We start from the raw sequence: 121,355 nt of genomic DNA, 5'->3' as shown, positions 1-121,355 counted from the left end.
AACAACCTTCAGCCCACCAGCTAAAGCAGAAAATTATGCTTAAGCTGATTTTACGTCATTTGAGAGCAATTTGGCTTCAAAACCAGGCTGCCGCATTGCCAGGGGCCCTGGGTGACAAGGGCAGCAGGGTGAGGAGCTGCAGTGCCCAAAGCCACCTTCCCAAAGCCCCGGGCACAGCACGGGGGCACGAGGCAGCCACACACAGCACACGTCTGTCACACCCATCAGCCTTTATACACCCCTCCAGCTTCCTGAATCCCTCAGATCTCAGGCTCTAAAGCCATACAACAGCCAGGGAGGAGGAACAAAGTGGGGGTTCTTTCCTGAAGGGGGAGTGTGGGAGGAGAGGGAGAGAGGCTTTTCCTCTGCGCTGTGGCCCTGAATGGGCTCGCTCAGGCTGGACCCAGACAAATCCCTGCAGGTCAGCAGGGGATGCTCACCCCAGCCCCGGGACCAGTGGCATGGTGGCTTTGAGGGGGAGGTCACAGCAAGGCTGGGGCACCCAGTGTGTGGGAGAGGTGATGGGAGGGGAAGGCTGGATGGGCACACGGCAGCACAGTGATGGGAGTGTGTCCCCTCCAAGCGTGTCCTGGTGCAGGGTGATGGTCCTGGGAGGTGCTTCCCGTGGGAGGAGTCTGCTGTGGGGCAGCAAGGGGGGCCAGGGGGCGGGGGATGTGCAGGGGATGGGCAGAAGGGGTCGGTGGCCGCGGGCTCTAATCGTCCTTGTCCTTGGCCCCGTGCTTCAGGATGCGGGTGAACTCCACGTAGTTGAAGTTGCCCTTTTTGTCGATGGGCGCCTCCCGGTACATCTCATCCACCTCCTCGTCAGTGAACCTGTCCCCCATGGTGGTCAGCAGCTCACGCAGGTGGTCCTCGTGGATGAAGCCTGCAAGGAGGGCGGGGGGCAGCGTTAGCAGGGGGCACCAGGAGGGCTGGGCACAGCTCTGGAGCTGCCTGGGGACTGTCCCTGCAGTGCTGTGGCCCAGCCCCGTGCTGGCTGTGGCAGAGGGGCTGGGCTCTACCTGAGGCCTCCTCGTCGAAGCAGGCGAAGGCGTTGCGGATCACGTCCTCGGGGTCGGTGCCGTTCAGCTTCTCCCCGAACATGGTGAGGAACATGGTGAAGTTGATGGGCCCTGGTGCCTCGCTCATCATCCCCTCCAGGTACTCATCAGTGGGGTTCTTCCCTGGGGACACAGGCAGGGGGTGGATGCAGGGCCCTGCTCCCCAGCTCCCATGCAAACAGCTGGAATGGCTTTTATCCATTGCAGATTGATCTGCTGGTTCTTGTTCACCCACCCCACCAACATGGGAAGGGAGTTTCTGCCGTGCCCACTGCTGCCCCCTCAGCACCTCTCCTGATGCTTTCATCTCCACCTGGGAACAAGTTCTGCCTTGGGGGAAGTGCAGTAATTAATTTGGGGGTTACTGGAATGAAACCCATGGCTATTCCCATCCCCTGACAGCTCCGAGGAGAGGGGCAGCAGTGTCCTCACACAAGCCTCGTGCTGCTGATGTCCCCAGCACTGCTTCCCCCGTGGGTGCACCGGGGATGGCTCAGCTGCTCTGCTGAGGTCCTGCCCCCAGCACTGGCCCCTCTCTGCTCCCTGAGCTCCAGCTCCCTGGGAGGAGGGAGATCCCTCCCGTGGCCAGGCAGGACCTCCAGAACAGGTTTGGCTGCCAGGTCAATCATTGACAGACCTCCCAAAGCGCAGTGGAAGTACCACGGGGGTGGGAGGAGGGAGCCATGGTCTGCAGCAAAGGAGAATGGCTCGGGGCAGGGAGTGGGTACAGACCTGCAAGTCTCAACCAGCCCAGGTATCACACCAGCACGGGCACCTGCCTTTGTCACCCCAGCTGAGAGCAATGGGAGGGCTTTGTTCCACATGGGACAGCCCCAGAGACATGCTGGGGTGAGACTACTCAAACACTCCATAGCTGCAGCTGGTGGTTGCTCCCAGGGCAGAGCTTCTCCAGCTCCAAGGGTCTCTTCCCTTCTGGTGAGTGCACCTGTGAGCAGCACACAGAGCTGCTGCACTCAGACACCTCACAAACACCCCTTCTGTCAGCTGGTGGAGCAGAGAAATCCCACCCTGGGCTCTGAGGCATCCCAGGACAGGCAGTGTGGGCACGAGGTCACCCTGGTATGGGCACAAGGTCACCCTGCAGCTCTCCCTGCTCCTGAGCTGGTGCTGGGGGCAGAGGGACCTGCGGGGGCACGGGGCAGGGTGTCCTCACCCAGGGAAGCCAGCATGTCGTGCAGATCCTCCTTGTCAATGAAGCCATCCCTGTTCTGGTCGATCATGTTGAAAGCCTCCTTGAACTCCTGGATCTGCGACTGGTCGAACATGGCGAAGACGTTGGAGGTGGCGCGCTGGGGGCGCTTCTTGGTGGTCTTGGCCTTGGCACGTTTGCTGGACATCTTGGTGGCTGGGGGAGTACCTGGGGGCAGGAGCATCAGGAGGGCTGGAAACAGGCTGAGCAAGGGGGCCAGAGCAGGGACACACTGCCCGTGGCACCTGCGGTGCTGTGCCTCAGTTTCCCTAGCTGTCACATACTTGGGCAACACAGGGAGATGAGACAGACACAGGGTCAGACGTGGGGATGGGCAGGACTTGAGCTCTGATGAGTCACAGAGCAGGCATTGCTCACTGCAGCTCCCCAGGACCATCCCCCAGGGCTGCAGGCAGCCCCCAAACCCCCTCACTACCTGTCCTCTCTGCATATCCAGGCACAGGGAGAGACACCCGGCCCAGCACCCACCTGGGTGCCAGTCCTGGGGCCATGGGCATGGAGGTTTCAGCACTTCAGTCACCGTGGCCGTGCCTCTCCACCTCCCCCTGCTCTGGCAGGCTTTCCAGACCCAGCCCTGCTGCCAAGGTCACCCTCATGCCCTCTGTGTCACAGTGCCAAAGCAGCCCCAGCAACCAGTACAAGGGGGTTATCTGCTGTGAGCACACTGCTTCTCGTGTCCCTCCCTCCATCCATTATCCATCCATCCATCCATCCATCCATCCATCCATCCATCCATCCATCCATCCATCCATCCATCCATCCATCCATTCCATCCATCATCCATCCATCCATCCATCCATCCCCCATCCATCCATCCATCCATCCATCATCCATCCATCATCCATCCATCATCCATCCATCATCCATCCATCCATCATCCATCCATCCATCCATCCATCCATCCATCCATCCATCCATCCATCCATCATCCATCCATCCATCCATCCATCCATCCATCCATCCATCCATCCATCAACCATCCATCCATCCATCATCCATCCATCATCCATCATCCATCCATCCATCATCCATCCATCCATCCATCCATCCATCCATCCATCCATCATCCATCCATCCATCATCCATCCATCCATCCATCCATCCATCATCCATCCATCATCCATCATCCATCCATCCATCCATCCATCCATCCATCCATCCATCCATCCATCCATCCATCCATCATCCATCCATCCATCCATCCATCCATCCATCCATCCATCCATCCATCCATCCATCCATCCATCCATCATCCATCCATCCATCTATCCATCCATCCATCATCCCTCCCACCCTTGGTGGGTTGAAGGCCTCTTGCTGCTGCCCTCCCTGTCCCAGTGACCCCCACCCTGCCCAGGGAGCCCACAGGAAGAGGCAGAGGAGAGAGGGGACCATTGACCTCAGAGGGCTGCAGAGGCAGGAGAGGAGCCAAGAGCCCAGGGCGCTGAGGATGGTGCTGTTGTTACAGGTAATGAATGCCAGGAGAAGGATGGGCAGCAGTGGGACAGACCCATCTGTGGGGACACAGCTGGGGCAGTGTGTGTCCCATGGGGAATGGCACAGGGACCATGGAGACCCCAAGCACCACTGAGGCAAGATGACAGCAGGAAAACCTGGTCCTTCCAAGGTGAGGGTTGCTGTGCCCAGCTGGAACTGGGGCCCCCAGCAGGAACAGGGCTGGAGCAGAGCCCACTCCCAGCCCAGGATCGCATCCAGGCCCCCTCGGGCTCCCAGCATGGGGCTGGTGGTGTCCCCACACTGCCAGACTGAGGGATGCACCCAGGGTTTGGAGCACCCTGCTCCTCTGACTCTGCCTGAGAGGATGCTCAAGTTCCTCCCAGGGGAATCCTGCCAGGCTCAGCCCAGCAGGATGGCAGCAAAGCCCAGCTTGGCCTGTGGGACAGGCTGGGATGGTCCTGTGGGACACTGTGGGACAGGCTGGGATGGTCCTGTGGGACAGCTTGGCCCAAGGCCAGCCCAGGGAAGGGACAGTGCTCTGAGCCCTCGTGTTTGTGCTGCAGCCATTCCTCCCTCACACACAGCCCTGGCTCTCCTGGCCAGGGTCTGGCTTGGGCAGCAGCTGCTGGGGCAATAGCAAATGAATGGATCATGAAGGGGTTCCACAGTGGAAGAGCAGAGAATCACTCCTGTGCTCTGAGTGCCCCATGCCTGGTGGGCAGCAGGACCTGGGCTCCCCATCAGTGCCCAGGGATGGAGCAATTCAGGAGCCACATCCTCTCTCACGGAGACACAGCCCAGTGAGTGCAGCAGGACTGTCCCTGCTGGGCTGGACACCCTGAGGGGGCTGCCCTGGGATCGGCTCTGGGAGCTGCTTCCCAGCTGGGTCCTTAGTGCTGACCCCAGGGGGACCACAGGGACCTGGGGAACATCCCCTGGTGCTGGCATGGACCAGAGCAGAGCAAACAACCTCCAGAGAGACTCCCCCTGCCCTCCCCACACCAGACCCACTCTCCAGGTCTCTCCTTCCCCTCCTGCTATCACTTTCTCAAGGGGTAGCAGAGGTAAGGGCTGGGGCAGAGGACCACCAGCCAGGTCCTCAGCCTGCTGTGGTCCCCAGGTTCCCACAGCTGGCCTGTGCTGGAAGGACATTCCAAGGGCATCAGGCAGTGCCAGGTCACAGCCCAACACACCATGGTGACCAGCCAAGCTCAGAGGGGGCTGGGCACTCTTCCCACATCTTGACAAGGCTCCCATTCCACTGTGGGAGCACCCAGAGAACCCAGGTGGGACCCTTCATCTGCAGGGAACATGGTCCAGGAGTCCTCCCTCATCCCCCCTGTGCCTCCCATTCCAGGATGGAATCCACAGCTCCCTCAGCCCCTCCCTTGTGCTGATCTCACCACCTGACAGCAGCCACCAAACCACCCCAAATCCCCTGAACTCTCCCTCCTTTCCCAGTGCCCACCAGGAAAGAGATGTTTGTCACCAGCCAGCCAAGGGGGGCAGCAGGACCGGGAGCCCAGCTGTGCCCACACTGGGTTAGCAGAGACCTCATCCCCCAGTCCGCCTCTGCCTGCTGCTTCCTCCAGCCCCACAGAGCTCTTTGCAGGAGGTCAGCCCCTCTCTGCATGCCCTGCCAGGCACCACCAAGCACCAGTGACACCCCCAGGTGGCACCAGTGACACCCCCAGGTGGAAAGGGCCGGTGACATCCCATGGCAGCAGCATGAGAAGCTCAGTTCAACACCACAACACCACCAGGCCGAGTCAGAGCCAGAAATAAAAGCTCTGCTGCTGGCCCATGGCACTGGGCTCAGCTTTCAAAACACATCCAATAATTAGCAGAATTATTAGCAGAAGACTATAGAAATAAGCAGGAGTTTTGCTCTCACCACATGAATTAATATTATCCAAATATTTACCCTGCCCTGACTGTGACCAGCAGCAGCACAGCTTGGCACCATCTCCACAGAGACAGTGCTCTTCAGCAGGATGAAGTACAATTTTGACAGCACATGGATCTGCAGTTTGATCCAAAATGTGCCCAGGAAAGATGCTCAGTCCCAAGGTCCAGCTCAGTCATTCTATCTCTGCTGTTTGACAGCTGCCTTGGGCTGGCTGGGACTTGAGAAGAGATTTTTGGGTCAGTGTGGGGGGAGGTTCCTGTGCATGGATTCTGTGTGGGGATCTGCAGCCAGACCTGATTCAGCTGGAGCAGTCCCTGCTGTGCACAAGGGCTTGATGGCCACGCTCCCCTGGTAGCCATGCTGTCTGGGATTCCCAAAAACCCAGTTCCAGGAGCATTGCAGAGAACGCCTGGCCATGATGCCCTGCAAGCTGGGCTGGCCTCAGCTCAGACAAATGGTGCAGCCACCAAATCTCCAGCGTCCCCTCAGCAGGAGGGACACACATGGACACAGGTCCTGCTCCCATCCCAGCACTGCCCCAGCCCAGGAACTGTGGATCCTGGGCAGCAGAGCCAAGGAGGTCAGTGCTGGGTGACAGCCACGGCTGATCTGGTCCCCAGCTCACCCTGTCACAGCTGCCCTTGTCCCCTTGTCCCTCTGCCACTGCTCCTGCCAAAACAATTTCCCAGCCTCCTGCAGTGGAGGCAAAATGATCTCCTGCCAGGCTTGTGCCTCCCCACCTGAGAGCCAGACCCAAGGGACCATGGGCTGACCTAAAGAGCTCATAAATTAGTAAATAGTTTAGTTTGAAAGAGGAAAGGACCCACAGTTATCAGAAATATAAACTGCCATGTGTTTCCTCCTTGGTAGAAACCAAGCAAGCAACTCCATCCTGGTGCTGCTTCCTGGCTGTGCTGGGGAGGGTGGGACAAGCCAAAGGGACACCAAAGGGCAGTGCCACCAGGGCAGGCAGCCTGTCCCAGCCCCATCCTTCCCCTCCTGCCTGCTTCCACCCTCCCCTGTAGCTCCTGCCGTGCTGCGTGTCCCGGCAGGAGCTCATGCTGGGCTGAGGGTGCTGTGACAGCCCGGGGGGCACAAAGGAGGAGCGGCAGGCAGGAGACCGGGCAGAGGTGGCAGCAGCCTGTCCCCAGTCCTGGGGTGTTCACATGGATCCTGAAGCTGTGATCTCCCAGGATATGCTGCTAAGGTTTCTCATGGGGGGCTGCTCAGAAGCTGCTCCAGCAGGAGCCACCTCTGGACGTGCTGAGGGGGCTGCAGTGGGACTGCCCTGCCGTCCCTGTCACAGCCAGGCAGGGACATCTGCTCCAGGGACCTCTGCTCCAGCAGCTCCTCCCCAGGATCCTGGCACCATGTGCCTCCCCTGGGTGCTTTGGGTCAGGAAGGCAAAGAGCGATTCCAGCAGCCTAGGCTGTCCCTAGGGACTCTCCTGCAGGGCAGACATCGGCTCCTCAGGGGGGGCTGTGCTCCAGCCTCTGCCCAGGGCCGCTCCCCAAGGAGAGCTGTGAGTACCAGCGAGCCACGAGCAGCCACGTTCACTGCTGGGCAGGTGCTGGCCCCCACCACGTGCAGCCTCCGGCAGGTCAGCAGCTCCCACCCTGCTCCAGGGTGGCACAGGGCTGGCAGGGTCAGCTGGTGCCCTGTGCATGTCCCTGGCACAGGAGGGGGGAACATCCTTCCACCCTAAAGCTTTGCCAGCGCAGGCACCTCTCACAGCCCCGGGGCTGCTCACCGGGTGTCACACTGGGGGAGGGAGCAGGGAGCAGCTCATCTTCCCTGCTTCTTTTGTTGTTAAACCAGCCCTTTCCTCCAGCACAGCCCTGCTCAGGATGCCTGTGGGATGTGGCATTGCTCAGCTTCACCAAAGAGGGCTTCTGGTGCTGGGGGAGCCCCACTGCCAGCCAGAGGCACCGGGAGCTGCGGGAGGACTCCTCAGCCCACTGGACACTGCAGGAATGCAGGCAGCTGCCATTCTGCTCCTTTCATGGCCTTATTAGAGATGTGGGAAAGGGAGCCTGGAGGTGAGAGGAAAGCAGACCCTGAGCCCTGGGCTGGGTCTCCAGTCCAGCCACAGCCATCGGCCCTGATGCCAGGGAGGAAGGGCCAGGGCAGCATCAGTCAGAGCAAAGTGTGCAGCGGCCCCCGGGGAGCCGAGCTCATCCCAGCCCTCCCCAGCTCCCACCAGGCACTGGGGACCTGGCCAGGTCCAGGCACAGCTGTGGGGCTCAGCTGCAAGTTCAGCAGATGGTTTCTGTACTAGTTGCTTCCCACCAAGTGCAGGAGACAAGGAGCTCACCGTGTGACACACACATCCTTCCAAAGCACAGGTTCTGCGGCCCCCAGGAGAAGCCCTGGCACAGACACCCTCGGTGTGCAAAGCACCCAGCCCCTCCCCATGCCCGGGGAGGCCGGGAAAGGGACCACGGGCACAAGGTCCCCATGGCCTCGGGCAGTCAGCAGAACGTGTCCTGGCCGGAGTTCGCTATTTTCCCAGGGGAATTAAGGGGCTCACCTCGGCGGGGGAATGTGGCCGCAGCGCCTCGGAGGGGGGAGGTGACCGCAAACTCCTCCTACAACCGCACAGAGCCTGCCAGGGAGAGAGGGAAAAAATTCCAGCGACTGAAGGAACCCAACCATCTTTGGTCAGCAGCAGTGGTTGTTAACACTTGGGGATGTTCCACTCCAAAGAATTCAGCTCCGGCCGCCCCCTTCTCCTACACATCCATGTTTTAGAGCTTGCCTGGCTTTTATCACAGTCGAAACATTTTGTACCAAAAGGGCATGCTGGGAGGGAAGCCAGGAGGGCTTCAAGTTTTCATGGGAAAGACTAAACAAAACACAACATCCCTCTGCACTTAAGGCTGAAGGAAATGAGCTAAATAAAGCTTTTCTGCCTTAAAGAAGTTTATTGCCTGAAGTGGCTCCCAGGCCACTGGGGAGATATCTGGAGCATCACTCATGCATCTGGATCTTGGCCCTGGTCATCAGCAAAAGGACTTGGAGGAAAAGCAGATGTTCCAGACTGGAACAGTCTCAGAGATCAGGAGGTGGGTGAAGGCACGGGCAGCAGGATCTGCTCCTGCAGCTCTGCCATCCCGGGGAAGCCGGGGTATCCCAGCTCCAAGGCACTGCAGACAGTTACCCTCAGCTCGGCTCGGGACCCATCCCCACCTGCCCTTGCCGGGACATTTCTGCCGGGCCTGGCAAGAGGCTGCCCGGGTACAGGATACCCAGCAGGGCACACCGGGGATCGTCCTGCCGCCTCGACCCGTCCCCAGGGCTGACCTCGGCACCAGCTCCAGCACCGCAGAGGTGGAGGAAGGCCGGGGCTGCCTCCCTCTGCTCCCCGAGGCGGACGGGCCAGCTGCCCCTGCTCTCCCGAGACGGCTGGGGCTGCTTCCCCTGATGCCCCCGGCTCCGTCCCTCCCGCTGCATCCCCCGCTCTGTCCCTCCCGCTCCGTCCCTCCCGCTCCATCGCTCCAGCTCCATCGCTCCAGCTCCATCCCTCCCGCTCCATCCCGCCCCTCTCTCTCCGCCGCGGCCGCTCGTTCCCATCCCGGGACCGCTCGTTCCCATCCCTTGACGGCTCTTTCCCATCCCGCGCCGCTCGTTTCCATCCCGGGACCGCTCGTTCCCATCCCGGGACCGCTCGTTCCCGTCCCGGTGCCGCTCGTTCCCATCCCGGAGCCGCTCGTTCCCATCCCGGAGCCGCTCGTTCCCGTCCCGGTGCCGCTCGTTCCCGTCCCGGGGCGGTCCCGTTCCCGTCCCCGTCCCCGTCCCCTCACCTGTCCCTCACGGGAGCGGCGGGCGCTGCCGGAGCTGGGGCCGTGCGGGTTCTGCTCTGCGGCTCTGCGGACGCGGCTCCGCGGGGCGGGCGGGCCCAGGGTCCCGGCCCGGCCCGGCCCATACAAGGCAGAAGAATGCGGCGGGGCCGGGGCCGCGGGGCCGGGACGCCCTTATATAGACGAAAGCGGCGGCCCACGCGTGCCCCGTGCCGCGGGGGATGCGCAGCGCCGGACGGCACCGGGCACCGCCGAGCCGCGCTCCCGCCCGGGGACACGGGGGGACCACGCCCCGAGGGTGGCACTGCCGGGGGCACACGGGCCGGGGCTCCCTGAGCTCCCTGGGGCAGCTCTGGCTGAGGCGGGGCAGGTCCCCGCTGCTGGGACCGGAGCGCCCTGGGGTCCCTAGAAAGGCCAGGGAGTGTCCACAGGCTGCACCGTGGGCGGCCACACAAAGGGAACGGCGGCCAGAAGGGTCAAGCGGCCCCTCAAAGGTCTCTAACAAGTGGCCTGGGGCGGAGAACAGCTGGGGAACTGCCCCATTCCCAAGCAGGGATGCAGAGCCTGGAGAAACAGGGATGGGGAGCTCCTCCACCCGAGGCAGGACTCACGCTGATCCTGGGGCACCTCTCCAGGACAGCAGCTCTTGCTCACTGTTTCCTTCCCATCAGCAAATCTGAGCCTCATCACAGTCCTGCAGTCACCAAGAGGAGCTCCTAGTCCTGGGGGATCCCCCTTGGGAGGGTGATGCCCCTCCAGACATCATCCCAGAGGAGGTTTATCTCTGTTTTGTGGGGTCCCACAACAGCAGGGGCAGAATTAAGCCTGCAGAGGAGCAGGAAGGTGGAAGAGGGACACACAAGGAGTACTTCTGAGAGGGACTGTTCTTCTGGGGACCCAGCCCTGAGTGGGCAGCCAGGGCAGGACTGCCCAGCTTCAGCATTCCCAGGAGCTCCATCTGCCCATGGAGATGTGGGAACTTGAGGCTGAGGACCAGACCCTGATCAGAGGGGACAGCATAGAGCACACAGACTGCACTTGCAGTGGCACAGATGAACAGAAATGAGCAGTGGCACAAATTAATCAGCTGCCATTCTCCTTGCAGGGCATCACTGCAAACAACAGCTAAAAAGTCCAAAAACCTGTTTCAGCCCTGATATAAAAGCAGTGGTGTGTTCTCTGGCAGGCTGGCCAGACCCTGCCCCAGGCATGGAGCTTGCTCCCACTGGCTCAGAAGGCTGGTGACCTGCTCTGCCAAGAGCCTGCCTGACTTGGGGACACCCTCCCCGTGTCCCTGTGCTGCTTGGATGAAATCTGCAACGGGGGGAGAGCCACAGAGGTTCCTGACCCTTGGCTGGAAGCAGGGATCCTGCCTGCAGCCCCTCTGAAGGACAGACTGTGGGCTCAGAAGCCCGCAGAATGCAGGAGTAGAGTTGGAAATGCTGCTGGATGCTATGCCAGGGTGGACACAAGCCAGGGAAAGCACAGAACCTTTGCCATGCTCGTGAGCTGGACAGGGAGGTCCCAGAAGGTTTGTCTTTTTAATAAAAAATATAAGAAAAGGGGACACACACACACACACACACACACACACACACACACACACAAATAAAATTAAAAAAAGAAAAAAAAAAAAGAAAAAGAAAAAACACCAAAAAGCCCCTGTCGGGAGTCAGCCAGCCTGAACTGCCACCCCGTGGCTGGTCCCAGAGTTTTCCGTGCTGGAGAAGCCCAGCCTCAGCAGGGTCCAGGTGTTCCCAGGAGCCCAGCAGGAGCAGGACCCACCTGCAGCCCCTCTGGGGTGGCTGCAGTCCCTCACTGAGCTCTGCTTTCTCTGGGCAAGTGTGCAGCCAGCCCCTGCGGGGGGAGCTGCTGAAGGGGGGCTGCAGGCACATGGCAGCTCCTCCAGCTTTGCAGCCCCTGCAGCTGGGTCACCTCTGCTGTCCCCTCAGCCCTTCCTGCCTTCCCTGTCTGTGCCCAGGGCTGCCCATATCATACTTGGTTCCTGCTTCTATGTGTCTGCCAACACACATCCCTTACCAGGGCCTGTTTGTGCCCTCTGGCAGCTCTCCTGTCTCTCTGTGGCTCTTTCAAGCCCAAATTCAATTTGTTTCTCTCTCTCACTTTCAGCATCAGGCAATGGAAATGGAGTAAAACAAGCCATTTTTTTAAAGAGTGTGAATTTTAGGTCAGTTCCCTGACCCAGGTATTGTAATCACCATGAAGACATTTCCATCCCTGTGAAGTGGGGACAGGGACAGGGACACTGTTTCCACTCTCCCCAAGCACCTGAGGAGTGTCTGGGGAGCAGGGCTGGAGCCAGGACACGTCTGGCCTGGCCCTGCCGTGGGGGTCAGAGGCAAAGGAGCTGCCAAAGACACAGGCATGACCCCACACTGGCCCCTTCCTGGCCATGCTGCCAGGCTGCCTTGGCTTGGAGCAGCCTCTGGCTTCTGGCAAATGCCCAAGGGGCTGGAGGTGATCAGGGCCTGATGGCTTTGCAGGAGCAGGGCAAGATACTTCTCCATAAGTCCATTAGTATATTGCATTATCTGTATTTAAATTACACTCCCCAGCTGGAAGTGATCAGAGCTCTGGGACAAGGACCCCACACAGCCCACGCAGGCCCAGCCTGCACCCACGGCCTCCAGGTCCTGCTGGCAGCAAAGCAGCAGCTGCTGGAGCCTTTGGAGCTGCAGCCAGGCTCTGGGGATGCTCAGCACATCGTGTTTGCAGGCCTGCAGGACAACAAGAAATGCAGCACCTTGGGCCTGGGGCTTGTTACTGGGAAAAAGGAACAGCAGGGCTCATGGTGTGCCAGTGCCAGGGGGATGTGTACAGCAGGGGAGGGAGGAACAGCTCCACACAGGGCACCAGTGAGGATCCCCACAGGATCCAGGGCTTCCAGCAGTGCTCAGAGTGGCCCCAGCAGCACCAATCAGCTGCCAGGGACACCTGGAATATTGTCACTAAGGCTCCTCTCCACCCACACAATCCTGTGCTGAGGAGGTAACAGAGTGAGAGCCAGGCTTCTCCAGGAGTGCAACTGGTCTGAGTGCCACTGCTCCTGGAAGGCAAGAACATGAAAAAGAGACAAATCTTAGGGCTGCACTGGTGATAACTCTCCCCATATCCCCCACACGTTTGGCTGCTCTAAGGTCAGGTGAACAACCACGTAAGGAGCTGCATGACCCTGTGTATCCTACAGATACACCCAAATCCTGTGGAGCCTCCTCAGCCTGGCTGAGCACCAGGCATGCCCCCGGGGCGGCCTGTTTGATGGCTCGGTGACCCTGCAGGGCTGCCAAGGGCTGTGCCACTCCCAGCCAGCAACACCGGCACTGCTGGCTGGGCCTTCCGCTGGGGAATGGCCCCTTCCGCTGGGGAATGACCCTGCCAGGCCGAGACTTGACTTGACTTGACTTGACTTGACTTGACTTGACTTGACTTGACTTGACTTGACTTGACTTGACTTGACTTGACTTGACTTGACTTGACTTGACTTGACTTGACTTGACTTGACTTCCCTTCCCTTCCCTTCCCTTCCCTTCCTTTCCCCTCTCGGCCCCTCTCGGCCGCCGTAGGGCGCGGCCCCGCCCGTGTCACGTGCGGCGGGGCCGCGCGGCGATTGGCGGCGCGCGCGGGCCGGGCCGGTTCCGGGCCGGGCGGGCGGATCCCGGCGCAGGATCCCGGCGGATCCCGGCGGAGCGGGATGAGCGGCGGGCGGCGCCGGGACGAGCCGCCGCACCCGCAGCACCACGCGGTGGCCAACGGCGGTGCGGCCGGGCGCGGCTCCGTGTGGGGCAAAGCGCTGCGCAGCGACTCCGCCTGGCACGACAAGGTGGGACCGGGGCGGCGGGACCGGAGGGGGCCCTGAGGGGGGGCCGGGACCCGCCCGGCGCGGCGGCTCCGTCCCGCGGGGGTGCCGGAGGAGCCGCCGTCCCCGAGCACGGTTGAAGCCGCTGCGGGGACCGGCGGGCTGAGGCGGTGCCGGGGCCGTGCCGGGGCCGTGCCGGGGCTCGGCAGCGCCCCGTGCCCGCAGCCCGGAGCGGCGGGGGCGGCTGTGCGGTGAGTGCTCGCGGAGCGGAGCCGTGTTTGCCGATCCCCCGTGCCGGCCCATGGCCCGGCTCTTTGCTCTTTGGGCGTGGAGCCAAGGGAAACACGGTGTTGAGACACCGCCGTTACTTTTGTCTTGTGGTTTAACACTCTTCTCGGATAAAATAAAAATGTCCCTTGTATGGTTCAAGAAACGGCAGCCTGAGCTTTCCGAAGTTTCCCCGTGCCCGTGTGCCGTATGCTCCTGCGGTGCCTGTCCTGTGCCGCCTCCCAGCAGCACGGCCGCCCGGTGCCCGGAGCTGCCGCTGCAGCCCTGCCGTGCCCGGGCACACAGCGCAGGTTCGGCCTCTGCTCCCCGCTGCTGGCTTTGCTTTTGGCCGGGGCAAGGGGCACGCTCCGTTTCCGTGGGGCTCAGACAGCAATCTGTGTCGCTTTTTCCTTACCTGTGGCTCCCCGGACTGGTGAGGCTCGTGTATCCCTGCCCCCTCGCCTCTGGCAGATAGAGCTGGAATTTCAGAGTCAGCAGGGGAACAGGGACGGCTGTGCCAATGTTTTGATACAGTAGGAGGTGAACCGAAGGCTGAGCTGCCTGTCAAGTGCAGTGACCAGAAGAGATGTCTGTATCTTACATGGATTCCCATCTTCTGTGAGGAGCTGAACAGCTGGCACATGCCACAGGCTTTGGGGGATCACAAAGGCTTTGGTGTTTGAGGGGATGCTGGGACAATCCCAGTTCTGGGGAGGCTGGGAAAAGAGATGTGAGCTGAAGTGAATCTTTTTGAAGTGTGAGCCCTGCTGCTAGGCTACAGTAGCTACTGGAGTGTGGCCCTTGGACGGAGGGATGAGCAGAGCCCTGCTGCTCAGGAAGCACAGGAGTCCTCATGGCACGAGTGAGGTACAGCTGTGCTTTGGAGCTGCCCTGAGCCCCGAAAGCAGGAGGTGCAGGAGGGCCTGGGCTAACGTGGGTAGAGCATTCTCAAAGCATAAACAGTTCTTTAAACTTTTATTCCAGGAGATTATTATTGCACCTTTAGTAAATAAGGGGACTAGAGACTTGTTAGCCTCTGCAGTTGGCCCATGGGAGGACAGAGCTGTGTGTTTAATGTGGAAGCAGAGAAGTCCAGGGTGCACAATGCCTCACGCTGCTCTATCTGTTCTGAGTGCAATATTTTATACTCTGAGTGGGGAACTAAGTGTTCAGTGTGCTGAATTTTCACCTGTTAATTGTGTGGTGCTTTAAAAAAAAGAAACTTAATAAATGCCAACATTTTTCTTGTGCTTTGTCTCCTCAGGACGAGTTTTTAGATGTGATCTACTGGTTCCGGCAGATCATTGCGGTTATTTTGGGAATCATCTGGGGAGTAGTTCCACTGAAGGGATTCGTGGGAATAGCAGTGTAAGGTTCATTTCCTTTTCTGTCTCGTGTACGTTTGCACGTTTGGGTTGGCCTGGGAGCCTGTTTGAGGCTGTGCTGTGAACAGTGGGCTGGCTAAAGGCGGGCTCTGCCTGCTCTGTGTCTCACAGCCAGCCTTTCATTCCACTGCTGCTTGCCATGAAATTCACCCAAATCATAACATGGCCATCAGTCTCTTTCTCCTCAGCCTGATTAATACTTCTAAACATTATTATTTGTTTTGCTATTAAAAGGGGCAATGGCAGAAGAAGGGAGCTAGCATTTCAATTGCCTTGGAGTGTGTCCTGCACATATGGGGGGGGCTGGCAGTGTGGTGCCTGCTGTGATCACCCAGGAAGGAGCATCCATGGGGAAGGTGTGCTTGTCCTGGTCTTTGAGCCCTGCTCAGACAGGAGGCTCTCTCAGCAGACAGGGGCAGCTGCTCTGAGAAGAAGAAAAGGTTTGCTCAGAACATGAGAGGCTGGAGGTCCCAAGCAGGCACAGTGGCACCAGCAGAGCTTGGCGGCACTCCTGGCTTCCTAACATGGCCCTTTCAGCCATGGGGTGGGGAAGGCAGTGCCTGAAGGGGGTGTGTGTGCATGGAATCCCTGGGAGCCAGGTCACCTCCCCAGAGGTGTCTGAAGGCTACAGTGAGTTATGAAGAGAAAATCTGTTTGGGCCTGACATGTGCCTGGAAGTGTTCAAGTGCAGAGGTGGGGACACAGTCCTGCTCTCTGCACATCTGCTCTGGGAAGATGCTGGATCTGCTCTGGGGAGCCTCTGTTTGCAAATATCTCTGCCTAGCCAAGGTCTCAATGGTCAAGCTCCAGCATCACAGCTTTTCTTAGGCAAAATTCAGTTGTCATCTTGTCCCTCATCCCAAGTGTTCTGGTTTTGGCAAGAAAGGGGAGGGGTGATGCTCCAGCAGGGACCAGGTTAGCTACAACAAACAGTTCAATCTGAAGTGCCCCCAGGAACAGTTCCTTGTTCTTACTTAGTCACCATGAATTGACAAGGCACCTTCAGGCACCTAAGCCCATTCCTGTGCTAAACGTAAACAGGAAGGATTTGATGTACAGTGGAAAACCAAAAGTTTCTGGAAGTGTCTGTGTGGTTTCTCTGTGCTGTGCAGTGACACAGCTGCTCCAGCCTGCTGCTGGTCACCCACTTTGTGTGTGTGTTGTCATCCCACCCTTCCCACACAGCCTTTCTTGCAGGACACAGACCTGTCCCAGCCCCAGGCTGGGCTGGTGTAAAGCCAAACCTGCCTTAGGACAAACAGAAGGTCGTGTTTGTTCTCTCTGCTCAGCACAGACTGGAGAGCACTGAGGTATCTCAGACTGAACTCTAGTGCTGGGGCTCCAGGGCACTATTGAGTCTCTGTGGCCCTTATTTCTTCCCTGTTTGGTCCTGGGATGCTCACAGAGATCTAACCCTGAGCATGGAGGTGACAGTTTTCCCTCTCAGCTGCCTGAGAATCAGGAAGCACACACAGGTTCTCTGTGGAGGCAGAGCTGCTGTCAATCTGCAGGACAGGAGAACCTGCAGATTTGTACATCTGAGGATACCTCCAGCTTTTGACTTCTGCCTCTTGAGCCCTACTAGGAGTAGGTTGTGCCCTGTCAAGTGAACTTCATCCCAACCTAGCAAGCTCCCCTGGAGGGGCTCTTTCGAGGAAGTGTCTGAGCTGCCTGGGAAGCATTGCAGGAAAAGAATTCCTCTTTGCTTCCTCTCTGTTGTGGATGGAAGATATTTCACTGTATGGCACGTGGGATACCTACAGCCTGTATCACTGCAATGATGGTTCCTAACCTCTCCCTGCAGATTCTGCCTGATCAATGCTGGTGTTCTGTACCTCTACTTCAGCAGCTTCCAGCAGATAGATGAGGAGGAATATGGTGGGACGTGGGAGCTAACGAAGGAGGGATTCATGACATCTTTTGCACTGTTTCTGGTAATGCCTATTGCTGTCTTTAAGATGATTTGTGAATTGTGTTGGTGCACTTTCCGAAGACCTGGGAAGAGAGCAGGGGAAGTGGTGAGAGAAGGCAGATGTGTTAGCACCAAGTGCCAATGATGGGGATTGCTGCCTGTGAAACACAGTGCTGACACCTGGGGTTTCTCTGTAGTAATGGATGCATCAACCACTCCCTCCTCTGTCCCAGATACCCTGTTGGAGTTCCATTCCATCTCGAACTAGTTACACCTGGACTGGTGTTTTGGGTGTTGTTTTTCCCTTACTCCTCCCCCAAGTATCTGATCACAGCACTTGATTAGCTAGTGCCTCTAAATCCCTGGAGGGGCTGTGGTGGGATTTTAATGTGGAGAGGCTGGCAGACAAGTTGAATGCCACCATTTGGGGCAAGTGGTGATCCTAAGATCTCCCCAAGATCACCTCCAAGCTGGAATTCAGTCCCCTGTTGAGAGCAGGGCCTGAGGCTTGTTTGCTGTGTCTGACACCTCTCCAGAAGCATCCAAATAACCTTCGCTTCCTTTCCTCCCCACAGGTGGTTTGGATAATCTTCTATACTGCCATCCACTATGATTGACACAGTCTGCAGCATTTGCCTGTTAAATCAGTTGTCAATAAATAGAGAAGGTTTTAATAAATCCTAGTCTTTAGTGGACTGGTGGCAAAGTGGGGAAGTCAAACCAGCTCTCCTATGTACCAGTGGTCTGGGTAGCCTGGAGGAGCCCCAACTCTTCTTTCTGCTGGAGAAGCCTGTCTCTGTTTTATATACCCGTGAATTATTGGAACTATTAAAAAGCCATTGGAATTTTCGGAAGTGGTTCAAGACTGTTCAAATTTGGAACTTTCTGTGACTCTAGCCAGTAACTCTTATCCAACTCCTGTGCCGAAGGTTGAATCTGTTAATTTAATGTATGTATGCCCTCTGTTTGAAATCTGTCATTAAACTCTGACTTGTCTTCCATGGTTGTCCTTTAGACAAACAGTGTTTCAAAAGCAGTTGTAGGTATGTGGGCAGAAGGCACAGCAGCACCCAGGACGTGAGCTGGTGGCTGTCCTTAGCATGTTTTTGTAGTAACCAGATCTGATTTGATTAAACAGACTGTGTTGTTACCATTTCTATTTTTTTTTTTGGTTTTGTTTTACTTGCAAATCAGTTGTCGATCTGAATTTTTAAATGCTTTTTGCTGAAGACAAATTTTTAAGTGATTTTGCTAGGAAGAACTGATTCATTTGGTGAACCAAGATGTATTCAGGAGGCTTAGAAAAGCTCCACTGCACTCTGCCAGCCTGACTACCAAGTTGCCATCACATACCTCAGAGCTTCGTAGTCTCGAAGGAGTCATTCTGGAGATACCCTGTTAAATGTTAGTGTTTCAATTTGGTTTTAAGCTCTTGAATTCAACTGCTCTTTGTTCATAAATGCAGGACACTAAAACACAATCGAGGCAGCTATTATCTTAAATGCAGAAGTACCAACTTGCCAACTGGGCAGAGTATACAACCTGTGGTTTGGGAGGTGCTTGATCACTTCATAGCTCAGTCCCTCCCTAGTCATGCCCTTTTTGTGCATCGATGGGGAGTCTCTGCTTTAAGGTATTTTTTAAGATCGTGTCTTTCAGAAATAGTTCTTGGGAAACACGCACAGTCCTTGTTATTGTCACAGGACCTTGTAGTCTTGTTGCCATGTGGTCCTTGCTTCTCTAAACAGCTCAGGCACCCAAAAAGAGTCCTGACCTAACGCTGCCTTATAGTGAGGGGTTGGTAGTTTAGTGTGCTCTTGCTGCAAGCCTGCATTGCCTCCTCTCTGGTGGAAGTGCCACAGCCTGGCTCTCACTGGGAGTGCAAAGCCAGGGATCTCAATCTCCAAGTGCTGAGCCTGGGCGAGCCTCCATTCTTACCAGGGAAAATCTGCCTGTTCTTGGTGAAGAAACAGCCCTGGTTATTTTAGGTCCTTGGGATGCCAAGGGAAGAGTGCAATAGCAGACAGCTTCTGCTACTTGTGAGTGGCCAGTTTAAGTAAATTATCTCCAAAAAACTTCTTTATTTTCTCCTCCCTATCCCCAAACTTGCCCAAACTTTTAGTCTGCTACTTTCTCTTCCCCTCCTATTAGCTGAAATCATTAATTTCCTATGACAATTGCATAGCCTGCTAGTGCTAGGTCACCCTTTCTTGCTGGCATCTGTCTGCATCTTAGCTGCTTACAGCCATCAGTAAAACCATTGTATACTTGAAATGCTCCAATAAATGTTGCCTGAATAATCCACTGTGCAGCTTCTGTGTCCTCTGGTCTTTGATGTTTTGTAAAATGGTGGGAGTGTGGGATTCCTTTCAGAGTTGGATTTTTTGGTAAAGTTTTTGGGATTCTTGGATCTCTTGTGCTGCACTTTGAGAAGAGGCCAGAAGCATTTGCAGTGGTAGCTAATGCTTAGATCCATGCTTCAGCTAAGCAGGCTAAGCCGTGTTGCCTGTTCAAGCTGTTCTTTTAGTGACTGTTCCTGCCTTGTGACACCTGAGCCAGTGCTCCTTCCAGAGTGCTCAGCTGTGGTCTGGAGCAGGACCTGGAGCACTGCTGCACCACGTGCAGAGAGAGTGCAGAGCTGCTTCCCTGACCCTCTGCTCTATTCCTTGCTTGCCTGTGCTCCCACCAGCTCAGTTCCTTGGACAGCTCAGTGCAGTTCCAGTGGCTGGAAGCTGAACCTGAGCCAAGGAGGATCATGACCGTGAACAGACATTGGCCTCTGGTATCTTTAAGGCTCCTTGCAGAGAATTTACTGATTACTGTTGTCCAGCTGCAGGTTTTTCTCTCTTCAGGTTCCTGTTTTAAGGGGTGCCTCAGGGGCTAGGAGCTGGTATCCCCTGTGCTGGTCAGCAGGAGAACTAAATCTTTGGTGCCTGCTCATGAAGGGGGGGGTTAATTTTAAGCTCAAGGCAATGTGGCAGCCAGCAGAAGGGAGTTGAGCATCTTGCCAACGATGAGAACTGTAAATACAGGGAGCACTTGCAGGGATTTAAGAGGTTGACACGGGAATGGTGTAGCGGAGAGCGTGGTTTGGTGCTGGGAAGACAGGAGAGCCTTGGCTGACAGGAGCAGGGAATGCTGTGGGAGAGCAGGGCCTGGGCAGCACCCCTGCCTCACAGTTCTGCACTGGCACAGGCTTGCTCTGCACTCTGCACTCCTTGGTGGGAAAGAGCCAATGGCTGGTGGGGCTCAGTGCTACCACAGAGCCTCAGCTCGGGGAGAACAATGTCCTTCCTGCTCTGGAGAGCTGGGCTGTGGGAGCCCCAGCTGCTGGGACACAGTTCCAGCAGCAGCTGTATCCTCATGGAGCTGACACGGAGGCTGCACTGCCCACAGTGCAGCTCCCTGCTAAGCTGCAGACCTGCAGAACATCACCTTGGCTTTCAGCAAAGAGCAGCCAGTCCCTGGCAGGAGAGAGAGAGATTCCCTGGCCTAACCTTGTTGAGAGGTGAGCAGCAAGTGTTTTGTGTGGTGGAACTGGTAAAGGAGTTTCTGGTGTCCTTGGCCTCCGGGCACATAATGTGCTGAAATTAATGCAAGTCACTGTGGGTCTTAAAGGGAGAAAACTGGGGTGGGTGCCAAGGGGTGTTGGAGGGTGGCTGTGCCCCCAGGCATCTCAAGTCCTGCCGATCCCAGCTGTCAGAGCCCAGCTAGACCTGGCACTGAGCAGTGCCTGTTGGGGTGGCAGCACCCCCCAAGGAGCCTCTGTCCTCTTCATGGGGTGTCACCATCTCTGCAGTTCCCCAGGTTGATTCCCAAGCTTGCAAAGATTGCTCACAGCTGTTGGCTTTCCGCTGCCTACAGGTGTCACAAAGCTTGTAACATTGAGACAATATATTCAAATAAACTTCTTTTATAAACCAATTAAACTAGATAAATCAATTAAACCTCAGCCAACATATGAATACAGATTCGTGCTGTGAAGTAGAATTGGAACCACCTGACTGTACAAATTCTCAAGATTTCAGAAGGGTCCCCTGGAATGCACAATCCCTATGCAATGAGCTGAGGGCTCTCAGCCTCGAGGAGCTTCGTGCTGACCCTCAGGGAGAGTCCCCGACTGCTGACCCACAGCTCTGAGGAGCAACTCCACTGTCCCCCAGCGTGGCTCCTTCCAGAGCCTGTGGGATCTGATCTGGGGTAGGCCAGAGCCACATTAACCTTCCCTGACCAGGGCTCTGACCTTCTGCCCCACCACAGCCCCAGGGGCCGGTCAGGCTGGAGCCAGCTGTGACACAAGGGGGGTGGCACCTCACCAGCCAGAGGGGCTGAGGTGGCTGCTCCTGTCACAGCCAATTGGTTTGGGCTTGTCTTAAACACCAGAGAGGCAGAAGCTGGGCTGGTGGGTTGATCCTCTGCCAGGCAGTGGGTGGAAGAGGATGCAGTATGGACATAGCTCCTGGTCTTGTTGAACATGCAGTGGTGGGGAAGAAACCCCTCCAGCTGCTGGGGATGGGGAGACTGGACAGATGCCTGAAAGTGGAGCAGACTGAGACTGGGTTGCAAAAGCCAAACTATCCTACTCCTGTCCCTAGTCCTATTTATTTATTTACTATAGCTAGCAATGGTCATGATGCCCTCGGGCTGCTGGAGGCACAACCAAAACCTTACCAGTGCCTCAGCAAAGGAAGATTTACAAATCCCTGCATTGAGAAGCACCGAGCCAGTGGAGCTGCTCATGCAGGGGATTAGCTGGCTCATTGGAGGATGAGAAAGTAGGACATGTACCTGTCAGGTGACCTCCCCAGATCCAAACAGCACTTCACATGCTCTGCCTCCCAAAACAACAGATGTCCAGGATACATTGGGGCAGTAGATGGATTTTTCAGATCTGGCAGCCAAGAGACAAGTTTGTGTGCCAAGTCGAGAGAGGCCAGTGTTGTTGCAGGGATAAGGAATTTTCACAAACTTGGACCACGGAGAGAAACAACATTTTCCATCTTACAGTTATTTTACTGGCAGTTTTTAGGTCAATCTCTGGAAGAAGTGCAGGGGAAAATTTAAATGTTTCAGCCAATTTGATCTCAGAAACATCCATGTAATCCAGGCCCCTCAACGCATATAAGTCCACCACAACTCTGCCAAATGGGAGCTGTTGGTAACCACAGCTCAGGCCTGCCCCAGGCTTAACTGGCCCTGTGCCCCCATTTGGCTCTCCCCGGCTTTGTGCTGGTTCCCTGTGCAGCCTCAGCCCCTCCTGACACCTGTGCCGGTGCTGCCGGAGCCAGGAGCAGGGAGCCACCAGTGCCAGGTGAGCCTGGCCAGCTGCACCTGCAAACGGCAACCCAAACCCCCTGTGCTGCAGAGGGAACGGCGGTGTCCAGCTCTCATCCACACGCACGAGCAGGCAGCGATGGAAGGCAGGCTGTGGCAGAGCAGACACCCGGCCGCTCTGGGCCAATGTCACAGCATCTCTTGCTGATGGTCCCACTGGGCGCTGGTGGCCCCTTGCCCCATGACAAGGGGTGACATGCGAGCCCTCTGCTACGGGCTGGCTGTGGCAGCGACATAATGTGCGTGCACATCCCCTGGAAAACTCTTCCAGCCTTCTGGAGACGGACGTAGGAATCTCGGATCCAGCTCCCCGGAGGCCTGGCCCGAAACCCGCCTGGTGCGGCGTGGCCGGGGCAGATCCCCCTGTGTGGGTCAGGGGCGCAGAGGAGCTCGGGCCATGGAGCAGCCCCGGCTGGAGCGGGGTCCGGGCCCTCCCCGCCGGCCGGTGCTGGCTGCCGGAGCGGCCCGGAGCGCCCCCAGCCCCGGGAGGAGCCGCCCCTGAGCCCGGCCCCTTCCGGCTGCCCCGCCCGGCCGGCGCGGGGCGGCTCCGTTTGACCGGGAGCGGTGGGCCCGGCCCGGCGCCGCTGTGGGTCCCGGCTCGGCTCGGGTGTCCCGGCTCGGCGTGACCCGGTTCGGGGTGAGCCGGCGATGGCAGTGCCGGAGGCGGTGCCGGGCCGGCAGCGGGCCCTGGCCGCCGGCTCGCCCGTGGATTACATGAGCATCACCAGCTTCCCGCGGCTGCCCGAGGAGGAGCCGAGCGGCGCGGCCGAGAGCGGCCTCCGCGCCCGCAAGGAGGAGGACGCGTTCCTGGGCGAGCAGGACACGGGTGAGGGGCGGCGGCAGAGCCCGCCCGCGGCCCCCGGCACCCCCGGCCCTCGGCCCCGCGCCCGGAGCGGGGCTCCCCGGCTCCCGCCGTCCCTGCGCCCCGGCCCCGCCTTCACCCTGAGGGACGGAAGGCAGCCAGAGATCCGGGGCTTCGGCACAGAGCCTCCCAGGGCAGCCTGGAATGTGCTCTCCCACAGCCTGCTCGGCCTGGACCACTTGTGCATGGCCTTCTTGCATGCTCCTTGAGCGTCTCTCCACCTGGGATGCTCCTTGAGCATCCCCCCACCCTAGGGTGCTCCTTGCACATCCCTCAGTTCGGGATGCTTCATCCCTCCGGTGCTCAGCTGGAATAAAGTCAGGTGATCGTTTGATCTATGAGAAAATCCTCTGCCTATTTTTAACTGATTGCTTCCTCCTCCATAGTTGAGAGAAATGCTGTTTCTCCCCCATGTCATGTTTCTTTTGGCGGTATTGCCCTTCCCCCTGGGGCTGGTTCCCAGTCCGGGTACCTGTCAGCCCCCAAGCCCATGTTTGCACAGCCCCAGGCTCCCCTTGCCCTCTGCCCTGTCCCACCATGCCCACGGGTGAAGCTCCCATTGCCCGTTCCCACCCTGTGCTCTTCTGACCGTCGAGGCAAAGCTGCTGCCGGCAGGAGTGTGGGAGCAGCTCTCCTGGCAGCACAAGGCCTCTTGTCACACAGCCAGAATCTGGTGGACTTTTGGCAGTGCCAGCACCTGCAGGCGGGGTTGCTGGAGAAGAGAGCTACTGCTCTCCTGACACTTGTTGCAGGAGCACCTGCAGAGCCCACCAGCAGCTCCAGTCTCTGCTGTCTCCTCTGCAGTAGCTCCAGACCTGAGGTGGCCCTGGTTCTCCAAAGCATTGGCTCCCACTTAAAGCTACAACTCCTTCACGGCCCCACAGAAGCCAAATGGGATTTGGTAGCTTCTTTTTCAAAGCATGCACATTGGTGTTGGGATGGGCAGCTGTGCATTGACTACGCAGGCTGCTTCTGATCCCAAGTGACCCCTTCCAGCTGCTCCCATCCCCACACCGCAGCTCTGCTGTCCCTATGCAACACCGTGGGCACAGAGACTAAAAATAGGATGTCTGTGGCAGAGAATGGAGATGCTGCATGGTGGGAGGGCTGTGGTCTGCCCTCTTCTGCAGTTGCTTCCTAGGTATTCATGTCCCCTCATGCTGGGCTGGCCTGTCACCAGAGCAGAGGGATGGTGTCCTGGAGTCCAGCTCACTCCCCACTGTTTCCCTGCAGGTGGGACTGGGGCCTCACTCGTGTGTGCCAGGGGCTGTATGTGACATCCCACCCCAATGGCAGCCCCTGCCAGGCCAGTTGTGGCCCCCACTGAGGCCACCAGCCAGTCCTCCCGCTCAGTCCAGCTCGCCTAGACCAGAAAAGCCCATGAGGGGCTCAGTGTGTGCTCAGAGGCTCAGGCTGCAAAAGCTGAGCCTTTCCCAGTCCCACTCCTAAACCACCACAGCACAAATGAGATTAAATTCCCTCTGAGGGGATTTCCTGGCTGTGGAAGTTTACTCCTGGTTGCAGCATCACTGAAATTAAAATTCCTTCCCTCCCTGGCCTGAGGAGAGCTGCAGCCAGGTCAGGTTAATGCCATGACAAGGACTGGGCTGGCAGTGCCCAGGGTGATACCCAGCACCCGCCAGAGCAGACAGGCAGGCAGTTGATGGGGGATGTGGGCTTTCCTGCTTGCTCCCCTCTCCTTTTCCAAGCCCAAGAAACATCTGTACGGAGGGACAATCTTGTCTTTTCCACTTGGTGCCTCTTCTTCCACTATGGATGCACAGAGTACTGCAGCCCCTGAAAAAATTCCTCCAGGAGCCCTGGATGATGCCCTGAGCTACTTGATCCCCTTCAGAGCCCATGAGGGATGGGCACAACCTCACAGCTGCCCCAGTAGCTCTGTGTGCCTGGCAGCACCAGGACAGGCAGGGCATCCTTAGCCGGTGTCCTCCCAGCACAAGGGCAGCAGCTGACACTCACAGAGATTCAAGGCATCTTTCCGAGCAAAAAAGAGACTTTTTCATCCTGCTGAGGCCCAACAAACTCCTGCCCCACTGCTTTGCCATCTTGGAGCTGGGTGTCCAGTGTGTGGCTTCATTTCACAGTGGGCCTCATCTGCCAGAGGAAGCAAGGAATTAAAGCAGAGTCCTTCCTGCAGAGGAGCCAGTGGATGTTCCAAAGCCTCCGGTTTGCAGGTTTGCTCCTCCCTGCCCTCGCTTCCCTAGAGGGATTTTCTCTTCCCAGGCCAAATGTTTTGCTTTACCTCTGTTTTGCTCAGGTGCTTTAGCTCAATCACAGCTCCAAGTAAAGCTGCTGCATCTTTTTTCATATCTTAATTTCCTCTTCTTCAGTCCTGCTGCATTTCAAAGACCTGTTTGCTTTGTTAAGAACCCCTCCAAATGGAGCATAAGAGTGGGCCTGTCACTGAAGGCTGATGAATGGACTGAAATGGAGTAAAAATTCAAGGGTTTCTTGTCTCTTAATCTCCAGGGAAGTCATCTTGGAATAACCAGAGCTAAAAAAAAGGATCAGTAAAATGACTCAAAGCAGTATCTGAGCCAGAAAGGCTCCTGAGGGCTGGGATCAATGGGGAAGGTGATAGCCGTGCTGGAAGGGGCTCAGTGTAATGTTAGTGCTGGGTAAACACTGCAATAAGAGCCCCAAGTTGCTCAATAACTCACACCTGTTTTCTCCCTGTTGCCCACAAAGACCCAGACTCCTTCCTGAAGTCTGCGCGTCTCCAGCGCCTGCCCTCGTCCTCCTCAGAGATGGGGAGCCAGGATGTGTCCCCTCTGCAGGAGACCAGCAAGGACCCCTTCTCAGGAGACTGCAGCTGCCGGCAGGACGGGCTGACCGTCATCATCACCGCCTGCCTGACCTTCGCCACGGGCGTCACCGTGGCCCTCATCATGCAGATCTATTTTGGGGACCCTCAGGTAAGACGAAACCGTGGCTTTATGGTTGGGCTTTGGCTCCAAAGATGGGAGAGCTCCCTGACTTTCCTCCTGGTCAGAAGTTCAGCAAGGGAAGCACTGGGGAGCCATGGCTGGTGTCAGTGAGGCCCTGGGTGCCAGTCTCCCCCTGGTTCCACCCCAAATTGGCTTGAAAGCCTTTTCCTGCACCTGGAGGTTGTACTTGGAGAGCCGAGCCAGACTCTCAGAGCTTGTCCCATGTCCAGGTGTGGGGGGCTGTGTCAGGCAGGTTTGGAGGTGCTGCCGGGGGGGAACAGAAAACCCCACTGCTGTGACTGCAGCTGTGGTTTGAACTAGATGGGAATGCTTTCAGAAAATAATTCTTAGTGAAACAGTAGGCATCTTGTCCACATGGACAGAGTTTTATGGATTATGGGCATACATGCCCAGATTCACCTCTGGAAGATTCATCCAGGACTAAGTAGAGAAATAACTGAAAACAGAGGTGAACCTCCTGCTAATCTGTCCCACGGCCCAGTGCTAGATTGCACAGCCAAGGCAGTATGGCCACAGGATTGGACCCTGCAGAACCTCTGCCAGGGTCACAGTCAGCCAGGAGTCACCATCATCATCTCCACATGTAGCCATGGCCCTTCTGTCTTTTCATGTCCCCAGGCTAGCCTGGCTTTTGTTAAGATGCTGCAATTTGTGCCATAGGGACAAAATCAACTCTTTAAAATATCATGGGACAGCATTAACACAGCTCTGGCACAAGGATGAGAACATGCTGTGGTCCTGTGGCCCTGCTGCATTCTTTACAGCTGTATCCCCATTCCTGGTGACTGCCTGGCTGCAGCACAGGGACAGCTCTGGGCTGGTGAGGGGCAGAGGGAGATGTGGCCCCCCAGCCTGGCACACCAAGCGTGGAAAGCTGTCTGAACTGGTGGCCGTGGCTGCCTGCAGCTGCCCTGGAGCGGGGATGTGCCAAGGGACGCACGGTGCCCACTGGCATTGGTTGGATCGGCCCCGGCGCTGGCCCCAGGCCTCAGGTGGCACATGGGTGGGTGTGCACAGAGCCGGGCAGGAGCAGCAGTGCCCAGGGTGCCCTCTGTGTCCCGCAGCTGTTCCACCGCGGCGCCGTGGTGACGGACGCTGCGCGCTGCACGGCGCTGGGCACGCACGTGCTGGCCCGGCACGGCTCCTCGGTGGACGCCGCCATCGCCTCGGCCCTGTGCGCCGGCATCGTCAACCCCCACACCTCGGGCCTGGGAGGGTAAGTGTGGGGCACTCGCCCTCTGCTCCTGGCTTCGGCTGTCCCCAAGGGAGTGGTTTCATGGAATCCCAGAATGGTTTGGGTTGGAGAGGCCTTAAAGCCCATCCAGTGCCACCCCCTGCCATGGGCAGGGACACCTTCCACTATCCCAGGGTGCTCCAAGCCCCATCCAGCCTGGCCTTGGACACTTCCTGGGATGGGGCAGCCTGCACCAGTGCCTGGTTCCCCTACCTCCTCCTCAGACAGAGGAATATTTCTTCCAAATACCTGATGTAAATCTGCCCTCTGTCAGTGTAAAGCCATTCCCCCTTGTTCTGTCACCATCTGCCCTTGTAAAAAGTCCCTCTTCACCTGAGAAATGCCTCTGTGGCAGTGCCAGGCTCGTGTGGTGCCAGGGCTCTGACATCAGGCAGTGGATGTGTCCACATCTGTCACAGTGACCCTTCCCGTGCTCCATGCTGTCAGCACAGGACAGAAACCCCAGGCAGGGAATTGTTTCTGCTGAAGTTGGTGCAGGGAGCATCCAAGCCCCAGGCTCGAGAGGGCTGGTGAGGGGCAGAGGGAGACATGGCCCCCCAGCCATGGGAGCTGTGCCAGGAGTTACAAACACCCTGGGCTCAGCCCCAGTGCTTTCAGAGCCCGAGTTCTGCCTTCCACAAGCTCTGCTCCTGAGGCTAAGGTCTGAGCCCAGCTCCAGGAAGCTGCCAGGGAGGGGTGTCCTTCTCCAGCCCTCATTCCCAGGGTGGCATCCACGTGAGCCCGGTGCTCCTGGCTCTGCAGGAGGGCTCAGCAGCCTTGTATAAACCCAAGCCACCTGATCACTGCTCCAGCTGCACCACCCATTGCCGCTGTAAGCAAACACCGTCTTTTGTTGCAAAACTGTTCAGATTAGAAAGAAAATCCCAGATGGTCCCAGCCCGGCAGTGGAACAGAGCCAGTGGCTCCATGACCAGGCAGGCAGGGACTGCTCCAGCCTCACCAGGCTCAGCACAGGGCTGCCTGCGTCCCACACCAACCCTGCCTTGGCTGTCCTGGTGTGTGCCCTAGGCAAGGACAGCAGCATTCGCTGCTACTCCGGCCACCTGGTGGCCCTGCTGGGGCCGGTGACCTGGCACAGCGCCCCTTGTCTCACCGGGCCGCCCTGGCCTCAGCCGCACGGCCGCGGTGCTGCTGGAGCGGCCGCGCCACGCCCTGACCCTGTCTCGCCGCAGGGGCGGGGTGATGCTGGTCCACGACATCCGCAAGAACAGGAGCTGGGTGATCGACTTCCGTGAGGTGGCTCCCCTGGGCATCCCGCTGGAAGGGGACCCGCAGCAGGACACCAAGGTGAGAACCCGGCCCACAGCCATTGTCTCCAGCTCTCCTCTCTCCAACTTTCAGGCTGAGGGGCAGATGTCCAACAAAGCTGCAAGAGGTCTCTCTCATCATGAGAGATTCTGGGCCCTGCAGACATGAGGAATCTAGGGAAAAAACTTCTTTATCAGCCCCGAAATACCTGCAGAGCTTTGGGGAATAAAGAGGTACATCTCTGTGGCACCAGGGTGCTGGGAGGACAAGAGTCCCAGGAAGGAGCATAATCCCAGGTTGTTCTGCTGAGTTCTCTCTCCTGACCAAACTGGGTTGAGAACAAGATTGAATTTGCCTCTCTCCTTCCAAAACCTTTTATTCCATAGTAAAGTGTGTTGCTACAGACTCTTCCCCTCTCCTAACTATGCAGATAATTCCAAAGTAAGCATGATTTGCACCTCCCCTTGCAGTTGGGGACGGTGTCCCACGTCCTCATGGAAAGGATACTACTCTTCCTTTTTGTCCTTCCTGTTTTACAGCCAGGTCTGCTCGTAGGGGTGCCAGGCATGATCCTAGGAATGCACCAGGCACACCAGTTACATGGCAGGTAAGACATGAGGCTGGCACAGGCTGTGCCCTGGGGTCCCTGTGGGAAGCTGGGAGCACATGAGCCCTTGCCATCAGACCATGTTCTCAGCCACCAGTCAAAACCATCAGCAAAGAGGTACTTAGAGGCTTGTGTTGAAAGAGATTATTATTTTTTTGCTATTTCATGTACCAAAGAAAAAATTCAGCTTGGTCATGTTTTCTGCAAAGTGAACTGTTGGCTAAGAAGATGTACAATGAATGTTCTGTTAGAGCTGCAGCACATGGCCCTGCGTGTCTGTGCATTTTCATTGTCTCTTTAGCTGCACCCTAAGAGATGTGCCTGTCCTTGGTGCTCTGTTGGGATACAGAGGGATCTGAATGACTTGCTCACCACCAGAGCCTGGCTTGAGCTCTTGCTGCTGGCACAGCCCTTCCCCCATCCATGCACGGCCATTTCTCTCTGGGACACATCCTGGAGCACTGACATGATCCTGTTGAGGAGAAACACTGAAAGCTCAGTGCTCCTTTTGGCCACTGCTGGCCCCACAGCCTGGTGTCCCAGGAGCCCTGACTGCAGAGCCAAGCCCTGTGCTAGCTCCCCACCACCCTGCCCCACTGCAGCCCTCCAAGGCCCGTTTCTCCTTGTCCTCTCTCCCTTGCCAGGCTCCCCTGGTCCGAGCTGCTGGGCCTCACAGCCGATGTTGCCCAGAATGGCTTTAATGTCACACATGACCTGGGTGAGTACCTGATGGGCAGCTCAGGGCAGTTCACTGTGCAAGGCAGCTGGGGATGCAGGGGGTTAGTCATGGGAAATCAGGGCTTTGTGGACGTGGAGATTGGGTGCTGTTGGGAGCTGAGCAATGTGTGAGCCAGGGACAGCGTGGTGGCAGCCAAACGGGAGCCCTTTGCCATGTCTGGGCAGAGCCAGGGCAGACAAACCACACTGGGCAGTGCCCAGGGCCAGGCAGGGAAGGGTTCTGGGGTTTCTTTGGGTTTCTTTCCCAGTTCCAAAGGACCAGTGGTCCAGCTCCTCTCTAGTTTTGCAATAGGACCAGAGGCAGCAGCAGGTCTCCAACATCCCCATCAGGTGCACCGTGACTCCAGGTCCTTTGTGCCTTCCTGACCCCTGCTTTTTCTGGATGTCCTTCCCCTTCTCACCTGCAGCCAAAGCCCTGAGTGAGCTGAAGGACCTGAACTACTCTGAGCGATTCCAGGAGCTCTTCCTGCCGGGTGGGCAGCCCCTGCTGCCTGGGATGTTCGTCCGGCGCCTGGACCTGGCGGCCATGCTGCAGCTGCTGGGGGCAGAAGGGGTGGCAGCCTTCTACAGCGGGAACTTGACCCAAGAGATGATCTCTGAGGTGAGCCAGGACTGCCCCTGGCACCTGCCAGCCTGGGGCTGCCACCTGCTTAAGGTGACAAACTGCAGATAAGCCAAGTGTCAGCACAATGATGGGGACAGATGCCTCCTTTTTCTTTCCTGTCCCTGCAGTGGTGGGAGTACTGACACACAGGCCAATCCCACAGTCTACAGAAGTGAAACCTCCATTTCCTCTATAACCAGGACAGTCTGGAAGGGAAACAAAAATCATTTTGGGCTCTAGGCTCTGTTCACTTGGATGACAAAGCCTTTTCCTCCAGGATGAGAGGCTGTTGAGAAACAAGTTGTTGTGGTTAATGGGACTGTAGGATACAGACTCCAGGAAGATGGTTTAAAAAAAAACCTGAGTCTTGTGAGCAGAGGATTAGAAAGGCTTGGTCCCACTTGGGGTTGCCCTAGTTTAACTCCTGTTAGAGGTGCTCTGGAAAAAATATCAGAACAGACAAAGTAATTCTGGTGAAAAAAAGCCCCCAACAAACCATAGCAACTTTTATATCTCTGTGGCTGCAGTCAGGGTAGTTGGAGCACCATTTTATTGTGCCACCGTGGCTCAAGTGGTGCTCCTTCAATAGCTCATCAAGAATCTGGAATGTGTTCATTCCACTCAAGACTCAGACATCTGTGGGCTCTGTGTTTGGAAATCTACAGTTCACCTGAACTACAGCAGAGGTGAAGGATGAGGAGCAGGAGGAGTCCCAAGCATCTCCACAGCTAAACCCTGCTTTGTCACTGTGTTTCCCTGACCTGGGGGCTGCCACAGGGAAGCACAAATTCCCTGTGGAGGAACAAGGCCCAGGGTTGGCACATCAAAGACCTGACAAGCTCTGGGATCCAGTGCACAATTCCAGCTTTGGTTTCAGAGCAAAGTGCTGCCTTCACAAAGTGGTTATTGTTCCAGCACAGGGAGGGCATCCATCTGGTGAAATCAACAGCTCCAAAACACCCACTCTTTGCTTCCAGGCACAGGTGCAAAATAGTGCTCTCTTGGGAATTTGGGATGTCTGCAGTGTGTGGCTGACTGGGGCTTCTTGCCCTTTCTCTGTTCCTTGTGCCCCATTCCCCACTGGCTGGTTCTGGGGAGCCAGGTCCTGGCTCAGCACAGCCCTAGGGTCCAACCAGCCTTTTCTCTGGGAAGGAAACAGGGATCCCAGGTAGGAGAGACACCTTTAGCAGCTTTGGGGTTGCTTGACATTCTGGCCCCACAGCATGCCCTGCATTAGCTGTCCTGCTCCAGTGATTCATTCAGTTTTGCCAGGGGAGTTTTCCTGCCAAGGAAGCCAGCTGGGTTAGAGCTCAGAGCATGCAGGCATCCCAACAATCCCACCCTCTCCCTAAGAGCATTGTCCAGACACTCCTGGAGCTCTGGCAGCCTTGGGGCCATGCCCATTCCCTGGGGAGCCTGGGCAGTGCCCCACCACCCTCTGATAGTCCTCCCTCATCTCCATCATGACTCAGCCACAGAAGACCTGCAATGGAGAGAATGGCCCATCTTTCCTGTACCAACCCTGATACATTGTACCTCTGACAGGAATCTTACAGGAAGACCAAGGCTGCAGCAGACCCACTATCAGATGAAATAATTTCAGATAGGGTGAGAACAGTGATTTTTTTAGTTGATGTTTCTAGTGATGGCCACCTGCTATACCCAAGCTCCTTGTCTCCTGGACCCATAATCCTGGCAGTATTCAATGCCCCTTATCACACTCCTGTTTGCCAGCCAGGGCAGGGAGGCTGCAGGGCAGGGCCAATTCCCATCTTCCTGGGCAGACAGAATGTCCTGGGAGCACCCTTGGGGTGGGTGAGCTTTAGGAGGGGTGTGCAGAGCATCCTGATGTGCTGAACAGTGAGCCAGGTGCCCAGGGCTGTGAAAGCACAGATGTCCAGGGTACCCTAAGGAACCTGGCACCTGCTCAGGGATCTCAGTGGAGTGTGTTTGAAGTGAGGGTGTGTTGCACACAGAGCCTTGGCCCAGGCTGCTCAGGGTGCACTGCTTTGCTCTCGTGCAGGTCCACAGCTACGGAGGAGTCTTGGTGGAGGAGGATTTCAGCAATTACAGTGTCACTGTGGAGGACCCTGTGCACACAACCTATCGAGGTACACCCTCCCCCTGGAGCCATGCAGCTCCAGGGGAAGCTTTTCTTCACCTTGCAAGGGGTGGCAACAGCATTGAGCAAGAGTTGAAGTCAAAACCGTGCTGAAATGTCTGCAGAAAGGCCTTCCAGACAGTTTCCTGCTATTTCCTGCTGACACTGATGCATCATGGGTTGCTCAGGAGATTTTCAGTACTTTGAAATGTTTTTTTTCCCTGGGAAGTTTAAAGATGCAACATGTTCATATCTTGATGCAACATCTCAACAGAAGCTGGACCTACAGCTGAAGACAGTTCCCAAAGGGAAAAAAAGCTAACTTTATGCAATGTCAATGTTTTCTAGCAGTCCCTGTATTTACCCTCCTTATAGCTGTAATGTTGCAAATTTTTTAGGTAGCCCTCCAGTATGTAAAAGAGTTTTATAAAAAAAATGAGGGAAAGTGACTTTTAGCATGGGCAGAGAGTGATAGGACAAGAGGAATGATTTCAGACTAAAAGAGAAGAGATTTAGAATAGATGTTAGGAAGCAATCTCTCCCTGTGAGGGAGGTGAAGCCCTGGCACAGGGCCCAGAGAAGCTGTGGCTGCCCCTGGATCCCTGGAAGTGCCCAAAGCCAGGTTGGACGAGGCTTGGAGCAGCCTGAGATAGTGAAAGGTGTCCCTGCCCAGGGCAGGGGGTGTCACTGGATGGGATTTAAGGTCCCTTCCCACCCAAACCATTCTGGTTTTCTACAATTCCATCTCCATTCTTCCATACTGCAGTCTAGAAACCAGCAGCCAACCAATGAGAACTGAATTGCAGAAGTAAAAAAGCATTCCTTTTTGGGCTTCCTTCATCCTTCATGAAGAAACAGAAAGATACAACAGGAATGTTCTGGGAAATCCTTCTCAAATCATGTTGCTTTCTATTGTTTCCTCTTGAATCAGGAAGGGTTTCCCTGTCCTCATGGATGAGTGCTCTCACTGGATGGTGTCTGACAAAAGCAGCTTCATTCCTCTTCTCTTCCCTCCACAGGGCACCTTGTTTTCACCCCCCCACCTCCACATGCAGGTCCTGCACTGATCTCAGCACTGAACATCCTCGAGGGCTTTAACATCACAAGGCAAGGATCCAGAGGGAATATCTTGCACTGGATGGTGGAGGTAAGAGGAAGTTCAACATCTGGCTGAATTGCTTGTGCTGCTAGAGAATGATTTATTTATTTTGTGGTTGTACAAAAATGTTTGTATGTTATTCCCAGAGGAGAATGAGCAAATAGACTGCTAAGGTGTAAAACTGAGCAGTGCTGCTGTCTCAGAGGCTGAGCAGGAGCATCTTAGGAAGAGCTTTTTCAGAACAAACCGTGGCTTTGTCCATTTCTTGTATACAGTTATCTCTTCAGAATGACCCCACAGCACCTGAGGGTGGTCCCATCAAGTTCCTCCACCTCTGAGCTCCAGTGGTCCTGGCCACTGCAGAGCACCTGAGGGCACTGCAAGGTGTGCTGCAAGAAAAGCCTCTACACGGTGATGACAAGGAAAACCTACCCAACACTTCACATTTTAAAAAAAGTTTACATTTTTGCCCACCTCCCGATCTCTGAGGTCCAGAATTTTGCCAGTATTTAGGACTCTCCTGCCAAAACCTTGCAGCTTTCCAGGAGGTTGAGCAAGTGTTCTGTCTCCTGCTCTGTAAGCAGAGTTGTGGTCTTAGATGTTCCACAGATGCACAGATAGGGTTTATGAGTTGGGAATTTACAGATACACAGCTGGGCTTTATCAGCTGGAAGTTTTAATTGAGGATTTAACTACACTCTTGTAGCAGACAGGACAATGGGTGCATGGAAGTGTCTCAGCAAAAATGCAGCAGAGATGTCACACACTGTGCAGAGGCACAGGAGGTTGACTCACCTGAGTCATTTTTGAGCTCTCTTCAGGAAGCTTTGGGTGAATCTATTTCCTCTGCCAAGAGTTTCACCTGCTGGTTATCCTGGAGCAGCACCCTCCAGCTCCAAGGCAGTCACTTCAGGAGATGTGTAACCCTGATTGCCTGGGTCCCACAGCTCATCATGGGGCTGAGGTTCAGTGCTAGGCCAGCTTCAGGTACCCAGCCCTGGGACAACCAGGACCAAGGTTAAGAGGTCCTCAGCCTCTGGGGTGAAAGTGCTCTGCTGTTTCCATGGAGCTTTTGCCTGGCCTCCAAGCCCTTGTCCCCCTGAGACAGTGTGGTGGTCAGAACACTGCTCCATGGAAATGCTGCCTTCTCCAGAGCTTTGTCACGTTCTGCTCCCCACACAGCTGGTAACCAAGGAGAAGCTGTTGCTGTGTGGCACATTCCAGACCAGCAGTCACATCTCACTGGCTGCCTGCAGGGGAGTGGGCTGTTCTGGATCCTGAATGACCATGGCCCAGCCTGCAAGCTGAATGCTGAGTGTGTATCTGCTCAGCCTTTCTCTCTCAAGGCTGGCTTGGCTGAGGAGCAGCTCTCTCTCTCCTCATGGCTCTGCCCTGGCTATGCTGTGGTCCCAGGGTTGGATAAACCCTGTCCTTTGAAATTGCATCTTCCCATTTTCAATGGACTGGCTCAGGCAGGATTCTGCATGTCTGAGAAAACAGATCTTTTCCTCCTTTTGCACCATCATTCCCTGATGTGTGCTGGGACTGATGCTTTCTTTTCAAGCCCTTTGGATGGTTTACAGCCAGGAGCTGGGCAGCAGCTGGAGAGCAGAACACTCATTTCTGCTCAGCATTGGTGCTGGGCCAGCAGAGCTGGGGTCCAGAGGCAGCAGCAAGCCCAGCACCTCTGTCCCATTGGGATTCAGTCTGGTGCCTGCTGTTGTGGTGACCATTCAGGAATGGAAAGAGAAGGTAAATGGCATCCTGGAGACCCTGTGTGCCAGATGGCAGTGAGGCTGAACCACTGAGCTGGACATCAGCTCCTGCCAGGGATGTTGCACTTGTAATAGCAAGTGCATTGCCAGAGGGCAGGGTTAGAGGGGATAAAGGGAAGAAATTCTTCCCTGTGAGAATGGTGAGCTGCTGGCAGCAGTTGCCCAGAGAGGCTGTGGCTACCACATCCCTTGTAGCATTCAAGACCAGGTTGGAGAAACATGTGAAGGTGTCCCTGCCCATGGCAGGGGGATGGAATGTGGTGAGCTTTAAGGTCCTTTCCAACTCCAACCATTCTGTGATTCCGTGGTTGTACAAACACTGCTGGATTCACTTGGCTCCTCCAGCACAGTTTGCCATGCTGAACTGAGGTTCCTTGGTTCCCATACCCACATGTGGCAGCCTTTGCACTGAGGTATTCCCAGAACCCAGACTTCTGGTAATTTTTCTTCATAAGGATCAGCCAACACACCAGGACACCAGATACCTCTTCTAGTTTGGAGTATTAGAAGCTGTATTTCCAGGGCCACATAAATGTTTTTCCTTTCCCCTCTCCTCTCCTTTCCTTTCCTCACCTATTCTCTCTTTTCCTCTCCTTCTCTTCCTCCTCTCTTCCTCTCCACTCTTTTCCTTTCCTTCTCTTCCTCCTCTCCTCCTCTCTTCCTCTCCTCCTCCTCTTTCTTTCCTTTCTTTCTTTAGACACTAAAAATAGCCCTGAGTCTGGCGAGCAACCTGGGAGACCCATCTGGTGACGTGTCTGTCACTCACACAGCAGAAGGCATGGTGAGGTATGTCTGAGGAGGACAGGCAGGTGAAGTTGCAGGATGTGTGGGTTGGATATCATTCCTGGCTGTGCTGTGCCTTTTTCTCCCTGTGTTTTATGAAGGAAAGGTCAGACCCTGAGTGTCCTCCCAGGGCTCATTCTTTTACAAGGATCACAGCTGACCACAGGCACGGGGCTCTGGGGAAGGGTCACAGGATGTCCTCACTCAGAGGTTTCCTGGAGCCAACTTGAATTTGAGGGTTCCTCCCACTTTGCCACAACTCTAAACATTCCCTTTGAGTGGGTCAGACAGACAGCCATCCCTGTGGACATGGCCACACGTGCCACTTCTGCCTCTCCTGGCCCTCTGTGGGGCTCAGGGCCTTGCAGAACACCCAGCTGTGCAGGAGAGGCCAGGCCTGGGGTTTGAGCCCAGCTTCCCACCTCAGAGCCAGGCTGAGCCATGGCTGGTGTTTGGGCTGGGCCTGACTTGTCCTCCTGCTGAAGACTGGCATTCAGCTGGGGTGGTCACCTTGGCCATCGAGGATGGCTTTACTCCTGGTGAGGGCAAACAGGGGTAGACAGAGCCTTTGGAGGCTCATGGCAGACTGAGTGCCACTCTGTGCAGACTGAGCCACCTTGTCACCCCTTCCTTCCTTCCTTGGGGTGAACCAAACCAGGCCCCTGTCCTCATGCAGCCCCTCGGGACCCCCAGCCCCAGCTGTGTGAGACACCAGGACACATCCAGCTCCCCAGGCTCACAGCTTGCTTTCCTCTCTCCCTCCCTCCTCGCTGAAGTAAATCAGAAGCCAATTCCCTGCGCCAGCTGATCAATGACTCCCAGTCCTTCCTGTCCACGCCTCCCTCCCCCCTGGAGAGCGGGGCTGCTGCCAGCCAGGTCCTGGTCATGGGCCCCGATGACTTCATCGTCGCCGTGGTGAGGTAAAGGATGGGCCTCTTCCTCCTCTACAGCTGGGGTGGGAGCAGGGAGGAGGGAACAGGACAGGGTGGGAGCAGACCTGGATCAGCCAGGTAAAGGATTGGCCTCTTCCTCCTCTCCAGCTCGGGGTGGGAGCAAGGAGGAGGGAACAGGACAGGGTGGGAACAGGCCTGGATCAGCCAGGCTGCTCTGTCCCAGTCAGTCCTGCAGCAGAGGACTGGGAGAGTGGGGCTGAGATGTGTGCGCTGGTGCTGCTCTGTCCTGTGCAGCCTTAGAGCCCTCTGACAATGGAACGTGGCTGCAGTGGCCTGGACCTGCTCTCTGGGGAGAGGGGGTGACAAATGTAGGAGTGATGGAAGCACATCCATCTCAGCAAGGGGAATCCTCAAACACGGGGAGGGACAGACTGCTGTGGCATAGGTGTGTCCTGCTCCTAAGTGCATTGGTCTCTCCTCAATCTCACCAGCCCTAGACAACCATCAAAGAATCTCTATCAAGACAAGGTGGGACAGAAAATTGGAGCCCTGAAAGCCTCGAGGTGTACAAAAATCTCTGGAGTCATTTGGATGAAATTTCCTGTGTTTCTTTTCAGTTCTTTGAATCGTCCCTTTGGCAGTGGAATAGTAACACCCTCTGGAATCCTCCTGAACAGCCAGATGTTGGACTTCTCCTGGCAAAACAAAACAATGAACCACTCCATCCCCAGGCCGGTAATGAATGGCATGACAAATTCTTTATTTACCTTTTCTTTTCCCAGTTTTATTCTTATCTTCCCAACAGGGGAACTATTTAATGCTTTATTAATAACAGAGACAACAGCCTGTAGAAAGCTGCTATTTTTCATTACATGAGCCACTGAAAGTGAGAAAACAGAGGGCTCCATGTCCATAAGTTATTATTAAAATGCATAATTACCAAACAACACCGTTACCTACTTTCCCTGCAGCCCAGATGCACTTTAAGTAACAATGTGGACTTGTATTAAGCAGTTTCTTCATGAATTGTTGCCCTTCAGGTTAAAAAGTAACAAATAGCAGGAAAAATGTCTTCAGATCTTGGAAAGAAACAAATGCAGACCTGTGCTGGTGGCTTCCAGGGCTGCCTTATGCATTGTAAAACCTTGTTTGAAGAGGGTGATGAGCTCCATGTCCCTTCTGTGGGAGAGTTGGCTTGTTGACATTTTTTGGTGCAACTTTTCCTCAACTGCAGCCAAACCTGGTTCAGCCCGGGAAGCGGCCGCGCTCCTTCCTGCTGCCCACCATTGTCAGGCCCTCGGAGGGGATGTGTGGCACCTACCTGTGCCTGGCAGCCAACCACGGCGACAGAGCCCTGAGCGGCATCGTGCAGGTCAGTGCCCTGTCCTCCCTGCGCAGCTGCTCGCTCAAGGCTGAGGAGGGTCCCCTCCTTTCCTTTCCTAATTGTCCCAGGCTGGGTCAACACTGGTGGCCGCAGGTTACTTGTTCAAACTTTGGTGTCACCAGTTCCACACTTGGGTTATTTCAAATCTCTAAGGGTTACCAGTTTACTTTTCTTGCACCTTTCCTGGTGGCACCACTCATAACTGTAGAGGAGAAGCATTTTGGCAAAATCTTTAATGGTTTTTGTCATTCTAATACCTGTTCAAAACTCACCTTAAGGATGATTAAGAAAAAAAGGAGCATTTTTTTATTCAGCAAATTGCAGGAAACTGGCAGCCCTTTAACCCTTTTCCACACGAAAAGCTCCTTTTAAGGCATTCCCAACTGAATTCTTCCAGCTCAACACTGAATATAAATTGGGCAGTTCCTCTTAATTTATGATTTGTAAGGAGGTGAAGTACTTGCCAGTAGCTTGATTGCATGTACAGCAGTAATGGATTGCTGAAAAAAAAAGCCTGAGAAGGGCTCCCAGTTTCCTTACCTTTTGGAAAGCATTCTTCAGAGCAAAACCAAAGCCAAGAACTGCTTCCTAGTGCTTTGTTTGGAGAAGTCACATGCTGAGCTTTTGGCTGTAACAAACACTTCTTTAGAGCTTACATCATGTTCCAGACACACAGCTCTGCTACTTTAGCAGGAACTATGTGACAAAAAGCCCATGCTATCCTGAAAATGTCCTGCTTTACAAGCAACAACATACAAGCCACATTCCAAGGACCTGTTAGTGTGTGCACAGCCCTGCAGCAGTTCATGCAGTTCAGTAAATGGTTCAAAATCTCCTTTGCCTGCTGCACGTGCAGATGTTGGAGCCACCAATTTGGGGCATGCTCAGGAAGTTGGCTTCTCCTATTCTCCTAGCTTTTTTTATTATTGAGGACAGTTTATTCTCTTGCAGGTTTTGGTAAATGTTTTAACATTTAACAAGAATCTGAGTGAAAGTTTGTCACTTGGTCGACTTCACCCCCAGCTTCAGTCCAACACCTTGCAGGTTGACAGTGAGTATGGACACTGGGTGGGACACAAATGGACACAAATCCAGCAAGTTTAGGAAAAGAGCAGGATTTCCCTAGCACACTGCAATGGAAGCGCCACAGGTCACCATGTTCTAGGGTCCCCAGGGGTGTGGAGGGTTTTGGGGAAGACAAAAATCAGAATTCAACTTCTTCAAAGCTTGGAGCCTTTGCTGAGCCATGTCCTTTCCCTCTTGTCCTGGAAATGCTTCCTGACCCCTCTGGCACCATCTCTCCAAGCTCTTTCAGGTGCTTCTCCCCAACCCTTCCTCTGTCCCAGCTCATCTCCTGGCAGTGGCCTTGTCCTGTCCTTAAATCCTTCTGGAGATCAGATGCCATGGACAATATCCAACTCAGCAAGACTGCAGCCTGAACTTCACCCAGACATGTGCTCAAAGCTTCCTGCACTTTATTCCCTCTGACATAAATTATATTTCTTCACTTTTCAGTCCATGTCCCTTAATTCCAGCAGCTGGGAAGAAGGCAAGGCTTATGGAAAGGGCTGTAGCTTGACAGTGCTGAAAACACAGCATCAGTGCTGGCCCTCTGCAGTCTATACTGTCAGCTCTTGTCCTTGTTACTGTCAGTCTTGGTCTATTTGGTGTTTTTCACACTGCCCCAGACTTCACCAGAGCCAACCATAAGTGAAATTTGGTTCTCATTCCACACCAAATAGCCAAAGTTTCTGGGCTTTTCCCATTTCAGAGGAAAATCTAAATAAGATCTGTCCTACGGTGTGCCCTGCAGACTTGGAAGTTAAAATGGAATTAAATCTGAAACTTCACAAGGTCCTAATTTGTGAATTTGGACATTCTGAAGGAGCAGCAGGCAGGTTCCCCCCACTGCAGGCCCCAGCAGTGTTAGACAGACCTTTGCAGCAGAGGCAACACTGGTTTCAGTTACCAACTTTCTTTTCAAATCCCTGCAGGTGAGTTTCCTGAAGAAGATATTGAATTTCTTGTGGCCAGGGGCCATCAGGTGGATAAAGTCCCAGTGGTGTCCCTGGTGCACGGGGCCAGGAGAACCAACAGTTTCATCATTGGCCTGAAGGACCCCAGGAGTGCAGATGCTGCTGGAGCCACAATCTTGTAGCAGCTCCCGGGGCCGTGGGCTGTGCCAAGGCTGACACACAACCCTGTGATGTGCATGTTCTGAAGTGGCCCCTTCCCCAGCCCCCATACTGCTGGGAACGTGTTCTGCACTCCCCACCCTGACAGCACAGAGGAGCCAGCAGCAGCAACATCCAGCTCTCTTTTTATTTTTCAGTCCTTTGGATTGCAAGCAGCCTGGGTCTTGTTACAGGGGTGGCAGGAGCACTTTTCTTTTGGCAGTCTTGCTAATAGTTCAGTCTTTCCAAAGCTCAGTTCTAGCCAGCATCTTACTTTTAGGGATCAGGAACATGAGCAAGGGAAAAAACAGCTGCTGCTGCTGCTGGTGTTATTATTGATGGTGATTATCCTCATCTCCCTGTCTTTCCCAAGCTCCTTCTTTGCTTCCAGTGCAAGCCAGTCATTAATAGAACCTGATGGAATGTTTGTTGGTGCCTGCAGCTGGAATATTGGGGAGTGCTCTAATACTCCATCTGGGCCAGCTGATTTTTGCCAACATGCAGCATCCCAGGGAGGTTCCTGTGCCCACATCACTACCTACCTTGAATTTTGGCACTAAATATTTTGAATCCAGTTGCTGCACAGACTCACTGGCAATCTGATTTTGTAACCAGAGCAATGGTTTTCACCACCTCTAACAACTTCTTCCTCTAACAACTTGTGCACCCCCCAGTAGTTTTCTTACAGAGGTTTAACCTCCTCACTGGTGAATTTCAGATTAATGGTAGCAGGTTTAACTTTCTTAGACACTTTTTTGGAGATATCTTAGCAGTACTCCACAGTGAAAAACCACAGATCACAGACTGAAGACTACATGGAGAGCATTTAGGTGGGTTCAGAGCTTTTCTTCCACTGCATTATCTCAATCTGTTCCAAAAGCCTGGGTCACTCCTACAGAGAAGCTTGGGAATTTCTGCTGACTGAATTAATGGCTGTACCTTAGCTCTGTGTTTTAGTCCTAGTGAATCTACTGGAAAAGCTGAAGAGAGTGAGAGAAAAACCAAACCAAACACTACTGAGATAATTTTCTGTCCACAGCATGTAGTGAAAATAAAAGAATGCTCTTGCATTTTGTGTCTGAAATTGAGAAGGGAAGAATACCCCAGCTGACATCTGCACCAGGTCATTTAGCCCACATTTGGACATTTCCTGTTCCTTTTGCTGGCTATTAGAGACACTTGGCACTGAAAAATCCAGAGTTTGATCATTTTCTGCGGTCTAAAATGTGATGTTTTCCTTCATGGTGCGAATGCACCCATGGCCACTGTACATATTATATATGTGTGTCTGCTTATGGTTGTGTTGCTCTTTGATTTGGTGATGACACCACTCACCCTGACCTCCCTCCCCAGGCACCCTGTGGCTCCCTGTTTGTGCCACCCTCCTGCACTCGAGGGCATGGGCTGATTTTGGGGTGGTTGGGGCCACAGGGCAGATATTGGACTAATTATTCCTGGGAGCTGTGGATCCCAGACCAGCTCAGTGCAGCATGTTGGGCTGAGTGAGAGCAGAGGTGTTTTCATGCTCTGCTGAAGTGCAGCCACCCATGAGGGGAGCAGAGCAGCTCCCACTGACGGCACCATCAGCAGCATTTCCTGATCCAAGTGCATCCATGCCCTCAGCTGGGACAGGGGAAGCACAATGTTGTATCTGTGACGTGCTCTGTGCCACCAAGAAGAGACTTCACCACAGGGACACCAAATCTATTTATTTATTTCTCTGTCATCAGCACTAGAGTTGGTCACTGACCAAGGATGGAGAGATGTAAATGGGTCTTGGAGCAGACCTCTTCAGGCTCCGTTGGAAGGGAAGGAGGCAGTTTTGTGGGTTGAACCTCTCTGGAGATGGTCTGGGGTTTTCTGCTCTGTCCCAGCCCTGATCTGTCCCTTGGGCATGGAGGTTCTTTATGAACAGCTGCAAAATATGTGATCGAGTCATTGTCAGTGCAGAACTTCGCATGAAATGTCACAAAAAACTTTGAAAGATTAAATTCCTCCTTATTAACTGAATTCACCAACTTCTGATGCTGGATACCGTGTATATGTTTGGGAGTAAAAAGACTTTGGTCTTGATTCAAAAGGGCACTCCTATGTCCCAAATAACAATTTCACAGCAATTATCCAGAATCTTAAAATAAAGCATGTTCTGAAGTGTTCTGCTCAATCATGGCCTGCATTGCAAAAAAAGAGAAAATTGAAAATAATTGGAAGATGAGACCTATGCCCCTAGGTTTCAGCTAAGAGAAGTAAAGGTATTCCAAATAATTTCCTTTTTTTTTTCTCTGTTTAAAAGCAGCATCAGTATAGCACAGATGTATCCAACATGGAGACCTTTAATCTGCTAATTGGCCCAGTGTCTCTAGTATTTTGAGCCCATCTGTTGTGATCTGATGAATTTAACATCTAATGAATTTAAGATCTGATAAATTTAACATGAGGTACCAAGAAATACCTGGTGTTTCCCTTGGTACAGGTGAGATGGGCATTGTGAAATAAAGGGTTGTATTGTAGAGATGTGTGTGTGCAGAGTACCTGTGCTGATTTCAGCCTGGCCCTTGCAGGCATCTGACAGCTCTGAAGCAAAATTTGTCATGAAACTTTGTCATGGAAGTGTCAGTGAGGAGCTCAGAACACAAAATACAAAGGGGCTGGGAAAAACGAAAACGATTTTAAAAGGAACAAAATAAACACAAACAAAGTAAATAAATTTTTTAAAGATGCCTTTATTAAACGTGACAAATTATGATCTGGAATGTGGCCGGCTTGTTTCTGCCCAGGTTTGCAGTGCTCCCCGTCAGTGTGTGCTGCTTTCACACGAGGATGAGCTGGAGCCAGGCTCTGCCATGGAGCTGCAGCAGTTTATTCGTGTTTTCCAAGGGCTGAACGCCCCTCTCGAGCACAGGTGACAAACTGCCCGCTGGCTTTGGGCGCTGCTGCTCACCCGGGCACAGCCCGAGGGGCAGAGCAGGAGCCAGCCCTGCCCTCCTGCGGCAGGGTGACGATGAGGATGAGGATGCTCTGGCCTTTGGGCTGTGCCCTCCTGTTCCCTCAGTGTCCCGCGTGTGGCCCGGCACGGAGCGGGGCCGGAGCCTGCCCTGCTCCCGGCGCTGCGGGCGGGCAGGGGTGCTGGGCTGCCCGGGGTGCCCGGGGTGCCCGGGGTGCCCGGGGTGCCCGGTCCCTGCTGCCATGGCTGGGCACAGGCCGAGGCACCCCGGGCACGGCTGTGGGCAGCCCTGGGCACAGCGGCTCTTCCCGCACTGCAGCAGCTCCGGCAGCGCGTCCTGCCCGTGCCCAGGGCACCGCCGGGGCAGGGAGGGCACGGAGCAGCCGCTGCTGGGCCAGGAGCTCCGGGTGCCCGTCCCAGCGGTGATGACCGGCGTCCTGCAGCTCTGCCAGTGTCACCTGAGGGGTCCCTCAGCTGGGGCAGCAAGTCTGGAAGTGCCACCGAGTGCCGGCCGGCCGGGTCACCCTCCGGGTACCCGCTGGAGACTGCGCCCAGATCATCTCAGAGCCCCCTTCCGCTGCTGCCCGGCCCGACGGGGCTGCTCCGGGACACGCAGGCCTCAGCAAACACCCTGCGAACGAACCTGCATCGCTTTTATCAACTTCCAAACCACGCAGGGGTTGTAAAGTTTTGCGAAGAATCAGACGGAGCAGGAAGAGCTCCTGTAGCACCCAGGCGTTTCCAGTGGCTTTGGAAAGCTCTTCCATAGCTCAGTGATGGAAAATGGCCCCTAGGCAGGGAAAGTGTGAAAAACGCCAATAAGTTGTTTTTAAAATTTTAAAAGTTTAATAGTAATAAAATGGTTTTTAAAATAGTAATACAATTAGAGTAATAAAAATTTGGACAATTTGAATGGGGACAATATGAGACAATAGAGACAAAGAGTCACAGATGTCAGGGTACATTTTTCTGGGCAGCATGAGCCCAAAAAGGGACACCCATTAACCGAGGATTAACCTTTAAAAACAATAACCTGTTTCACATTCATACACTTCATACATGATGCATAAATTCCATTCAAATACAGGATTCTGTCTGGTCATCTTCAACGTCTTCCTCTGAATCTTAACAGCGCCTTCGAGGCGGGAAGAAGTTCATTTCTTCTGATAAGAGCAATAAATTGTTTAGCTCTGAAAAATTTAGGTGTCCTGTGGCTGCTATCTCGCTGCAAGTCTTTTCTTTAAAAAAAGTATCTTACATAGCACTGTTTCTATTTTAACATTTTTATAACCTAAAACTATATGTAACATACTACTTAAGGGAGTAATACAGCATTACTTTCTAACACAACACATATAACATTCACTTTAATGTTTGTGAAAAGCCAATCACAAAATACGCATTTTTCACAGAAAGGAAAGCTATGCCAGGCAGAGCTGGTTTCAGAGGGGCAGCCACCGGTAGAAATGAAGCACACTTGTGTGGAGGGCAGGTGGAGAAGGAGCAGCAAAGCCCTGACACGTGCTGCCCTCGAAGGGCTCAGCAGTGGTCACAGCACTTTGAGGTGCAGATTGTCCTGGCAGGGCTGACCCTGGCTCCTGTGGGGAGTGTCCTGTGTTACAACAGCTCCTGGGCAGCCATGGACCTTCACCCACCAGGAGTGTTCTGGCCCAGGCAGGACTCCCCAGCCAGCAGGTTCCACCTTTCCATGTCCTCGGAGTGGAGGAGGAGAGATAAACTCCTGTGCAACCCTGCCTCACCTGTGGCCAACTGCCCACCTCTCTTTCTCACCACACTCACAGTTTAACAAAACACCAGATCCAAAGTGAGAGTGACTGCAGTGCAACACATCTCCCTTCCTTCTCTCCAAGTGAGCACTGTACCAGTGTTAGAGGGAAATTATCGTGTTCAAGTCATTTTTCTGTGTAATACCTGTCATTTGAAAACACTGCCATATGAAAATGAGGGTAAATAAACCTACAGTTTTGATTGTCATGATATCAAATGCATTTGTGTTCTGTTGTGGACAATGAGGCAGTTAAACACCTGTCTCTGCTGCAGGTAGCCCTCCTTCCCTGCAGGAGCTCTGGTCTCATTCTGTGTCATTGTTTTGCAGCAAAGCTTCAGCATCCCAAGCAAACTGAGGGTCTGCTCCTGGATGAGTTCCACAAACAGAATGACAAAAAAATTACAGAATAGTTTGGATTGGAGGGGACCTTAGAGACTATCCAGTTCCAGCCCCTGCCCTGGGCAGGGACACCTTCCACTATCCCAGGTTGCTCCAGGTCCTGTCCAACCTGGCCTTGGGCACTGCCAGGGATGGGGCAGCCACAGCTGCTCCTGTGTTGTTTATGCTGTGCAGAGCCTGGGCAGACCCAGGAACACCCAGGCTGTGTAGTAAGCTCAGCCTGCAGCGCACAGGGATGTGATCTGGCATGTCTGGAGCTGCCCCATGTTTCTTCCCTCTCCCCCCTCCACATCACATTGCCCCCTTGTCCCTCTGCCAACGGGTGCCAAGGCCACCTGGGTGTCCTTCAACTGCCAGTGTCCAGCAGAGATGCCTCAAAAAGTCTTTGGTTGTGTCCTGTCACCCTGGTGTCCCTTCAGCTCCCCTTTGCTTTTGCTTCCTTACCCTTGTGGCAAGGCTGTTCTAAGAGATTTGGGGTTAATTTTAATTATGTGGAGACTGAAGCAGTTCTGGTCTTTCCCAGCAGTGAGCAGAAGCATCAGAAGCCATGGGAAGCAGCGTGCTCTGAAGAGTGAGGTGGATGTTCAGGCCTCAGGCTGCTAAGGAAGGGAGGGCTTGTTTGCAAACTCCCTTTGTGATTAGGCACAGGGGAGTTGTCCCTGTGGGATCCCTCAATCCCAGAACAGAAAGCCACAGCACTTGGATGGCTTGAGCAGATCTTGGTGGGACACCTCAGTATTGTGCTTCCAGAAAAGTAAGGTTTTGGAAAATAGCATTTGGCTTGTTCTTGTTTGCTGAGGGATTTTGAGACGTGCCTGGTACTAATGTGCATAATACAGATAAAACCAAACAAGCCAGGAATCTGAGGGACAATCTGGCATGACAAGAACAGCAACAGGAGTGGGAAGTTTTGGAAGCTTTTTGGAAGCAGTGCTGTCTCTCTGTTGGAGGTTGCTTTTTGGGGAGGATGAGGCTGGACAAGGAAGTTCAGTGCAGCAGGTTTAAGAAGAGTCTCATGAAACAAGGAAAACAAGTCACTTGGGAAAGAAAGGTTAATTCTTGGTACTAAAGAAATTTTCACTCAGCTTCCTTGGGTTTCCAGCCAGTCCCAAAACCCAGGAGCAGAACTAGGCAAGGCCTGGGAATCATCCTCATGAAGGCAAATGGAAACTGCCAGGGATGATCAGATGAATGGAATGCTCCTCTCTGGGACTGATCCCCATCTCCTCACACCTGACATCCCGCAGGGTCTCAGGGCTGGGGGGGCTTTGCCCCTGTCTCAGCACACTGGAGAGGTGCTGGAATTGCTCCCCAGGGGCTGTGGAAGGCACAAAAAGGCAGGAGCAGAGCAGTGAAGGATTCCTCACCCCCTGCACAGCCAGGGAGGGGCACTGTGCCCGCAGCTCTGACACACCAGCAGAGGCAATGCTCCACATGAGTCCTGTGCTGACCATGACATTAATATTTTTTTTGGTGGGCTTTGTGGAATGTAGTTATATGTGAATTCATAAAAAGTGTTTTTTCTCTATGTTGCAAGCGATAATGCCCGATGAGATGTGGGTTTGTTGTATTTAAAAGGTTTTACAAAATAAAAAATTAAAATGAAAAAATTCCCTTTTTTACGTTGTTTTTTCCAGCAGTATTCCACAGGAAGCCAAGGGTGGCTGTGAGGGCTGGCTCCAGCTGCACAAACTCTCCTGAAACCCCTCCTCAGGCCACTGAACCTGCTCAATCACATGTGCTTCCGTAGGAACAAAGTCTTTATTTTTCCCATAAAGGACTTTTGATTGTTTTCCCATCCTGAAATAGGAATTGTCACGTGTGTCATTTCTTCCCCAGTGCCAGGCAAGAGCTTTCTGCCACATCAACCATGGGCAGGAAACCAGACATTGCAGAAGTTTTGTATTGATCATTTCTCATATTCATAAAGGATGTAAAAAGACAAGCCAAAGGGCTGTGTGCCCTGTGAGGGTCCCTTCAGCTGTGGAACCCCTCTGTGCTGAGGGGATTTATGGATTTTAGGGATCTAGCATTGCCCCCTGGGGATTTTGGGCCCATGGGCCTGTTCATTAATCACATTAATGGAATTTTTATTAAAATTCAGCATTGTGGCCTTTGCTGAGTCCACACCAGGTCCCTCCCTGGCTTCTTCCCCACCTCCCCGCTGGTAGAATGACGTATAATTCAGTGATGTTCAAAGAGTCGGAGACCTTTGGATGAAATGTTCTGAATTAAAATTCATCCGAATTAAAAACCTAATTTCCTGGAAATTTCCTATAAAGGCCCCAGTTATTATTTTTTCTGCAGCTTCACCCGGCAGACAGTTTGTCCGCACTCCCAGAAGCAGCCGCCACCGCGGGTCCCCTCAGCTCTTCCGTGCCGGGGGAGCCCAGCGGGGTCCCTGTGGCGGGGGCGCGGCGGGGCTGCCGTGCGGCGAGCGGGGCGGGTGCCGCTGTGTCCGCGCTGTGTTCCGGTACCGGTTCCCGCTGTGTCCCCGCTGTGTCCCCTCGCTGTCCCCGCTGTGTTCCGGTGCCGGTCCCCACTGTGTCCCCGCTGTGTCCCCTCGCTGTCCCCGCTGCGTTCCGGTGCCGGTTCCCGCTGTGTCCCCTCGCTGTCCCCGGGGCCCGCCCGGGGGTCGCGGTGCCCCCCCCCGCCCCCGCGCGCTCGGGCGCAGGCGCGCGCGGGTCACGTGCGCGGCGCAGGCGGCGGAGCGGCGCTGGATCCCGGGCCGCGCGCGACCCCCGCCCCGCGCGCCCCCGCGGCCCCGCGCGCGCCCCCGGCGGCGGCGGCGGGTCCAGGTGAGGGGAGGGCGGGGCGGGGGTCGGGACGCGGCGGCGGCGGCGGCGGGAGCGCCGGGGCCGGGGCCGGCCCGGGCGGGGCTCAGGCCGAGCCCGCGGCGCGGGGGAAGGGGCGGCGGGGCCTGGCGGGGCGCGGAGCGGTGCCGGGCCCGCGCCGCCGGCGGGGCAGCGGCGGGGCCGCGGCGGGGCCGGGGGCGTTTCGGCGGCGCCGGCGGTGCCGGGGCGCCCGGCAGGAGCCTGTCAGCGTGCGGCGGATGAGCCCGCCCGCGGCCTGCGGCCCCGCAGCGCCCGGCGCGCAGCCGACCCTGCCCGGCCCGCAGCCGCCTCGGCCGCGCTCCCAGGCCGCGGCTCGGGCCGGCCCGGGAGGGAGCGCGGCGGGGCCGGCAGCGCTGTCAGCCGCGGGAGCTGCCCGCGGTCCGGCCGCTGTGTGAGCCGGTCCCTCAGCCCTGACCTCATGCGGGCGGTGACGGCTTTGTGCCGTGTCAGCCGGGGCGCGTTGACGTTTCGCTTTTGTTCGAGTCCTCCGTGGCTCTTAAACCAGTCGGAAAAAGGCTCTTTACTCGTTTCCTCCGTGTGATTGCTGCGTTTCTCTAAATTTCAGCTACTTTAAAACCATCTCAGCAAGCTCGGGGCTCTGATTCCTTCCCGCTGCTTTGGGGAATGGAAGGACAGATCTCTTCTGTGGCTCTGCATCCTGGCAGCAGCTTGGAGCTTGATGAGCTTTGTCTCCCCATAACCCCTCAGCCTCCTCGTAGGCGCATTTTGGTCATTCCCCTTGCCGGGAACTGTAGGGAATTTGAATTTCTATTTTTCTAAAACTTTCTCAGAGGTTTTATTGTCGTAAAACCTCTCATAGAAGAAAGACCGTGCCTCTTGTTGGTTTTGCAATTATTGTGTGTTGTTCTGACTGGATCTTTAGCTGAGGCACCTTTCAGTATTTCCTATATGAGAAAACAACCACAAAGAACAAACCTGGCATTTTCCATAAAGGTTACCATGTGTAATGACCACAACCTTTGGATTTGGCGGCTCTTCTCAAGTTATGGCAAATGGTCCCAGCTTTTCTACATATCTTGTGGAGTGAGAACCAAAGGTTTCAGGACGTGTGTTCAAACAGGCCGGGTCTGCGGCCTGGGGGCTGCCGCAGTGCCCGCAGCTCGGCTCGAGGTGTTTGCCAGGGATTCTAAGTATCCACTGAGCCGTGTGCCTTCCTCGGAAACTTCCCCGGCTCCGGGAGGAAATGTGCTACAGTAACACTGTACGGGCTCTCCTCTAGGAGAGGAAGGATCACAACGTGGGGGGCTGCACGCGTGCCTGACCTTCAGTTGAGAAATGACATTTCTTAGTATTTTGAGCCCAAGGAAAGGTCTTCTGTTAGGCATTGGACTTGGGCAGAAATCTCCCAGCAGCACTCTCCAGCCACTCTCTGTGGAAGGCCTGTCCTTCTGTAGGACTTGGAGGAAGGGGTTGTTTACAACAGGCTTCCAGGTGATGGAGTAATTTTACATCTTTCTAGTAAAAACATAGATGCTTCTCTAACATAAGAAACTACTGTGAGTAGAGAAGCCAAAGAATTCCAGGTCCTTGTGCATCTGGAAGTGTTGGTGTTTCCATTTTTCAGTGGCTTAAATATTTGAAAATACAGGTTGTGGAGGTAAATTCTGCTGAAGGGATGTAATGCCATTCTTTGTGCTGCCTGAGCATGACAAAGGTTCCTGCCTTAGTGGGAGATGTTGAATGTTTCAACATGACAACTAAACCTTAAATTGGCAGTATATTTTGATTTTCTAGTACAACAGCAATTGCTTTTGGATGGAAGCTGGAGTTGCAACCCAATTACACAGACTCACTAAATGTAATAGATTTGCAGTGGCAAAGGCTTTGCTGCTGAAGGGATTGAAGACTTAACGTGGCTGTAACAGTTTGCATTGAGAATGGTGAAATTTTATAAGTCACTGGAGAACCTCTGAAGGGCAGAAGGCGTGATGAGGGTGTCTTTCAAAATCCTGTGGTCTCTGTTGAGAAATGCAAAGCTGTGGTGCAGGGATGGTGTGAGGAGGCCTGCTGGTGTGTAGGGCACTGAGCAGCAGACTTGACCCTCGATGCTGCAAAAACTGCCTTCAAGCATAAGCTTTTTCCTTTATGTGCAGCTGGAGCAGAAGGAATGAGAAAGAGCGTAGGGCTGGGAACAGGTGAGGGCCAGCAGTGGAAGGAGAAATAACCCCAGATGATACCAAGTTGAGGCAGAAGGGAAGATGCTTCATCAGGTGAGGTGTTTTCCATCTCCAGGCGAGTCTCTCCATTTCCACCAGCCAGACAAGCAAGTCACCTTTGCTTTACTGGAGCCGTGGATATTTTGTGTTTTGTCTTGTCACTGTTGCAGACTCTGCTGTTCCCTCCAGAGCAGGTCACTGATGTTCTTCAGCAGGAGCCACCCATTAATTGCAGATAACTGAATGTTTCAGCCACGAAGTCAGCATGTTCCTGCGTGGAGAGCTGGAGGTTTAGCTCAAGAGGATGAAGATAACTTAGATTGTCTTGTGCCCTGGCTAATTGGAGTGATGCTGCTAGAGTTTAAAGTTAATCTAAGATTTGACTATGCCGGCTGGTAGTGGAAGTTTTCCAGAGGTCCAGGAGCTGGGGATTTTTCTCAGTCAATTGAGAAATCATTTTCCATCATTTTCCATCCAGTGGAACAGCATCCCACCTGCTGATGGCACATCAAAAATTGCTGCTGTAGTAATCAAAACTAGGAATAAGAACTGAATTGGTCATGTGTATGTGAGAGCCCTGAGGCTGTAACTTAATAAATAACTCTTCTTTATGCATTTGGGGAAAAAGAAAGGCAACCAGTGTGTGACAGTGCTGTTGGTTTGGGAGCTGGGGTGAGGGATGGAGACACTCCACAGCTCATGAGGGCCATCATCTTCTCACACCTGAGACCAGTTGCCTGGTTCTCCAGCTGGCATGAGTGCCCTGAAGCATAGCCCTACACAGGGCTCTGGATTTGATTGGTATGAAAAATAGAAAATTGTTGGAGATGAATGGTACCTTGTCTAAACTAATTTATGTAAACCAGTAGTTTGGGACAGGAAGTTGCTTATGCTCAGTTGCATATATGGGACCTGAAGCTTTAGGATGAAAGGGATCTAGTTACTCCACCAAAAGATGCATGCTATTGAATTCTCCAAGTCCCATGCAAATCATTTGAATTTTATAATTTTACTGTTTTGAAAATTAAACCTGCCAGGACCACACAGCTGCTGTAAGGTTGTGTTTTTCATTGTGGTTTCTGTGTGGTGCTCACAGAGACTGAGTTAAGCCTCTGGTCTGCATTTACAGAATCCCAGAATGGTTTGGGTTGGGGGAGACCTTGAAGACTGCCTCATTCCTACCCCTTGCCGTGCATGGCAAAATGTTTCTTTGAAGAGTTTTTTGGGAGAGCCCTTCTCATCCCTACAAGAATGCATTGCTCTCCAATTCTGTTGCATCCACATTTTACCAGAAGGTCCTAAGCTGTTTGTGTGGTTCTTAATGGAAGTAGTGACAATAAATAACACTTGAAATTCTATTTTTCTAAATGCCCAGAGCAGCGCAAAATAAGCTGCAAGTTTTTATGCAGTCAGGAAATAATCAGAATAATCTTGATTTTAACCAAAGGTGTACCTACTTCTGTTATATGAAGATTAGTTTTTTGGTCAGGGAAAAGAGACTCCTTGATATTGAGTGTCTCCTATCAAATAATTACTTCTAAGCTGTTTGTTTTAGCTTCAATTCTTTTTTCGTTCTTTACATAATTTCAGAATTTGAAAAGCTTCCCTGAGATTTCCTGGATGTTTATTAGATGTAAGAAGGAATAATATTGCAGAAGGTGCAGTTTTCAGTCAAACCTTATTTCAGTGCTGATGATCACATGGATTTCTGGGCTGGTAATATTGGTGTTTAGGAACACCAATATATTGGTGTGAGAATTTGGTGATAAAGGAGAACCTGTGGGGTGTGTCAGCCCAGAAAGGTCTGGTAGTGGTTAAATTCTGGTTTAAATAAAAAGCTTGTTGTAGCACAGAACACAGATTGCTACTTAAAAAGGCATTTTTCATAACTTTTGAAGGCAAGATCAAATACAGTCAAGATGCTCCTGATTTTAAATAGCATCTCATTTTGTTTGCTGATTGCGTTGGTGGATTCTTGTGGAAAGTTATGTACTGCAAATCTCTGTCAGTATTCACAGTGTGCTTCTTCCAAATGAAAATATCCTTACCATGGGAAATTAGTAACTCAGCTAATGGGAATTGATTGACCAAATATTGTGCTGGGTGGACTGCAGCTCCCAAGAAAATTGCTGATTCCCATTTCCCTTGTGCCTGGTAGCTGCCTTGTATCTCAGCTGCTGAAAGGGGTAATTTCTACATGGCTAACTTAGCTGCTTATTCTAAAGTTATCATTCTGCTTTTTAGAGCCGTCCTGAGTACCTCAGCAGTCAAATTCTGTTGGAATAAAACTGAATGGCTCAGCTGAGGCGTGTCCATTGCAGCTTGGCATGAGTTGTGGGCTTTCAGCAAACTTCTTGAACCTTTAACAAACTGATGTTTCATTAAACCTGCTGTCAGACTACATCAGGATATCACTGCAAAGAGTTATGTGTGTTATAACAAGCTGTAATTTTCTCTTTGTCAGAAACATTTGGGTTTCAGTGTTTTAGTTTGAGGGCTGTGGGAGTGCAGCAGACCAGTGTGAGGAGCAGTGACCAGTTCTGTGGCAGTGTGAGTGAACGAAGCCTGCCTTGCTGGAGACGTGCTTGGTTTGTTTTCTTTGTGTTTGGGAAAGCATTAACTCTAAACAAAACTCTTCTGTAGCTGGAACACTTCACAAGGCTCTTTCTGTGATTCCTTGGGGTCTGTTAAGATGTGTGCTCAGTATCCAGGTCTGTCAGATAATTTACTGTAGCGAAAGTTGGAGTTAATGAACCAATGTTGATTACTTCTTTTCCTTAGCCAAATTTAATCCCGTGTGCGCAATGGGAATGGACACAGCAGCAGTTATTTTTTCTTCTTCCCATAGCCCATGCTGGCCATCCTCAGTGTCTCACTGGATCTTGCTAGGGCAGCCTGTCTTTCCCAGTCCTTCTTTGGAGCAGTTGGGTGTCGTGGTGAGGGACACTCAGAAGGGAGAAATGAAGGAACAAAATCCCTTTGGTTCCTTGCACCAAGGAGTTGAGAAGATTTTTTTCTTCCCTCCACTTCCCCACACTTTAGCCAAAATCACCCTCACTCTGCTGGGCTAAGGCACAGGCCTTCAGCATGGGGACTGGCTGCTGCACCTTGGAGACTTCATAAAAACAGCTTTTCCATGGCCCAGCCTTTCCTGTGAGGTCTTGGCCTGGCTTGGAGGTAACCAGCCAGTTTGTTTAGGCTGTGGAACATCCTTTTGTGAAAAGGGTGAAAAGGTAGAACTAGTGCAGTATCTGCTGTAGAATGTGAAAACCTTTTTTAGTTTTGGCTTATACAACAATACTAAATTTTCCTATTTCAAATTTTGATTTTGCTCCTCAGCTTGGTGTCTGGTCATGGTATTTGGGCAGGTGCATGTGGCTGGAAACTGGTCACTGCTTGTGGTTTATCCATCAGGCATTTGACTTGGTGCTACACTTCCTGAGTTACAATTACTTAGAAATACAAGAAGATATGACAGGTTGAAAAGTGTTAGATGACCATTAAAAGTGCTGCAAAGCCTCTATGATGTGATTTAATGTAAAACCTCTTTCCTCCTCTCTGAGGTGCTGGGTTGGTGCAAAGTGCACAGGCTACAGCACAAAAATGCTTTTAAAGCAATTTTGCTTTGTTGTCTAGATAGAAGACAACAAATCTCTGCTTTTTCTTTCTGAGTGTTTTTCCATTTTCTGCTTCCCCTGTTTGTTTGTGGCTGATCCCCTTCCCCACTGATGAGCAGGCAAGCACATAAGCAGAAAATCTCCTTGAGAGGCACCCTGGGCTGTGCCTATAAACGCCGTTGATTCGAGGGGCGGTGTTTTGTTGTCCCAAAGCCATTTAGCTTTACTGCTGTGTTTTTATGATCCCAGGAGCTGGAGTGCAGCTTGGTGAGCCCAGGAGCAGGGCCTAGGGATGGACTCACCTCTTCATGCTGGCCACCTGCAGCAGCAGTGTCTGAGGTGCTTCTGGAATGAGCTGAACCTGAGCTGGTTTAGGCGCCCGCTCAGGATGAGCAGAGGGGCACCCTGGCTGTGCTGGTGTCTCTGTTCTGAAGATTAGTTTGATCAAGATGAGCTTGTCCTAAGACTTAAATAAATACATTATTCTAGATAGAACTTGCCCTGTTTAGAAGAATAGAATGTCATTTCCAGCTAAAGGAAGTATTCCATTTTCTGCCTGTAATAAAGGTTGATTTTTCAAGCTCCTCAGGCTTTGCTGTTCAAATCTGAATATAGTAATATGTGCTTTTAACATTGCTGAGCGAGCGTTTGACTTGGTGTAAAACTGCATATTAAAAATGGAGCTATTCACCAGTGTCTTCAGTATTTCTGTTATTTCACATCACTGTCTGATGAAATGTGATGGTTTTCTTTCAGGATTCCATATTTGGGACTTTCTGTTTAACCATGTTTGCCAGTCTGGAATTACCTGAAGTCCTGTTGCACACCCCACAATACTGAAGTTGTGAAATTTGTTTTGGTAGGTAAAATAAACATATGATGCATCTGAATATCTGTTGTTTTTATAAATTCTCCCCCTGCCTCTCCTCACTGCTGTGTTTGCAGAGCTGGGCTGGCTCCAGAGCTGACTTCCCACTTGGCCATACAGGGTTAGGGCTATTTGCCACCAGGTTTGTGGCTGCTCCTCCCAAGGAGAACAGTTGAGATGCTTTAGTTGTGTCATTCATCTAACACCAATGTTTGAAGTTCAAAATTACTGGAACCCTGGCTAAGTTGTTTTAGAGGAAATTTTGGTGCATGTTTATTTTTAGGTATTCTTTCATATTATAACCATGATTCTTAGCCTTATTTATTCTCCTTGTGTTATATTGTTATATACACTTGCCTAGAACTTGTTTAAAAGTTTTGTTGGGTTTTTTGTTCTGTGGGTTTTTGTTTGGTTTTTTTTTTTTCCCCAAAGCCATATTATTTTAATCTTTGTATCATAAATGGATATGGGTGTCTAGCTTTATTCATTGCTCAGGTTCAACAAGCTCTAAGATGGGCAGGTGCTATGCTGGGCAATAAAGGAAACAGTTGTAGGAGGATAATACACTGTTACCAATTCTCCAGGAGAGACAGTGCTGTGATCAGTGTTTCAGGGGTTTATGGGTGTTATACTTTAAACACAGCCTCTGTGACTGTGCCAGTGCACAGGCTAAAAGAAAGCCATCCTCTCAGTACTGTTCTGGCAATGCTGAACCTCTTCTGTCCCATCATGAAAATCTCTACATATTTTTCTCACTGACACCTACAACAAAGGAATCAGAAAACATTAAAGTGTATTTTCCAAGACATCCTTTATTCCTGATTTTTTTTTCTATTAAGTCACTTGAAAACCATTTTTAAGTGACAGCAAATGCAACATGAATCCTTTAGAAATTACATTGCTACTGCTATCCCAGACTTTTCCTCCTCACTCTCAATTCTGGTTTCCCCAAGGGGTTTGGCTGTACCATCATGTCTTTCCCTTCCATGTTGCAGCTTTAAATAATGGTCAGTGTGAAGATGAGGACCCTGCTTAGTGCCAGCTTGTGCCATCTGCTAGTGAAGGGCATCAATCCATCCTTCCTTCTGTTCTCATCCTTCCCAATCTTTTGTGTAATTTGGAGGAGTACTTGTTGAGATGTAGAGCATGGTTTTAGTACTTTTTATTTGTTTTGCAAGAGTGCAGGTTCTGATGTGACATCAGCTGTGAAAGTGTTTATTTTGAATACATTGAAAAGCTTGGCAATCAATAGACTGTGGCAGAAAACCTGTAACAGGTGGCCAGACAAAGCCTTGCTTTGACTGTGTGCTCTGTGTAGTGCAGTAGATAAGGGAAAACAGGACAAGAGATTTCAAGTTTTGTTTAAGAGACTAACTGACATAAATTTGGATCAGTTGAGTGAACCTTGGGGCAAAAATACCAAGGTACCATTTGGGTTTTTTTTTTTCCTTTGTGTTGTTTTTTTCACTCCAGAGACCAGAGACCAGCACTTCCAGGTACTCCAGAGCCTTGCCAGCTTTCCCATGTTCAGCTGCTTCCTGCCTAGTGACAGCTGGCTGTTTCAGATTTTGCTCTAATCCCATCTGTCCTGGGCTCTGGATGGGATTTTCCAAGGCTTGCCCAGCCACATGGTGCTGGGTTTGTTGTGCAGGCTGCCTGTCAGGCTGCTGGGGACAGCACAGGGCACAGTAAAATACCTTGGGGCTCCCCAGGTGTGTGTGTGCCCAGGTCTCAACTGCAGCATCCTCTATCCTGTGGGAATTCTTCCCTGAGGAGCCTCTTTTGCACATGTTAGTGGGTCAGTTGTTTTGTCCATAAGCTGAGTGTGCCTGGGGGCTCCTGGCTCCAGCAGCCCAGGCTGTGCCCTGCATGCACCCTTTGGACACTCTGCTCTTTGTGGGCTGAGCTCTTCTGTCCCCATACAACAATGCAGGTGCATTTTGACCATTTATCTGTTATTTGGCTGTACTGAATAAGTACAGTCTAATTAGAGTTTTCTAAATCCCAAAGGACCACAGGCCTTGTTTCACCTGACTCAGAGAACCACAGGACCCACCTCTCTTACTTCAGTTTGATATTTTTAATAATTAGACTGTACTGAACAAGACCAACTTTATAATAAAGAGGCATAGCAATGGTTTTGTTGCTTTAGCCAGTTCCAGGCGTGGTGTGAGGGTAAATGGTTCCATGTGGTAGCACTAGACTTGCTCTGACTTTCCAGAAACAATTGTATAATGGGAAATACTAATTTGGAAACTCTAAAGGAGCAGGGGCAGGAAGGAGGCCATGTGTGCTTTTTGAAGGAAGGATGATGGTCAGAGACCTTCTTATGCTGCCAAGTGAGCATGGGTGCTCAGGTTCCTGAAGTGTGCTGTGGTTGTGCAGATCAGTTCAGGGGTGGTTCTTACTTGTCAGAGACCTTCCATACCCTGCTGGGAGTTCTGGTTTAAGGGATTGTTGAATGTGCACTGTTTTACCTGTGTGTGCTTGTGCTGAAGGCTTCTTGTGTTTGTGTGGAAGAGTATTGAGGGAAGGTACCTGCTAATTATGATCAAGTGCTTGCTCAGGATTTATGGAAGCCAACCCTAGAACCATGAGATTACAGAAGTTGTTAGGATGCTGTGCAGCTGGGATTCATTTGCTCTGATATGGATGGTATGCTGTGCACTGCCTGAAAAGGAAAATTTTGCAAATCGTCACTTTCTCATGTCATACGTGAGATAAATGATACCTGAGCATGGGAACAGACAAAAGTTCACATGTTTTGGAGGGAAAGGGTGCAGATGAATGTAGCAGAGATCCTTGAGGAGCATAATGTGAAGAAAAAATGCAAAGGGAGCTGTAGCTGTCTATATGTGCTCATCTGGGAGGTAAAATTTAAACCTTGGTCTTGGTTTGTTTCCTTCCCTCACAATATCCCTGCGGTCCTGTGGTTCTCTGAGTCAGGTGGAACAAGGCCTGTGGTCCTTTGGGATTTAGAAAACTCTAATTAGACTGTACTTATTCAGTACAAAACAGCCAAATATTCAGTATATTCAAATATTTTGAATATTCAGTATTCAAAACAGCCAAATAACAGATAAATGGTCAAAATGCACCTGCACTGTTGTATGGGGACAGAAGAGCTCAGCCCACAAAGAGCAGAGTGTCCAAAGGGTGCATGCAGGGCACAGCCTGGGCTGCTGGAGCCAGGAGCTCCCAGGCACTCTCACCTATGGACAAAACAACTGACCCACTAACGTGTGCAAAAGAGGCTCTTGGGAGGAAGAATTATGATAGTGTTTACAAAGGGCAATAACTTCAACAAATCCTGTCAGATTTTAGCACATTCAGATGAGGTTGATGAAATTTGGTCTAAGTTGCAGCATTTTTATGAATTGTTTAAAAACCAGATTTAAGCAATCTGGGAATCTTCTGCTCTTTCACAGGGAAGATGGAGGCTTCAGACACCTCTATTAAAAAAAGATCTGAAATGTTTGTGTTCTTGTAGATAAATTCTTTTTGTTTTTGGTGTTAGGGATTGTCAGGGATACTTATGTTTCTCGCTGCAGGTGCAACATCCCATCACCTCCAAACAGTTGTACCTTTTCAACATGTAGGAGCCTGTATTTTGAGCTGAAATGTCTCTCCCTAAAAAATTTACTCATGATTTTCTGACAAATAACATTCTATGTAATTTTCCTCAAAATATAGTGCTTATATTTCAAGGGTGCTTGCCTCAGTCCTTGCACAGAATGGCTGTGTTTGGCCATTAAAAAGGCCATTTGTGTAGGACCCTCAGCTCCTCTCTCCCAGAGGAGTGGATGTGGAATAAAAGATGTAGGAATGCAGAAGGAGAAGGACTGTCCTCCTGGTTAGTGTAAAGCCAGCTCGGGTAAGGAAGTTACTTGTCCAAGAAATTGTGTGAAAATCAGTTCAAACATTTTTTACAGACTCCTATTACTTGTGATTCTCATTATCTGGGCACCTGACACGAAACTGAAGAGTTTGCCTTAATGGAGGTGCCAACACTCAGAGCTGTGATTTAGACACAAAGCCAAGCAAGAAGGGAAAGAAAAAAGATTTAATTGTCTCTGTGTTCACCTGGTAATGAATTTTTAAAATTTATTTCTCTACTGCCCATCTTTAAAGTTTCCATGGCAATAATGAGTATATGAAAGCACTATGAAAATAGGTCAGTACCTGTGAAACATTGACCTTATTTTCTGATGCAGGACTGCAGAAGAGCTTGTGAGACAAAATTTGCTTGGTTTTTAATCTGCATCCTGCTGCTGCAGAATGAGAGAGAAACTCCATGTAAATAGGGGAGTTTTCCTTAGTGCTGTTGGATTGCCTGGTGTGGGGTAGAGTTGCAAGGGAGAAAAAAAATCACAGTATTTTGTAAATGTAGTGAGTGTATGTGTAGAGATCTGACCAAAAGCAATGGGAATTTGTGACTTCAAGCCCCTGATTTTTCCTTTGGAATATTGTCCCTTCAGCAGCCTTGTGTGAGTGTGCAAACAGTGCAGAGCTGAATCTGGGCTTTTCTAACATTGTTAGATTTTTTTAATTAGAAAAGGCTGTTTCCTGGCCAGGATCTGCAGCTCACGTTTCATCTCAAAGTTGTGGTTTTGTGTTGGGAACTTGAACCTCTGCCCAAACCCCAATCTGTGTCCTCTTCAAGGCTATGTTGTCCTGAGCTAAACCTTCTGGCTGGGTTGTGCCAAATACCCACAGCTTTGGAGTTATCAGATCTTGGCAGTACTGGCTGGTGAATGGGTTTGATTTTGACTGTGGTGGTCAGGAACAGGTCCCTTTTTTGGTTGTTTCTACAGGTGGTTTGAATCTTTTAGCAGAATTTGCAAAGTGCTGAGTGTTAGAGCAGATGTGTCACCTGGAAAGGACAGTGCCATTGCCCTGTGATGGAGTGGGAAAATGTGTATCCTAACATAGGATACACCGAGAGCTGAGGGATACTTTTATCACAGATTGTACTTCTGTAACTTCAATTAGTTTAATGTCATAATGTCAAAGTTTATTGCAAAGTTCAGATATTTCATTAAGCAAGATCCATCAGGCGTGGGACTTGACTTCCTGAATTCATTCTTATCTGAGTGTGATCTGGGGGCATGGTGGGAGTTGTGGGCTGTGACAGGGAGAGCAGATTTCAGGTTATTACGTGCAAGAAGCTGAAAACACCTAAATCTTTACAAACTTTAGGAAAGTAGGCACAATATGCCTGAGATTTAGCTGGATGTGAGTAAAATATTTTTTCAAATGCTACATTTCTCCTGGTAAAAACATGCTGTGGCTTTCCTACTGCTTTGGACCTATTGCATCTGCAGTCTCTAAAATTAAATTTGGTGGCCCTTCCTATCATTCTGTAATTCAGCTGTTGCTGTGAGTTTTAGTCTCCTGACAGTCAGGCACTGCAGCATTGATACTAGGTGCTTGCTTGTCCCCTGTGTGATACAGAAATTAATAAAATTCATTTTCCTCTGGCTTTTTTAACCTCTACCTTCCTTTCTACCTGTCTGTCTTTTAGATCAACTGGAATACTTCTCAAGCCACGTGCAGCACGGTTCTGCCAGGAACCCCCTTCTGTTTGTCCTAGTGGAGGAACAGCTTGGGCACTGCCATGGCCCCCATTTTCAGCCTCACACAGTTGGATTCACAGAGCCCAATAGTAGGTCACCAGGTAGGTTTTTCTGTCAATGACCAAATGTGCTATTGAAAGCAGCTGTTAATGTCCTTACCCAATGATTATTATATGTATTATAATTCTCTTTTTCCCTTCCAAGCATCACCTTGACGTCTGACAGGCTCCCATTGTTGGAAACAATGGTTTTGGATGATCTGCCTAACTTAAAAGATACATATGCCTCCTTGTACTCCTCAGCTATGGAAGACTTAGAGGTGGATTTTGATTCAGGACTGGAGGAAGATGAACTGAAACAGGAGGCTGGTCCTGGGGATTCCACAATCTTTGTGGCTTTTAAAGGAAATATAAGTGACAGAGACTTTGAGCAGAAGCTGGATACCATACTGGAGAATGTGCCTGGCCTTTTACACATGGGTAATGTGCCTTCTTGTCACTTTCCAGCTGTCCTTAAAATGCTTATTTAGGTAGTCAGGGTACTTGCACAAAAAATAGATTATATTGGGTTTGAGCAACTTAGTTTGCAATGATAATTCCTTGGAGCTATTCTTAGTGAATTTGCAAGCTGTTCTTCTCAGAAATGCAGACTACAAGTGCCTACAGTTGTTTTGTTGCTTAAAACTGATGTATTTGGCAAGTTCATTAATTTTTCTTCTGTTTCCACATTTCACCTGGTTTTATTCTCTTTCATGTCCCTCTATTACGCATGGCTGTGTTATAAATAAGTGAAACCAGGCTTGTTCACACGGGAGATGTTTTACTACCCAAACTGTCCAATTTAAACAATTCCAGTTAATCTGAGAATGGGTTCACTTTCCAGTACCTATGACATTACTGCCCTTTTCTGACCTACCCTACCTGACTGATTGATTGATTTGTGTTGGGGAATGGGTAGTGCCCTGATATACCCCTGAATGCTCAGCCAGCTCTGGGAACAGCTCCATGGCAAGTCAGTGATAACAGGCTCTTGGGGACATCTTTTACCAGCATGTTTAGATCTGGAAAAAGACATTTGTCCCCTGTCTGAGCATGTTGCAAAAGGTCCTGTGCTGATTACTGATGGCTGTTCAGTTAGGTAGCCTTGATTGTTTTCTTCAACAGTGTCAAACACATTTTCAGGAAAATAACACATTGCTTCTCAATAACCAAACTGAATTTCTTTGTCACTTTATTCCTTTCTTTCAATTTTGTCCATCTAGTCAGCTGGCATCAGTTTGTTGGGTTCTTGCTGTTGCTCAGAGAGATAAAAAAGCTGGGATAAGACAAAAATACTGTTAAGAAATACCAGTTTTGAGCTGTGTCTTACAAACAGTTGGAAGGAGATGTAAACTAACAGACCATTTCTGGTGTAAAGGGATGTTTGTAATATCACAAATAATTGTGTCATTTTTGATATAAAATAAATTCAGTCTATGACTGCACATAGTCATCTTTGTTATATAGAGGCATCTGCATGCTGAGTCTGTCATAAATATTAATGCCAGGATTAATAAACATTCAGACCTCAGCTGAGAAAGCAAATTTTTAAAATCAATGTCCAGTTAATTTGAAAATTATCTGTGTGTGAAGTTATTTAAATAACTTCAGAGTTATTCAGATTCAGAGCAAAATAGGATATCCTGAATTCAGAGTTAGTAAATAGCATGGGGTTATCTTGGCTGATGCAGTGCTTGAAAAATGAGAAACTTGGGTACAAATAAATAGAAATACTGAAACTGATGATACAATTTTTCTATGTAAAATATTAGAACATTAATGGCAGAAAATATGGGATTGTTCAAAAGGGGATTTTAAAACAAAAGGAGATTTTAAAACTCCTCCTGCCATGTTTCCAGCCAAAACCAGGTTTATAGATGGAATGAGGATGAATTTAATAATTCCATTACTGTAGCAGCACAAGGGGCTTGGTGAACTAGGGGTGAACAAGAGCTTCCTAAATAGGAGTGAGTGTTGGCATTCTTAACTAACATGTTTTTCAGACCTCAAAAGTTAGCAAATGCTTAGTAAATCTGAGGTTACAGTGGAGGAGCTGGCTGATGAAAATTTGGGTCAGTGCTTTCTGTTTTGAGAGGAACTTTCTTTACAGAAAGATAGAAACTGGAAACTTATAAAGCTATATTGGGAGTATTTTTTAAATTATCCTTAACTGCATTTTGTAGCAATCATTTAGGTAGGTATCACTTTGGATAATGTATCCAACCTAACTGCCCAACCTTTCTGCAGTTACTGTGAAAACCACTGATCTATGTAGAAACGCTCATTTGTAGAACAGGTGTTCAGAAAACCTGCAAGTGAATATCTTGCATGACTTTGAGATGCTTTTTGGCAGTGGATTTGAAATGCTTACCCACAAAACTAAATAAGAAGGTAGAAATCAATGAAAATTGCTAGGAGTCTGTTGGCACTGGTCGCAAATATTTCAAGCATTTCATTCCTGTAGTCACTTTTTCCCCACGTTCATCTGGTTCCCAAACCAGACATGTACAGTTCACTGTACTGTAACCCAGGGCTGGAGCCCCTCTGCTCTGGGACAGGCTGGGAGAAATGGGGGTGCTCACCTGGAGAAGAGGGAGCTCCAGGGAGACCTTGGAGCCCCTTTCAGTGCCCAAAGGGGCTCCAGGAGAGCTGGAGAGGGACTGGGGGCAAAGGGTGGAGTGCCAGGACAAGGGGGAATGGCTTTAAGATGAAGGAGTGTAGATTTTAGATGGGATATTAGGAGGAAATTGTTCCCTGTGAGGGTGGGCAGGCCCTGGTACAGGCTGCCCAGAGCAGCTGTGGCTGTCCCATCCCTGGCAGTGCCCAGGGCCAGGCTGAGTGGGGCTTGGAGCACCCTGGGATAGTGGAAGGTGTTCCTGCCCATGGCAGGGGGTGGGATGAGATGGGCTTTAAGGTCCCTTCCAGCCCAAACCTAATACCTATAATTGTATGAAATCTGTTTTATTAGATATTTTCTTATCTTTCCAAAGTAGTTTATCCACAGAATATTTCCATTTTTAAGTAATACTATCAAGTGATTCTGTTGTCTATTGCATTAGTTGTCATTTGAGTAGTTTTTTTACTGCTAATTTTTTGGAAAATCCCTGATGTGGTTTGGCAGCATTGGTTGCTGTACACCTGTGTGGGGAAAAATCTCCTCCACCTGCAACTGAGCACTGACAATTTTCAAAGCTAAATAGGGCTTCATTTTCTTCAACCTTTTAACCAAGTTGTTTCATCAGATGTGCTTATGAACTGCCTTTGCACTGACTTTGATTGTTTTTCTTCTAAGAATCCAACAAGTTGAAAGTGCAGAAGATAGAGCCCTGGAACAGCGTCCGTGTCACCTTCAACATCCCCCGGGAAGCTGCCGAGCGGCTGCGAATCCTGGCTCAGAACAACAACCAGCAGCTCCGAGACCTGGGCATTCTCTCCGTTCAGATTGAAGGTATTTCACACCTCATCTGCTTCCAAAGCTCAGATTTAACTAGACTCAAAAAGCAGTTTTGTGTATTTGGTTAGCACTGCAAAACTTGTAATTTCTGCTTTGGCTTTAGTGAAAAAGATAGCTCAGGATTTTAATTCTTTCAAGAATAACATTTACTAATAATAAAAATGAAAGCTGGAAATGCTCTGGGCACCAGGAACCCTCCTGAAAAATGTTGTCTGTGGGTTGACTGGGAAAGGGTTGGCTGATCTTCTTTCCCTGGTGTTTCATATGAGGCTTTCTTTAGGACAAATTTTCAGTGGCTTTCACAGTTACCATGTCCATTCTGGACAGTTGTCCAGGAGCACCCTCAGGATGGAATCAAGGGCAGGCAATGCTTGTCATGACATTTGTTCTTCTTAAAACTGAAATCCAGAGGAGTGCAGTGATGTGCAAGTGTCCTTCTAAAGCATTCCCTGGAGGTGAAGCCTGTTCTTCCTTCCTTGGCATCTCTTGAATGTCCTTTTGCAAAAGTCTGCTCTGCTTTTCTGTTTCTCCTGTTCACCCAAGCTGTGCCTTGCTTTAGGGGAAGGTGCCATCAACTTGGCTTTAGGCCAGAGCAGGAGCCAGGATGTGCGGATCAACGGGCCCCTGGGAGCGAGCACCGCCATGCGCATGGACACGGGATTCCCCATGCAGGGGGGGCAAGGTAAATCCCCCCAGGCCTTCTCCTGCTGCTTCAGACACTCCACATTTACTGCTGGGCTCATGGAACTCCACTGGTTACAGCAACTCTTGTTTGCAGAATTCTAACTGCCATTTAAATTAATGTCTGGTCTTGTTCCATGCTATCAAACCATGGCCTGTGTTATGTAAATTTATTGTTGGGTGCATTGTGTCCCACAAACATTGGGGTGGTTTTGGCAGGGCCCATTGGTTTGTTTTCAGGTATTGTGAAGGTGTGGTGGTTCGGGGTTTTGTTGGGTAGTTGGTTTGGTTGGGGTTTTTACATACAGTGTATTGAAGCAGATGAGTTGAGTGTAGTGAATTCACTTTGAAATATGCACAAATTTTCAGAGTGTTCCGCTTGGTTCCCTTTATGGAAATGTGCAAAAGTCTTGATTCAGTGTACAATAAACTGACTTAGATTAAATCCATTACAATTATGGGAAGGATGGGACACTGTAATTGTTACTCTCTTCTTATTTTCTGATAAACTTTTGAGATCTGATCATAAAGATGGGATTTCTGTGGAAATGTGTAGTTTTTTAACTGTATTTTAGAGTATTGTATACTCATAAGGAATTTTTAACTACAAAACTCAAATTTGACAAAGAGTTTTTACAAAGAAAGCTACTATCTAATTTATTAAAATAGCTGAATCATAAGGCAGCATTAAATAACTAATATTTTAGTAAATGGAATTTAAAGCAATTAAACCAGGAGCATTTCTGGTCAGTTTATCTAAGATGCATTTGTGGCCGTTGAGGAGAATGAATGGAAAGAACATTTCAGCTTTGTAGAAAGCTAGTTAAACAGTAGTGAAATTTTTGTCCTTAACAAAGACTAAAGCATTTTGAAGAAGGGCTCTACTCTCCACTGTCAGCATCAGTGCCTTCATTTCCTGTCTGCAGGTCAACAACAAAACAGCAACAGAACCAACAGGGCAACAGTAGCAATCATTTTAGAAAATTACAGTCTGTGGAAGTGAAACATTGAATTTTTTTTCCTCTTGCAACACCTCAGTTACTTTCTAGTTTCAGATGTTGCAAAAACCTGAGTTACATGTACAGCTTTGATACAATCTTGTCACTTGGCGCTTTCAGTGGCAGATCGGGCTCACATTAATTCATGAGTCAGTAGTGTTTTCATTTGTACTCTTTTTAAAAATTTGCTGTTAAAGACCTACAGCATGACCTGAACTTGTTTGTTTGATACCAGGGAATCTGAGCTTTCAGACAGAGAGTTGTATCCTCAGGTTATTTTGGACAAACAATTCTTGAAGTCTAAAGAATTGTTTTACTGACAATTATTTTTTTTTCTTGTTAAAAGAAAAAAATGTAAAATTCTTCTCTATGTAACTGCAAGACTTGATGATTTCTATTTTTATTTTTTAAGGTTTAATAAGAATGAGCAATGCTGCAGCTGTCATGATGTCCCAGGGTGGAAATGTGCCCTCCTCTATGGTGGCAAGTGGTGCTAGTGCTGAGCTGCAGCCACGAACACCTCGGCCTTCCTCACAGCCAGGTGGTAAAATTTAGTCATAATACTGATCTGAAAAAGTTCTTAAACTTTGATTCTTCAGCACACAGGCTTGAGTGTGTACTCATGAGAGTACTCCAGAATTGTTCTGGAGCATTTTCCCTGCCTTTCTGGGAGCTATTCTTTCTGTGAAAACCTCCCTACCCCCTTAATCTGTTAAATTTTTTCAAATAATTGGGGTGCCTAATAAGTCACCAGCTTGCTTGGTGTTTTGTTCAAGTATGTTGAGCAATGGCAATTGTATTTTTGCACTTGAACTGTCATGACTGATCTTTATGTTTAGCTTGAAGGTAAGAGAAGGATTAGTTCAATGAGGCAGGAATATTTCTGGTGCTCTTCTTTCCCTTCTTTTCAGGAAGGGTAGATAGACTGGTAAGTTAAGGACTGGGGGTCTGGTGGGTGTGAATGTTTGGGGGTTATTCTTCACAGGTTCCCCAGGGAAGCAGTCATGTCAGCCTGACTGAGTTCAGGGAGTGTCTGAATGATGCTCTTTGTCCTGTGGTTTAGTTTTAGGTGATCCTGCCAGGAGCAGGGATTTGGACTCAATGGTCCTTCCAGCTGAGATACTCTGTGATTCTGCAGTTCTGAGTGTGTAGAAGGCTTACATCAGTCTGTAGCATTGTGGGGCTGTTGTGCTTTATTTTAGAGGATATAAATTGATAAGACCTGGCTTCTCTGGAATATGAATTTTTTATGCAGAGTAAGAAAATGCAAGCAAGCAATTTAGCCTTTGTTGTTTTGGGATGGGTTTTGTCTACAGTAGGGTTTTTTAAAAATTATTTTTCTTTGCTATTTTATTAGATGCAATGGACCCACTCTTATCTGGGCTAAATATGCAGCAACAAAATCATCCATCTGGATCTTTAGCTCCTCAGCTCCATTCAATGCAGTCAGTTCCTGTAAACAGGCAGATGAACTCAGCCAACTTTCAGCAGCTCCAGCAGCAGCAGCAGTTGCAGAATCGGCCTCCCCAGCCACATCAGCAGCCACCGCAGGGTATTCGACCTTCATTCACTTCACCAGCACAGGTTCCAGTTCCCCCTGGCTGGAACCAGCTTCCTTCTGGAGCACTCCAGCCTCCTCCAACCCAGGGAGCACTGGGTACATTGACAGTGAACCAGGGCTGGAAAAAGGCCCCGCTGCCTGGACAAATGCAGCAGCAGCTTCAAGCAAGACCATCTCTAGCAACAGTACAAACTCCTACTCATCCTCCACCTCCATATCCTTTTGGAAGCCAGCAAGCTTCTCAGGCTCATTCAAACTTTCCCCAGATGAGCAATCCTGGCCAGTTTACTGCTCCTCAAATGAAAAGCCTTCAGGGAGGGCCCTCACGGGTTCCTACCCCACTACAACAGCCCCACCTGACCAATAAGTCTCCTGCTTCTTCTCCCTCCTCCTTCCAGCAGGGCTCTCCTGCCTCATCTCCCACCGTTAACCAGACACAGCAGCAGCTGGGACCAAGGCCTGCCCAGAGCAGCACTCTTCCCCAGGGCTTCCAGCAGCCTGTCAGCTCTCCCAGTCGTAATCCTATGGTGCAGCAGGGGAATGTACCCCCCAACTTCATGGTGATGCAGCAGCAGAACCAAGGTCCACAAGGTTTACACCCTGGTTTAGGAGGTAAGAAGCACTGAGACCTTCATTTATTTTAAAAGGAAAAGAAACATAAAGTCTAGAACTAATATTGCTGTTAGTTCTGAAAAGACCCTTTATGAGACAGAATCAACAAATAGGTGGAGTGTGAGGTGGGTACTGGTGAAGGAGCATCCACATCACTCTGTCTCTGTCCTGCAGTGTCACAGAGATGCCCAAAGGGTCAGGGAGGAGTTGCTGTGTGCACTGCACTTATTACTGCCAGTTGTCCTGTTGACAGCTCCTCTGTTGCCTTTAAGCAAGCTTAGAGTGTTCAGAGATGGTGTGGGGATTTTGTTTAGGTTTGAGGTTGTTCTTTTTTTAGGGGGAAAGGGGAGGATTTTTTGCAAGAGTGTAATGAAAACACTTCTTTTCTCTCTTCACCTTCCTCTGTCATGATTTACATTTTCTAATACAGAAGTGAAGCATTGTTTTGCATCTTCCTTTCTAAGCTGTGGATGCTTCTTCACCCTTTCTTTGTCACCAGTTTCTTCCTATCTGAAGAGGAAAAAGCTATTGTTGCCATGCTGTTGTACTCCCTATCCTAAAATTAAGACATTAAGGGATGTTTTAGTTTTTCATTTGGCTGTGTTGTCTTTAGTTTTCTCTTTGAACCAATGCACTCACTTCTTTTCCTTACTACTCCTAGAGTTCTTCTCTAACAATGAAGGCATTTCTTTTGTCAGTTCCAGGATCTCTTTTGTGTCCTTGGTTGTTTTTTTTCTCTTGAGCCCTTTGTATTTCCATGCAGATTTTCCATGCTTCTCTTTGCTCACTCATTTGTTCATCTTCCTCTTGGATGGCTGTTCTCATGTCCCATACATCAGTTCTTGCTTAAACCTTTGAAATAATTTCTTTGTGTGCTTATGGCCCATATTCTTTGTCCACCTACACACACATAAGTACATTCTAGTGTCTTGCATTCTCATGTTGTACATTCAAGATCTGTCCAAACACTGAAAGGAATTCCTGTTTCTTGGTCTACTGATCTGGACAAGCTTCTTGTTTTCAGCGTTTGTACCATGGGTCTTGTTTGAATTCAAATGAATTTTCTGTGTTTCAAGGTTCTCTTGGGATCTGCCAGTGCCCTACACTTGGTGTGTCTTATTTTGTCTCCATCTGGAAGCAGTTATTCATTATTTATTACAGTCACATTTCCCTACAGTCTTGCCTCACCAGCCATATGTCCCCATCAGAAATCTTAGCCAGGACCTTTAGCCAGTATAATCTCCATGTTCTGCTTCCTAACTAAATCTACTACAAACAAACCTCAATTTTTCTGAGTTAAGAGTCACACCAGAAATAAACTATCAAAATATGTTATTTGGTCTTATTTTAGACCTTATTGCTAAATCAACAATTCTGCTGTGAGCTGTATCCTCAGGTGATTTTAAAAGACAGAATTCCTTGGTTTCAGCAAAACTGTGTTGCTCCCACTGCTGAGATTTTTGCCTGACTTCTCTGCATACTCATTCTTTGTTGCAATTTATATGTTAATTTGTCATTATAGATCTTTCCATTTTTAAGCTACCTTACATTTAGAGGTTTGGTGGAAATGAATGCATTGAAACACTTTGCATTTCACACAGCCAATTTAGCAAATTGGAATTTATATCAGATTTGGAATAGGCCAAGCTAACACTTTATTTTTTTTCTCAGTTCAAGCATTCTTACATGAAACACGTTCCCAAAAGTTTAGCAGAACCAAAGCTGGAGTCCAGTGATGTGGTGCTTCAATAACTCTGTTTCTGTATTTGCAGATATATTTGGTCTTTGGCCTATAGACTTGATTACCTTGAAATATTAATTACAACCCAAGACCAGATAATTAGCACAAGCAGTAAAATTAGGTTTGCAAGAAAGCTGTAACTGCAGAAGGAATTGAAGTCACATTCTGGCACTGGGTCAGGAAAATAAAGGGGGCAGTGGGCAGGGTTGCTTCAAAGTCTGAGGCACTGTGTGGACAGTGAGTTAAAAAGTGGGTTCACTTAAAGCCATCCACACTGCTGCTCACGCTGGCAGGTAGAGGAGAGCTTTTCCTCTGTGTGTCCCAGGGCAGCAGTGATGTTGGGATTACCAGAGTGTGGCTGTTGTGCCGCATGAGGGCCTCAAAGAATTCCTTGCTCTTGCAGCAGTGATAGCAGAGTTACTTGAATGAGCAGCAGGTCTGGACCTACTGAACTGTGGGGTTCCTCAGCCCACTCTGGGGTGGAAAGACCCTTTGAGTGTGTGCACACAGCAGCACTGATAAGGAGAGTGTGCCTGGTGTGTCAGAGTTGGTGAGAGGAGCACATCACTAACAAGAATACCAGTTATTTCTCTGTGTGTACGTTGAATAAGTTAAGGGTGTGCTAAGAGATGCAGTAGAGCAGAAAGCAACAAACCACATTACTTTAATTCTAGTTTCTATAAGGTCAAATGTGCACTTTTCACCTTCTCTGGGTAGTAAGTTTTGTACTTTAATAATAGTTTGAAATTAGTCATAGTAATTTATTAGACAGAATTGTTGCACAGGTAAGAACTATAAATGTCTTCAGTGGATTTCATATATTGGCAAAAAACAATTTCTGCCTAAACCTGTCATATGACGGCACAGACTCAAAGGTATTCTCCAATTCCAATTATAGATTTTGTCTATTTTTTCCCTTCCCATTTCCCATACTAACTAACCAGGAAATTCTCGTGTTCAGGAATGCCCAAGCGGCTGCCCCCGGGGTTCCCTGCAGGCCAGGCTAACCAGAACTTCCTGCAGGGCCAGGTGCCCTCCACAGCTCCAGGAACGCCAGGGAACAGCGGAGCACCGCAGCTGCCAGCCGGCCAGAGCGTGCAGCACTCAGGTCTGACTGCAGGGGGGCCCTCCTCAGCCTTTGCCACTCTCCCTTTGTAACACGTGATGCCTTTTCCTGTGTCACACCCGTCCCAAACCCTGAAACTCCAGCAGCAGCACTCTGGGTGTAGTGCTGGATAGGAAGAAGAAAAGCATAAGGCTGCTCATGTTTCTCAAAATCTAATTATTATTGATGTGGATTGTGGGTCTGGGCTTCAGAAGCAGCTGTTGAGAAATTGGATGGAAGGTAGCACTGAAATTTGGAGGCAAGGGGTAATAAATGTAACAACACAAAAGGAACTTCTTGTCCAGAAAAAAAGAGTGTAATTATCTTAGAAGCAGAATAGCAATATAATCTTGTTCTGCTTTGAAAAGATTATTTATTACTTCCTTCAAAAATTTCTGACGACTTCTTAAAGTGTGAAAATGAAATCTTTAATGCGCAAATGTCTCCCTCCATTTCACAACTCAATTATTAGTCTTTTGGCTGGATTATGGATACCCTGACGATGTCATTTCATCAGTACTCTGTGTGCATTTATTCTTTAACCCATTATAAAGCATCCTCAGGCTTTGAAGCTCATTTTGGTTATGAAGTACTCTGCTGAGTTAGGTGACATTGTGGAAGATTTTCAAACTTAGGTGCAGATAACAACTGAAATTAAATTTCTGTTCTGTCCTGTGCAGTGGGATACAGGAGAAGTACAGTCCAAGTGTTTATTTTGAAATGTATGATGTTCTGTTTTGACAACTAACATGGATCTATAGCATCAAACTTTGCATCCCAGGACTGCAAATATATGAAATATGCCAGTTTATTGGTAAAGGGAGGAAAGCAATGTTGGAGTACTAGACATTTAAATGTGTGAAAACTCTTGCACCACTCCAATTAGTTTCTTAGTGGTATTTTCTTTTTATTTTCTTAAGGTGGCCAAGGATCTGGACCTCCTCAAACTCAGATGCAAGCAGCACATGGCCCACCAAATATGATGCAGACCAATCTAATGGGACTTCATGGAAATATGAACAACCAGCAGGCTGGTGCTAGTGGGGTGCCACAAGTTAACATGGGCAATATGCAGGGACAGCCTCAGCAAGGACCACAGTCCCAGCTTATGGGGATGCATCAGCAAATTGTGTCCTCTCAAGGACAGATGGTGAACATTCAGGCTCAGGGATCGCTGAACCCTCAAAACCAGATGATACTTTCTCGAACTCAGCTCATGCCGCAAGGCCAAATGATGGTGACACCCCAAAACCAAAATCTTGGTCCCTCTCCCCAGAGGATGACCCCACCCAAACAGATGATTCCCCAGCAGGGACAGCAGATGATGTCCACACACAATCAGATGATGGGACCTCAGGGCCAGGTCTTGCTACAGCAAAACTCAATGATGGAGCAGATGATGACCACTCAGATGCAAGGGAATAAACAGCCTTTTAGTACTCAAAACCAGTCCAACGTTATGTCGGGGCCAGCTCAACTGATGAGAGGACCAACCCCAAACATGCAAGGAAACATGGTGCAGTTCACTGGGCAGATGATGGCACAGCAGGGCCCTGTGAATGGGAATCCTTCTCAGGTGATGGGAATTCAAGGGCAAGTTTTAAGGCCCACTGGACCCAGTCCTCACATCTCTCAGCAACTTGGGGATACGGCGACCACAACAAACAACGATGGGAACTTGACACAGATGTTACCTGAGGTTCCTGTGCAGCAGCCAAACATGGTGCCTTCTCATATGCAAGGAATGCAAGGAAACAGCAATGCTTCAGGGAGTCATTTCTCTGGCCATGGGCTGCCTTTCAACACAGGGTTTAGTGGAACTCCCAATGGGAATCAGGTTTCCTGTGGGCAGAACCCTGTGTTTCCTGTCAATAAAGATGTGACGCTCACAAGCCCGCTCTTGGTTAACCTGCTCCAGAGCGATATCTCAGCAGGGCACTTTGGTGTGAACAACAAACAGAATAACCAGAATGCCAACAAGCCAAAGAAGAAGAAGCCTCCAAGGAAGAAGAAAAATAATCAACAGCTAGAACAAACAACGTAGGTTTAATATTACAGTGTTTTTTATAAGGGGCATGAAGAAATTCCCACAGGCATCTTGTCAATATTTTATCAGCAAGTAATGGGTGAGAAAGGACTTGTATTTTATTCATGTTGTAGCAGTTTCTCTCAAGAGTCGGTCATTGGAATGTTTGTTCAAGATTAAAAATAACATGCAAATATCCAAACTCAGTTATAAACCCAATTCTACCAGCACTGTCCTTACCTTTACTGGGTGAAGGAAGTTTAGCATGTGGCCCATGGTGCCACAGTCCTTGGAAGAGGAGGCTGCCTTTTTTTAAGCAGTCTTGACAGGCACGATCAAAGGGTGGGAAGTATGTTCAGAAGAACTAGAAGCCTTCATAAAACATGTACAGGACAGATTTTGGGGGGTTGTTTCCTGAATCATGTGCATATCCTGACACATTTCTGCCTGGAATTGAGCTGGACTTCTCTCTTAGTTGAAGCTGCAGCTAGAGTTTAGAGGAAAGAATGTGGTACTTTCTGGGTATGAGATTAACAAATCCAGGCAGTGCTGGTCTTCCTGGCCTAGCAGAGATTAGGAAAGGAAAAAAAAACAAAAACCCTACAGCTCTTGAGAGGGAGGAGGCCAGTGGGAAAGATTCAAAGATTCAAAGATGATGAATGAATGTGTCTTTTTAGTGAAAATACAAGACTGCAGAATCTCTTCCTTCTTTGGCCAGCATGTTCTTTCTTGGCCATCTGTCCTGTGAGCATTTGCCATTGACAGTTCACTATCACCCAGCACAGGGTGGTAGCTGCTGCTGCTGTGCCATTATTCAGCTCAAATGGTGAAGGCAGATATGCTTTATTTAATTATCCTGATGCTGCAGATGAGCCCATGGAGCATTAACAAGAACCTACCTGATGCTACTTGGGGGGATTGTTTTCAATCAGGGAAAAATGAAAAAAAAATGCATAGAAAATTATAACACAGAAATATTCAAATATCAAAATTAAATTCTTAGAACCAAACAAAAAGATGGCAATAGCACGTGAAGATCCTGGTGTGGCTCTGGTTCCACCAGTCTGGCCCCTTTGAATAATCATGTTTTTAACCTGAAGTTTATGCTGCCTTTCCTAGGGACACGTGTTCAGTTCAGTGCAAAGAGAAGCTGGCATGAAGTACTAAGCAAAATGTTCAATATTTTAACTTTTCCCTTGGTTATTCAGTGTGTAGCCCCAGTCTGCATTTTCTGCAGTGTCAAGATTCCTTTGTGAAGGTGGAATTAATAATCTCATGGACATTTTAATTGTGGACCGAAAAACGCACATCATCTATAGCAAGTGATCTTTTGTGACAATCATTAGTTGGCTTAACTAGTACAAAAATAAAATGCAGAAATGCTCTAAGGTAAAGCAAAGCATGCTAATTTAACAGGCCTTGGAACAAAGCTTTTCAAGGCTCTCCTGTATAGTTGTGTACAGTCATGGCATGGCTTGTCAGGTCCTCACTGCTGCTGAGTGACCTCAGATTACAGCTGGAGGAGGACACAATCTGTGGCCAGATGTGGAAACCTGGATAAAGTAACTTGGCCAGCACCAAGTGTGTGGCCAGTCTGCAGCTTTTGGGGTGACTTAGAAACCTGACACAGACACCACTTCCTCCAGTCCAAACAGATTCCATAAAACACTGGTAACCACTGCTGTAGCAAGTGCCTTGCTGTGGAAGTGACAGAGCATTCAGAGGGAGCAGATGAGTTGGCACCACCTTCTGAAAAAAAATCTATTAATAATTAAACTCTTCTTATGATTTTGTTTTCATTGGTCTTACTGATGAGCACCCAGCCTCAGTATGGCCTGGGAATATGAATAAAAGTGTCTATAAAGCTCTTCCTCTGAGCTTGCAAAGCCTCACAAGACTATTTCCTTATTAAAGTTTTCACAGTGGAAGTCTCAATTACAGCTTTTCTAATGGGCTATGACAGCTCAATTCCAGCTCCTAAATAAGGTTTTGAATCAGATTTTCAGTTAACAAAGGAACCAGAATGTTGTTCTGATATGGATGAGCGTTTTGGTTCTGCGTGGACTAAATCAATACTCAGTCCTTGCAGAAGCACTAAGAAGGGAGCTGTTCTTTCAAAAGTTCCTGAGTTTATTCTCCAGTAAAAAGAGGGAGAGTGCAGTGAAAGCTGGCTGTAACACCTTCGTGCCTCCCTCACTCTCAGCTTCCCTCACAGTGTTGGGCAAGCTCAGCATTTTCCTGCCTTGGAATTGGCAGGAATGAAATCCGATTTGGATCACTTTCTCTTGCATCAGAAGCAAATAGAATGCTTTTCATCTCAGCTTCCTCTCTGTCATTCTTCCTCAGAAATTTTACAATTCAGAGCAGCAAACCTTGTGTGGAAATGCAGCTAATTTGATAAAGACACTAAAAAGAAATAATTTTGAGAAATAATAACATAGTCACAAAAGTACAATTGGGAATATGGATTGCAGTCATGTTGGAATGTAAATAGGATAAATGAGCTATTGAAAGAGTTTATTCAGCTGAGTCTGAAATAGTTTCAAGGGTTTGCTTAATTGAGCAACTTTGCATTGGAATGAAACCCAGGACATTTTGGTTGTTTAAAAGTGTTTGCATCTGTGTGCTGAACCTGGAGACTGTGGGTAATGGGATGTAAACTGAGGAACAAGATGCTAGATGCAATGGGAATGTGGATAAAACAGGTTGGCTAATTCTATTAAATCCATGCACAAACAAGCAGTTGTTTCATGTTCCCCTGTGCACAGACCATGAGCATCCTGTGCACTGCTGGAACAGAAATAATCCACTGTGGGAGGTCACTGCCAGTGCTGCCGTTCAGGTTGCAGTGTCCAGTGCAGGTGGTGACAGCACTGCAGGACAAAGGGGCTTTTCCAGCCAGACTCAGAGGTTTCACTGCAGCCCTGGGGGTTCCAGGCCCTGGCAGAGCTGGGAAATGCCCTCGCTCAGCAGCAGGGGAGGAGCCTCTCTACCCCCAGAGCTCCTGGACAGGCCTGAGGCTGCCACACCTGGCATTTTAGCCTTGCTCTCCTTATGGCCCAGCTGCCACCTTCTTTGGTTTGGTTGGTTTGGGTTTTCCTGGAGCTCTCTCTCTACTCTGATGAGGGATTTGTATCTGAAGGTTGCACTTCAGAGTGCAGCTGGTAGAGCAGAGGTGCTGCGGATGACAATCCAGACTGTACCAGGTGCGCAGTTACTCTTACATATTTTTCACATCTAAAGCTATAGAAAGGAAGAATAAATATGGAATATTTTGTCCCTCACACAAACATCTTGCTATTCATACTCTGGTTATTTTTCATGAGTGGTTGTTGCTACACATGCTCAATGAATTTCAGCCTCATTTGAGATTCAGTTGATGTTTAAATTTTCCAGCAATGACAGAAGCAGACTTTCTTACCATGGCTGCTCTTTGCTGGCAAACCGAGCTCGGGTCTGTTCTGCCAGATTTGCACAGATCCATCTCGCAGGAGGTGTTTGCTAAGGATCCACTGTACACCGGTTTTGTTTTCTGGGTTAAACCTTTCTGTGCAGTGATGCTGTGTGTCAGCTTTGAGCTGAACTTTAACTGTAGCATTTTTAATTTCCCACCATTGTAAAGAAATAGCAAAATTGACAAATTTGAGATTACATTGACAATTTTAGATATTTTAGTTCACATGGCTGGCACCTGCACCAAAGGCTGCAGCTCTTTTGGGTGATTTTGCTACCAGAATTTTTGTTCACTTGTGGCTGTTAATATAATGCTCTGGGCATATCTCTGCATTTTGCCAGTTTTCATCAAATTTATTGGTGGAGGCATGTAACCCTACACGCCCTGTATCACAAAAATTGGTGGTGTGCTGGACAAGACACAGCAGTGCACTCCAGGTGCTTTCCTTGGCAGTACCTGCCCTCAGCAGCAGTGGCTGGAACAGTTCTCTTTGCCCTATTTTCACCTTTCTTCTCTCTTGGTGTATGTTCTCTCCAGTTTTGACCCACAAAAATTCAGGATTTTCCAGTCACATGCTGCTTTTTGAGTGTTGATTAGGTAGCTGATAGAACATTAGGACAGGCCAGGGTGTCTCCATGGGTGTCTACAGCTTAGTGTCAGCTGTACAGATGCCAGAAACTGTTATTCTCAGGTAAATTGGAGTAGTATATATCTCCCCACCATTATGTATTTCCAATTCATATTTTGCTGAAAATGTTACTTTTGTCCATGGTATTTCTGCATTATTCTGCCTCTCTTTGTTGGCAGTGTACTTTTTTTGATGTCTTTAATTTTAGCTTAGAGCTTTTCCTACACAGAACTTCCTGTAACCTTCATATATTTATGAAGGTGATAAGCAGTTTAGTCCTTCTGCTCTCATTCCTCTTTATTTTACATCCTCTGGCCATATATATTGGTCACTGTAGAAACTTGGGCTTTTTCTAAGTCTGCAAAAGCTGTCTTGGTTTAGTTCAAGTATTGAGCATTGAGTCTGGACAATTTTAAATTGTCTTAGAGAGTCTCCTGGAGCATCACATTCCTCAGGAGAAAGACTTGGGGCTGCTGATGGATGAGAAACAATGTGAGCCAGCAATGTGCACTCACAGCCCAGATCCCCACTGGGTCCTGGGCTGATCCCCAGTGTGGGGGGATTCAGCAGGGCCGGGGGGATTCTGCCCCTCTGCCCCACTCAGGTGAGACCCACCTGCAGAGCTGCCCCAGCCCTGGGGCACAAGGAGGACACTCCTGTGGAGAGAGTCCAGAGGAGATCACAAAGGTGCTCCCAGGGCTGGAGCCCCTCTGCTCTGGGAGGGGCTGGGAGAAATGGGGGTGCTCACCTGGAGGAGAGGAGGCTCCGGGGAGAGCTCAGAGGCCCTTGCAGTGCCTGGAGGGGCTCCAGGAGAGCTGGAGAGGGACTGGGGACCAGGGATGGAGGGACAGGACACAGGGAATGGCTTCCCAGTGCCAGAGGGCAGGGCTGGATGGGATCTTGGGAGGGAATTCTTCCTCTGAGGGTGGGCAGGCCCTGGCACAGGGTGCCCAGAGAAGCTGGGGCTGCTCCATCCCTGGCAGTGTCCAAGACCAGGTTGGACAGGGCTTGGAGCAGTTTGGGATAGTGGAAGGGGATGGAATGAGATGGGCTTTAAGGTCCCTTCCAACCCAGACTAGCATGGGATCACTTACAGAGCCCCAGTAGCACACAGGTCTGTGCTCTGGAGGGTGACTGCAATGCCTGACATGTCAGTGCACTCATGCTGTGGTGTTATCAAAGGTCTTGGATACCCTGAGTGAGTCACTTCTGGGTGTAATACTGGAAGAAAAGATGCTACCATTCAAATAAATTAAAAATGCATCTACCCGTGGCACTTGCTTATCCATACAGATGTCATAGGAAAGCCTGTTTAGTTTAGTTGAAATATATGTAGCTCTATCTTTTGAAATCTCCATTGGCATTCTGTTAGTCCTAAAGCTCAGATTCACAGCAGAAATGAATGTTTAGGATCAACAGAGCACCAGGCAACTTGTTTCCTTTTCGGTAGTACCTAAGGCAGTGACTATACACAGACCTGGTGTGTGTGTTCCAGTCAGGCAAGTTACATCAGAGGCATTTCAGTGGGTCATTCCAGGTCTGTGGGGAGTGCTGAGAGTCAATTACTGGAGTACTTGGTTATAGGAGCAGAAATCAAACACTGATGCAGGGGCTGGCTCTTAATTGCAATTATTTTTCTTTCAGTTCTTCAGAATCACGTCCAGCTGGCCTGGAGGAGAGTGATCAGTCATCGATGTCTGGAGACCAAGGAATGAGTTTAGAGAAGTCAGGCCCTAAACTCTCCGATTTTGCAAGTAGGCCACCAGGTAGTAGGATTTTTCTGTGATTAACTGAATGTAATAACTATAGGAGAGTTTTAGTGATCTTTGCAACAGTTCTATTTTATTTATGCTATCACACATTCAATTTCAAACATTTTTTCCTCCTAGTAAGTAATTGGTACCATTGTTTAAGTGTTTTCTTTGGGTTAGCTCAAATTGAAGAGGTGGCCCTACTCTCATTTATCATCCTGCAGGTAATCATACTAAGTACTGCAGCGTTATTCAGCAGTAACATAACTGATAAAAAATGTTGTATTTCTAGCTGTAGCACAGACTGATGTCTTAAAAATTTAGCATTTAACAATAACTGATTTTTTAGAAGAAACAGTGGTTGTAGTTGGAATGATCTTTTGCATGTAGAGAGGATTAAATCTGAAGTCCACAATAGGATTTATATTATAAACCACAGGGAATTCTTAGCGTGTTTTTGGCCAAGTAACACATGGCAGATTCTACTTTATACTCCAGACAATGTCAGGTCTGTGGCAGGTGTGCTGGTGCATGACTCTTGGGGGCTGTCAAATTCTGAAGTTAGTTTTAAGGAGTAATAATTAGTGAAAGCCCAACTCTGCATTTCCCAGTGAAAGGAAGCCCCTGGGCAGTTGCAGAGACTTGTCAGGTGGTGTGAACTTGGGTTAGTAGCTGGTACAGCATACTAAGAGATCTCCAGTTAAATCTCATGCAAGTAATACATTAAGTAAAACTATTTTTATGAATTAAGTAAAATCTTTAGCCTTGTTTGTAAAGCCTGTTTTGTTAATGTGGCTGTCATCCCAGATAAGCAGGCTCCAGGCTGTACTTTCTATCCAAGCCTGTTTGTTACAGAAATTGTGCTTCCTCTGATATTTGGTTGGTTTTAACCATGTGTCATCTGTTGCCTTAGGTTACCCATCTCAGCCCGTGGAGCAAAGGCCACTTCAGCAGATGCCCCCTCAGCTCATGGCACACACGCAGCAGCCCCAGCCCCAGCCCCAGCAGCAGCAGCAGCCCCAGGCAGCCCCGCAGCAAGGCCAGGCACCCCCCCAGACACCACAGCAGCAGCAGATGATGATGATGCTGATGATGCAGCAGGATCCCAAATCAGTCAGGCTGCCTGTGCCCCAGGGGGTTCACCCCCCCAGGGGGCCCCTGAACCCGGATGCCCAGCGGATGCCAATGCAGCAGAGCGGGAACATGCCAGTGATGGTGAACCTCCAGGGCCCAGGGCCCGTGCCTCCCTCTCCTGACAAACAGAGGATGGCCCTGCCAGGCAACCCTCCTCTGGGAAATAATGCAAGAAAAATGGTTTATCCAGATAATGTACAGAATCCTTCCAGCTCGCCCCTCAGAGAGGTGTCAACAGTATCCTCTCTTCCAGAAGGAGGTGGAGCTGAGGGCCCGCCAACATCAGGAGCTCAGAATAATGTGACATCTCATTTAGTAGTTTCACAGAACCAGTTAATGATGACAGGACCCAAGCCTGGACCATCCCCACTTTCAGCTGCCCAAGGTGCAAGTCCCCAGCAGCAGTCTAGTTCTCTGTCTAGTGCTCTTACACACCATTTTCCAAATGTTGCTGCCCCATCACAAACATCAAGGCCTAAAACCCCAAACAGAGCGAGCCCACGGCCGTATTACCCTCAGACTCCTAACAACCGTCCCCCCAGCACAGAGCCCTCAGAAATTAGCCTGTCTCCAGAGAGGCTCAATGCCTCTATTGCTGGTCTGTTCCCTCCCCAGATCAATATTCCTCTACCTCCCAGGCCTAATCTCAATAGAGGATTTGATCAGCAAGGTCTGAATCCCACTACTTTAAAGGCCATTGGACAAGCCCCATCAAATCTCACAATTAACAATCAGTCCAGTTTTACTGCCTCACAGTCACACAAGTTGGAAAATGTGGTCATTAATTCGGGCAAACAAACCAACGCTGGAGGAACAAAGAGAGCAAGCCCGAGCAATAGTCGAAGGTCCAGTCCGGGATCCAGTAGGAAAACTACACCAAGCCCTGGCAGACAGAATTCAAAAGCAGCTAAATTATCATTGACAGCTCAGCAGAATCCATCTCTCTTGCAGAACATGGAACTACAGAGAAATATGATGGCTAGTCCCTCTTCTTTGGCAACACCTGTGACCACAAGTTTTCAAAATAACTCCATGCTAAGTAACCAGAATCCCACAGTTTCTGTACCTGCTGCGACTGGCCTTCCTGAAGACAATAAGGAGAGCCTTAGCGTGCCTCAAGATACTGAGAGTCAAAGTGCACAAGGTGCCCTAGGTAGCAAGGACCAGCCCAGTATGGAATTGAAAGGTGCCCCTACTCCAGAAATGAAAGTGCTGGTTCCTGAGGAACAGGCAAAAAAAGATGGGCAAGCCTTAGACAGCAGTAAGCTCCCAGTCATGGAGGAAAGTAAAGCCATGGTATCTCCAGCCATGAGGGAGGCACCAACTTCTCTAAGTCAACTTCTTGACAATTCTGGAGCTCCTAATGTGACCATTAAGCCTCCTGGCCTGACTGGTCTTGAAATGGCACCAATAGTCCCCACTGGTGAGGAGCTAAAGAAGATAGCTGTCATTCCTCCACTGCAGGATTCATCCTTGAGCAAGGAGCCATCTAATTCACTCAGCCTGCCTCAAAATAATGAGCCCTGTCCAAATCCAGGGCACCAGGAACTGGGAGAAGTAAGTGCAAGTGTGGCACAGACTGTTCCTCCAGTCATGCAGAGGCCTGTTAGCTCTTCTATTTCAGGTCCTTTACCTCCCAACCAGATAACAGTTTTTGTGACTTCCAACCCTATTACATCTGCTGCTAATACATCAGCTCCATTACCATCCCACTTGCAATCTGCATTAGTGTCCACTGTTGTCACCATGCCCAACGTGGGGAGCAAAGTGATGGTGTCCGAGGGACAGTCGGCGGCTCAGTCCAACGCCCGGCCGCAGTTCATCACCCCCGTGTTTATAAACTCGTCCTCAATCATCCAAGTGATGAAGGGCTCTCAGTCCAGCACGATTCCAGCAGCCCCCATGACATCTAACTCGAGTCTGATGCCTCAGTCGGTGGCGGTTGTTGGTCCTTTGCATATCCCACAGAATATCAAGTTTTCCTCCGGGCCCACTCCTCCCAGCACCTCATCCAGCAGTCCTGTGTCCAGTATTCCCACCAGCAGGTCACTCGTTCTGAATCCCTTGGCATCTCCTGTCCAACTGCCTTCTTCTGCTCCTGCTCCTTCCAGTGCTCCTTCACAGCTTCCTGCTCAGCAAGCCAAGGACTTGAGCCCGGAGGAGCCTTCCCAAGGGGCAGGGTCGGGTGAGCAGTGCCCTGTGCCGGCAGCCCAGCCGGGACCTGTTGTTTCCTCTCTGCTCACAAGCAGCCCGGGCTCTGGGAATAGACGCAGTCCTGTTTCATCCAGCAAGGGGAAGGGAAAGGTGGACAAGATTGGCCAGCTCCTGCTGACTAAAGCGTGCAAGAAGGTCACTGGCTCCCTGGAGAAGGGGGAAGAGCAGTACGCTTTGGACGGAGAAGCAGAAGGTCAGGGACTAGAAACACCGGTCCCAAACAGTTTGGGAACAGAGCAAGCCCCAGCAGAACTCGATAACAAAAGCGGGACCCCTCCAGCAGGCGGTGTAACAAAACAGAGCACTTCTGGGCCCAGCCCCTCGAGCCTCAGCCCCGCGGCGGCCGCTCCCTCCTGCGCGTCCCCGGGCGCGCCCCCGAGCACTCCCGGCCCCGGCGCGCTCCCGGCCGCAGCCGCTCCGGCCGGAGCCGCCCCGGCAGCCCCGGAGCCCGCGGGGCCCGGCGGCAACGGCGGCAACCCCGGCGGGGGCCCGGAGCCGAGCGGCGGCGCCGCGGCCGAGGAGAAGCCCGCAGCACCCCCGGAGCTGCTGCCGAGCGCAGGTGAGTGCGGGGAAGGGAGGGACGGAGGGAACGAGGGGCTGCGGGACACCCCGGGGGCTGCGGGACATCCCGGGGGCTGCGGGACAGCCCGGGGGCTGCGGGACATCCCAGGGCTGCGGGACACCTGGGGCTGCGGGACATCCCGGGAGCTGCGGGACACCTCAGGGGCTGCGGGACAGCCCGGGGGCTGCGGGACAGCCCGGGGGCTGCGGGACATCCCAGGGCTACGGGTCACCTCAGGGGCTGCGGAACATCCCAGGGCTGCGGGACACCTGGGGCTGCGGGACATCCCGGGGGCTGCGGGACATCCCGGGGGCTGCGGAACACCTCAGGGGCTGCGGGACATCCCGGGGGCTGCGGGACATCCCGGGAGCTGCGGGACATCCCAGGGCTACGGGTCACCTCAGGGGCTGCGGGACATCCCGGGGGCTGCGGGACACCTCAGGGGCTGCGGGACATCCCGGGGGCTGCGGGACATCCCGGGAGCTGCGGGACATCCCAGGGCTACGGGTCACCTCAGGGGCTGCGGGACATCCCGGGGGCTGCGGGACATCCCGGGGGCTGCGGGACAGCCCGGGGGCTGCGGGACACCTCAGGAGCTGCGGGACACCTCAGGGGCTGCGGGACATCCCGGGGGCTGCGGGACACCTCAGGGGCTGCGGGACATCCCAGGGCTGCGGGACACCTGGGGCTGCGGGACACCTCAGGGGCTGCGGGACACCTGGGGCTGCGGGACATCCCAGGGCTGCGGGACATCCCGGGGGCTGCGGGACATCCCAGGGCTGCGGGACATCCCGGGGGCTGCTCCCCCGGTGCTGCAGCCGAGGCTGGCAGCTGCTCTTCGGTCTCTAACAGCCGAGTGATGCACAGGCTTGTGTTGGCCAACATTCGAGTTCCAGATGGTTTTTTTCACTTTCCATTTACTGCTCCAGTGGGGTATTTGTTGTGAGCATACGATTCTGTAACTTCGCATAACTGTTGGAAGCAAGGAGGAAAAGTGGGTGTGTCAGTAATGACAAATACTTAGGGTCCCTTTTATCCTGGTAGATACACTGGTATTCTGCTTTAGTCTTGCCACAGACTTTTGATTTTGTAAATTATTTCAATTTATTGAATTAATTATGATAGTTTGAATTAATCCTAATAATACTATTTTCCTCTCTGAATAACCTTCATCCTCTAAGGAAATTTCTGAATAACATCCAGAACAGAAGAAAAAAAACAACCCACACCAAATCCCTGTTTGTCTAGGGAAAAACTTAAATGCTCATTTTGGAGAAATTAATGAAAACATTTACTGCATTCAGTTTGAGAACATAAAATACCTTTACATCTGAGCTTTGCTATTTTAATTTGTGCATCTGGCAGACTTTATACATTACATTGATGCTATATCTTGATGCTATTTTTAATTTATTGAATCTGGTGTCAATATAAACCTATCACTCTTGAAGTGAGCTATGTCACTGTTGTGCTTTACAACATGAATTGGGCACAGAAGATAAAATCATGGATGATAAAATCCACAGAAGTTGGGGAACTGAAAACTTCAGCCTCAGTATGGCTTTCCCCACAGCTGTTGGATGTCGTAGCTGCATGCCACTGGAAAGTGGAACCTTCCTTTGAGCTTCACAGAAGGAATTCTGGCTTTCTAGGAAGTGATAGTCTTTATTTAAGCAGGAATGTTACAATTCTGTCTTCCTGTTCTCTGTAAGTTCACATTGAAGACTAGAAAGCATTAGCCCAACAAAAATTATTTTTCCGCCTGATCTTTTTTACTTGGCAACCTAAGAAAGGTTAAGTCATCATCTTATTGCCAAAGACCTTCAAGGGCAACTCTGGAGCGTATTGTGCACTTTCATTTAAAGAGTGAGGGCACTGATTCATTAAAAAGATACTATTTCCCCCCAGAATCTCTGTTGAAATTAACATTAAAAAAAAGGAGACTAAATTATTGAAATTTTAGGATTTCCTTTAATGTCACAGTCTGCTGAAAAACTGTTACCTTTAAAAATGTTGTCTATGATACTTCATTTCATCACTCATTCTAGTTTGAGAAAACTTGCTTGGGATAGTTTTGCCAAGGTTTGTTTTAAAAAGGGGAGGTGTGTATGGTGGGAAGGAAGTGGAGGGTAGATTAAAAATATTGCATCTGTAGATGGCAAAGTCAGCTGGGAGAGAAAGCATTTTGTACCAGCCTGATCACACAATAGAAACTCCTTTACTCCCTTTGACAATAATGTTTTTTCCTTCCACTTTTATTCTAGCATCCTCTCAACATTTAACACAGAAAAAAAGTTCAGTTACAACAGCAGAAAGTACTGTTCAAAGAACAGGTAAATCTTCCTTTGGAAAAGCAGAATGAGGTGAACTAAATCCTTTATGAAAATATATTTGTTTGAATACATATTCAGTGGTCACTAACACACCGGGTATTTTGGGGGTTGGGGAGGGTTTTTTATTATTATTTGTGCTTTTGGGATTGTTTTACTTTGCTTGTTACATTGTGCTTTGGAAGTCTCCAAAGCCTTGTGGGAGATTCAGGATGGGGTCAAGTAAAATATGAAAAAATCCCCAAGAAAGGTTTTAGATATTTAGTGTTAAATTGGAGGGACTGGATTTGTAAGAGTACATACATGGAAGTTCTATGCTGAGCTAATAAGAAAGGTCTTTCTTTCATTGTACCCTTCTGAATATAGAAATATGTTCATGCTGTGCTGGGATTGTGTTTTAGAGTGGTAATCCTTTTTTTTTGGTGTTCAACTCTTAATGCCCTCCCAGCAGTGTTTCTGGTTGGAGCCCTGGCAGGTGACTTTATGGTGTTCCCATTTATTATCACGGTGTTTCACCGTCAGTTCTGGGGTGTTTTAAAAAAGTAAAGTTTTAAAAAAGGCTGAGCAGGGAAAACAGATAGATGTGGGCTTACTTATGGGAAGTGCCACTCTCCATCTATTTTCCATCTCTAGTCTGATTGGAAATAGGGTTTTCAGGAAGTAAAAATGGTACAAAATGGTTTTCTTTGAATTTCCACTAAGACAAAGGTGGTCATACATCCTTGTTTTTCCACACCTGACTCATTGCCCTGTGCTGCTGTGACTGTACTGGGGGTTCCTGCTGGGGAAAGCACTGATGCTATCCATTTTTTGCTATTAGATTATCTCCCAGTTTAAATTTTGGGTGGGAAGAAAGGGCACTCCTTTCATTGCTCAGTCTCTTCTTCCTTAGTCCCCAAGATGTCTGTTTTTCTCACACAGTGCTGTATCCCTTTACACTGAAGAGGCTGATGTTCCAACACTGCAAATTCATCCTAGGAGGACAGACATTGCCCATTCTCTTACTTTTTAATGCCTCTATTCATTGTGCACAATCTTGCAAACTGGGGGCTAAATTGCTGTCAAATTGAGCTGGGCAGTGAGACAAAGCACAGGGGGCTCATCCATGACATTGCAATGTTAATCCCTCAATCTCTGGCAGTTCCTCATGAGAGGGCCTGTGTTTAGGTACAGGTCTTCCCTCTCAACAAAAGATACCATGGATATGGAGAGAATTAAAAGACAGACAGTAAAAAGACTTGACATTTTATGTGCTGAAAAGGACAGCTGTTTACTGAGGTGAAGACTCCAAAGGAAACCTGACCTGTATGTACAAAATCACTGAGAGAGAGAGAGAGAGAGAGAGAGAGAGAGAAGACAGGTCAGACTTCTCTTTGCATCATCTCCACCGAGATATTTTCCAACTCTGTGCAAGTGCAATTTGGCTTCAGAAATTTGTCATTAGAAGATATTGCTGTGAGAGGCAGTTGGGTTAAGGCAAATTTTTACATGCACAACAATAGAGCCAGATGGGTATTTTTAAGGGTACTTTTAAAAAAATAAATAAAACCTAGAAGGTTTAGTAGAAATAAACTGTCTAAAATGGAAGTTTAAGAAGGGAGAAGAGAGTAGCCAGGGAGTTTCTCTACACTTTTCTTCTGCAGGGCTTCAATTTTCCCCTGTCTTAGCTGACTGCAGTGTCCTGAAGGCTGTAATCAGACCAAGCACTTGGCCAATGTGGTATTTTAGCTTGCTTTGCTTTGAGAGAAGCTTATCCTTGAGATCTAATATGTGATAGAAAAATATGAGCTAGTCATGCCTTGTCAGCAGGTATGTACCTCTACAGCAGACTTTAAAATTATCTTTTTCTTTTGTAGAACTTGAGACAAATGCTGCAGTAGTTGCTGGTCAAAGGTAAGGAGATAGTTTGTAGATTCAGAGTAGATATAGCTTTCGTGGGAGGAAGTCCCTTTCTCTTTGCTTAATTGCTCAACCTCTGCTACTACTTTTCATTTTCTTGGCCATATCCTTTCTTTCCTGCTAAGAAATCAGGGCAGTTAAATATTCCAAACCATTGCTGAAATGCAATGAATGTAAGGTAACATTTTCCTTAGTCTGTGCTTTGGGCAATGTTTCCTCTCATCCTTTCAGGCCTGGATGTTTCATGTGCAGCTTAGCTGTCATGTCAATTTTTGTTTTCTGAAAGGAAGTCTTTCAAAAGTTTGTTCTTCTGCCTTGAGGATTGTTTTCAACAGTTTTCCTCTATTTGCTTGTTAACACTGCCAAAATTTGATAAGAAAGTCAGGTAGAAACTTCAGGTTGTCCTGGTTAAGACATTTGGTAATGAAAAGATATTTCAAATGGTTGTGTTCTGTCAGAAGAAAATACAGTTTCCAAGACCAACTTGGAAGATTCTAAACACCCCAGGCTCTCACTCAGGTGGCAGTGAGAGCCCCTGGGGATGTTTTTGGCTGATGGTGCTGGCACAGCTGGCCAGGTTTTGGACACTGCCCTCATGGGTGGAGTGACCCCCTAGGCTGGCCAAGAGGGCAGCCCCTTGTGGGGTTCCTCAGGAGATGGGGCAGTGCCTTCCTTTGTAAGGGAGGGAATGCAGGACATTTCCTCAGATCAGGAATGGCTCTGAATGGAATATTTAACCCTATTTATGTTCATTTGGACTGGCATCTTTCAAAGACAAGCTGAAATTTCACAGTGAGTTTTCTTCAGGGTAGAATTGTTCTGAAAAGCTGAAGGTGGGACATTGGCAGCTGAGCAGATTCTCCAAATGAAGTGTCCCTATGTGACACCCAGCACATCACATTTCCACAAGGGCATTTTCAGGGTTTTCCTGATTGATGCTTTTCTGAGCAAGACTAGAAAAGAAGGAAAGTTTGTGGGCAAACTGGGTCTGGTGATGGCTGATAGAGTGGACAGCTTTGGGTATGTTGAACCATACAGGACAACCCTTGAGAGAATCACAGATGGTTTGGGTGGCAAGGGACCATAAAACTTACCTTCATGCCATGGGCTGGATCATCTTCCAGTATCCCAGGTTACTCCAAGCCCAGTCCAGTCTGGCCTTGGACACATTCAGGGATGGAAAAAGCTTCTCTGGGCAACCTGTGCCAATTTCTCCCTAATAGCTAATCTAAACCTATTCTCATTTAAAGCCATTAAAAACCTTTAAAACCTTAGGGGAACCTTGCAACCCATAAACCACTAGAAATATTTTCACTTGGAGTAATTTGATTTCCTCCTGTAAAAGGAGGGAAGTGATGTGCTGGTTCCTATGAGACAATCCCAGCTCTGGATTTAGTTACTAGAATCTAAAAATTACCTGTACTAACTGAACTTCGGGTGCTGATGCCTGTTTGCTTCTCTCTGGAAGCACCCACCTGTGTGGGTGATCCACTTTGTAGATGGCCCATTATACTCCATTTTAGGGAAATAGATTTCAGTATTTTGTATCTGAGATAATCTACAATCTGTAGTCTGCTCTGCTGTGTGTCTTTCCTTGAGTGTGTTTGTCTCTCCTTCCATTGAGAAACTGTTTTATTTCAGGTTTCTGTTACTTAACCCTAAAGTTTGTGTGGTTTTAGTCCTTCCCCTCAAAGCATAACTTGTCTGAAGGGTGACACTGCAGTGACCTCTGTCACACACAGGTCACCCTGTGCTGTGTCTTCAGTCTCTGATTCAGGCATTTCCTGAAATCCTGCAAGTTGTCACCCAAAGGGCCTGAAATGAGCTTTCTGCTTTTCCATTATCAGCAGAATAATTTATTTAGTTAATTACTTACCTTTGAATTCACACAAGAGAAGTTTAGTTTAAACTTCTGAAACTGCTTAGTCACCAGAAATTGTCTGGCAAGAACACATTAAGAAGAAAAAACCCAAAACTCGGTATGAGTTTACAGGGCTAAGAGAGAGAAAATAAAAGAAGAATTTAATTACAAAATGTAGCACTCCTTTTATTGTCTCATTAGTAAGAAACAGATTTCCACAGTACCTAGAATTATTATTTTATAGCAAAAAAGCTTTTTGTTACCAAAAAAAAAACAACAAAACAATGGATTTTGACTTCAAGCTTTAAAACCTAAAGAAAGTTTTAAAAAACCTTTTTTTTTTAATATGTGAAGAAATCACTTGGATCAATGGAGTAAGTCTTTTTAGCAAACCCAAAAGTTGGCATACTCCCTGGAGAGTTCTTAATTCCTCCTGATGTTCATCTGCAATTTCAACTCTGCACCCCCATACTGCAGCAGTCTCTAATGTAACCTGTTTGCTTTTCCTAGACTTCAGTAATGGTGACACCTGTGGAAAACAGAGCAGACAATTTATAATGCATCTAATTTCTTGGTCTTCTTATGTTGAAAATATTCTCTTTGAGGACTTCTCAATTCTGTATCCTCTGATAATGTTTGATAGAAATGGACTATACTCTGGCTTACTCAGGTCATTCTTCATCTGATAGAACTTCTGGTATCTCTAGCGTTTCATGTCTTCAGTGCTAATAGTCCGGAACTGGCACCTGTGTCGGGCCATCCTCCAGCTTGTCTGACTTGCATAGAAAAACATAATTCTTCTCACACTTCATCAGAAATATTTTGTCCCACTTTATTAGTAATGAGACAAAAGAGAATTGTGAAAAGTCTAAAACTCCAAGTAGAAGAAATTCAAGAACAGAGGATTCTGCCGCTTCCCAGGAATCTGTAGAGAACGGGCAGCGCAAGCGATCCTCGCGACCCGCGTCAGCGTCCGGCACAGCTAAAGGTAACATGCACAGCCCCCCTTCCTGGGGAGAGGGCAGCTCCTAACCTGCTTCCCCAGGCCTTTGCCCTGGCAGTAGCTGCCTCGTAACGCTGGTTTGCAGCTCGTACACCTTGGGTGCTTTATCTCTAGTTTCAAGGATTTAGCCGCAGGTTGGTGTTGAAGCGTTTCCTGACGTCTGCACTGGCAGTAAATGCTGTATGAATTCCTCTTTGGTACATCTGTGGAACTTGTTTTCTGCAGCACTCAGCACCGTAGTGTTCAGCACCTTGCCTAGTTGAATTCTCTTTGCAGAAATGTGTTGCTGTTGGAAGGACTGTACTGAGATCAAAAAGTGACATTTTCCTTTTCCTGAAGCCTGAAAGTCTTCCCAAGTGCACGGTCAGTTCTTGCCAAGTCAAATGCCATGGTTCAGGCACGCTCCAGAGGCTGCTGAGGTGGCAGCCAGGAGCATCAGGGAGTGCTGTGTGCTAGCACAGAGCCTCAGCTCTGCTTCACAACAACATCTGAACTCCTGAAGTTATTAACCTATGGCATTAGCAGGTGCTGACATACCTTACTCCTACCCAGGTTACAGTCTTTAACAATTATGCAGCATTTGTGTGATATGCATGGCCCAGTGCCAGGTTGAAGCTAATTCTGTCAGCTTCTTGTGTTTAAGGGTCAGAAAAATGCTGATGGACCAAAGTTATACAAGAGAGTAGAGAGAGACCGTCAAGAGGCAACATTCGACCACTATTTTAAAGATAATATACAGAACAAAGAGGTACTGATATAAAATGATTATAAAAGGAAGTCAAGTTGAATTCAGCCACCATTTCCATACTGGAGGTACTGAAGTGTGATGCTAAGAATATTGTGTTGTCAGAGTTTCAGAGAAGCATTCCAGCTTTACATCATTGTGCAATGACTCCCAAAGATTACACAGGGGACCTATATGTTCTGCACTTTTGTGACTGCTGAATTTAATTATATTTACTTCTTGTGGCAGGACTGTGCAGAAGAATCTGAGTCTGTATTGTAAAAATAAATTATCTTTCATGATTGTGAAAAAAAGTTTGAAAAATGTGAAGCCAGTGTAAAATCCCTGCCTGCGTTTGTGGAGCGTGTGACCTGCCCCACACGCTGAACTGGGTAAACCTAAAGATGACAACCAGTGACACTTCAAATTCTGAAAATGTGGGAACGGGAAAGTACATCAAATTCAAATAATACCAAAACTCTCACAGGGGTTTGTGCTGACTGTGTAATTCATTTACCTCTGTAAATAAAACCTTTGTTTTTAAGTCGTGCATCTGAAGCTGCCACAGTGTCCAAGGGCTTTGCTGGACACTTGGGTGCAGTCTGCAGGGGACACCTGGCTGTGCTGCCTTACCTGTGAGCACACAGCTGCTCCTGAGCTGTGGAGAATGAGCCAAACCAGGTGCTCTGGACAAGCTGCACATTAGTGAGGTGGCTGCAGGAGTGTCACCTGATTTGTCACCTGTGCCTGCTCTGTTGTACATTTTTGTTAGTGAATCAGAGCTTAATTATTCTGGTTTGGTTGCTCCTGTCCTCATTATGTTATCTGTGTCCTAAGAAATCCCCGAATCCATGGTAAAAGGAATGTGGGGCTGGGAGGAGTTATCTCTCGAGATAGAGGCTGTTTAAAGTCATCATTAGGAAAAAGAAATCAGCAGGGAGAGAGAAGCAGAGTTTGACCAGCTGGAGAAGGAACCTGGTTGCTCAGCCTTGGGAAGGAGGAGGCACAAGGGTCACTGTGAGAGGAGAGGACACCCAGGGAGGGTCAGCCCTGCCCCCTGTGTCCAGCACACTCCGGGGTGCAGGGTCTGGGAGCTGCTGGTGATGCTCCCAAGGGGCTGAGACAGGGGCTGAGTGCTGCTGGCCCACTCCTCCTCCCTAACACAGAGCCCTGAGCAGCAACAAGGGTGGCAACAACTTCTGCTGAAGCTACTTCAAAGTCAGTCCTGCTGCTTGGAGGGCTCCAGGCTGGAGTCCAGCCTGCTGAGACGTTTCACTTCTGAAAATTGGTACTGTACTGGAGTTTTCCCTTTTTGGAGTACTTTTCCAGCAAGGGCTGCTTTTAGCATTTACTGTACCTTTGAGTTTGTTAAATTTTGAAACGTTGATTGTTTTTTTCTAATTCCACATGTAACAGCTGTGGAGTTGTACTGCTGCTATTCTAATTTTAGATGGGCTTGGAAATTTTTTTCCCTTTTGACTCTTAAAATACACACAGCTGCAATAGTTTTTGGAAAACACTATGAAGAGCCAAAGAGACATTGCCAACATTTAAAATCACATTTTTAAAAAGATCTAAAGATGCAAATGCCTTTGGTCCTTACTCCTTTTTTGTTTTGAAATGGAAACTTAGTGCCTTGGTAAGTGCACTGGACATGTCATCTGCTGTTGCCGTGGCCCTGCAGGTGTTAACATTTGTGTCTTTCTGCATCAGCTGTGTTCCTGTGACTCAGTGTACCCTGCAGAGACTCATTTTCTAATGACCTTCTAGGAGCTCAGGCAGCTGGGGTGCTGACTGGATGGCAGAGTGGTTGTGAGCACCATCTGCTCCTGTGGCACTGGGGGACAGCACGTGGGGACAGTTTCAAACACTTGGCTCTTCTTTCCAGGCTGTCCTGTGAGGTTTGCAGGAGGGCCCAGCTCGGGGCCCAGGGGTGCCCCAGCTGCTCAGGAGTCTGTCCTGGTGTGGGGAAATCCACCAGAGCACAGCCTCTGGTGTGAGTGTGGAACAGTGGCAGGGCAATCTGTGCCCCTCTGGGGAATGGCTTATGGACTGCGTATCCATGCTTCTTTTCTTCTCTTGATTTCAGAAACGAGTGCCAGTGCAATGCAGTCAAAAAGAAGAAAATCCAAGTAAATTACTGCATGGAAACATGAGACTTGTAAATGAGTGTGAATTTACCAATAGCAATTTTGAGCTGTGATTTTTCTTTTTTAAATAAAATTCTGTACAGTAAGTAATTTTAATATTATACTGTTCCAAATAAATGATTTTTTTTCTAAAAAACAGATAAATAGATATAAAAACTGGGTTCTTCTAAAACCCCTGGATTTGCAAAGTGAAGTCAGGGTTAGCACATTAGGGTAATGTGTTTGTAAGAAATGGAAGGGGAGGGGAAGACAATTGTAAATTTATTTGTTTCCACTTTTCATAAACAATTTAGAATACAGGGTTGTCATTTTTAGGTATTAAAATAATGTAATGTGCTGTTGTTTAAGTACTGTATGTGAATAGCAGTCAGAGGGTTTATAAACAAACCCCATGTTGTTTGGAAATGTAAATAATTTTATTATATAGTAGATCTGATGTATTTGTTGTAGAAATGGACCAGTGAAACAAAAAAAAAATTTAAGGGTTTGTATAATGTGGAATCCCTCATGCTCTAAATAAATGTTATTGTCCTATAAATTGGGTTGAATTATTATTAGCAACAACAGCAGCATCATTCCAAACAGGAGGATTGGAGAGATTATTTAGAGCTCCAGGCTTGCAAGCTCCTTATATGCAGCTTCAGCAAGGAATTTGTTTAACCACAAACAAATTAAGTGATGCAGCTGCTCCTGCAGAGCGAGGGAGCAGGGGAAGGGCACCAGGGCTGCCCAGGCAGCAGAGGAGCCCCAGCAGCTGAGCAGGGCCAGGCAGGGAGAAGCTCAGCAGTTCCACAGGACACAGCAGCAGCTCCATCCCTCGGTCTGGAGCTCTGCTGCCATCGGCCCTGGGAGGTGCTGCCATGGAAAGTGGGTCAGGCTCCTTCCTGGGAGCTGCTGGGGAGAGCCCAGAGCCCGAGCTCTGTGCGCACACACTGCCACCTCTTTCTTGCTGAATTTTAAAAATATGTATTTGAAAATGCTGATTAAATAGAAATTGTTATTAAATAGAAGTTGTCAGCTTTTATAATCACAGAAATTAGCTATTTGTGCACAAGGTAGCAGGCACTGAGTGAAGCCAATGTCACAGGATCATTGGGGTTGGAAAAGTCCTTTAAAACCATCAAGTCCATCTGTTCCCCTAGCACAGCCAAGGCCACTAACCCATGTCCCCAAGTGCAGCATCCACACATTTTTAAAATCCCTCCAGGGATGGGGACTCCACCATTGTCCTGGGCAGCTGTGCCAGGACTTGACAGCGCTCTTCCACGAAGAAATTTTCCCCAATATCCAACCTGAACCTCCCCTGGTGCAACTTGAGGCCATTTCCAGTCATCCTTGTCCCCTGGAAGCACAGCCCGACCCCATCCAGCTCCACCCTCCTGTCAGGGAGTTGTGGAGAGTGAATGTTTCCCCCCAGTCTCCTTTTCTCCAGGCTGAGCCCTCCCAGCTCTCTCAGCTGCTCCTGGTGCTCCAGCCCCTTCCCCAGCCCTGTTCCCTTCTCCAGATATGCTCCAGTCCCTCAATGCCTTTCTTGCCATGAGGGGCCCAAAACTGTCCCCAGGATTGGAGGTGCCTCACCGGTGCCCAGCACAGGTGACAGTCACTGCCCTGGTCCTGCTGCCACCCCATGGCTGGTACAGGCCAGGTGTCAGTGGCCCCTTGCCCACCTGGGCACACCAGGCTCTTGTTCAGCTGCTGTCAGCCAGTACCCCCAGGGCCTTTCCCACCAGGCAGCCTCCAGGCACTCTGCAGTGTCTCCATCCTCCCTGCCAGGGTGTGGCTGCTCCTGTCCCTGCACAGGCACAGCTGACGGGGGTGCAGGACCCCCCCTATCTCTGCTGGGCCCCCACTCTCCCTTGGGGCTCACCCTGCTCCGTGCTTGGCCTCGCTGCTCCTGTTGCTGCTCAGGTTGGGTGGGAAGCTTTGGAAAATGAGGACAAAGTCCACAAAACTGGAAAGCCTTCACAGAAAAGGTCCCTATCCCAATAAAGCAGGGGAAGAGAGGGGATGTGCTTCAGTTTGTGGGAAATACCACCCTGTGGGGAGCAAACAGGCTTGAGGTCAGGGTCACCATTTACAGGGACATGGACCTTGGGAAAGAAGAACTGCAAGATCCAACCACTGAGAAGGAGCCTTGGAAAGAGCAAAGGGCCCCTGTACTGATCCTCTGAGCAGTGCTGGACTTGGGAGCAGCTCACAGTCCTGGAGGAGAGCTGAGCCAGGCTGTGGGCAGGGAGGGCAGCCTGTGGGGCAGGGAAGTGATCCCTTGGCATTTGGGGATCTGGAATGATATCACCTGGTTTCCACCTCCCACCCAGCCACAAGATGTTGATAATGTAGAGGAGACACAAGACAGGGCCACCAAGATGGCCTGGGTTGGAACACCTGACCAAAAGGAGACATTGGGGGGGATGGGCTCCATCGCCCTTTCGTGCTCTGCAGAAGATGGAGCCAGGAATTTACAGAGATGTGGGCTGGGAGACAGGGATGGACCCCACCAGGACAAATGGAAAGAGAGGAGCTTCTGACTGAGCAGCAGGAACTATTCCCCCTGGGATGCAGTGGCAGGATCTCTCTCTCTGGAGAGTTTCAAGCATTGGCTGAACAAAGCCCTGTGGTGGGAATTCAGTATTTACCCTGCTGTGAGCAGGATGTTGGACTGGACCTCCTAAGCTCCATCCATCCCAATAATCCTAAGCTTTGTCTGTGGCTGTCAAATCTGGTTTTCCCATAAGAAGGTTTATCAAAGCCATGAAAGCTCACTCCCAGCTATTTTTTTCATTCTCACTTTCTAATCTAACATTTCTCTGAAGTGCTTTTCCCAGCAGCTGGGGGGTCACGGGTGTCTCCTCGGCTCGGCTCTGCTGGAGGAGCTGGCACAGCCTCTGGGCTGCGCAAGCCCCATCCCACCCCTGCCCAAAGCTGCTCAGGGCCATGTCTCCTCTCATCTTGAGTATCTCCAAGGATGAAGACTCCTCAGCCTCTCAACCTGCCTCCTGTGGCCAACCACCCTTGCAGTGAAAAAGCATTTTCCTATCTTTAAGTGAAATTTCTTTTTACTTCAATTTGTGCCTCTCACCCTGTCCCTGTACTGAGAATGTTCCAGTGCTGTTTTCTGCACTCCCCCATCAGTAATCTGCACACAGGGCGGGATCCTCCTGAACCTCCTCCAGGCTGGGCAGTCCCAGCTCTCAGCCTCTCCTCATCTCCAAGTCCTTAATCACCTTGGAGGCATCTCTGCCTCTCCTGGGTGCTGAGAAGATCTCACACTGTGCTTGGAGAAACAGCTGATGCTGCAGAGATTGGCTGATCTGGGATTTTCTCAAGGCAATCAACATCTGCTTTAGCTCTGTCATTATCTGCTGAGTTGTAAGGTTTGGTAATGGGGAGGGGGAAAATCCCCTCCAACCCCTCAGCCTGTGCCATCCTCTGTCCTGTGTGTCCTTGTCTTCAAAGGGGATGTTTTTCTTTTAAAAACATTTTTAAAAAAACCAAAGAATTTTGCAGACAGATTTAATTGCAGGCTTTAGAGAAATACACATAAAATAGATTTTAAATATATATTTTTTTTTATTTCTTGTGATTTTTCTTTATATTAGATTTTTTTTTCAGTCAAGAGACAGCATTATAACCTAACAACCAAAACCAGGTTACACACACACAGGCACACTACACAATGTGTCCCAGGCAGTTGACACACAGCAAATGTTTACACAATGTCCTACGAGGAGGAGACATCCCTTCCTACGAACCCTGCTTACACCAACTGAACACGTAACACACGAGAAGGACGGATTTCGTTAGCTTCGAGTTCCAGACGAGGTCTCAGTCCTACAGCACAGGTGATGTAGAAAACGTGGGGGGTTTCTGCCTCTTCTCCCAGACCCCCGTGGGGCTGTGCCAGCCGAAGGCAGAGCCGGGGCGGAGCTGCTCTGCCCGGGCTGCCCCGGGCACAGGCGGGAGGGCACCGAACACTCTCCGGGGCATTGCAGGGAAGGCTTAAGGCAACCTTGTCCAGCCACGGAATCTGTCCGTCTGTCCTGGCGCTCCTGCATCCGTCCTGCTGCTCCTGCTCCTGCTCCTGCTCCTGCTCGCTCTCCAAACACGGCCCCGGGGGCAACTGGGGTTTAGAGCTTTACAAAGCTGCCTAAGAGATTTAGTATATCCAAAATGCTAAATGCTTTTTAGAAAAAAAGCCACAAAAAACTCACAAAAAAACCCAAAAAACAAACAAACAAAAAACCCAAAAAAAAACCAAAACAAAAAAAAAAAAACAAAACCAAAACAAAACAAAACAAAACCCACAACCAACCAAACAAAAAAAACTTTTTGGGGCATTCATTCTATTGGGGTTCTCTGAAAAACCCCACAGAGACTTTGAAAACAACATAGAAACACAGAAATACCAAAAACTGACTCCCTGGTCACCTCTTGCATAGGACTTGTAACTGCAGTTCAGTGATTTTTTCAAGTTCTGTAATTGTGTTAAAAAAAGATGCCAAACCATGAAAAAGGGTGAAGGCACATGTACAGTCAGTCAGCCCCACATGGGGGAGGGCAATGTGTGGGCAAGAGTTTCACAAGCAGGTACCAGGGGTGGATAGACACAGATAGAATATTGCAGTGCTCTGTGCAAGGACAGTTCTGACACAAGAGGAAATGTCACTGCTACACCTTGTGCTGCTCCCTCATCCCCAAACTTCCCAAAGCACAAAGCTGAGGATAAGAATTCAGGGAGACTTGGGCACAGCTGCTCACAGCTCCCTAGCAAGGGTACATGAGGTGAATGTGAAAGAGCAGAGGAGTTTTGGGCTCCCCTGTGCAACCTATTTTTAAGCTACACTTAGAATTTACTGCACTGTTTTCCCCTTCATTTGCAAAGAATAAAATCTTCCCACCCACCATGCAATGAAATAGGGTCAGAGTGGAAGGCAGAAGGATTTTCAGGTTTAGCTGCAACGAAGTCAAAGCTTTGCAGCTCTTTTTGTGCTCTGGAGCATGGGGCAGCATCCCTGTACAAAATATGGGGTTGGAAAAGCAGCCCCCTTGCCAGCCCGGGAGGTGTCAGCTCAGAATGAGTGACAGGGGACACACCTGGCTGTCACCACTCTGCACAGAACTGAACAAATGATCACACATAAAAGCCACCTTTGCTATTGAATGGAGGTGCTCACCCTCATCATCCTCATTCCTCTAAGGAGAGGGAGGTGGGTTTATGACAAAGGTTTTCAAGAAGCACAAAGGAAGGCAGATGAACCAGGGAGACCTCCTGGCCAAGCGTGTGCAGCTGCCCAGAGCCCAGGGCTGGGAGGGCTCTGGGATCCTGGAGATGAGCAAGGAGAAGGTGGCATCTCCAGTGGGGCTGAGGACACCTCTCAGCAAAGAAGGGACTCTTCAGGCAGGCAGAGCCCTTCCCACTGCTGCATCCAGCTCCTAGAGCCACGTTCAGGCAACTTGTGGCAGCCATTCCAGTGATGGGAATTGGAAGGGGATGGAGCCCATGAGGACAAGAGGAGGTTCCTGACTTTGTATGCAGCAGATCTGAGAGGTGGGAAGCTCCACCTTGAAGAAGACAAGCCCTGAGGGGATCAGCCCCTTTTAAGGCCCATTCCTGTCCCTGGTAGGTCCCTGTGGCAGTCCCTGGGAGGGGGCTGCTGCCAGGGGCGTGGATGTCCCTCCTCAGGATCCGGTCCCTGCCATCAGCTGTGCTGAGGAGGCCACCACAGTCCATGGTGGAGAAGGGCTTGGGGGGAAGCTCTGAGAAGCTGGGGGGTCACTGGGCTGCTGATGCTCCCCTCCTGCCACCAGCAGCTATTGCTGAGTGCACGCAGCAAAGGAGGAGCAGCAAACTGGAGGCTGGGAGTGGTGGCAGCTGACAATCCCTGGTGGCTCGAGGGTCCCTGTGGCACCAGCTGGACACGGATGGCCTCTTGTTCTAACCCAGAGACTCAGGGAAGACTCAAGGACTGCCAGCAGCCATTCCCAGGGCAGTGGGGTCCAGTGCTGCCTTCTGAGAAGCATTTCTCTTGACGTGAGGTGACTTATGTCTTCTTACTGTTTCCTAATTATTAGATGTTTGATCTTTGGGGACTCACTTGTTTTTCAATAAATTCACATGAAGTTTAATTTCCACTTTATGCAGGGCAATGGAATTGGTACTGATCCAGAGGGGCAACTGCAAAGTGTGGGACTCAAGCCTAGAACCTTACTGGAGTATTTTTTTTATCTTTTTTTTCCCTTACTGGTGTGGTAAGACATCTAAGTGGGTATTTGGCTCCCCATTAGGGCTGAATAGAAGAGGAAAAAGTACTAGTATGATGTAAATGTAAAATTATTGATTAGAAACAAGCCTAAAGAGAGAAGATTCCCGTAGCAGTGATCTTTGGGATGAGCCATGCACTGATGTTCTGCATAATGAGAAGGAAATGTGGACTCCAGTGGAAAGAATTGTTTTCCTTCCAGACCAGGCTTTTGCAGCAGAGTTTCTTAGAAAGAGCATTTGTGAGTGCAAGTTTCAGAGCAACAGGGGAGGAGGATTTTGCCCCCACTCCCTTGGCATCCTTCCAGCCCTGTGGTGCCAAGCAAGAGCCAGAATTTGGTGTGAGAACTTTGTTGTGGCTGCTGGTGAGGGGCCCTGAGTGTGCCATGGCCACAGCTTGGCCAGTGCAGCAAGCACAGCCTTGGAGGCCTGGGGGCACTGGTGCAGCCCAAGAGGAGGCACTTCCCCAGCAGGGCTGTCCCTCCTGTCCCATCACACTCTGAGGGTTCATCCTCCTCATCTGCCAGAGCAGAACCAGGCAAGCAGAGGCAAATCTTACTTGGAGAACATCCCTGCACCACAGGGGCTTCCGTGGTGGGAAGATTCTTCCCTCCCTTAGGGGTCTCACAAACTCCAGCATTGCTGAGAGCACTGTCCCAGCCTGCCCCAGTGCCCTGCTGCCCCCTGAGCTGGGGCTGGAGCCAGCTCAGGTGTCTGACACACGGCCCAGCAAAGCTGGCATTTACTGAACAGGGATTTGCCCAGGCCTCTCCACTGGGAATTCTTCCCTTTTTTATGCTTTCATTGCAAGAAACACAGAAATTTCTTTCAGTTGCTTGTCACCATGTCCCCAGGTGATGATTTCAATGGCTTCCCCATCCTGGTTGTCCCCTGATCCCAGTGATGTGGTGGGTCAGGCCATAACACACAGTCCTGCTGCACTTCTCAAACCCCAGGAGGCTCAGTGCTGAAAATCTGTACCTGCTTGGTCACAAGCCAGTTAAAAAGGGACCAGCCACATTTGGCTGTAAAGGTGAATTTTCAGGTCATGAACAAATGAAGAGGAGCTGCAGCCCAGGAATGATCCCACCACGAATGGCCACAATTTCTTTATCACACAAGAGTGTCAGAGCAGCTCCTGTCACCACCACGTGCTGCCACAGGCCACATCCCTGCAGCACCCCAGAACCAAACCCCACATTCTAACAGAGAAGCCTGGGAAAAAGACATTTTTAAAGACCCCATCAGATTGGTTTGTCCCTGAGTCCATGCTGTAGTTTCTCCCTACACAAGTACAGAAAAGAAAGCAAAATTCACCCCACCTGTCCCAGCAGAACCAGCTCAAGAGCTCCATGCAAACCAGAACCTCCCCATTGGAAGCACCACACAGTGCATCACAAATACTGGGTGCAAAAAAAACCCTCAACAAACCCCTAAAAAAATCAACCCCAAAACAAGCTACTGAACACCCACACTGGGCTTTGAAATATCTACACATGCAAATGGGTGCACACACAGGAAGTTCTCAGTTCTTAAGCACCTTTCATTTGTTTTAAGATTCGAGGAGACAAAAAACCTCAATGAAAAGGGGTTTTCTTGCTCTGGCAGCACTGGGCAGGAGGCCTGGGACCCGGCCAGGCCTTGTGCTTGCTGCTGGGCAGGAGCAGAACCCTGCAGGTCTTCTGCAAAGCACAGGTTGACCAGAGCACAGGGAGGGGGGGGTCACACTGGGGGTGACAGTGGCCTGGCAAGGGTTGGCAGGTGAGTGTTAGGTGTTAATGCATGGCAAGAGTGCAAACAACAGAGGGGACTTGCAGGAGCTCATTTGTTGTGGTTTGTGCATTTTGCTGACCCACCAGAGGCTCAGGGTCTGGATTAACCTCTTCATGAAAACATTATTAATAATTTATTAATATTTTATAAACATACTCTGGATATAAAGTGTGGTAATAGTTCTGCTTCATCTCCTGTGCTGGCTGGGCACAGAATGATGAAAGACATCTCAGACTGGCACAGAAAGAGTTTGAATTTGCTTCTGAAAACCGGGACAGAGGAAGAAGATCGCCTGTTTGAAATGGGCACTGGGGGCCGGGTGCTGCTGGCAGTGCCAGGCTGAGACAAGTCCCCCAGGAACACGGCCAAGGGCTGGCTCACAGCAGAGGAGAAAGGTGCACGGGAGGATTTCCATAAGGGATTTCTCCTGGGTACCATCTCCAGCAGCTGGGCAGGCACAGGAGAGCCCGGCAGGTGAGACATGGCAGGATCTGCTTGGGGCCACTGCTCCCCCAGCCTGTTCCTCTGGGAGCTGCCAAGGGGGCAGTGGGGTCACAGCCAGCCTCTGATTTCTGGAGTGCTCCAGAGGGACTGGCAGCAGGAGAATTTGCAGTGAGACCAAGCTGGGGGCTGGACAGTGCTTGGCTTCTGCCCTTCTTGATGTGTGCTGGCCCCAGAGAGAAAACGCCCCCCCCAACCCTGGTGCCCCAGAGCGGTGTCCTGCGGGGATGGGAGGGCAGCACCCACCACAGACGGGCTCAGCCCCTGCCTGTGCCACTGGCCCTGCACTGCCCTGCTCCCAGGCCAGCCCAGGCATCACTGCAGGGGCAAACAAAGGCATTGAGTGTGAAGCCCAGGAAGCCAGAGGAGGTAAACGCTGCCCTGGAGTCAGGAGATGCCCGTCTCTTCACCAGCAGGGTGATCTCGGGGTGGTTTCAGGCTTGGCCCGGGACAGAGGCTGTGGGAGGCCCGAGCAGGGCAGGGCAATGCCGAGGGCTCACAGTTCCCCCTCTCGGGATGCAGAGCTCCGGAGCTGCCCAGCTCTGAGCTTTTGGGACAGCCCAGGCAGAGCAGTGAAGGGGAAATGCTGCAGGGGAGCAGTGGCAGCTGGCCCGGAGCTAGGGGCTGTTGCTACTGAGAAGATTCATTTTGGCTTTAATCTCATTAAAAGAATTAATAACTATCAGCTGTCTCAGTTTGGGCTCACCACAATTCCTTCAGCCGAGGCCCCCAGCTGATATTAAGGGATGCAACATGGTGAGTGGAAGAACCTCTGGTGAAATCAGGATTTTCTGGAGTGTTGTGGGGGTATGTCTTGTCTCAGAGGGTGGGAATCCAGGCTGTGGTCGTGAGCAGGACACTTTCCCAGGGCAGAGGGTGTAAAACCAGTTCCTAAAAGGAGCGAACTGGGGGCAGATCAGCAAATTTCTGCTGGATTTGAAGCTGTCTCAGCTGGTGCTGGAGCCAGTGAAAAGCCTAGACCATGTTCTTCCAAAGGCAGAAGGAGTCCATCACAGAGAGAGGAGGGATTTCATTAGAAATTAGCATTGTCTAGCGGTGAATTTGGCCCTTCACAGGAAAGGATGCCATTTTTAGCGGGGAAAGAAGATGCCTCTGTCACAGCTCCTGTTACAGCAATCCTCTCACTCAGGGCTGCCCCATCCTGACCCATTGCAGTGGCTCCCAGATCCATCTTTGTCCTTACTTCAGGCTCTTCCCTCCAGCCTCCTCTTCAGCATCTCTTCACCACCACCACGGACATGCTTTGGCCACCTCAGGGAAGCTGTGCAGATCCTGCCTCCTCTCCCCTCCCGGGGACTAACACCAGGCAGACAGCGAGCCTTGGCTTGACAGAGCCTCCTCTGAGCGTCCAGGAACAGAGAGAAATACACACACACAGATACAGGCGTACCCCTGGGGACACAGCTGGGGCTGGGGCAGGCCACTGCTCCAGGGCCAAAGGGCTGCTCAAAGGGGACCCCCAGCCACGGTGATGCCACCCCAGGCTGGCCACCCCTCCTGGCACGGCAGCCAAGGGCTCCGGTGCTGCGCTGGGACGGTGCTTTGATTCCTGAGATTCCTTTTAAGGTTGTTAAAAAAAACAACACCGTGAGGCACCAGGAGCTGCCTGGCTGACCCAGCCATGGAGATTCTACCAGCGCTTTCAACCACAAGCCCCTTCAGGACTGGCAGTGGGGCAGTATCTTATCATGGTAAAATGTAGCTAAGAAATCAAGGAGGGAGAGAAGTGTTTGCTGGTTTTGCAGGGCGGAAGCAATATTTAGTGTCATTGATGAGATTTTCCTAAAAATGCCAAATCTTGTGGCTTCACTGCTCTTGTCACTCCCGCTCGATGTCTCTGTGACATCCCAGCCAGGCTGTACATGGAGTCATGATGTGAGGAAAGGCACTGATGTCACAGGCTTATCAGGACAAACAGGTTTCACCGGGAACAGGTGATTTCAGGAACAGGTGATTTCACCGGGAATTCCGATTTCCCGCGTGAACGCTGCCAGGCAGCTGGGGAGGGGTAGCGTGGCGCTCCATGCCGGCGGCTCCGGGGGTCGCGGCCCAGCCGGCATCGAGGGCGGGGGACACGGTGAAGGTACAGGAGGAAGATGAGGAGCGCGGGTCAGGCGTGCGGGCGCGGGGTGCGGAGTGAAGCCGCCGCCGTGTCCCCGGTGTCCGTGGGGGCCGCTCCCGGGGCCGGGGCCGGCCGGGGGGAGCCCCTGGGCGGCGGAGCGAGGTCAGTAGTTGCAGTGGCGCTGGCAGGGCTGGTGGACGAAGGCCCCCGGGAGCTGCTTGGCGCGGCGGGGCGGGCGCTGCCGGGCCCGGTTCTGCCGCTGCAGCGCCTTCTGGGCCAGGCGGTGCCGCTCCGCCAGCTGCCGGGCCCGCTGCGCCCGCTGCGCCTGCCCCGCCTTGTCCAGCGCCGCCGCCTTCACCGGCAGCGCCCGCCCGCGCTGCGGCACCGGCGGCTCCGGCCGCGGCTCCGGAACGTCCCTGCGGAGACAGCGGCGTCAGCACCGGGGCCGCCCCGGCAGGCGGGGGACACCGGGCACCGACCTCCGGCCCCACGGCCCTCCGGCCCCACGGCCCTCCGGCCCCACGGCCCTCCGGCCCCAGCCGCCTGCCGAGCGGAGCAATGCTCCAGCAAGGCAGGCTCTGGGACACCCGAAAAAATCAAGACACCACCAAGAACTCCACTGCATCTGAGTCCCTTGAGCCTGGCCTGTCTCCGTCCCACTGTGACCCCTTTGGAGCCTTGGCTAGTCTCAGGTTCCCTTTAGCCCTTCTCTGCCCCCCTCCAGCACTGAGGCACTCCAGAACACTCTGTCCACTCTGGACATCAAGCTCTGGCTCTCAGGGAGACTTTGGAAAGAGACAGGTCCTGAAGGAATGGTGTCACCTAGACAGGAATGGTGTCCACTAGGCAGGACCAGTGTCACCTAACCAGGAATGGTGCTCTCTAGCCAAGAATAGCACCCCCAACTATGAATGCCGTCCTCTAACTAGAAATGCTGCCCCCTAACCAGGAACAGTCTCCTGGCCTGGAGCAAAACTCACCCCAAATTCTTATTCCTCCCCTGCCCCACTGCGGGCTGCAGGGGAGGAGTTGGAGGGCTGGGACTGGGGGAGAGCAGGGGCCCCGTGGCACCCCCCTGGCAGCCAGGGCTTGTCCAGCAGCTGTCCGGCTGAGCGTGGGCACGCTCCAGGATTTCCCTGGGGGCTGCAGGGCAGGGGAGAGCAGCCCTGGAGGGAGGACAGAGCTCCAGGATGTGGCCCCAGAAATGGGTGTGGAGAGCTCCAGCCCACAGGCCTGGGGGGGCAAAGGGGCTATTTGGGGCATTTCTGTTTAATTTCCCCACTGCTGAGCTGGGGTTTGGGGCAAGAAGTGTCCCACTCCCCACAGCTGTGAGATACCCACCCCCATGCTGGGCCAGTCTGGGGACAGGCGGGCGATCAAGGGGGGCTGCAGCACCCTCCTGCCTGAGGGACCAAGGGGTCTTCAGGGGGCCACTGTGCCCAAAGGCCACCCTGTCCCACTGGGCTTGCTTTGCTTGGGCCATGCCTATGCAAACCCCTGGTGTAAGCCCTGCCTGGCAACCCCCCCTGGACGCGTGACAGGTGGCACTGGCATCGGCAGGAGTGGCCTTGGCAAAGGTGGCCGTGCCAGGAGACCCTGCTAAGGGCAGGGGAGATGAATGCAGCCCTGTCCCAGCACAGCCCAGTGCCAAGCTCACATCCTGCAGCCACGGCCACCCAAATATGCTACTGAGACCCCTTGGCAGAGGATTTTGGACACGGGGGCTGCCAGCCATGCATGGTGACAGCTGGGGCACCCTGCCACATATGCAGTGTTCCCTGAGGTGGGTGTGGGGACACTGATGTCCCCCACTGCCACGCTATGTCTGTGGGTGAAACATTCCTGGGTGTAGGCGGGGATTTGGGATGGCAGGACCAGCCCTGGTCCCTCAGTGGGTGCTGGGGCTGCTGCCCCCCCACACCCTCACAGTGCACTCACTCTGCAGCATCGTCCTCGGGGCCCTCCCCATCCACCTCGAGGGTGCTGGTGACGTACACCGACATGCTGGGGTGCTCGATGAGCAGGTCCTCCATGGGGCTGCTCCCCACGCCGTCGGGGCCGGGCTCCTCTGCAGTAAAACAGGGGGGAGGGGTGACAAACCAACTCTCGTCCATCAAGCAGGGACCGGCCGGAGCCGGGGAAGCAGCCGGTGGCGGAGGCGGACCGGGGGGCGTCGGGCGGGGCCGCGCCGAGCGCCCGGTACCGCCAGCGGCCGGGCGGCGAGCGGGGCCGGGGCGGGCACGGCTGCCTGGGGCGGGGGTGCAGAGCCATGCGGGGCAGCGGGGACACACACACACACCATGGACAGGGGGAGGGAGGGAGGGAGGGAGGGAGGGAGGGAGGGAGGAGGAGAGAAAGGGGCATCGTTAGTGCGAGAGACACCCACGGCCGGCACACGGCACACCGGGCCCGCCGAACCCCCCGCTCCGGCACGGACACGGCTCTGCCGGGACAGGCCGAGCCACAGAGCTGCCACACCGGCAGGGTTTACTGCAGCAAGGGGCTTTTTCCTTCTCAAAAGGAGAGAAGAAGTTCAGGCAGTGAAAAACGCTGCTTTCCCCGCTCTGATGGCACCCGAGCCGAGCCGAGCCGGGCCGGGAATGCCGACACGCCGGTGCTCACAAACACCACCCAGCACTCCGCAAACACGGAAACCAAGCACACACAGCAGAAAAACAGTCCACACCTTTTCTCTGGAAGAAATCATGGGAATAAATTCTTCAGCAAAGGTTTGCACTGTGCCTTCAACTCCAGCCTGTTAGAGGCCAAATTTTGAGTCGCTGATCCAGAAGCTGACACCCCCCAAGCCTCCCATCCCTTCCCTTCCTCACCTCTGCCTGGCAGCAGCACTCGGGCCGCTGCTTTTCTCGGCTGCCTGTGCTTGGGATTACTGGGGCTGTATTGGGCAGGAGCATGCACCAAACGTGGGGATGCCCACACCCATTGCCAGACTCATCGGAGGGATTTGAGGGAACTGGTGAGGGGGAGGCACTGCAGTATCTGCATGGATCCTGCAGCTGGATGAGGGAGCAGGAGGAAGCACAGATGAAACTGTTCTTGTGTGGAGAAACAGAGCATGGGGCTGGGTATTCCTGGCTCAGTGCATCCCCAGCTCCTCCTGCAGCTGATGCCCCAGCCCAGGGCCCAGGACAGGCCACAGTTGGCCTTCCAAAGACGAGAATGTCTTTCTCCAGGTCAGAGGATATCAGCCTATTAATAGCTGTTGACATGCCGGGCTGGAGATTGTTTGTCAGCCTGGGGACAGGCACCGAGCTGGGCTGGAGCAGCACTCCCACAAAGGGCACAGAGAGCATCCTGGGCACTGTGCCCATCCTTTGCCAAGGTGGGGTTTAATGTCACAAAGCAATATTTTGGGATCCTCGAGTACCTCAGTGATGCAGCCACATGCTGGGAAATGCTCTTTGCTCTCTCCCTGGGTGCTGAGCAGGGCCAGGCTAAGCAAGGGGACAGGAGCAGCATCAGAAACATTCCAGGAAGGTCTGAGTAATTCTGGTGCCTTTTGCAACACAAGGGGCAATGACCAGGCTGGCAGAGGCTGAATCCAGAGGCTCCCTAGGCTGCCTCTCTGCTGCTGGGAGGGAGCCAGGCTGGGAGCAGCTGCTGGCCCCCACAGTTCCAAGGGAAGGATGGGGCTCCGGGTTTGGTTCTTGGAGTGTTTGGTACAACTCAAGCCCCAGAAATAGAGCTGAAAGGATCTGGTCCCCCACTGTTGAGGGACTGCGGTGGGAACAGAGTGCAGCTGAGTTAGCAGCAGGGTGCCATTCACAGGCAGACACTGCTGGAAGCCAGTGCTGCCCTGAGAGCTGAGGCACTTCCCTGGGAAAACGTGGGAGTGTTTTGTGCCAGAGTCAGGCCCTGGTCCCCTGTGAGCCATCTGCAGCCTCAACCCAGGGATCAGGGCACAGCATTTCTCTGGCTAGGGAAGCTCCTGACTCTTCCTGGCATGCCTTAGGCTCGCTGCAGCTGCTGCCAGCTGGCCCTGACACGTGGCAGCTGCATGCCCACTGCTCCAGGGACCTCCTTGCAACAACCCCCCTGCCATGGCACTGCCCTGACCCTCCCTGCACAGGCACCTGAATGCCCAGAGCACAGGGAAGCCTCCACAGCTGCCCATGCCCACACCACCCACCACCTCCAACAGCTCTCCAGTGCTCCCACTAGGCATGGGGCTGGCCCTGTCCCCCATCCCAGTCTTGTCCCTGCTCTGGTCCCTTCTCCAGGTCACTGCATATGGGAAAAACACCCTAATGAACAACTTGAATAACAAAACCAGGCAGGGAACATCTGCCAAGAGACCTGCTGCCTGCAAGAGGGAGGACAAACCCCTCCTCCCAAACCTGCAGGATACATCTGTGCTCCCTGAGCTGGGGCCTCACAACCAACCAGGGGCTACCAAAGCAGAGCACAGCCTCAGGAGCTCCTGCACAGGCAGGAGGGTTTGTCTCTGATTGCTGCTGCATTTGCAAGGAAAAGGTCATAAAAACATCATTGCAATTGGCTGAGTCATCAATCTACAACAGAAAGCCCCAAGGTCTGAACAGAGCTGGAGAAGATCTACACAGGAGCAATTCAATCTGCCTGGTTGGTGTTACACAGGGCTCAGGATGCTCTGTGAATGGGGAGCCCTGTGGGCTCTGGTACAGGTACCTGGTGCCAAACATCCCTTGTGCTTGGCATGGACAGTGGGAATAATTTGGGAAGATAACCCCCATGGAGGTGAGATTTACTCCTCTCAAATGACCCAAGCATGGGCAGATCCCTGGTGGCACATCCCCAACTGGAACAGGCACCACTCCCACCTGCCCTCCCATGGGGACAGCCCCATCCCCTCCCCAGGGGAACAGGCTCCCAGTGTGCTTTCAGCAGGGCAGGGCAGGGAGCAGCTGAGCTTGCCTCCTCCTGGAACACTGCTGCTGTCCAGGGCACAGCTCAGCCCAGGCCATGGCACTGCCCAGCCTGGGACCCCTCCCCCCTGACCCCTGTGGGCAGCATCACCCCAAAGCTCTGGGTGATGTCCCTGCCTTGCCAGGCTCCCCTCCTGCCATGAGGCACCTGGAGGCCTCTGGGCAGCAGCAACCCCAGCTGGAGATGCTGATGCTGCTCCCACACTGGCAGAAAGTTGAGAACCATCACTGGGAGAGGAAAGGGAAAAGGAGGAGCAGGTCAGAGGCTGCTGCAGTGACCACGGGCAGAGCATGGGGACCAGGGGAGAAAAAATGAAGGGCAGAGCTGCTCCCATGTGGTGTAAGCCCATCTGCTGATATAAGGATTTGCCCAGCTCTGGAAAGACAAGGTGCAGCAGAGGCTGTGGGAAGACAGTTCTGTTGCTTTGCTCACCTGCAAGATCAATTATGAGCCAGCCATCCTCCTCCTCCTCTTCCTGGACAAAGGGTTTGGGCTCCTCCAGGCCCTCTGGCGTGCTGCTGTCACTGAAGAAGAGGCTGGTGAGACGCTGAAACATGGTGGGGGAGCAGTCCAGCAGGATGGACAGGGAGATAGAGCTACTGCTGAGCACCAGCTTCCAGGCACAGACAGGAGAGATGGGCAGGGAGGGGAGAAAGAGCCCTCGGGGTGTCAGTGACAGAGAGGTTTGGCTGCCAGAGGAATCACGGCTGAGCAGTGTGCAGTGCAATTGTGAGGTGCTTCACTTGGCTTCAGTGCAAAGGCCTGGAAAAGGGAGAGAAAAAGGAACAGCACATTAAAACAGGCTGGCAGTGTGGCCCTCCTGCGTCCCAGGGGCTCGGGTGGGCTCAAGGGCACAGCAAAAGGTGCCTCTGGCACTGATCTGTGCCATGGGCTGTCCCAGCTGGTGCTGTATCTGAAGCAGCACTGGGAGCCTGTGCCCTGCAGTCCCCACCTGCACCAAGCCCCTCATTGTGGCCCCATCCTCATGGGTGGGGTGTCCCAGGAGACCCATCCCCAGGAGCTGGCAGGGACAGAGCAGAGGGTGTCCCTAAGTCAGGCAAACATGCCAAGCTCCTGGCAGCAGGCAGGACAAGGACAGCACTGTCACAGAATCCCAGACTGCTTTGGACTGGGAGGGACCTTGAAGTCTCATCTCATTCCACCCCCTGCCCTGGGCAGGGACACCTCCCACTGTCCCAGGGTGCTCCAGGGTGCTCCCATCCATCCTGGCCTTGGGCACTGCCAGGGATCCAGGGGCAGCCACAGCTGCTGTGAGCACCCTGTGCCAGAGCTTCCCCACCCTCACAGGGAAGAAATTACTTTCCAATATTCCATCTAACCCTGCTCCCTGGCAGTGGGAAGCCATTCCTCCTTGTCCTGTCACTCCAGTCCCTTTTCCAAAGTCCCTCTCCAGCTCTCCTGGAGCCCCTTTAGGCACTGGAAGGAGCTCCAAGGTCTCCCTGGAGCCTCCTCTCCCCCAGGTGAGCACCCTCAGCTCTCCTAGTCAGGCTCCAGACCTGACAGACTCCAGCCCTTGGAGCATCTCTGTGGCCTCTCTGGACTCACTGCAGCAGCTCCACATCCTGCTGATGTTGGATCCCCAGGGCTGGGGCAGCTCTGCAGGTGGGGTCTCACCTGGGTGGGCAGAGGGGCAGAATCCCCCCCATCTGGTGCCCACCCTGTGAGGACAAGCCCAGGATGCTGCTGGCTCCCAGGGCTGCCAGCACACACTGTTGTTCACATCCAGCCTCTCATCCCAGCCCTTTGTGGGTCTCTGCCTCACCTCTGCTCAGCTCATCACTGTTTTATCCCTGGGAAAGCAGATTCCCTACAGTGTGGGGGGAGGTCAGCACTCATTCATTTCATTCATGTCTGCCAAGCTCCTGGCAAGGCACAGGAGTGGCAGCCAAAAGGTGCAGAGTATTATTTGTGTGTTATTTGTGTGCCTCTTGGTCCAGAGACATTAAAAGGGCATGAAAAGGCCATAAAATGCCAGCAGCAGCTCAGTGCAGTGAGAGGGACAGCTGGGTGCTGCCGTGCTTACACACTGATGTGGGTGCATTGAAAGGGTCAATCCCCATCTCATGGCAAAGCCCAGGTCAGGACCAAGGGGCCATGGAGCTTGAGTGATGCTGCACCCAGGGAAACTCCATCTGCTGCAGGCAGAGTGGAATGGGAAGGTAGAGGAGCACCACGTGTCCATGCACACCCCAATCCTCCAGCAGGAAAAGTTCTTGCTCAGCCCTGCTGCCCCCTGGCCTCCCCAGTCCCAGCACCCTGCCAAGGTGGCTGGCCTGAGCACTGCAGTTCTGGGGCTCAGGCACTCTTTTCTTCATCCCTGTGGGATGGAAATGCCTTTTGCAGTCTCTCAGGTGCCTTGGGAGGAACAGCATCTGCTCTACAACACAGAAAATGAGAAACAAAAGGAGCCTTCCCCAGGGATGGGATCCCCTGGAGCTCAGGGGCCCTGATCTCAGACACTTCCAGCTGCAGAAGGCAGTGATGGAGCATGAGGCAGCCCTGCAACAGCCAGCTCTCCCTCCCTGGCATGGCAGGGCAGCAGTGTGACTCCACCTGTCCCCCAGAGCAGGTCCCTGGTGACTCCCATTGCCCCAGGGGCACAAGGCAAACCATGAGCCACAGCCATGCCCTCCTGCAGACTGCAGTGCTCAGGGCTCCAGCTTCCCACCCACTCTGGGATGGCTCAGCTGAGGCTTGTGGAGACTCTCGCCAGGAAGAACAGGAGGTCAGGGAGGACTCTCTGCTCTGTGTCCTGAGAGGGTCCCTGGCTTCCTCTGGAGGCACTGAGCAGGGAGGGTTTGAGCACTGAGACACGGCAGAGTGGTTTCTGTGAGCCCACAGCCCGCAGCCATGCTGTGACCCTGCAGTGCTCTCAGTGAACTCAGCCAGACTGCCCCTGCACCTGGATCATCAAAGCACATTCAGATAAGTCAGGGAAACACCACACAGAGGGGCTGGTGCCCAGCTGGGCTCTGGCTACACTCTGCTGTGTTCCACTCCCAGCTCAGTGAGAGCTGCCCCCACGGGATGCCCACGTGCCCCCAGGAGCAGCTCAGGCTGGCAAAGGCCACCCTGGCAGCCCCGAGGGTAGGGGTGGCCTCAGCACCAGCTTAGGCTGGAAACCTGGCACCTGCCTGAGCACTCACCTAGGCAGTAAATACCTTTTAATATGACATGAATATTAATTATTTAAGATGTTTATTAAATATCTAATTGTGGCAGAAACACCACAGCTCCCAGGCTCCTGCTGGTGATGTCCCAGAGTCTCCCACTGTTTGCTGCTCCCCAGGTGCCCGGGCAGGAGAGGCTGGGGCAGCTCCTGGCAGGCACAGGGGTCACAGGGGTCACAGGGGTCACAGGGGTCACAGGGGTCAGTCCTCCAAGGCCACCATGGCCCTGGCTCAGTGTGAGGCCAGCAGTGGGCTCATGTGCTCATTGAGCTGGGGCACTGCCAGGCTGGCAGAAGTGCTGAGCCAAAGCTGAGCCCAGTGCCAGCAGGGAGGTCCTCAGGGTGACACAGTGGGGCTGGGGACAGCGGGGTCCCCTCTGCTGTGCCCAAGCCCACCACACCAGGAGGACACTGGCAATGCTCTTGACTTACTCATGCTAGTGTCAGTCATTGTCCCTGCCCAGATCTGGATGTCACCCAACAGCAGAGCTGGGGACAAGGTCTGGCACACAGGGACAGGGGAAGACAGTGGCCTCAGTTTGGCTGAGGGCAAGGTCACCCAGAAAAGCTCCCAAGCAGCCAGCACAGGTCAGAGGCTGAGGCAGGCAGGGATTGTCCCTGTTGCCTAAGACAGCCTGGAGTCTCTGACTGCACCGAGTGCTTCCCATGCTCTGCAGCCTTGGCTTTGGGAGCCCCTGCCAGGGGCTCATCCTCCAGCAAGCTCAAGGTCAAATGGCCACTGACACGATCAAAACCTTTTAGTTTTCCTTTGTTAAATGATGATAAAAGCTTTCACAGGACAGCAGGAAAGCTGCTCCCCCAGGAACCACTCAGAGCACCTGCCTGCTTAGGGACTGGTCCCCAGAAAACCACAGGAAGGGAAGTGAGGTACCTGAATTCCTCAGGTCCACCCCAACCCAGAGGTAATTTGTCTTTTCTGAGGACACAACAGACACTATTATTTTTGATTGTCCTCTCTCCCAAATGTAACTTAAGTTAAGGCACAGGGGCTCACAGGCAGCTGCCATAGCTGTGGAGGAAGTGGGAGAGAATTAAAAGTTCCCCTAAGAGCAAAACTTGAAATGGATCATTTTAAAGGATCAGTCCTCAAAGAATTCAAGTAAATCTCCAGCTGTCACTCTCCCCAAGCCAGGGAACATGGGGGGTCCTGACTCCTTTCCTGGTGCAAGAGACTCTGTGCCACAGGTGGGCTGGACCAGCCCCATGGTGGTGCCCAGGGAGCTGCAGGAAGCTCCTGGCAAAGCTTTCAGGATCAAACCTGCAGGGTGAAGGCAGGAGTGAGGCCAAAATGTAGGCAAGGGCCAAAATGAGCATTAATCCTCCCCTCTCCTTTACCCTGTCTCTGAAATCAGCAGGATGAAGCTCTGCTCTCCAGAGCTCTCAGCAGGTGTGGGGATGGCACTGAGCTGTGTGGGGCAGTCACTTCAGCAGCCAGAGGGGTTGGGGCACCCAGAGGGTCCTGGGTAGGCTGGAGGAGCTCAGGTGAACCTCATGGAGCTCAGCCAGGCCAAGGGCAAGGTCCTGCACCCGGGTCAGGGCAGCACCAGCACAGGCTGGGGCTGGCTGGGTGGGGAGCAGCCCTGGGAGAAGGACTTGGGGGTGCTGCTGGTGACAAACTGGATGTGACCTGGCCATGGGCACTGGCAGCCCAGAAACCAACCCTGCCCTGGGCTGATCCCACAGCGTGGGCAGAGGTGAGGGGGGGGATTCTGCCCCTCTGCCCACCCAGGTGAGACCCCACCTGCAGAGCTGCCCCAGCCCTGGGGACCCAACATCAGCAGGATGTGGAGCTGCTGCAGTGAGTCCAGAGAGGCCACAGAGATGCTCCAAGGGCTGGAGCCCCTCTGCTCTGGGACAGGCTGGAAGAGCTGAGGGTGCTCACCTGGAGGAGAGGAGGCTCCAGGGAGACCTTGGAGCTCCTTCCAGTGCCTAAAGGGGCTCCAGGAGAGCTGGAGAGGGACTGGGGACATGGGATGGAGGGGACAGGACAAGGGGGAATGGCTTCCCACTGCCAGAGGGCAGAGTTAGGTGGGATATTGGAAAGGAATTCCTCCCTGTGAGGGTGGGCAGGCCCTGGTACAGGTTGCCCAGAGCAGCTGTGGCTACCCCTGGGTCCCTGGCAATGTCCAAGGTCAGGCTGGACAGGGCTTGGAGCAGCCTGGGACAGTGGGAGGTGTCCCTGCCCAGTGCAGGGGTGTGGGATGAGATGCTCTGTAAGGTTCCTTCCAACCCCAAGCAGTCTGTGAGTCTGCACTCTCCCACTCCTCTAGAAGGGAGCAGCTCCTGGCCTGGGAGACCCTCCAGGCCCTCCCTGGCAGCCACCAAGCTCATCCATCAGCTCATTGTAGAGGGCTTGGGTGACCTCCCAGCCCTTCACAAGACTAGAGACTCCTTGGCCAGCTCCTGCCCAGTGAGATGGCCACGTGCCACCTCCATCCCTGCAGGTTCCACCAAGCACTTCTCTCTGGAGCAGCCAGCAGCAGATCAAGCTCTGAAGTTCATCCAGGTATTTGGAGTGCTTCTGCTTTCCCTGCAGCAAACATTTTCCCCATTTACACCAGGGCATGGAGGGCTGGCAGCCTCAATGGGAGCTGCAGTGCAGGAGGGACCCGATTGTGTCCCTGACAGGGGACTGAGGTCAATCTGTGCCTGGTCACCAGGCAGAGGCGGTGCCCACAGAACCAGTTTGGACCAGGAGATGCCTTCTCTTCCTCTCAGGTCCCTTCTTCCAGCTTTCCTGTGTCTGCAGGTGCCCCACAGCTGTGGGGGAGGTGTGTCCCAGGTGTCCCTGCTCAGGACACAAGGGGACTGCCTATGTGCCACCCTCTTGGGGCTGAGCTGCCCAGAAAGCACACACTGAGTCCCCTGTCCCCTGCCAGAGCTGGGGCCACCACCACGGGACAGCTGCCATCCTTCCCAGGCTCCCACAAACCAGGCACTGCCAGCACAAGGGGACAGCCCGCCAGGGACACTCACCTGGGGACAGACAAGTTTCTAAATGAATTATGTCCATCACAATCCTTCCAGAAAGTCCAACAACATTTTACAACAAGCCAGAAGGTATTAAAAATATTAAATTTAAAGTGGAAGTAAAGAAACCACAATGCATCAAGTTATTTTTTCCCCTTCAGAAACCTCGACACAATAATTAGTTTTCTGAGTCACCGTGGCTGCAAATAACCCCAGGAGCTAAGAATAGGGAGCAGGAGGGCAGCAGAGCCCCGGGATGCGCCGGGAGCTCGGGGCAGGAGCTGCAGCGCCGCGGGACCGGCGGCTCTCAAGTCCCAGCGCGCAAGAAAACAGCAACTCCCCTTGGAAATGGCAACAGGCTCCCTGAAAGTTTCCATAAATACTCGGCGGCGGGAGGGATGCTGCTGGCAGGCGGCGGGAGCGGCCCTTCCTCGGCACAGCTAAGAATACCCCGCGCAGTCAGCCCAGCAGGAGGCAGAGGTACAAATCAGGTGCCTTCCTCCAACCCACTTGGGAAATGGGATTCTCAGCTCATTTTACCTAAATTAGACAAGCGTTTCAAAGGCTCGCTGTGCTGCTTGCAGGAAAATCCTAAACCTGGCACAGAAACACAAAACACAGAAGGGGATCCAGCAGCTGGGCAGCTCAGGGGAGTTCTGCTCATGACTCCAGAAATGCCCAGTGAATCATCCCTGGGCTGTCCCCCAGCTCTCCCCAGCAAGGGAGGGACCAGAGCTGGCAGGGACCTGCCTGGGACAGTTTGGTGGGGCTGAATTAACGCTGAATTAGGTCCCACAACTACTGTGCTCCAGGTCCAGCTGATCTCACTGATGGATTGCCTTGGGGGAGCCCTGGGCACAGGGGCAGAGCTGCACCCTGAGGTGCTGCCAGCACAGACAGACTGATTCCAGCAAAACAGAGGCTGAGGCTGAGCCAGAGCCTCTTCCATGGCAGATCAGAGGAGTAGAGGGGGGGAAGGCAGAGAGCAGTTTGAAAAATCCCAAAAAACTCTTCATCGTGACACTCTTCTTATTAATGGCAGACCAAGACAGGACCTGGAAGGCCTTCCCTCAGCCAGTCTGGGGTCTCAGCAGAGACTAGAGCTCCCACATGCTCCTCCAGACCCTACCTGAAGGAGGGGGACCCTGCAGAATGAGGAGATGTTTTCCTGGAGCTGATCTCTGCATTCACAGCAGCTCTTCTGTCACTGCTGCAGGAAGGTCCTTACCCCAAGGGCAAATGTGATCTCGTGCTGCTTGATATCATCACACACGGTCCTGGCAAATCTGCCAGGGGCTGGCAGGATCTTGGAAATTTTAGATTTGCCATGAGCCATGCTATGAAATTTTAGAGCGTTCCTCTCTGGGATGCGCTGAGTGAAGCATCCCAAGGAGTGAAGCATCCCAAGGAGCTGCACACTGGGAGGGAGGGAGGGAGGGGAGCAGCCCAGCCTTACAGCCTCCCCAGATCACAGAGCCTGAACAGAACCTGGTGCACTGCACTTCCACACCACAAGAACCCCGAGCTCCTGCAGCTCCCCCAAGGCCACTCAGGGCCCCCCTCACCAGAGCAGGACTCACTGTGCAGTCAGCATTAAAAACCCCTCAGATACAAGTTTGTGTCACTTGTTTTCCAGTCTAATTACAAGCAGGTGTTACCATTTTATTACCTGGGGAAAAACTTTTCTTTTTTCCTTTTTTGCTCATGCAGATAAGCAGCAGTTTGACAACAGGTTCCCAAGAGTGGCAGTGAGCTACAGCAGACAGCTTTTGTCTTTTTTTGTGGTAAGTTTGTTGTTTGAGGGGGGAGAAGGGGGGTATTTTGGGGGGAGGAAAGATAAAAGGAGAGGAAAGATTTATTTTAGAGCAAAACAACCAGTTCTTGGAACTCTGTAGATAAAGTCTGGTGGGAAAGGAGGTCCAGCAAAGTCCTGTACCAGAGCCCAACACCTGTTTCTGGGAGGGTTTCTGGGATTGTTTCCTACCCCAGCAAAACCTTGGCCAAACAAGCAACAGCACTTGGCACCCGCCCAGCTCAGCCCTCGTTGGTGCTGCTTCAGCACTGGCTATTGCTGGGCTCAAGGGAGTTTAATCCACTATTTTGGGATGCCAGGGTGCCAGTCTCTTTGCTCAGGTGCTCTGAGCAGGGCTGTAGCTCCCCTATACAAATATGTATATTTATGTGCATAAAAGAATTACAAGAGCAAAAATGTCCTTTTTAACCTGCTTTTACACTCCACGAAGTCCAAGTTTTTCCACAATGAGTCCCCCTAGATGGGAGCAGGATTAGTTTCCAGGGCCTGCCAGGCTCAGCCAAGCTGAGGTGAGAGACATGAAATCCAGAGGAAAGCGGCCCTTTTAGGACTTATGACTTTTTTGAGCTGTCCCAAAGGAGGTGCCCTTAGAGCAGTACAATAGCAGAGGGAGATGCTGTGTTTGGTACCTGAGGGACTCCACCCTGGAATGTGGTGGAGTTGCCCCATGGCACAAACCTCAGCTGAGCACTGCCAGCACCTCCCCTTCCACATAGCCCCCCCCCGGGCAGCACAACCAAACTCAACAAAAACATTAAAGCCTCTGAATCTCATAAAACCTGGGGGGATTTACAAAGACAATCAAGATCTAAAGACAGAGGGATCTAAATCCAAAGCATCAAGGATTTCCTGGAAATAAGTTAAATAGATAATATTTTGTGTTAGAGATTTACATCTATTTACATTCTTTACACAAATTTATTTCATACAGCATATATATATATAGTATACTATATGCTGTATTTTATACAGTATATAACATACAGAATAGGAAGGTGTCCCTCCCAGGGCATCCCCCCCGCAGGGGGTTGTAACGAGATGATTTTTAAGGTCACATCCAAACCGACTCATTCTGTGATTCCATGACATATTTCATAGATTGACACATACTTATATTTATATATTCACATTCCTTTTCCAAACCGCCACGTTTCGCACCCGAAGTGCGTCTAAACATCACGGGGGGAGACGCATCCCCGTTTCCTGCCGAGAAAAGCCCCAGCAGCGACTGGCGCGGAGGGGCCCGGGGCCACCCACGCGTGCCCACGGCGGGCAATGCCCCGTGCCAGCATCGCCACGGCCCCGGCCCGGGGGTCACGGCGGGACACGGGGGGAGCGCTCTGACGTCTCAATGTCAAATGCAAATGAGGCAACGTCACCGCAGCGCAGCCAATGGGAGCGAGGAACGACCGCCAATCTTAATCCGGTGAAGAAGAAACAAACAACGGGCGCGGGGGGGCCGGAGCCGAGGGGTCCCGGGCCACCCCCGCCCCCGCCGGGCGCTCCCCGCCCGGGCCGTGCGGGCCCGCAAAGCCCCGGGCCGGCCCCGACCCCGTCCCGCGGGCACTCACCGGCCCTGCGTGTCCCGGGCGGCGGCAGGCGCTGAGGTAGTGCCGGTGCTGTGTGTCCCGGTGCTGTGTGTCCCGGTGCTGTGCGTCCCGGTGCCTGTGTCGGTAGCCGTGCCCGTCCCGGTGCCGGTGCGGACCCCGCCGTTCTGCCGAGCGCGCGCCGCTCCCCCGCACAAATCGGCACCTTCCGACAGCTGATCGTGACGTCACAAAGCGGTCCCGCCCCCCTGGGCCGCAGCCAATGGGAGCGGGCGCAGGGAGGGCGGGGCCCGCCCGGGGCGGGGCCGGGGGTCCCAGGAGGGGAGCGGGGTCTCGGGGGACGCGAGCGGGCTAGGCCGGGGACGGGCCGGTTCCTCCGGGCCAGGAGGCGGCAGAGCCCCGGGCAGGCGGCGGCGAGGGGCTGGGGGCTCCTGGAGGAAAGAGAAAGGCTGCAGAGTGTTGGGGCAGAGGGGAAGGGCTGAGCCCCCGGACGTGCGGGGGAAGAGGGGAGCTCTGGCACCGAGATACAACGGGAACGGGAGGAGGGAGATGGACGGAAATGAAGAGCTGAAGCCACTGAAAAAAAAAAAAATTATAAGAGTCCGGTCCCGCCCGCAGCGGCCCGAGGACGCGGGGGGGACAGGAAGGGTGCGGGGGATGTGCTGGCGCTGCCGAAGGGAAGGGACGGAGGCTTGAGGCTTCCCAGACACCCGCTCCCCTCTCACTGCTGCGCTGCACAGCCCTCATCCACTGAGACAGTTTGGACACCAATGAGGGGGCTGGGGCCGAAACCCCTGGATGTGCCACCCGACCATTACCCACCTGCGAGGGGGCGAGGGGGGTTCGGGAAGAACGACACCAGGAACGTCTCTGGAGTGTCAGAGCCCCTCAGGATGCTTGGCATCACCAGGTTTGCCTTCGTCCTCAGCATGGGCCGACCGTGGGACCAAGGTTTGGTTTGACCTCGTGCCAGGCTTGTCACAGGGCAGGATATTGTCTGTATAAAGATAGAACATTTATTAAAACAGTCATTAATGGAGCCGTTTGGGTGTCTGAGTCATGCATGGAACAGTTAGGACTCATCTGGCATCACAGGTGAGAATTCCCCATTGTAAATTCACAAGAGGTAGAATTTAATTGTGTCTTATTCAACACGAGGTCACAAATTAAATAACATTTAGTCTTCTGTAATTGAAGGATCTTGCAGAAGAGTGTAAACCATTTTGGGAGGAGAGCTGCCACTCTGCAGAGCTCCCACCCCACTTTGCTAGGAGGGGAGCAGAAGCCTGTGAAGCTTGAAACAGCCCGAAGCAGAAAATCCACTCATTTGGGAGGGAATTTTGAGCTGGCCATGGCAGTTTCAGTGAATGCCTGAGGAGCTGAAGTTGCTGGACACAGAGGGGGATGATCTGCAGAAGACACCCAGAAGTTAGAGCATAACCACACTTGTCCCCCAACCTGGTCCCTGCCTGAAGCCAAGAGCTCCTGCTGCCCAGGAGGTTCATTTTTCTGCTTCTGCTTGTCCTGGTTTCACATGGAGTGATTACAGGATGGTTCCTGCTGGCTGCAGCAGGAGTGCAGAAATTAGCCTTTAATCCTGCTGCCATAGAGGAGGGCATAAATAAATGCAGCAGAATGAATCTTGTTAGGGTGAAACATGTTCCAGGGTAAACTGCCCCCTTTGTGCTGGCATATGCCCTAAAGCCCAGGTTTAAATGGGATGCCCCTCTCTCCATTCCTACAGGGATGGGAAATGCTTCAGTCTCTGCTGCACCCTGCCCTGGTCTCCTGCTGCCAAGAGGGGGTGGCAGTCCCCTCCCAGGGCAGCGTGTAGCCCCAGTGATTTACTGCTGGAAAAGCACAGATGGTGAAGCAGAGGAAGGAGCTTCTCACCAGCCTGAGGCCACCAGCAGTGGCTGCCAGGGGCTGTGGCCAGGGGCTCTGGGGTGGGTGACAGCTGTGCCGTGTGACAGTGGGAAGTGACTTTAATCTTGCTGGCACAGGGAATAGTGGGCAAGAAGCCGTGGTGGCCCAGCCCTCGTGTGCCTACAATCCTGCAGGGCTGAGCTGGGGTCCACGTCACTGTGTCCTCTGTCTGTGTATAGCAAGGAGAGGCTGGAGGGACCCCCCTCTGTCCCCAGGGACAGCAGTGTCTGCTGACAATGAGTAAGGGAAGGGAAACCAGAATGCCTTCCCTGTGGCATCCTGAGCTAGGATGGGGGGACACAGAGCATGACCTGGCATTGACTCCTGCATGGCCCTGGCCCTCAGGTCACTGGGAAAGTCACGCTGAGCTGAGCTGCAAGGCCTGGGGTGGCTGTGGCTGGAGAGGATGAGCAAGCAGCTGACTGCACCTCACCTGCCCACAGGTAATGGGGAGTTAAGTGGGGCCTTGTGTGTCACAGCACGAGCCCACCCCAGCAGCTGCCTCGGGCTCTGCTGCTCAGAAGCGTAACTGGAGGCACTCTGTGAACTTGGGTGACTGCCGAAAATAGGAAGGTGATCACACTGGCTTCTGCTTCATGCAGGAGGTTTTGGGAGCAGCACTGAGAGCCTCTGGCAAGGTGCAGGGCCAGTGTGTAATGCACGTGCTTCATTTCACCCAGCAAACGGCATGCAAAGCAGGCAGGGTGCTCATTATAGAATGGTTTGTGTTGCAAGGGCCCTTAAGGATCACCTAGCTCCAAGCCCCATTTACGTGTCCTTTATTTAAAAAAAAAAAAAAAGTTTCATCCAGCTGCCCAAAACTTCTAAAACAATAAGAGATCAGGCAAATAATAGTATGTTTGGATCTTTGCAAAGCCCTCCAAGAACACGTCTCCAGCATTTGGCATTCACCGAGAAGGAGGTCCCAGGGCACCCCTCCAGCCTCAGCTGCCCACTCTGGTTTCCCTGCAGGTGCCTGGGGTGACCTTGCTCCATCCCAAGCAAGTGCTGCTCCTGGCATCCCTGCCATGAGTTTTCCCAGAGCCCAGGGAGCTCTGGCCAAGCCATTCCTGCTGGTGATGCTGAAGTCACCAGGTAACTACTGAGCACCTGAAGAAGCATTTCCCAGCCATGTCCTGGGGCTATGGGTCAGCAGCTGGCTCAGCCCTTGCAGCTCCCAGGTGCCTGAAGGCCCCAATCTCAGTGTGCCACAGGGCCGGCTGCCACACCATGAGCTGGGCGCTCGTTAGCTGGGGCTGGGAAGGGCAGTTAATGAAGAAGTACATGTGTAGTGTACAGAGACAATCCTGCAACACAGGCTCTGTGCCAGACAGCAGAAAACAGGGAAATGAGTCACAGAATATACTGAGCTGGAAGGGACCCAGAAGGATCATCGAGTCCAACTCTGAAGTGAATGGCCCATACAGGGTCAAGACCTCACCTTGGTGTTATTGCCACCATGTTCTGACCAACTGAGCTAATCTCAGGGTCTTTATGAATGAGCAAAAGCTGTTCATTCTCCTTCCCCAAGCCATCCTGTCTCACCCCCA

The 121,355-nt window shown here is 51.3% G+C and overlaps 5 protein-coding genes across 11 annotated transcripts; 3 read left to right on the top strand and 2 right to left on the bottom strand.

Moving 5' to 3' along the window:
• Positions 1-215: 215 nt before the first annotated feature.
• On the bottom strand, positions 216-9,573 carry MYL9 (myosin light chain 9). Its single transcript, XM_036395974.2, has 5 exons — positions 9,463-9,573; positions 8,190-8,264; positions 2,236-2,439; positions 1,023-1,184; positions 216-886 (listed from the first exon to the last, which is right to left on the bottom strand). The coding sequence occupies exons 3-5, from the start codon at positions 2,417-2,419 to the stop codon at positions 714-716; spliced, it is 519 nt and encodes a 172-aa protein (XP_036251867.1). The 5' UTR covers positions 2,420-2,439; positions 8,190-8,264; positions 9,463-9,573; the 3' UTR covers positions 216-713.
• Positions 9,574-13,113: 3,540 nt separating this feature from the next.
• RAB5IF (RAB5 interacting factor) lies at positions 13,114-19,144 on the top strand. Its single transcript, XM_036395975.2, has 4 exons — positions 13,114-13,300; positions 14,808-14,911; positions 16,733-16,862; positions 17,416-19,144. Exons 1-4 carry the CDS (start codon positions 13,172-13,174, stop codon positions 17,455-17,457), a joined length of 405 nt encoding a protein of 134 aa, XP_036251868.1. The 5' UTR covers positions 13,114-13,171; the 3' UTR covers positions 17,458-19,144.
• Positions 19,145-22,733: 3,589 nt separating this feature from the next.
• GGT7 (gamma-glutamyltransferase 7) lies at positions 22,734-42,676 on the top strand. 2 transcript variants are annotated; one of them, XM_054516663.1, is made up of 16 exons: positions 22,734-23,000; positions 25,142-25,231; positions 25,746-25,972; positions 27,070-27,221; positions 28,433-28,547; positions 29,048-29,115; positions 29,760-29,833; positions 30,261-30,454; positions 32,481-32,568; positions 33,578-33,705; positions 36,130-36,218; positions 36,992-37,135; positions 37,726-37,843; positions 38,343-38,480; positions 39,444-39,543; positions 40,487-42,676. In XM_054516663.1, exons 1-16 carry the CDS (start codon positions 22,823-22,825, stop codon positions 40,648-40,650), a joined length of 2,067 nt encoding a protein of 688 aa, XP_054372638.1. In that variant the 5' UTR covers positions 22,734-22,822; the 3' UTR covers positions 40,651-42,676. The 2 variants fall into 2 exon arrangements, with proteins under 2 accessions (XP_054372638.1, XP_036251851.1); XM_036395958.2 differs by lacking the exon at positions 25,142-25,231 and having other exon boundaries at positions 22,735-23,000.
• A 5,859-nt stretch (positions 42,677-48,535) lies between these two features.
• On the top strand, positions 48,536-93,334 carry NCOA6 (nuclear receptor coactivator 6). Of its 5 annotated transcripts, none has more exons than XM_054516623.1 (16): positions 48,536-48,596; positions 55,183-55,285; positions 60,819-60,971; positions 61,075-61,349; positions 64,201-64,356; positions 64,922-65,044; positions 66,454-66,582; positions 67,399-68,214; positions 70,917-71,063; positions 71,981-73,100; positions 78,813-78,922; positions 79,833-82,826; positions 85,094-85,162; positions 87,016-87,052; positions 89,759-89,907; positions 92,736-93,334. In XM_054516623.1, exons 4-16 carry the CDS (start codon positions 61,115-61,117, stop codon positions 92,780-92,782), a joined length of 6,132 nt encoding a protein of 2,043 aa, XP_054372598.1. In that variant the 5' UTR covers positions 48,536-48,596; positions 55,183-55,285; positions 60,819-60,971; positions 61,075-61,114; the 3' UTR covers positions 92,783-93,334. The 5 variants fall into 5 exon arrangements, with proteins under 5 accessions (XP_054372598.1, XP_036251801.1, XP_054372599.1 ...); XM_036395908.2 differs by having other exon boundaries at positions 78,813-78,934; XM_054516624.1 differs by having other exon boundaries at positions 78,813-78,934; positions 90,037-93,334.
• A 3,008-nt stretch (positions 93,335-96,342) lies between these two features.
• TP53INP2 (tumor protein p53 inducible nuclear protein 2) lies at positions 96,343-118,086 on the bottom strand. Of its 2 annotated transcripts, none has more exons than XM_036395970.2 (4): positions 117,904-118,086; positions 108,771-109,100; positions 105,351-105,660; positions 96,343-103,828 (listed from the first exon to the last, which is right to left on the bottom strand). In XM_036395970.2, exons 2-4 carry the CDS (start codon positions 108,892-108,894, stop codon positions 103,576-103,578), a joined length of 687 nt encoding a protein of 228 aa, XP_036251863.1. In that variant the 5' UTR covers positions 108,895-109,100; positions 117,904-118,086; the 3' UTR covers positions 96,343-103,575. The 2 variants fall into 2 exon arrangements, with proteins under 2 accessions (XP_036251863.1, XP_036251864.1); XM_036395971.2 differs by having other exon boundaries at positions 105,351-105,480.
• Between the last annotated feature and the right edge of the window lie 3,269 nt (positions 118,087-121,355).

This window comes from Molothrus ater, chromosome 17 (genome assembly GCF_012460135.2).
Source record: "Molothrus ater isolate BHLD 08-10-18 breed brown headed cowbird chromosome 17, BPBGC_Mater_1.1, whole genome shotgun sequence".
NCBI classification, from domain to species: Eukaryota; Metazoa; Chordata; class Aves; order Passeriformes; family Icteridae; genus Molothrus; species Molothrus ater.
The sequence above is the reverse complement of the archived record's forward strand: the minus strand, read 5'-3'. Positions and strand labels throughout refer to the sequence as shown.

What these genes read in the sequence shown, in the direction of transcription:
- MYL9 (XM_036395974.2), bottom strand. Translation starts at nt 2,419, where the DNA reads ATGTCCAGCAAACGTGCCAAGGCCAAGACCACCAAGAAGCGCCCCCAG. An exon ending in CGACATGCTGGCTTCCCTGG is followed by an intron (nt 1,185 to 2,235) that starts GTGAGGACACCC and finishes CTGTGTCCCCAG; the next exon opens with GGAAGAACCCCACTGATGAG. An exon ending in CTTCGACGAGGAGGCCTCAG is followed by an intron (nt 887 to 1,022) that starts GTAGAGCCCAGC and finishes CCCTCCTTGCAG; the next exon opens with GCTTCATCCACGAGGACCAC.
- NCOA6 (XM_036395908.2), top strand. Translation starts at nt 61,115, where the DNA reads ATGGTTTTGGATGATCTGCCTAACTTAAAAGATACATATGCCTCCTTG. An exon ending in TTTTGCAAGTAGGCCACCAG is followed by an intron (nt 78,935 to 79,832) that starts GTAGTAGGATTT and finishes CTGTTGCCTTAG; the next exon opens with GTTACCCATCTCAGCCCGTG. An exon ending in AGCGTCCGGCACAGCTAAAG is followed by an intron (nt 89,908 to 92,735) that starts GTAACATGCACA and finishes TCTTGATTTCAG; the next exon opens with AAACGAGTGCCAGTGCAATG.
- RAB5IF (XM_036395975.2), top strand. Translation starts at nt 13,172, where the DNA reads ATGAGCGGCGGGCGGCGCCGGGACGAGCCGCCGCACCCGCAGCACCAC. An exon ending in GGATTCGTGGGAATAGCAGT is followed by an intron (nt 14,912 to 16,732) that starts GTAAGGTTCATT and finishes CTCTCCCTGCAG; the next exon opens with ATTCTGCCTGATCAATGCTG. An exon ending in CATCTTTTGCACTGTTTCTG is followed by an intron (nt 16,863 to 17,415) that starts GTAATGCCTATT and finishes TCCTCCCCACAG; the next exon opens with GTGGTTTGGATAATCTTCTA.
- TP53INP2 (XM_036395970.2), bottom strand. Translation starts at nt 108,894, where the DNA reads ATGTTTCAGCGTCTCACCAGCCTCTTCTTCAGTGACAGCAGCACGCCA. An exon ending in GCTCATAATTGATCTTGCAG is followed by an intron (nt 105,661 to 108,770) that starts GTGAGCAAAGCA and finishes CCCCCGCCCCAG; the next exon opens with GCAGCCGTGCCCGCCCCGGC. An exon ending in CCCGAGGACGATGCTGCAGA is followed by an intron (nt 103,829 to 105,350) that starts GTGAGTGCACTG and finishes CTGTCTCCGCAG; the next exon opens with GGACGTTCCGGAGCCGCGGC.
- GGT7 (XM_054516663.1), top strand. Translation starts at nt 22,823, where the DNA reads ATGGCAGTGCCGGAGGCGGTGCCGGGCCGGCAGCGGGCCCTGGCCGCC. An exon ending in ACAGCAGAAGGCATGGTGAG is followed by an intron (nt 36,219 to 36,991) that starts GTATGTCTGAGG and finishes TCCTCGCTGAAG; the next exon opens with TAAATCAGAAGCCAATTCCC. An exon ending in ACCACTCCATCCCCAGGCCG is followed by an intron (nt 37,844 to 38,342) that starts GTAATGAATGGC and finishes CCTCAACTGCAG; the next exon opens with CCAAACCTGGTTCAGCCCGG.